General features: G+C 37.3%; 1 long non-coding RNA gene across 13 annotated transcripts; it reads left to right on the top strand.

Moving 5' to 3' along the window:
- The first annotated feature begins 48,746 nt into the window (after positions 1-48,746).
- On the top strand, positions 48,747-126,660 carry LOC135580240 (uncharacterized). 13 transcript variants are annotated; one of them, XR_010474656.1, is made up of 14 exons: positions 68,359-68,686; positions 85,713-85,802; positions 86,895-87,019; positions 94,375-94,586; positions 98,690-98,823; positions 105,963-106,048; positions 106,746-106,849; positions 108,983-109,105; positions 110,280-110,456; positions 110,915-110,984; positions 112,823-112,952; positions 113,635-113,693; positions 117,383-117,503; positions 119,939-126,660. It is a non-coding gene; the product is annotated as an uncharacterized LOC135580240 (long non-coding RNA). The 13 variants fall into 13 exon arrangements; XR_010474653.1 differs by having other exon boundaries at positions 68,360-68,686; positions 110,280-110,984; positions 113,602-113,693; positions 119,939-120,058; positions 125,547-126,660; XR_010474654.1 differs by having other exon boundaries at positions 68,363-68,686; positions 110,280-110,984; positions 119,939-120,058; positions 126,531-126,660.
- Positions 126,661-129,006: the final 2,346 nt, after the last annotated feature.

Raw genomic sequence — 129,006 nt, 5'->3', positions numbered from 1 at the left:
AACAAAAACAGCTGTGTGAAGCTAATCCTGAAGTAGGGTGCAATTGTATCAGAAGCACATGATGGTTTTAGCTGTTTTCCAAGTATCTTTGTTTACTGCATCTTCTCCAGTGGATGAGAGGAGAATTAAAGTGAAGTAAAATATGCAGCAACAGTTCAAAATAGGACTGAAGTTTCACTTTTTTTTTCAGGATTCCAGGTATGTAGTATTATTTTGAGATTTATGTGGCTCTGGAGTAGAATTTAAATGGTTTGATTTACAGAGAGATAGGATTTGGGGTTGTAGATAGACTAAATCTAGTGCTTAAATCTGAATTGAAGCAATTCTTTATTTAATCTGTTAGGGAGGGTCAGGGAGTATATACTAATGTATACTGTGGGGTTTTTTTTTTGTATTGGCTGTCATGCTCTTCAGTTACTGGGACGTGTGCTTTTGCAGAGCAGTCAGAATTTAACAATGGGGGAGTGGAAGAAGGGCAATGTTTTGTACAGCATAAGGACAGCTTAATTTCCCACAGCTAAAGCTGATAAAAACTTCCAGTGGGGTTGAGCTGCATTTTTCTTTTAAACAACAAAGGTTCTCTTGGCAGATTCTACGAGGTCTAGAGTCAAACTTCCGCTTTCACTCCTAGCAGCAGGTTGCATGAGAAATATTTAAGTAAGGAAATAAGGAGCCAGGTGCACACAAATATTGATGCTAATGGAATGACAAGGTGAGATGGGGGACAAGTTCATTGTTGGCAACTCCAGCCAGAGGGACTGGGGGTCTGAGTTTAATAAGGGCTGAAGTTTGGGCCTTCTGCAGATTAACCTGCTCAGTAATAACAATGTGAATTAGGGAACTCTATTTTAATTATGTTGATTGTTGACGAATATTTCTTTTTTTCTTTTTTTCTGACCGTGTTGTTCCATCTTTCAGTTACTCATTTAGCCCTACATACCTATTCCTTTCCTCATATCTGCAATCTATATCACTAGCTCCGGTCCCCTGTTCAGAATATTTCTCCACTTGTACACTCAGTAATTGTTCCATTAGTTCTTCAAAGAGCTATTGCTGTGTTAAACGACCTTTCTATCTCCCCCTCTTCAGCTTGTCTTCCCCTTTGACTTCTAGACTCTGTGCTGTCTGAACATACTGATATTTGTGCCTTGTACAATGCCAAGTATACCAGAGTTTAATAAATAGCAGTACAGGAAATGCACAGTTGCTATAAGAGAATTAAACAGCTGAGACAAAAATTGAGATACTGCTGCCTCTGCAACAGCCTCTGACTGCAATAACTGTAAAATGTAACTAATAACTAAATTGTCATTTCTGGTCTGTGCTACAGAAACCAAGCAATGGCACACACGCAGATGTCAGCTTTACATTATCCTGGTAACCCCCATATATATATCCTTATGGTGCAATGTAAATTCCTTTCAAGATGCTGTTTAAGAGGAACTGAATCTGTACAGAGCACTAACAAACTGAAACACAGTGGATTTATTCATTTAAGAGAATTATTCATTTAATTTTCACCATTTAGTATTTCTATTCATTTATTCCCTTCATTTTTATTCAGTTATTCATTTATCAAATATTCATTTTAATGTCTTTCATTATCACTAGAGTAACTGCAGGGACAGATTTGCAATAATTTTATTCCTTAAGCAGGTTTATTCTTGGAAAATCTACAGAGCAGGGAAAGGCCACTTGTTCCGTTGGGTTCATTCCCTTTTCCTTTCTCAGGCCTGTTTGTCTCTTTATTCCCTTTATTTCTTACAGCCCCCCTAGGTTTCTTTTTGAATGCCCTTTTTAATTTTCATTGTTTCATGATAACAGCTCAGTTCTGTGATATTAGACCGAATTCTTGACTGATGTGAATTACTGAAATCATAGCATGTTATTCAATGCTTCAGACACTGATTTAATCTGTGTGTTTCTCCATATATGTTTATTTTCTTTTTCCTATAGGACAGCTTTTTCTCTAAAATTCACCTCTTAATCCCTTTTAATGCCAGTTTCATTTCCCCTGTAAATCAGAATCAAAGATCTTTTTAGCAACAAGTGTTTTGAACTACAACAGAAGAAAGTCTAGACCTCTGAAAAGATTAGGTTCTGTGTATTAATTAACTTCTATTGGAGCACTGAGAATTTGGGTCTTTAAAAAAAAATGCAAGCCATTTTTTTCTTCCTGTGTTACCTGTTAATTCCAATAGGCATCAGATTGTGGTTTTGATGAGGAGAACAATGGGTCATCTGAGGTATATGACCAGTGCTTTTTGAGTTAGAATATTACAGTCCTTCAGTTTTAGCTATATAAGCTGAGAAGTGCTTATACAGTCCAGCTCCTGATGCATATTACCAGTCACTTTAAATAGTATCTTGTTTATCTGTAGTGAAATTTTATCCCAGAGAGCAAGACATTCACAGATGAACACAGGTTTGTTCTCGGTGAAAGATCAAGTTGTTTGTAGTTTTTCCCCTTCCATCTTCTGTTAACCCCCAATTTCCTATGAAACTTCTCTGTGACTATTTTAATGCTGCTTTGCATTACAACTTTTAAATAGTGACAGTTTCTCATCTCCCATATATTAAACTTCTTTTTTTTTCTTCAGTCAAACAGGGTATTTGAAACTTAAACTCAATAATCTTTAGGTAACTCTGAATTCAAGCCATTCCCATCCTAGAGTCTTTCACAGCATATCTGCAGTCAGAGTTGTCTCAGAAACTTTTGTGCTGGAAACCCAGCTGAAATAGTTTACCACATCATGTTTGGTTGAATAGTACTTGTATTTGACACTTACAAAGTTGTTATTTTGCATTTATAACATCAGAATAGAATAATTTCCCTGTTCTTGTAGAAAGCATAATGAACTGGGTATTCCTTACTATTGTATATTCAATAAACCAAACTGCTTCAAATATTTACATTCTGAAGGTTATCTTTGTTGCCAGAAGAGCTAGAAGTAATTTCCTTTACAATGAGATCTTAAGTTTGTAGAACATGTTGTGACCCTGAAGAAAACCCTCTTCACATCCCAACCTGAGGCTGCAACTCTAATTTTGAGAACCGCTGCTCTGGAGGCTTTTTATCAGCTCAAAAAGTGTCTTATCTCTGGTTGCTTGCAGCTGCATAATAAGAGGTCATTTGAGATAGTTAGTCTTCTTAAGGGTCTGTAATCAAAAAGCCCACAGTTGTCAATGGAACATCCATTGAATTCAGTGACTTTGGGTCTAGGTATTTATTCCATAATATGTGGTGTTTACTTAGTAAATTCAGTAGCAGCAAGATATGAGGAAATGGGACTGCCTAATGAACCCAAGCATATTCTGGTGGCGCTTACTTTGTCAGACAAAGCCCTGAAATTCCTGTGAATCTAAATATTTTGCAGTAGCATGCCTCTTTAATTAACTTCTGCCTAGAAAGCAATTCTCTTTCCAGTTCACCTGCCCAGCCCCTCAGCATCCCTGGGTAGGAAAGCCCAGGGCTCCTGAAGGGCTGCAGTACCATCTCTGGCATTAAAGTCTGCAGGAGCCTTGGCTTCCTGTTGCTGAGGCTGACTCCTCTGAGGGTGAACCTGAAAAGCTGAGGCCAGGCGCAGTGTAAAAAGACAGGTAGGTAGACAGATATTTATGCTCCAACTGATTTTCTTCGAAATGTTGGAACTTCCTGATGAAGGGTTTATTTTTTTTTATTAACTCTACTTACAAAGAAAAAAATAAAAATCAAAGCCTACATTCAAGTACAAGAAGAAATAGTTTATACTTTTTTCCATCCCATCTTCTCAGGCAGTGTTTGAATGAGTCTTATATTTGACCAAGTTGCACTCCCTGCCTTCAACACCCCCCCAGCAGAGACTTAAGTCAGTGTGAAGAGATCTGTTGTATGCTTTAACCTCTTGATTTATGTACATTTTTTCATTACATCTGAATGTAAACGTGATGGCCTTTAGGCACAGCACTTTCTGAAAATCTTAAGTGAGCTGTTTATTGCTTGTTTTCCAACTTCAGTTCCTCTTGCAAACAGTACAGAGACCTCATTAAATTCTGGGGGTATTTTTTCTTCCTTCTTTATGAAGTTCCTTCAAACATCCTGCCGTGGTCTAATGTCTCTTCTTGTCAGCTTCACTCTGCTTTATACATCTGAAAGAGATGTTATTGTTTTTATTTCCTTGCTCTGAAAACTTCATTCATAGGCAGTTTTCACTTCTCAGGATCTTTTTTAGTTCATCCCTCCATTGTGTCAGCTTTTGTAGTTTCTTGATAATATTTTGTGCGTTTTAGGCATGACATGCATTTTTTAATCATTATTTTAATTTCCTGATTTAAATAGGATGAAAAACACAGTGGAAACATAGATGGTCTTTAATATTTTCTCTTGTCCTAATAAATAAATAAATAAAAACTAGAACTTGCAAGAGCATGAAAAAATAGGCTCAAGGCCTGGAGAAACCTCAGCTTTGCTTTTAGTAAGCTATTAGACTAGGAAGTAAACTAGTGGCTATAAATGGCAGCCCAATCCACTGGTGTATCCTAAAAGCTGGAGCCACAGCCACGCGGTGCCTCTCAAATCTGGCCACGCTGACTTTGTATTGATTCCCTCAACTGTTGCTTGCACTCTAACCTCTTTCGGCCTTCATGGCAAACATTAGTATTGCAAGAAAGATGCTTTTGTGAGTGACCTCTGCCTATCATATCCAGTCTTACCCCATATTTTGTACTGTCTACAGAGACAAATTAAATTCTTAACTTTTTTTTTTCCCCAGTTTCATGAGAGTTTGTTTTACACACTTCACCTGAGCTGACCATTACTTCCTCACACTAGTTCTAATCTGTTATTATTAAAGAAAGACTTGTTGGGTTCTATATCTGTGTCACTCTCTTGATTAAATGAACATAGGAACATATCCAGTAAAATTCAGGATAATGGAAAATTTAATATTAAGTTGTTCATGAAAAATTGGAACTTAAACAGACAGGAAAAAAATCCAATAAAAATATAGTAAAGGAATATAACAATTACCTCATGAAGAGCCAGCTCAAATCAGCATTTTAAAGAAGTCTCCATATCCATGTACAAGTACTTATGGTGCTCAGCACAACCTGTTAAATAAAGTCAAGTATGCAAGACTAATACCAAATCAATTACAGCCACTAATGTGTAATCTAATGAAAGAGCAGAAATATTCTGAGTTGTACATAGCATTCATTACAGGTAACAATAAATTCATAACTTGAACTTCTGAAATTAAGTAGTCTGGTGAAGTTCAAAAGAAGACCTCATCATCTGTTAGGACTTTCCAATGTTAGTGTTCCTACCATGCTGAAATTGAAGTCAAATTGTTACTGTATTTTATAGTAGCTTGAATACCCAGTGTCTTATTGGTCTACCAGATCTTCGTTCTAATTGCTGAAGATCTGTTCCTGTTGATTTAAGAATGTTTCTTGCATAAATTGAAATTAATTATGGGATGTAGAACTCAGCTTTTCAAATGATTCACAGGGGTTTATTAGAAAAAATAGATTTAAACACTCAGAAATAATGAGAGCACCTGATAGGATGTTATAACCAGTATTTCAGATCTTGTGGAAATCTCTAAGATTATTTTCTCAGTGATGAAAATATTAACTGATACAAGTAATTTAAAACTGCATCTTTTAAATTGTAATGCATTGCTCACAGCATCCATGCATTGCAGGGGCAAAAGCACTGAACCAGATCTGGCACCAGAGGCAAGACTTCTGGGTAAAGCATAGAAGAGAGCAGGTAGAAAACTGGATTAGGAACTGGACTAGGAGCTGATGCTTGTTGTATGACCCCTCGTATTTGAACAAACAGACTGGACCTAGGGATACAGAAAGGCCTAAGGGAAAATGAATTGCTGGGTGGGTGCTCAGGGTGGACCTTAACTTGGAGGGAAGAGGAAATTCTGGAGAAGGTAGATAAGCAAAACAAGGGCTGGGTATAAGAAACCAATGAGGAAAACAAGGGACAGAGTATGGCAGCAGGGATCCTCTGCAGAAAAGGAGCAGAATGAGTACAAGTGTGGCTGGAAGACAGAAAAGAATCACCTAGGTTGCAAAATTACTGTTGATACCCCTGTGTTTTTCTCCACGTGCACACCTGCCCACTGGCAAAGCTTAATTCTATCGTAACACTGATAATTTTAAGGAATCGCCATTGTTACCAAGAGTGTCATTAGTTCAAATTGCAGAGGTCTGTCCTATGCAGCCTCCCGCTCCCAATTCTGCTCCTGTGGGTAATAGATTTAAAAATTATAATAAAAAATGAAATCATGCACAGAAAAACATCTTAAGAAAACCCTGGCAGATGCATAAAAACATTAAGGTACAACCTGTTACAGGCTTAAGTGTTATCTTTATAGATATATAACTTTCATTTTAATAAACCTTTGTACATGGGATAGGTGGCCAAGGCATGGATTTGGCAGTGCATTTGTTCTTACCTATGGAAGGTCTCTACAGAGAGTAGCAGTATGATTATGTTTTCACAGCTTGATAAAGAGATAATCAGATGAAATGCCTTGCTCTAGGATGATTTTAGATCAATTAATGGGTAATCCCAGCTGTCCTGAATTGTACTATACCACAGTATCCTGAGTAGCCCTTAATGTAAAGGTGGTACCAACACCACAGTTCTCATCTCTGTATCTAAGCTTTTAATGTTAAAATTAGATGCAAGCAAAATGTTTCCCAAATCCTATGTTTTGCATAATACCCATAAAGACATTGATATGTATTCTTCTTTTTTAAATAGTATTTGTTTCTCTTTCTGTCTAGGTTCTCTGAAATCTTTAGACTCATTTTTGCTGGTTGGTTCTTACTTACCACGTAACATATCCCTGTGTGAACCCAAGCTCACGTAAAGAGCTCCACAGGCAAGAAACCTGCAAAACACAGCAGTACTTTTCATCTGCATTACGTATTTACAGAACTGCATGTTTTTGTGTCACAGTAGGTACTATTGCTCATATATTGACATGTGAAAGTCAAGTCCAGCAACACCATGTATGTATGATTTGGTATGCATTCATAGGAATCTGACTGAAAACTTGCTTTTTCAGTTAGTTGCTTGCTTGTTTACAGGGAGCAAGACAAAGGATATGAGCAGTGGAGGTGAGCTCAGGCAAGGGCAAATCTAAAGCAGAGGCTAATCTGGGGCCACTGGGTGTGTCAGCTGACATGGAAAATCAGTGACACCTACTAAAAATTGCTGATGAAGAGGGTGATTTTGCTGAATTTGTTACTGTCTCTGGATGTATTCCTGCTGTACTTGGTCAAAGAGAATGAAAAGAGCTCCTAAACACATGTTTTTTGGAACAAAATAAAATATTTAAGTCTTTGTCATGGTTGTAGAGGACAGAAAGTGGAATTAACGTTTGTTTTTAACAATTTATCTTATAAAACTGGAGGGTCCCATGCTGCCATGCTGATGCAGCAAGAGCACAGCGATGAAGATGTGCATAAAATGAGAACTGATGTACTACAGTTAATGTAATCTGAATACTACACCCTGATGGCTGTCTGTATAATTTAAATGCTGGAGATCTTCATCTGAGCAGTTATTCTCTAAAAATGAATTCAGGAAAGCTACTTTCTTGGGTTTCCACTTGTGTTAGAACATTTTACATTTTGGAACAGGAGTAATTGTATTTCCAGCCTGTACTACTAATGACATTTATAAAAAAATGCCTATATTAGGATTTATGTATATGAAAAAAAATAAAGAAATGTAGCTAGTCTCTAAATAAGATTTAAAAAAAAAATATTGTCAACTAAAATGTGCTCTTACAAAAGATACTACTTTCAGCTATTTTAGTCTCAAAGGTTTTCCAATAGAAAAGTAAATGCAGTTGGACTAAAAAAGTATATACATTAAGAAAAAAAAAAAATAGTAAAGGGGAAAAGTTGTTTGTAAAACCCTAAACTTTGCAAGGAGTTGGAGGGTTGACAAAATAAAAGTGCCCAATATTACAGCTGTGTTAAATGAAGATGAAGGCAGTAGACATGATGCAGCCTACTGTTGTTGAAGTGGTCATGCTTACAGAAAGACTCGTTATTAAAACAGTATTTTATACCTGAAATTATATATAAATCTTACAGTAAAATGTGGGTGGCTGAACCCTGGGAACATTTTGAAAGTGAACTGATGTTAATTATCCATGTGAACACAGGGCAGATGCTGAGATGCCGCTACCACCTCCTGCCAGGATAAGGGGCGAGCAGCTGATGATGGGGCAACTGGGTGGCCATTAAAGCTTCATGCTATGGGTAATTTATTTAGAAGCTTTCCAATAACATCACTAGGAAATTCTAGAAAATTGTTGAGAGTCCTCTGCATGGAAAGCTTGATAAGGTTTAATTTTTCTTCTTTAATTGCTCCATGTTGTTTAAAGAACAAACATTTAGAACAGCCTGAATATAACTGTGGAGCCACACAGACAGATAGCTACTTCTCCCTTCCCAGTTTTGCACAAATAAGTTTTTAAGAATATCCAGTGATATGGCTTAGATCATCCTTGGGTTATCTAATGCATCCAGAGGACTCACTTCAGATAAAACATTAATACTCAGGTATCAAAATCTCTAGGCTTTGATGTTCCATTTTTTTCCAAGGCCATATCTCAGGGTGGAGCTTCCAGTCTTGTGCCTTTAAACTGAAACATTAAAGCTTTGGCCACAGCTACGGCTTTCAGTGTTTCTAGACACAGCTGATATTCAGGCCCTGGATTATCTGAAGCAAGCTCTCACCATATGCAACTGCCTCATGCAGTTTCTCCCATTGCTTTGACCAAGAAACCTGGGAAAATACCTGCTGAATATGCTAGAAGCCCCAAAAGATGCTGTCCAGAATTGACATCCCTTTTGGCTCTGGGTCCCAGGAAACTGATTTCATATCAGAAACATGATGTTGTTTGAGGAATCTTTGAAAATTTTCAGAATTGCTCAATTGTTTTAAAAAAATCTGTTTAGGAGGGGGCTGTGTGTTCTGACACCTTATTACTAAGCTTAAACTAGACTTTTGTTGTTTGCACATATGATTATTTTACTGTTTGTAAGAAGTCTCAGCTTGCTTGTCAGTTTTGCTGTGTTTTACTTTAGGATTTTCCTACGTAAATAACTTAGCATATGTGCACCATAACATAAGCTTTGTAATATGTCTTTTTTAGATAAACTCTCAGAAGGTATAAAACATACTTTGAATGATTTACATACGTATGCATATCTACATCTTTGAACTTACTCTAAGGCTAAAGGTCCCATGTTCTCTGTGTCTGTGTCCCTGACATGAAGTTTGGCACTTTGCTGTGGATAACCTGAATCTGTCAGCCCTGTTGCAGTGAATGTGTGAGTGCATGTTTAGCTGGTCCCCTGGCATTACATACTGGGCTCTCTAACAGCCTGTCAGGAATCCAATCAATGATACGTGTGAATCTAAGAAAGAAAGAGAGAAATGTCGGAGAAAACATTCTGGGTTTAGTGAATGGCATTTCCCGACAAAAAGCTGCTGTGTTGAAAATGTTTTCCAATCTAGTTCTGCTTCTCATGAAACTCAATTTTTGTGACCAACTGATGTATAATAATAAATTGATGTAAATTGTAGTTTGCATTAGGGTGGACTGTGGAACTGCAATATCTTTGTTCCGAGGGAACAGAGGAGATGTGGACAGAAGAAGGGAGTGCTCACATCGCAGGTATGGAGGCTGTCTCTGTCACTCTTTTGCTGATGCTGATGTGCAGCTTTGCTGGACTCCAAAATTCTGGCTATGAAAGAAAGCAAAATCTAATATATTCTCATGTACTGTGTTTCTTATCTTCAGCTTTGTAAGATATGATTGTCCTGCACTATTGAGTTCTTTTATACTGTAGCTGTCAATGCAGATTCTGCTGATTATTAGAACAGGAGTTCACTTTCCTTTTATGCCAATGTAAATAAGGAACAACCTATTTAAAGTCAACAGAATTACACTGCTTATTTTATCAATGCAAGTAAAAAGAGAATCAAGCCCCATATTTGTTTTATTCCTGGTTTAGCTTTCAGTGAAGTTCTAGGTGCTGTAAATACCATGAAAAGAATATCCGTGCTCCTACATTTCCAGCATACAAGACAGCAACAAAACATATATTTCTTTCCTAGTTTCTTTGTAGCTTATGGTATATTTAAAATTAGTACAGAGCTCCAGAAATATATGAAATGAGAGAGCTCTACCCAGGGAGCACATAAACAGTGCCAAGCAATTGGTGTTGTACTGTGCTATTTGCTGTGCCCTATTTTCACAGACAAACAATTTCTGCTGCCAAAAATGCATGAAAGTTCAGAAATTTCAAGAGCCCCTGTGGTGCTGTGAGTTGTTTTTTCTTCTTCTGTTGTTTAGTGGTGCTCTTAGTTTCTCCTAAGTGGTCCTGGCATAAATCCTTTTTTTCCTAAAGGGGAGTTCCATTCTGTGAGAGAAAGTTCCTTGAATTTGAACAGGATCATATTAAAAAAGCTGTTACCTGTTCCTATTTTGAGGTTCTTGAAGGTATAGCCCCTCCAGCTTCCAGTGTTTGGGGTAGGGGGAAACCTGTCTTCAGCTAGTGCTGAAGTATTCCTCATTTCCAGTAAAAATTTCTTCAAATCAAGATCAAGGATAACAAATTGGTAAGAGATGTTTTCTCTTGTATACTGTCCCACTAGCTGATGATTAAGGGAAACCTCTTCTTGAAATAAATTCTTATTGGTATAAATGGGCCTTTCTTTCTTCTGTCCACCAAGTACTTCCATTTTTTACTCTTTTGACAGATAAATAGATGTTTCCATGCCTGTAGAAGAGCAATGTTCCTCCAGGCTTATATTACAGGTCAAATACCTCGGTTTTTCCTCTGAAATCCTAAATAGTCTTTTGTGTAGAGTATTTTGCAAGATTGGAGTTGTACTGATTGATACACTTCTGCCCCACAAATAGCGAGAAAGAAAGAAAAAAGTGAAGATTCGGGGAAATTACAATGCAATTTGGAAGACTACACCCTCCTTTTGAACGTGTTTTTGTTTTAAAATTCACCCAGCTGAATCCAAGAGGTGAAGTTCCCAAAGCAGTTGATGAAATTGCAGTGAAGAAAGAATTCCCCCCCAGTGTTCAGTCCAGTTCAAAATGCACTATTTCACTGGATTCCAGCATGCTCTGAATTTAACTCAAGACCCCTACATTGAATATGATACACATGAGCAGTCTCTCTTACTCAGCTGTAGCATTAACACTGTAGATTTGCACAGATCTGAGACTTGTACTACACTAATTTAATCACAGATTACGATTTTGTTTTCTCGTTCTTAGTAAGAAGTAGTCTGCAGTAAATTCTGATTTTATTATACAAAACTGTATCTTTGGGGAAAAGAATTTTTCCCATTTATTTTCACTGGGAAGAGTTAAAAGAAAAAAGGGGCAAACAAAAAACTCCCCACCTCATTTCAAAGACTCTGTGTCTTAGATTTCTCAATGTAATTGTAACTTTGTAGCTTTAATGTAAGAATTGGTAAATTTCCCAGATAAATTATATAATGTAAGACCAGATATACAATATATAAATTTTATACCTTCTTATAATAAGATTTCTCACTTCTGAAAAATAGCACAGGGAGTAGCAGGAAAAATAAGATATGGAATTTGACCCACCTATATAGTGTTTTTTCCTCCTAGTCACTGCAGTAAATTTCATTACCAGGAAACTCATCACATCTGGCACTGAATATATTCCAAGGCTCATGTGTCAAATACCAGAGTTCAGTCCTGCACATGTATCTATCAAGATCTGTGTACATCGTATGAATAAGTTTACGGAAAAATTTGTAGCAGCTTTAAAGTAAGTGCCTCCTTATAAGCTGTTCTGGGGTCCCCTTGTGTCAGGTGTCTAAGGTCTGGGACATGTTTCTGGTTTGGGTATAGTCACCAGAACAGTGATTAGATCCAAGATTATCCTAGTTGCTGGCCAACCACGTGATAAGTCTTCAATAATTGAAAATCCTTCTCCTCTATAGCTTTACCCCTCAAAGTAGAGCCATAAGAGAATTTTGGGAATGAAAGTGAGCTGAGTAACTTCTGCTGTCACCCACAGCAACATCTTTACACCTAGGCAGTCAGTCTTACATTTCTAGGAAACTAATTTGCCACTTTAGTTTTCACTTAAAAACAAATTATGACTTTTAAAAATTTTGTTTGTTGTTATGAGCTTGGTACTGCTGGTCCTAATAGACATTAGCTTGTGAGTGGAGCAATTTAATCCCTAAATGTTTTCCTTTAGTTCCTGTCTTTACCTAAAGGCAAAGATTTTATTATGGTATATGCCCATGCTGAACTGTATGTTAACCCAGCTTCTCATGTACAGTGTATTACATAAATAATGCAAGACTTACAGCCTCCCAAATCCTTTATCAGCTGGTAGCACAATTCTTTGAAAATCCTTTCCTAGCTTATGGTAATATGTTAGTTTTTATGATGAATCCACTCAGGGCTTTGCTAACAGCTTTGAGGGGAAAGACAAGTTCTGAATATAGAAAGACTGGAGTTTTTGTGGGGGACATAGATTAGACGGGTCTTCCATAAAAATCAGTGTAGAAAATGCTCAATGAAGGGCCGGGAGGTATAGTCATGGTTTGCAGGTTGGACTACATGACAGCACTTCTTTCAGTGATAATATTTATCCCGGCTCTGCTGTGGGGATGTCAGTGCAGGACAGAACTGTCTAGCCTCTGTACTGTAAATGAGCTGAAGTCAATAGAGTAATGTCTATGTACCACTTCTGAAGATTTCTGTCTATATTAAAATAAAGTCTACTCTTAAGGTCTTTAGCATCAGTCTTCCAAAACCTCTTATTTGTTATTAGCAAGTTACTAATGGGGGAAGGGTCATATTTATCTAAAGAGGAAACTTCCCAATCGAAGTTCAAAATGTTTGTAAGGAAAACTTGTTATTGAAACCATATTTTTGTGTTCCAACCAAGACTTGGCTCAACTCCACCTAGCTGGGTGTGGTATTTTTTGCTGTTGTTGTCTGGTCACTGACAACCCCCAAAAAGCAGTTCTCTTGAACCAAAAAGGGAAGAGAGATTAGGAGATTAGCATTCCTCCTGAGGACTGTTCATCATCCTTCCTAATGTTTAGGCAGTGATGCCCTTCATACTTGCCTGAGTGGGACCATTCCCTGCCTGGGTGGCAAACTGCACCTTGTCAATCAGCTTGTAAGCTTAACTGATGACAAGCTCTTCATTAATTTACTGTGAGGTAAACTTTCTCCCATGCCAGGCTGGTGGGAATTTATTATTTCCTTAGTATACGCTCAAAGTTACATCTGAAATTAATGTAAAAAATTATCCCTCCCACAGTTCATACAATCATAGCATGAAAACAGTATCGTGCAGTTCGTTAATAGATTTTGCTTTTTCCTACGTACAGTGATAACTGACTAGTCCAGTGGCACAGAGGGAGTGACTTTTGGGAAGTTCTTTCCAGGGGTATCATAGTTGGGGGCAGGAAGTGGAGAATTTTTTTGGTACCATTTTTATAACTATTTTCAGCAGAAAAGCAATACTTTTTCATAAATATGCATTGCACTGCAAACATTCTATAAATACCCTTGCATGGCTGATTTTTTTTTTTTTTTTTTTTTTTTTTCTGATGTTTAGGAAGGAGTTTAGGGTATAGAATAAGAGGAACTTTTACATTTTTTTAGGTATAGCCCAAAGGGATTTAGATATCTTGCTTGATCTGCGAGTGTTTTTCTTTCTTTGATTGGTCACCACCACTGATTAATAAAAGCAGAGCTGCAGAAATAGTAACAATTGCTACCAATAGTGTCGTGCATCCAAGTGCATAGCGAATGTACCATTTATCTTACTGTTTACCCATTAAATAGTTCCCTTTTTCAGATTAGCACAGCTAATCAAATGGCTTGCTAGATCACACAGTGAATCAGAGGCAGAGTTGTGGAAACAAGTTTAAGGGCATGAAGCTACAAATACTTATGAGTAACTTTACTCTTGGGAGTATTTCAATTGACTCCAGGAGGGATTATCTAGGGTAATAAGCTCTGAACTTCACGGAAAGTGTTTGCAGGACTGGTCCCCAAGCATATTCAGTTGCAGTCTTCACATAAAATCACATAAATCTGTAGCCAGGGACTTTTAATAAACATATTCTATGCCATAAATTACTTTCTGAGGAGGATTTTTAAAGGCGTAATTTTACAGCATTGACCTCCAATAGACTCATAACATTCTATCATGTAAAATGTAGATTTAATAGCTTCAAACCTTTTATATTAGTGGTCCAATGGTCCTGAAGGACTTGGGACTGCAAAAACCTATTGTGTCAATGGATATTTACAGAGGTTTAAAAAATGCAGATTATTGACTTCATTATTGATGCAAAGGAGCCTTTATATTCTATCAGACAATTAAATGCCCTTTAATAAAGAGCTCATTGCATGGAGACTGAATTTATGGAAAAGATGAAACTTAATGGCTCCATAGGAATCATTACATCGGGTCTGAAACACTTTTGGGGATATTATTGTTATTTATTTTCACATTCATACTTCTAGTAATGAGAAGTTGAGGAATTTTATAGTAAATTACAAATATAAAGATGTAGAGGTTGCTATATTAATTAAAAAAAAATCATAAAGACAAATGTACTTGTATCCTTTCCTCCTTTCTTTAAAGGTACAAAGTTAAACCAGCCCAGTGAAGAGATGGCTGTATTTTGATAGCTTTTGTAAATCCAGTATGTGCCAGGTTAAAATTTACAATTTTAATATTCATTTCTACATCTGATTTATGAACACTTACCCACACTTCATCCCTTTCTATTAGAGCCATAATTTTACAGAGGTTATTCTGACATATATTTTATAGCTAATGAAGGATCTTGGATGTATCCACATACAACATGGCATTGAACCTGGAAATTGTAAATTTGTAAATTTAGATTCATTCCTAAATTCAGCCTCCCAGAAAGGTCTCTCTGGTTTGCAGGTTTTTTTCACATGTAAGGCATGTATGTGCATGTACTAGTCAGATATGTTCCTAGAGCTTTTTTTTTATTTTTTTTTTTTTTTTTTTAACACTAGGTATTTAAAGTTATTTGATGTTAGACACAGAGGGGTAGAAAGAAAAGACAAGTGTGTTTCATGAGAAGTTCAGCACAAGAATGCTAGTTTTTAGCAAGAGTTTGCTTTCTGCTCACTGTAACACTATTCGCTTCTGGAAATGAAGCTGCACCCTTGCCAAAAACAACCGAATCATTGAAACCCCTCGGCTGGCACTCACAGATGCTGAACCCATCCAAAGAGCTCTATCTTAGTCATCTCTTAGAGTATGGCCCTTCAGCTAGTGGATTTTAAGGGTCTAGGTGATTAGGATTTTACACTGTGTGTGGCAGGTATGTAGATTTGTGTTTTGGGATTGTGTGAAGCTGCAGCATACCTGTTGCTTATCTGCGCATACACACTGTCCTCTTTGTGGGCAGGCTGTAACAAAAGGTCTGCACTGAAGCTCTGGGGTAAGCCATACAATCTCTATGGACGTTCACATTTTATCCAGGTCCATATAACCAAAACCAGCAGTGACTATAGGTCCAAGGAGCCTGTGTTTCTCTGTTTCATAGAGTTCAGAGTACAAAATTCTTGTTGTATTGTAAGAAGATTATCTGCTTTTTCTTATGGTTTTACCAGAACTTTCACTGGAGCTCCATTCAGTCTTTGCTCTCTCATCTCTTCTTATTTGGCAAAAGAAGAAAATTCAAGGTAGATCATATTACTACAGCATGGGCTGCATAGCCCCTGAGTAGACAAAATGTTCAAATTGATTACCTATAATTAAAATGAAAATAAAAACATTTGCTAATTTTCTTGGATCTATGATCTCAAACACGGCCTTTGTCTGAGATTTAAAGGGAGTGCTTAAGATCACAGTTATACTTCAGGGATCTCTTTGTTTCCATTCAAGTTAATGAGACTTAACCTTAAGAATCTTTATATTTAAAGGCTGCTCTGAATAAAGTCCTTTGTAGAATAATAGTTAAAACACAATTTTTAAAAAGGCATTACCATCTTGTCCTCACTTTCTTACTGCAGGGCTATATGCAAGATAGCAATAATGCTGCAATATAGGCAATTTCTCCGGTTTTACTGAGAAGAAGCTTTATAGACTAGTGAAAAATGATTAAGGGCCCTTCAGATATTTGTTTTCAAATCTTTAATTTTAATCCTTTTTTGAATCCAAGATCTACCATAACTATAAAATAAATTCTTTTGTAGAAGGAGACTGTAGAGAGGTCCCTGAAGTGCTTCACTTGGAGGAGCTTTGTTAGTCAAGGTAGAGGGCTCTGTGAGCCACAAGCATTACAATTACCTGATTTTACTCTTGTTGAAATCAGCAACAAAACTCATAGGCTGCAGTGACAGCAAGACTGAAGGGAGCTGCTGTGCCTTAGTTTGTTGTTCCATTTTCTGATTAACATCTTAAACTACATTTTGATCATGTAGCTCCTACTGACAGGGAATGCCTGATGGTCTTTTGTTGTTCTTCTGAGAGGACAACAGCTCATCTTGATGCTCAGCCAAGGCATCTATCATTTAGCCATCCTTTTCAGTCACTGCAGTGAGAATGCAGTACAGCCCTGGCTCAGAAAGTCTCCACTCCATCTGGTGACCTGTCAGAAGAGCTCTTAGACCTCTTTCCTTTCAAGATCCAGCAAAGACGTTTTCTGTACAAAATGTATTTTTAACGTTTGTGTTGAGAAAATTTAACAGGTCAGACTCAAAATAAAGTTACTATCATTCAAAAAGTTACTGGGCACCAGCTTGGCCACAGTAACTGTCCAGAAGAGGTATTCTTAGCCCGCAGAAAGTATCATGTCATTTAACTGTCCCAAAGGTCAATGTTAGAAAATCAAAAATGTTATGTTACCTTATGTTTGCTGCAATGAGTAGTAATGGGCAAGTACTGAAGTCTAGCTAACGTACATCAATTTGACTGAGATTGAGCCACTTCGGCATTTATTTCTTTTCATTTTCCTAAACAGATGGTTTTACTCTCACCATGCAATTTTTTTCCTCCGCTGTTTTTTTTCAGGCTCTTTCATCTAGCTTTTATTAGCTTTTGTTCTCTATATAGCATTCAGGCTAGTGTACAGCACATAATCTACAATCTCAGTTGAACAGAAATGGGAGCAGGGAAAAGAAATGGAGATCTGTGCTAAAGCTTCTGCCAAAGATAACAGTAGACAGATGCAGAGATCCACTCTTTCTGCTACATTATATGACCCTTCATTATGTGTAGGTATTAAACAGAGGTACCTTCCTTTCTCTCTGAGCTGAACTTTTCCCTTTCATCTCTGCCTCCTACATGTGTCATATGAAACCCATCAGTCATACAAAGGCAGTGTCATGTGCTTAGTTATTGCTGTCAGTAGTAATATAAAATCAGGCCTGTCTGACGTGTAAAAAGCAAAGCCTTCTTTATTGCAGGCCAATAAAAGTCAGCAACAAAAAAGACTGGATTTTTAATGGGAAGCAAACACTAGTGAATAAGGCATTAATTGAAATTAGGGCATGAAAGACAGAGAAGAGCTAAGACAAATCAATTGCTATACCTATAAGCCTGAGCTGATAGTAAATCAACAGCCATAGCAGCAAGATGCATTGGACCAAATTAATCACAGATGTAAACAGTTGAAAGTTAGTGTGAATAAATTAATTTAGGAAGGGTCTACAAATGCTAAGTAATTCCACAATTGACCATGAGTGGCGTAGCTATACAAAAGGATTGGAGCTACTATACAAAAATTATTTTAGCATATACATCCTGCCTCTGGTAGGAGATGTGGTGATTGATTGTGGGAGCATAAAGAAACAAAAAATATGTGGCTCTTGGCTTGAGAATAGTAGGGTCTATCCCCATGAAAGATAATGCAGAGGAGACAGGTCTCAGTAAGCTGGCTGGCAGGTGATTTCATTTGTGGGAAGAATTTACTGAGTAATTCTGAGCCTCAACCCTCCTTTTTATAATGATGAGTGATTTTTTGTATGTTGAAAAACAAATTCAGTAGGTGTGCTGCAGTGTCCTCTTGCATTAATTTCCTGAGGAACAACCCTAAATATTTTGTTGGCTATTCCTAAGCTTAGAGACAGGCATTGGGTACCCAGGCTGAACATGAAAGAGAGTATTTAGGATATTTAGGAAGAAGTTACAAGGTCCTTTACAAGATCTTTGTTTGTTGTTGTTCTTTTGTCTGACACAATAAAACTAGTTCGTATTATCCAGATAATTGATAGCTTGTACTCTTCTTGCTTTGTACAGTGTTGTGTATTTAACCTACATTGTGTTATGCCCACATGTATATGCAATAGGACATATTGGAGTGAAAGATGTCATGCCAGCATTAATTTCAGTTCTGAATTCTTCAGAATTAAATTAAAATAATATTCCTTCTCTGCACTGGCATTTCTGACACCAACAAAAAACATTAATTACAGAACAGATTTGTTCCTAGTTAGTCATTTGTTAAGAGCTAAATATGCTGATAAAGCCAAACATACTGCAGTTGGACAGCAGAAGTGAAGCATTCTGGAGAGTGCTGTCACCATCTATCCTCCTTCCCTGGTGATGATGAATGTGCACCATGAAGAGATTAGATCATTTGCTTCAATCGAGTAACAAAGTGTTCTGTACAGTTTCTTTTAGTCAGCTTGTTGATTCTGATCAAGTGGGGGACTTGGTTGATCTTGGGATTCAGCTGATAAGAAAATACTAGAAATTTTGAATTGACTGTGAACTACATTGTTTCATGCATTCAATTATAATGGTTAAAATATTGTGTGATCTTAAATTTATTGCTGTTCTTTATGATAAAAAGCTGTATCTGAATTTAAATAGTCAAACTGATTTTTCACTCTAAGTTTCCTCAGGTACTGGAGCTCTTATTTTACAGTAACTATTACTGGTTCACACTGGAAGGCTAAGCCACAGGTTTGGGACAATACACTCAAAGCACTCGCCTGTGCACTGCTGTGAAAACTAGAGTCCGCTTCCTGTATCTAGACGGTATTAGCTAGTGGATATATCACAGCTTCAAATTTCAGATACCTATAAGCAAATATTTTTGTAGAATAGTTGTTATCTTTTCGTCTGATCTGAAGCTATTTGAGAATTCAGAGTCGAATCCTATTTAATTAGAATATAAACAGGCCTCCTGTTTTGTAGAACTGAATTTAAACTCCCATTTCCTGGAAAAATTCCCAAATAACTGTATCTGCAATATCATATTCTAGGTGCTGTATTTTTCTCCTTCAGATGAACCTCTCCTATTTATCTTTGTAGTGAGTAGACTTTCTAGGTTTTCAGTCTTCACTCCTGTTTGTGACTATCATGTTCAGTGGAATAACTTCTGGAGGAAGAACTGAGACCAACCACAATATGTCTGCAGTAACCAAGATACATAACAACGTAATCATTAGGGACATGTATAATAAATGTTTGCTGTGACTTTTCTGGAATTTATTTTGTAGTTTTGGGAAAAAAAAAAATCCTTGGATGCCTCATTTTAATCTAAAATACAGATATAATCATTAACTACTGTAATTATTACCTATTTTACTGCCTATTCACTTCAGACACAAACTAAAATGGTTTTCTTTTGTTTGTCTTTCCTTTTATTCTGTGTGGGTTTGGTCTTAAGAATGCAGGAAGCAGCTGCTTGCTGAAAGTAGAAGAGAATAAGCATTTGTTTCAATGCAATTTGCACACATGTGCTGCCTCAAACAGGGCTGTTGCTTTAGCATTTTCCTGTACTGAGAACTTGCTGTATTCTAAAATAAACTATGTAGTCCAAAAGTATATGACTATCATTTAAGCATTGCACAGAAGGACACAAGGTAATCAGTATGAAGAATAAACAACGCTGTGGATTAATCATTAAGCTTGTATGTTCTCAGACAGCTCAGCAAAGGTTTTGAATATCATTCAAGAAATAATATGGGGCACTGCAGTTTTCTTAAAGGCAGTCTATACATTTCTGCCCAATGTCTACAGCATTTTTTTAATCCATATCCTTACTGTACTTTAAATGCCTGAAAACTGCTTTTCTGAATTGTGCTTCAGTGACCTGTGTATGATCAGATGGCACCAAAGATATGTCCCAGATCTGCAATCATTGATGTCCAGTTAAGTCACTAGGCCACTTGTCTCAATGCATCTTAGTTAACATCAGGAAACAAGTATACAGCAAGTGTACTTGCATCAGCAAGATAGTAAAGTTATACAAGTGCTTTGTCCTATGGTGGTGAAGTGGTTTTCTTGATTCTGAAATCTATTCCATAAGACAGTTGGCATGGCCTTTATTAACTTAAAATGGCTTTAAGTGCCCTGTGGGCTATATTCTTCTTAAACCAGAGTGCTAGTGCCTTTCCTGCACAGTTCTGTGTCTAATACACGAGTGTGCTATAGCTCTTTGTTGTGGTATCAAGAGTAAGCAGTGCTGGCCAGGGTGTAGTGGCATGATGTGTTGACCTCTGCAAGCTACTTTTTATTTGTAGTCTCTGTTCAGCAGCATATAAAACCCCTTGCCTCAACTACTTACTCGGGTTTACAGGGCGCGTGGGGGAATCTGATAAAATATGACAGGAAAACAGCAGGAATCTGTTGTCTCTCTAAGCAAAAGATGGTGAGATTTACACTTAGGGATGAGAAACTTCTTTCAAAACTTCTTTACAATACTGTAGTTTGGGAAATATATAGCAATGAAGGCATGTTTACTTTGTGTAGAATTCATGGCATGATGGGGATAATAAGACCCTCCAAGGCAATAATTGCTTCACTGTAGGGTGCTTCTGCATGTCAAATTGCTCAGCATCTGGGTTTTAAATCATTTGTGTTCCTGGTGGGTAAAACTGCCAGCTAAACAGGCAGGCAGACAAGTAGCATTTTTAAACTTACACAGCATGATCATGGCATGTGTGCATTTAAGGCTGAGCTTATCATCAGGAATTGTTATCTAAACCATAGAGACAGGCACCAAAATAGATTCTTTATGATAGTCTCTTAATAAGTTGTTTTCATTCACAAGGAAACCATTCAGCCTATGGTTATAGATCTGGTATTGGTTTGGATATTCTGACAGACTGTCCAGCAGGATAGTATTGTCTGCCGATCTCAAAAAATGTGCAATAAATTCCACAGTTCATCTGTGCTGTGGTGAGCAGGTAACTGTCACTGAATGTCATGCTGAAGACCATGTTATAAGCAGGAAGAAGTTTTGTTGTATTCACAGAGAAATACGTTGTTAACATGTAAAGTAGACCTTAACTAGGTAAGACATGAGGCCATTCTGTAGATAGGAATCATTTATTGAAACTAAATCTGTGTTTCATTTTTATTGGGGAAGGGTTAGACTGTGCCAACGAATATTCTGCCTTTGGTATGTCTTCTTCTATTGTAGTGTATGAATGCTTACTAGAAATTTCCTGATGCAGACAATTCCTTCCATACCTTAGCCTAAAATAAAATGTGCATATAGGGATCAGTGCTCCTGTTTTTGAAAATTCTGCTTTTGGAAAGAAGTGCCTGAAGTGTTGGTTTAGAGATGGCTGGAAGACCAGCTTGAAACAGCAGGTCTGTACCTCACCTATCTGAATGGTTGAAGTGTGGCAGCAATGGAAGACTTGCACCCATGCTATATCCATCTCAATTTCTGGTTTATCACTCTGTGTTCATGCTTTGATATCCCAGAGTCACAATATTGGTATTTCAGTCTTTCTGTTCAAAACCTGCTGTTGCCAATGTCGATCATGGCCCTGTGATAGGACAGGCTTGTGTACTGCTGTCTGTCCAGGCTGTAGGTCACAAACACCATGGCAATCTATCCGTTCTGCAATGGTGGGTTCAGGAGAAACCCTGCTGAGCCTGTGACTTGGGTTACGTTCCTTTTTGGCACCAGCAGCAGCTGCTTTGCGGTTGTGGGTTGTTCTTGGTTTTTGTGGGGTTGTTTGTTTGTTTTTTCCTAGGTTGTTTTTAACTTGGATCAATTGCTGATCTGATTCACTTCACAGTTACATAAACAGTTGTACTGGCACAACTGAGGGAACAGCAAGAATTAGCAGAAGGAGCAGTGACTGCACACAGCAGCCCTCGTACAAGAAGAAAAGCACCTTAAAGTCCTCTATGCCATGTCAATTTGAAGTGCCCTCATTCTTTCCCTGTTACAGTCGCTTTTTTTTGTTGTGGTTTTTCCTTGCTTTGTTGCTACACAGTCTTTTTTTCCCCTATACAACACGCTGTTTCAACTCTGCCGGTACTCATCTGCCACCTCGTTAGTTGTCTGCTGACTACTGAAGCACTTAAGAAAAAAGACGAAGAAGTCTCCATGGACTTCTAAACTGTGTTAGCAGGCAATTGAAAATTAGCAGTAGGATGAGCATCACCTGATTTTTTTCAACATGCAAAGAGAACAATCACTTTCCTGGTAAGCATGCAATTCTGTCTAGAAAGCTCACTTGCTGACACAGTCACCCCTGCAGAGTGATGGTTCCCATCCCTCAAGGGGCAGTTCCCCTCTGCAGTCAGAGAAATAAAGCTTTGCCAAGCAAGCCTGTACCAGTGCTTGCTGCTTTCTTGTTTTCCTTGGGATTTTGTGCTGTCTACAAGGTAAATTGCATCACCATGTTATTTGATGATCTTGAAGGTGTTAATTATGATTTCACCTAGTGGTCTGTTTTTTGGCTTTTTGCTCACATACCTTTCTATTTTTTTTTTCTTTTTCTATCTAATGTCATACTTCTCTTCATGTCAGTAGTAATTCTTCATATAACCTTCTTAATTTACCTGAGATCATGCTTTGATAGTGCTCACCCTCAATTTTGGGAAAGGGCAGAAGTTATTACCAAAAAGTGAAAACAGGCATTTGACTATTACATTCACTGGATTTCAGACAATATTCCTAGTTAGGGATTGACTTATCTTGAACCAGTAGCACCTTGAGGCATCTTTTATACCACTTCAAAATGAACACAGATCTCGATCCTGCATTTCTTCTTCTGTCATTTGAGAGTGATATAAAGAAGTGGAAGATGTACAGGTACCAAACCTTAACCTTACAAAATGCTCTAGTAAAACACAGATTTGCTGAAAACTCCAGCACTCCTGTTGCTTTATGTTGCCTTCTGCTTTGGTAGTATGTGGATTCTGGGCAACATGGGTGTTGCTTGATAGCTGTGAAAAATTAGGGTTTATAACTCAAATTGTGGACTGGAACCTGGGCTCCATCTGAACTGTACTTGGAGCTCTGCAATTGAATAGGGAGCTTGAAAACAGTGCTAGGAGTGGGAAAAGTGCTCGTTTCCTCCCTGTGTCCCCACGTAGAGCAGAGCAGCTATTGTTGGTTTATCGGGCACAGAGAAGCCTTGTTGATACTTAATGTCCAATAATGTGTTCACCAGGGAAACAGGAATCAGTGCTGTGGGAGCTCTTATAGTTACCTTTTGTCACAAAATTATATCTTTCAGCAAAGGGAATTTTCATTCAGATGGATCCAGTAGATTATAGACTTGTACCTGAAGTCAGAGGAGATTCACTTCTTTAAGATATATAGTACACAAAAGAGTGATACCGTTTCCACCAGGTTAAGAAAGTGTCAGGAGCTTACCTTTTGAAGGAACTTTTTTCTGCTTTTACACATATAGGTCTAAGGCAATTAATCAATAAGCAAGGACACGGGGTGAAAACATATGGTCTTTGATATTTAATAAATGGATTAACAGAGTCCACCGCTTAATATTCAGCCTCTGCCTTAGGAGTATAAATTAATAAGCATTAGGTCCTTTTTAATGAGGAATTTTCCCTTTTAAAACCTGAATGAATTATCAAAAAGAGCTCTGGCAGAATTTCAAAGACATTTTCTGACCTTCTAGTACTCTGGCCTGCATGAATTTTTAACAAGGTGCTATATATCTGCAAGGTCTATTAGAATTCGTCTGCATGGAATCTATCTGCCCTCTAGCCCTTCACCTCTTTTCTTTTTTTTTTTTTTCTTTTTTCTTTTTTTTTTTTTTCCTTTGATAATCATACAACTGAAGCAGAAAAAGGAAAAGTATCTATAATAGCAAGGGATTGTTTAATTTATGTAAATGAAGTTTTAAAGAAGAGTCCTTATTCGAGTTAATAAAGCCCCACACATCGCTTTTAAATATTAATAGTGCCTGGCAAAAAAATCTTTATTTATAGTGACATTTTCATTTATATTCATTTTTGAATAGTATCAACAGTGTAAAGTGTTCCAAGATCTGTTTGAAAATGCATATTTTAAAGTGCATAACATGCATAATATAATTAAATGCACATGGCTACACTTTCAGTCCTTGTAAAACATTCTTTTTTTGCTGGTTTCTGTTCCAGAAAACCTTTAAGAAACATTTTTGATACCTAAATCTATTCAGAAAATAAATGGAATAGAACAAAGTAGACGTTTTAAGTATTTGTCGGCTGATTTTCAGCATGATGGAGAAAGCTTACTATCATTATTACTTGCTTTGGGTTTGTATTTTTTACAGGGTTGTTCTGTGACATTTTGAAAATGCACAACTCCCTTTTTCATAAAAGGTTGTATTTATCTATGCAAATTTTTACTCATGATACTTTGTAATCTAAATACCATTCAGAAAAATACTGTATATGTTAATAAACTGTTTCACTTTTCAAAATTAGGGTATCAATTGGTCCTACAAATGGGATAGTCTATTAGCAGGTTATTTCTCTGAACGATTGTAGCAGATTCCCTGCTTCAATAGCTCACTTTTAGCTTCTGTTCAGTACCATGAATTAGGTGTCTCCTCCTGGAACTATCTGGGGTTTTTGATTTTGCCCAACTGGAATCTATTGAATAAAAAGCCCTTAGGAACAGCACTTGCTCCTGGAGGTGATTAATGTGCTGCTCATTCGCCACAAGGATCAGTGCCTATGTGCACTAGGAGAAAAGCAACCTTTAGGTTTTAGTAAACAGATTATTAAAAAGTGGTTGTCTTTAGCCTGTTAATCAATAATGGCAGGAACCACTAATAGGATTCCCGTGTCACTATTTCTTTTATTTCACTTGTTTCAGGGGAAAGTTCTCGTCTGAGTTAATCCTTTTGAGCAAAATACATCCCCAGGGTAAATCCACAGGAACTGCTATAGTCAATAGAATTGGACCTCAGATGGAGCTGAGCCACTGAGAGTCACTGAACATAGAACTGGTGAATTCAGAATGTGCCTCACACATTCAAATGTGAACTGGTCTCTTGAGTTTGTGGTTCATGGACATTCCCCACCCTGGCTCTTGTTTAGAACCACATGAGAGTAGAAAATGATGCTAAAACACATGGCTTAATAAAAGCTGGCTAATTATTTGCTCGTGTTATTTTGTCAGGACAGCTTAATTCTGGAACAACTTCACTGTGGCTTGGTTTTCAATAGGCAGCGTTGAGCAAACATAATATCACGTTTGTAGTTTTGTTCATGGGCACGAGGGAGATGCAAAGTTTTAAGGATGTATGGATTTAACTGTTGAGACTAAGACCTGCAGTAGCTTGTGCTAGTGTTTGTCTACCCATGTCAGATACTTTCAAGGACACAAAGCAAAGCTGGATGTGTCACTGTTATCAGAGGGCAGTAGAGGACTGTATCCCTGTTGCACTTTTCAACTTGTCATCATTGGCTCTGTCTTTTCATCTAGTCCTGCACATGCAATAGGTAGCTTTTCTGAGCTTACTGTCTCCAAGCAGACAACCTGACAGTTCCGTTCCAAGTCCCTGGTGGAGGGTTGACAGGAAAGAGGGGTGGCAGTCTCCACAAAGTGCTTTCCTCTAGAGCGAGATGTGATACCTGGTATGAGAGACTCCCATGGGGGCCATTTGTGCAAAACCAAATAAGCAATTGGACTGACAGATGAGAGGGGCTGTACAATGACAGTATCCCTGAAAACTGAGGTAGGGAAACTAGAGAAGATCAGAGTAAAGACTCAGGCTGGTAGGTGGCAGGAGCCCTAAGGGTATGTAGCAGCACAAAGGGGAGACCTTTGTCTTGGACTTTCTTTAGCTAAACCCACGCTTTTTGTTTTTTAAAATGTATCACTTGATCTTTCTTTGCTAAGGCTCAAAGTAAACTAAGTTTGAGACAGCTAATAACATAAAAGTGCTTTGGCATGGGCTCCTCATTCAACACTGAAATGGTACATCAAGATGATCAATGCTTATACCCCAGACTGTTTATTGTTTGTGGCAGGATGCACAACAGAGCACACCATTGCCCACATAGACGGGCAAGCAAACCTTTGCATAATTCGTGTTAAAACTGATATATACCGTGGTCTGGAGGTGACACACATTTGATGGTAGACAGAAAAAAGAAACATTTGGTTTGGTAAACTGGAGTTCAGACTGCTCAAAACAGTGCTACTTGGTGTGCAATCGTAATGAACAACCAGTTCTATTAATAAGGTTTGCCAGAGGCTTACATTTCTGACTTTTTTTACTTCATTTCCAAATATCCTCACACTTAAGAATAAAGGATAAGTGTGCATGAGGAGATGAGCAAAGGAACAGAAGAACTGAAGGCAGGGTCCATATCTCCTGATTTCATCCTAGTGAAGACTGTTAGACTGAGCCACGTAGAGAAAATAATGGTGGGATTTTTGAAAGACACCTGGTGATGTTAATCACCACAATGCCATCATCAGTGCTTGAGAAATACTTCCACATACCTCAATTCAAACAAAAAGACTGTCAATGTCTACTCAATTAAACTGTGTCTCTGTGACAGTGCTTTTGACCACAAGGGAGCGGAATGTGTTACATAGATGATAACTGGTGGAATAGTTAATAAACTGTTGATCTTCAGACAGACTATTGTATTCACCTCAGAAAGAAATAAATGTGAGACCTTTTATGATGGAGGTATTTCCTGAGTATGATATCAGTGGATCAGAAACTGGGAAAAAGGATAATTCAGTGAACCATCATGCTTATCTTTAAGAACATTAAAATAAAAATATACTGTGCCTTACATTTGCATGCTGCATAGGACTGCATTTTCAAATTATATTTTTTCTGAATAAGTCACTACACTTGCAAGGACTAATTTTCATTGAGTAAGTTAAATGAACAGGTACCTATTTGTATGTGGAGAACCTGCTCTGAAAGAAACTGGGGAGTGGAGAGGACTGACATTTGCGTACTGAGCCAACAATTCTCAGAGGTAGCCAAGTCTATAGCTGAGCATAAACAAAATTAAAATGATGTTTTCAGGTGGCCAGCACAGCTGCTACCCTTCAGTTTGCCTCTTCCTTTGTCCTCTCTACTGATTTCATAGCATTTCTTTATGACTTCTGATTTATGCCATGTGACAGGGGGGCTAATTGTTTTTTCTGAAGTTTAATGTGGCTATTGGGTTGTATGTTTGAAAGAGTAAATAAAGCCTGGTGGCACAGAGAAAGCTGTCTGCAGTCTGTTGTCTCAGCTGCACTTTGCACAGGATAGCAGGAAGGAGCTTTTCCTGAGAGCAACTGGGTGGGCTTTGGGACGGTAAAGTCCCTGTGGTGCTGAGGTTGGTCTGGTCATGCAGGGCACATGGTGGGCCCTGGGGTGGCACCCATTGGGGACTAGACCTTCCTGGGAAAGTGCCACTGCGAGAGATGGAGTTGATGGAGAAGAGAGTAGGGGGTGATTTGCTTTAATGTAATTTGACTTGCCAGTGGTCCAAGTTTTCTTGGTTGAAAGATGTTCTCATGGGAGAGAAAGGAGTGGCTTCGGGTGCTTGTTTGGGGGTCACGCAGTCCTGCCCCAAAGCCACCCAGAGGAGGGAAGGTGTGTCAGGTAAGGCAGGTCAGTTTTGGGGCTTAACACCACTGGCTTTGCACTTCTTCAATGATACTGTTTTTTTAATCTCCCAGCACTCTCCTGCAGATTTCAGTAGTTTAATACAGGCGGGGAATTGCACATTCTCTAACCTCTTTCAAAATGCTGAGTTGATGGCTAATTGGGTAAATGCTGCTATCAGAAACTCTCTAGCCACTGCATTTCTAGTGCTCATTTGTGCTGTTGGGTGAGTAAAGCTATCAGTTGATTTAGATCACTGGAATAGAAAAATGAAATATTTCTGGAGGGCATATCAATAAGTAGACATTAGAAGAATAAACAGTGACTGAAGGAAATGTATTAGCTGTTAAATGCAGGAGTTGAATCTAAATGTTTTGGTCAGCTATCTTGTTTTCCAATTTGTTTTGAAGTGCCTCAGGGGAACAGTGCAGAGAGGTTCTGCCTCTTGTATGGAGCACAGAATTGTTCAGTAGCTTTTGTACAATGAAGTACAAAAAGTGCACAAAGGTGCATTTTCAAACAGCTGTACCATTCCTTCCAAATGTGGTGAGACAGATTGCAGTTACACTCCCTGCCAGAGCTATGGCAGTGGGTAAGGCACAGGTGCAAGTGAAAGCATGTGAAAATCAGTTGTAAATCCACCATTACCTGCGGCCTTTCTAGTGATGGCTTAAGACTTTTTGTCACAAAAAAATGAAATCACAGCTGTGTGTTACCTTTGCATTGTGTGCTGGGTCCCTTTGTAGACTCTTGCACGTACTTACCAAAAGCATTTATAGTGTGAAGACTTAGGTCTGTGTTCACGCAAAACATTCACCGGAACACAAGTGAAGATAAAATTCTGTATCTGATACTTTTGTGTATTGTAGTTCATTATAGTTTATTATACATATTCATTATATATATATATATTCATTATAGTTTATTACTGTGGCATGTTTTAGGCCATAGCATAATGTCTGTGCTCATTTGTTGCTCTCTGTTTTGTTTCTCTGATGAGTTTTGGCTGATGCATCTGTCCACACAATCCTAAGTATCTGTAATGGAATTATTGTGGTAGAAAAGAGCAAGTGCATCTTTAAATGTTTACAGAAACTTTTCTTTTTTTTTCATCAGATAGGCTAACTCTTATGTTGTCCCAGGACATTTGCAATGCATTTTATAGATTTTAAATTAATGATATGTAATAAGAATGCTATTGGAAAGTTAGGCATACCTGAAGGGAGTTTAGTGCCCTGTATAAATAAGGTTGCATTATCTACGTATGAAAAACCAAATCCAGTTAGCAATAACTGGATATCTGTGTTCTGTGTGCATGCAGTAGGAAGAAAGAGAGATTTTGAGATGTTAGGAAAGAGACTGGGAATGACAAACTTACCTCTAATTGTGACTCCATATGTGTCAACTCAGAAGCCAGTACATGTCTCTAATTCAGTGTGCCATCATCCTTCCTGCCTTTTTCATCATCTGCATGGCAGATGAATCCTGTGATTTATCTTTTTTTTTTTTTTCCCTCTTTCTGCAAATAATGATTTGAATTTCAAAAGGTTTTGCTTTGAAACTGCTATCACTTTCATTGGTTTTACTTTCTGCATATGTTCCATGATTTTGCTGGCAAGGAAATTTATACAGAGCAAGTTTTAAATAATTAGTGAATATTAATAGAGGGTGAATTTCAAATTAGTGTATATGGCATTTCACACAATCCATTCTAAGTCATGTATTCTTCCATTCATGAGCTAGAAATGCACTGTGTAATTTATGATCTATGTCAAATGGGCTACTTCACAGATTTTAAATATCAGCTCATAAATTGTGAATACTCATATTCAGAAATATTATTTCTGGAAATCAATTAAAATTCATAATAATAGATCTGTATACTAATTGTTGACCTCTGGTGGCAAAGACTATGCATATGGAAGAAGAAACATTTTTTCTCAATGATTTGCTGCACAATTGCTCTAATAGCCACTCTGACTATGAACTCGAATGTTAATGCTTAAATTGGGTATTGAGTACCAAGCACTGGGAAGATAGGAAGCTGCACTTTTTGTTTTGCACTGTGGTGACAAGCATGCTGCTTCGATAGATTTAGTTCCATCATAGAAGAAACACTAAATTTTCCGGGAAAACATAACCAGTTTCTGGATGCAGAAGCAGAATAGCTCCACGCTAACTAAATAAGTGCAGAAATTCACATATAAATGACCACACATGGTCTTTAATTTATTCCTATTGATATATGATTATGTAAGCTCTTGAGATTTTTGAAAACTCTGACCAAAAAAAAAAATCAACGATAAAATATACATTCTTTTTCCATCTGAAAACTCAGATATCCTTTAATAATTGGTCTTAACAATCAGAAAGGAAATTTTTCTTCAGGAAATTGGTTTGCTGCTTTACTAAAACTCAGTTAAGGATGCCATGCCCGGGAGGAGCCCTGCATTTTTAATTTTGTGCATGTATTGCCATTTGTGTTAAGAGAAACTATTCAATTGGCTAAGAATTACCTCTGCGATATGAATGAGTGAAGCGAGTTTTTTTGTAACTTTGTTTATATAAAGTTCACAATGTGATTGCAAAACAGAACTAGACTCTCCTATTCAGACAAAAACTTATAATTGAAGAGGTTAAATACATGGCAAACATAAAGCATGTTTGCAAGTCCTTTGTATTGACTTCAGTCTGTTCATGCGTTGTTTCTCTTACCTGTAAAATGCGGTGGTGGGAGGGAATAGATATTGCCACTGTTTCACAGGAGTACAAGCAATGGTTCTGAATCATTATTTGTGGGCTGTTTGGAGATGCTTTGGTGACAGGAGGTTGAGAAGTGCAAAGTATTGCCTCTAATTAAATTTAACTATTATTTGTAGGGAAATAGCCAGGTACAGCCTGAGAATTCTGCAGTTTGGGGAGTCTTGCAGAGTTATGTTTGTCGTTCCCTTAATGCTCAGGGAAACACCCGTGGGACCTTTCCAGGCTTATGGCTTCAGGTCTGCTGCTCTGGTAATTTCTCTATCTTCTTAGAGCTCTTTTTGATATAGCTGCTTCCCCCACCCCCCACACTGCTTGTTTTCTGACCCTGAAATATGTCTAGGAAGATGAGTTTTACACTCTGTATGGTCTATATGTTTCATCTATGCATAAACACCTTTTCTGATGAACACTACATCATTGGATGACATAGTATTACCTTTGTTTTTCTGATGGTTTTCTAGTGTTTTTATATGATGCTTTGGTTTGAGAAGTGTGTACAAGTTTCCCTAACAACTGGCAGAGACAGCAGTAGTTGACATAAGCTTCAAAAAGAGAGGAAAAAAGGCAGAGACAGGGAATGGATGTTTCCTGTCTTTGTTTTTTTTGTTACTCATAGCGACATACATATAACAGCTGTACCCACTTGGCGAAACAGCTGCACAACAAGATGAGAACAACTAAAACACTTCCATGAAACAGAAATACATCCTGAATTCAGTCTGCAGTTGCTTAAATGAGCAGCAAGGTTTTTGCATGGGGGAGGTGTGATTGTAAGGAGAAAAACAATGGAATCTGAAGGTGTACCATAGACATTTGAACATGGATTCAGAGTACCAAGGGAGAAAAAAAAAAATCGCCTGCTCTGTTGTTTTAGTCTCTCTCAGCTGTAGGGAGACTTCACTGTTCCTCTGCTTGAAAGGAGTTCTTAGCACACCTAATTGAGTTGAACTTGGTCTCAAATAATGTATATAGATCAAAGATTTCCTTGATAGTGGCCATTATCACTTTCCAGTGTAAGAAAATTTATCTTCAGCTTTTTTTTTTTTTTCTGTTTTTAATAAATCAGAGGACACACCTTGGCTAATATATTATTATGGATACATGCATTTGCTACCTAGAAATTGGATTTTTCTTTTTTGTTTTCTTTCTTTTTTCTTTTCTTTAAAGGATAGCTTAGATTCTCCACTGGTATGTGCACTTTGGTGATTGTAGCTACTCAACATGTAGCTCAATATTTTTTATTTGGTTGCAGAACAAACTTTTTTCTTCCTGTTAAAGAGAAAAGCCCTGGGGATCCAGAGAACAAATAAATCATATAATACATTTTCTGGTATTGCATAGTTTTATTATATTTATATATTTTTTTTAGCCATGCTGTTTCTTGCTAGAAGTAACTCTTGTTTCAGGATTACACATGATCCATTAGGGATAGAGAAATAAGATATTTATGGAAATAAACATCTTTCTTTAGTTACTTCACTGGATTAAAGAAGAAAAAATGAAAATCTGAAAGGAAAATGAAAACAAATGCTTATTTGTTCTAGAGATAATGTTAACACTATTTCATTATATGTATTTATCTCCAATCTGTATGACTCAAAAGATTTGAATATAATACAACTCTGGTACACTAAAAATGAGATGATAAAGAAAACATTTGTCAAATACATTAAATTAGAATAATTACCTCAAAGAAAAAATAGTACTGTGTGTGTTTTTTTAATGCAGAAAAAAAGCCCATATCTTTATCAGATCACAGTTCCCTAGCATTACAAACTTTTTTCATAATTAAAAAAGTCTGTGTATCACTTTTTTTTTTTTCTTCAGATTACAGTTCAACTTGATTTATGTTGTATCAGGGAAAAGCAAGACTTTGCTGTTCAAGACTGTACAACTGAATTCAAATGGTGCTTTACCTAAGAACTGTCAGACTGGTGTACTGCCCATTTCTACTAGTGCACTTAACTGATTTTTCTGCATTTGGTGTAGGTTCTGCAGTATTTTAATTGGAAAGCATCAGGGAAAGCATCAATCACCTCATAGCTAGGGAGAGAGTATTCACTTCCACACAAACAATTTCTCAAGATGAAGTTTAAAGTAATTAACTGTGATTGACTTGGGCAGACCAAGGAAAAACAATTTTACAAAATCCCACAATGACAAGCCAAACTCTTTTAGTGAGATTTTTATTTGAAAACTTCATTATCTGCAGAAAACCCATATCAGGTCTGTCCTTGGCCTCCATTTTGTGTTTTGATTTAAACAAGGCAAGCTTTTCAAATTGACACACAAGCTTAAACATGACTTTTAAAATTGTTCCATTAAATTGAAAAACACTTGGGACGTAAAGAGACATCCATTAGGCACTAGGGATAAGTGCAGTACATCTGCTACATAGAACTGTGACCAGTGTAGCAAAAGCAGCCACCACTGAAATGGCTGAAATTTGGTGAGTGTAGTGTGGACACCTAGGATTAAAAAATCAGCTAACAAAATTCCATTTCCCCAAATAACCTTGTGCATTTTGGCATAAGTTTTCAACAAAGATGAGCCTGTGTTAGATTTGATATATCAGGTATCTCAATGAGTTAAGAAAGCAGTTTTCTAACCCAAATGGAGATGTAAGAGTATCTAAAAATGTCCCTATTGAATGAACTGGCAAAATTAAAAAAAAAAAAAAAAAATCAGATCAAGTCAATCATCGGTTTAGCTTTTCAATTAAAACATTCACTTTGGAGCTTTGACATACTTCCTGCTAATTTGTTCAGTTTTGAGTTTTCTCTCTTTTATGTTGGCTTTTAGGCTGCACAAATTGAAAGACTTTTCAGCCTATGGTGACTTGCAGGGTGGTGGTCAAAATACATCTTTTGACTAGTCCACGATCTTTAGATGTTCAAAGTAGCTATTCATACAAAGGTAATTGGAAGAACCACATTTTTTCATATCCCTTAGATTTGAGCATAGATGAAGTAAAGGAAATAGCTTATCATTAAAAAGTAAGTGGGGGGGAAAGTGTATTCAAAATAGCCATTTTAAACCAGGTTGAATAAAGTATCTGGTGGCTAAAACAGGCATCTTCCTAGTGTGCACTAGGACAAAGCATAATAATAACAAAAAACTCAAAAAATAGCTCTTATCTGAGCCATTTAGGCACAGGTAGTGCTCATGACATGCTTTCTGCCTTTCTCTTATGGTTATATGTCAACCTGTGACTCCAGAAGAAGATAAGGGCAGTGTAGATGAGGAGTGCTGGAATGTACCATCAGTTGACTTCCTCCCCACCTGGTGTTACCAAACCTCTCTTGAAGAGTTAGATTTGAAGAAAATTCAAAGAACTATCATTTCTTTGTCCTACCCTGTTGCCTGTAACATGACTTCTTAGTTTGGCTAAGTTCCTGGAAGCTAAAAGTCACTTACACAGACAATTTCTGTCAAGGACATGCTTAATCAGCTGCACTCAGGTAGGAGGTAACAGCAGCACTCTCTTGGGCTTTGTAGTGAGTCTTTGTGTAGATAAGCAACATGGTCCACTGGCAGCTTAAAAGTGTCTATTCTGATTGAAGCAAACTCCATGGACTCTAAACTACATTCAGAGTTACTTTGATAAAAATACATAGCTTGAATATTCTCAGCTAGAGACAAGTTTTTAAAACTGGTGGACCACCTTCCCCAAGCTAGTGAAAGCTTCATGTCATTTGCCTTTTCTATTTCCATTTTTTCCACATGCAAGGCTAAAGGAATAAAGCCCATTATACTTCAAGAAATGTATTTTGATTCCTTTTATGTTGTCTTCTTTAAATATGATGTTATATGACAGTATTACTGTAAATCTGAGAGTGATTCTCTTTCCTTTGAAGCTGAGATCTATTCTTCATTTTCACATGTCTACTAGCTTCATGTTACCTGCTCTGCAAGATGCCTGTGAAGATGCAGTGCATCTGCTTTTGCTAACTCTGTCATCTTCTTCTCAAATGTAGAGCTGAATTTAACTTCAATACGAGGAGGACTTGGAGAAAAAATAACTCTCTGTCATGGGAAGTCCTTGTAGCTTTTGTTAGCATCCATCTATTTATAGACTGTGCTTCAGTATTCCTGCATTCTGTTTGACTCTTGATTTTTCCTCCAAGATATTTGTTTGACTAACTTGGAACAGTGCTTGCACTTAAAATGTTACTGTATCTTCATAAACATATCTGGGTAATGCAGGCAGCAGAATCTTATTATTTTCCCTTTCTTTTGCTTAGACTAGGAAATACCACAGGATCAGTACTTTATAACTTTGTGCATATATGTCAGATTTTGATGGCAATTTCTGTGGGCTTTCCAATTTAGTAAACTTGTATCCATTAGCGAGGATTTATTACATTATTTAGTTCCCTTCATATTTATCTAATGCTGACAATTTTTCTTTGGTACACTAATTGCTATAATATCACTACAGTAAATGTGGGAATGAATAATTCTATTGTTACTGTTACAGTCCTTCTCCTCCATACTGAAAAGTTTATCTTCCAGAAGAAAACACCTAGATGGGAGTATAAACACATTACTTATTTTTTCAATACACTACTGTTAATTGACTGCGAGGAGGGGCAATGAATTTAAAAGGTGTCTTCTAGGAAAACAATTAAAAGCAATATATTAATTTGGGCCATTTAACTGAGCTTCTGTGTGCAGGGATGGGTATTATGTGTCTGGTATTACCCAGGAAATCCCTGCAACAGAGACCAGTGTAATGTGCATTCTTCCACTGCCTTGTAGTCACTGTATCTCAGGCCAGATGAAACCAACATGTGATGTCTCTTATGAGTTTAGCACCTTCTCTCAGAAATGGCAAAGGCATGAATCTCTGTGCTTGATGGGTTTGGGGTAGCTTGGGGAATGGAAATGAAGGGGTTTGGAGAAGGAGAGAAGAAGGTATCTCAGATTCACTCTGCAATTAGAAGATGAAGTTCTGAAACCAAAAACATTGCAGTGAATGCCTGTCTCTCTTCATTTTGGGTTGATCTCTTCACAGGTGTTTAGCAGCAGTTGTTTCTCCCTGATCTTTTAAATCCTTTAATTTGTTTATCTGATCAGTCTTTGCTTTCACCGTGTTAACTTGCTTTTTCCTCCTTGCTGGTATTTTTGTTGGGGTGTCAGCGATCCAGGAAGAGTACTGCCTGCTCTGGATGACAAGGTAGTCAGCCACATAACACAAGTGTGCTTTTGATGCTTGAACCTATGTCTCACTGGACCTCTACTAGTTTGATAGAACTGTAAGAAATAAAATAACAAAGGGGAGAGTTTGAACCTATAGTAGGACATCCACCATCGACAATTTGAAAGGCTACTTATCTATGCAAGGAAATTTCTTTCTCCCAGTTAACTGCATTTGTGAATGGTCTTACTCCTTTAATTGTTTCCTAATCTGAAGTGCATTCTGCTGTAAGCAAGCCATAAGCAATAATAAATTTGAATGATTTTATTGGAAATCATTGGGTTAGATAGATTGGCTACTAATATCTCTTATAACATTATTTTAAAGACTTATTAGAATATCTGCATTTCTCTATTTATCTATTTGCTGTATGAGTTTACATTAGCCAATGTCTGTGATTTGGTGTTTTGGCTTTTTTGTTAGGTGGTCTTCTGCCTAACTGCAGTACTCCTTGAAGTTCTTCATGGGTATTTTTCACGTGTGCTGTGTTTTGCAACAATGATTTAACTTGGTTGTACCGGTAACCAGCTTCAGACCTATACTGTACCACGCTGATTTCAGTCTAGTAAAGCTTTCTACCAGGTATACATATTTGAGGGCTGCTAATTTTTATCCTTACCTCAAAAAAAGCAGCATTTACTTTGTTTAGCCTACAATTCTGTCCTCCCTTGGTGAAAGAACAGGTTGACTTTTCTCCCATCAGTCTTTTAACTCATTGTCATACTTAAGCATGAACATTGCTTTGATGAGAAGACTTGTTTATTGACATTAGTGAATGGCAGCAGCTGATCATTAGGGATCAGTGCTATTGATTGATCCTCTTAGGAAAGTTCTAGCTGTATCAATCTGGTTCTGTAAAGTTACTAAAACATACCTTAAACCATGTTCTAACAGGTGAGGTAGCATGTAAAATGGCACCAAAAATCATCATGATTGATTTGATTTTGTTACTATACTACTGGAGGTATTTTTGTCCTGGCCTTCTGACTTGTATAATAACTTTCTGTGCTTTTGAAGAGTTTTTCTCAAATATTTTCCACCACCCTTTTAGGACTGAAGCGATCAAGTGTCTAACTCACTAACTTCAAACCACCTATTTCCCTGGATACAGAAATCTATACAGGGTTTTGAAGTAATTAGAAGTCTTTTCTTTCATTTCCTCAAACTTGCATGAACTCTTAATTTGCAATTAATATCAGTTTAAGTTCTGCACATGAACCTCTGTCAAGTATTGCAGGATGTAAATACAAAGGCACTGATGTTGGCTTATCCCCTAGAGCTACTGTTTATTAATTGATGGTACCTGTCAGCATTGGCCCAAGCAGTGGCAATGACAGCTGAGAGTTTCTACAGTTTTGGTTTTGCTACAGATTATTTCAGGCTATGTGCAAAGACATCTGATCCTTTAATGTGTGATGTGCATTCCTCTGTTGCTGCTGTAGAAATAAAAAGGTTATAGTAATCTCACTGTTCGGAAGCTAAACTCAATCAGGCTATGATATATACAGTAGATATAGATTGTTAAATAGTGTAAGAGTCAAAATATGTATAAATTCCTTTGTCTATCATGTTTTAATGAGTTATTTATTGCACTTTTCATTTGGTAGGGATTTCAAGCTTGATTTCATTTATGCCAAGCTGTTATGATATACACATTGAACTTGAAATTTTATGCTATCAGGAACTGATGAAAACTAATAAGTTCATAAAAATGATCGTGCTTTTTTTTCTATCTTTGAACCATTTAAATGCAGATTGAAATCCTACAAAAAGAATTGAAGGATATTAATTCATTCATAAGGATATTATCTATTTTTATTTTCAAAGCAATTTGGGCCCTGGATGTTATAAAGTTATTTCTCTCCTTTCCATTATTCTTGGTTGACATTTGTACTTCGTACACCAATGCCTCTTGAGAGCATTTTATGCCTGGTTGCATGTGTATAACTCCCTGGATTTCAGCCTGCTATCCAGCTCAACCAATTCTGAATTCTTTTCCTATTGTGTGTCACCACACCAATATTGATCAAACTTTTATAAACCACGCTTTGTTGCATATAAGTAATATAGACAGAGGGTGACCTAGGTATGTCTGCTCCATATAACTTACGAATACAGTATTTACATATCATGTGCTTATTGGGGTGTTTACCCATCAAAAATACTGCTAGTAGTGAGGCAGTAAAGCAAAATAATGGCCTCACATGATTTGTCACAGAGAGAACAATTCAGTATGGCCACATGATGATTCTGACCTACTAGCTGGGTTGATTCTAGTCCTGAAGTCCAACCAAGTTATGAAAATTCTTTTTTCCTGTAAGGTCTATGCAGGGAGTTAACAGATCAAAGGAATTAAAGATTATATAAAAGATCATCTAAAAGGGAGGCAGGTGTACTGGGTAGATGTTTGTGGCCCTCCTTTCATTTCATTAGAGGATGCTGTCCTCAGGGTAAGGGATATATGAATATTGATGATTTAATTTTTTTTTCCTGTTGTTTAAGATTATTCACTGCTTAAGAATTTTAATAAAGTATCTCAAAACCACACTGAGTTGGTTGTGACCAACTTGTTGGTCAAATTTGACTATGAATTTCAATTAAATAAGTCAAATTATTTGCACTGGTGAATAGGGCTTTCTTGTTGTAACATTATTTATGACATAGTAAACATAGATGAATGTAGATTGGTTCCCTTCGCACTTCTGAATTTGTCATTTGGTATAATGAGGAGGAGGGTTTTGTTGAAAAATAATAAAGCTTCCATATTGTTTTTAGGAATTTTAACTAAAAATAAGGTTTCAAATAAAATAAAATCTGGATTGTGTGATGAATGTTCTGTAAACAATTATACCCTTAAAGCACAAAAATAATTTAAAAAAAAAATGCAAAATTTAACTCCACAACAAACCTTTGACAGCAGTCAGCATAAGCTATCTCTGCAAGGAAAATGTCATCTAAAAAAGTGAGGCCTTAAAGAGCATCTTTTTATCAACTTTGCATCATGAAGTGAATTTAAAAATTAATAGCTTTTTATAATTCCTGGTTTTGGACTAATTTGTGATGATTCTGGAGTTCCAGTCACAAATTTATTTCACAAATTTGTGTTCTTTTTTATTCTTTTTTTCTTTTTTTTTCCCCTTCTTTTCCTATGCTACAGCGGTCTGGGAGTCAATAGTCACAACAAGTGTTAGAGACTCAGTTTCACATGCAAATAATGGCATTTCAGTGATAAGTGGTTCAGTTGCCAGTATAAGAGTAGGCATTTCCTTATACCTTTGTGCCATGTCATTTATTATTCTGTATTAGCATCTGTGAAGTGTTATTTAATGCTCTTCAGTGTTGCATGTGTGCCTAAGCAGCACAATGAGCCAGAACAGACTGACAGACCTTGCTGACCTTTTAGCTGAAAAGCCTGAAATAAGTAATCAACAGATTTACAGAACAACACAACACACTAACTTTTTACTGACTGTCCCCAAATCATAATATTAAATTATGTGTTAAACGGTTATTAGAAACATAGTCTTTGGAAGAATCTAACTTGCATCCAGTCTGAATTAGCATATAGATGAGCTGAAGTCTCAGATGGAGCACAACCTGGATGAGTTTTCTAGCATTATGCTGCTTTGTATGTTAGCTCTGTCAAAATACAGCTTTTGAATAGAGCCTTACACACACACATTTTTGAGATTTTGCATAGAGAGTAAGGAAAAGATAGCAGCAGACACAAGAGAAGGCATCAACCTGTATTTCCAGGTTTCCTGTGCCTTAGCAAAACAGACTTGGTATACATGTACGTATCTTTGCATCCTATAAAAACCAAATAAGACAGATCTATAAGCTTAAATTGCTTTTCTTGCCACATGAAGCAGTATTTAACCATTCCTAACACAGGAACTGTTAGGCACAATGTAAATTCTTGACAAATTTGGTAGAATTGCAAGCATCCTTAGTTACATGACGTCTAGATGTTCAGCTGGAATATCTGTATACCAGTAAGCTAGGGCTTGGATATTACCTGGAAAATATTGTAAAAACCTGCTCCAGTTAAGCATAAATGAAACATAAACACTTATTTATGAAAACGGCAATATATATTGCAGAATAAACAAATAGTACAGTTTGGAATTAGGCTTAAATTGTTGAACTAGAAATGGGGTTGTTGGGCAAAATGTCGTAGATTGCTGTTTGAAGAGTATAAGCCTGAATTTCATCTGGCAAAGTATTTAAGTAATGGTATATGATCTGTTTGCTTTGTTACTTCGTTGCTGTTTACCACCAGTCTTGATTGTACAGTTTGAGAAGTCTGTGAGAAATGTGTTACATCTCTATGTATTTTTCACAAAGTACTAGAACTAAGGGGGTAAAGTTGCTCTTCAGTGCAATGGCGTCACTATAGAGTTTGTACTCTTATGAAGCATTTTTTTTCCAATTTATTCTGTAGCTGCAAAGACCAGAATATCTTTGCACTCCAGTGTATAGTGTATAGGAAAGGGGCTTTCTCAGAAAGACCTTCTCCTACCTGGCTTTTGTGTGTTCTCTTCCAGGCCATTCATAAGCAAAAATATGTGGATTTCTCCTCACATGGAATATTGAAGAAAACACCTGGGTACTATCCAGAATGCGGATGCAAGAGATGAATAAGTATTTTTGAGTAGTGTTGGCAGGGAGAGAGTTTTTATTACTAGCTTCGCATCATCAAGAGTTAGAAAAGAATTATTAGGTCACTGATGGCAGTGTAATGAATTATTTATACTGAGTAGTTTATAAAAATGAATGTTTACTTATTTTTGAAGTTGTTCTCTTTGAGAATTGGGTAAACCAGAAAATATCTTTGGTGATTCAAGGCTAATCGATACCTGAGGGATCTGTTAAGGTCTTAGTGCAGATCATTGGGGTTGTTTGTGAGAATCTTACTGAAGTCAGAATATAGTATCAGACTATTGACAGAGAATAACCTATTTACTTGCATTTGCCTTCCTTTGTTTACATCAGGGAAGTAAATGTGACTTTGAAACCACCATTGCTTTTTTTTCTTATCCTTGCAACATATATTATCAGATCAAACAAAATTATTGTTTTATGCCTTTTGGTTTTACTTAAGAGTTACAAAAAGCAAATGAACAAACAAAATCACAAAACAAACAGAAACCTAAACAACAACAACCAACCAACCAACAACCAAAAAAACCCCACAAAAAGCAAACAACCAAACAAAACCCCAAGGAACAGAAAAATAGGTTTTTGCACTTATTCTTAAAAAAATTATATTTATTTATCACATCTTTCATCAAGGATTTAAAATGTGGCTGTGAATGGATTCACACTCATGAAGCTGCATTCTGCTATCGCATATTTCTCCACAGAGTCCAGTTGATTCAAAAAAGATGAATATGCCTCATAAAAGTTACAACAGTTCCAAATCTCATTAAAATAATATAATTTTCCCTGTATCGTATTGCAAGGTTTGTAAGCAGCAAAGTACTGGGCCTTCACTGCCCCAGCCTTGATTTTGTCTGTGTAGGTGACCACTGGGAAGGATCCCAAGAAAGATTTTGTTTGAGATTGTTTATTGCTAATCATGTTTCAATTAGGCCAAGCTTTGCTGCCTTCCAGGGACTCATGTGTTTGAACACTTATCAAGAAAGGTGAGAAATCTGTGTGGGAATTACCGTTGAATGGGAATTATCATTAGTTTGAGAGACATTATGTTTTGTAAGTCATAGTGAGTATTGATAGAATGACAATAATGGTCATTCATACTTTCTTTTTAATGGTCAGTTTGCTCAGTCCTTGATCCTTAAAGATATTTAAGTGGCTAACAAGTAGGTCAGAGCAATATATTTCACTCACTCATAGAATTAACTTACTTCGGCATGCTGTGGTGCAAGTTTAAGTAGAACAGAAGGTGAGAAAACAGGTGCTACCCATACAAATGTTGACAACAATCAAACCTATTTCGTATGCCTTTCTGAAAATGATAACCCTTAAAAGAATTTGAGTTACAGAAATTTCCAGCTGTTTGGTGGTGGTGGTGTTTGTTTTTCCAGAAGCACACAGCTGAATTCTGTCAAGTATGTTGAAAATCCACTTCTGATTAAATAAATGCTCTTAAAAATATTGGGTGGCATGAGGTAAAGTAGGAAAAATTAGCAGAAATTTGCGTAAATTGTATTGAGGGTGGGCAAATGAGTCCAACCAATGCTCTAGACATTCACTGTACTGACATATTTTGTCTGAATTTTAGCAGGGAGCTTTTCATACACTTTTCCATATATAGCTTGCCCTGTAGATATGAGAAGGTGTTTGTTCCACAAGAAACAATAGCAACCAGAAGTGGAAATTACTGCCAGCTCATCAGATGCAATTGAATAATAATGAAAGCTAATGCAAGACAACATTCAAGGTTATTTTTAAATCTTTGTAAAGGTCAATGTATTCAATGGTATTCAATTTGAACTGCTGAAAGAGTTGCTCTGTTTAAATATGATGCCTTTGTTGTTCGGGAAATAAGAGGTCCTTACAAGAAAGGGTAAACAGGGCAAAGACAAATCTATGTCTTCTCATCACAAAAGGTAGGAAAACAATTTCAGAAGTATGAAATTCTGATGATTACTTTCAGCCTCAGGAAATTGTGTAATTTTTCTTCCATCCCAAGTTCCTAAGCTCATTGTCAGAGAAAAAGCAAGGTGCCTCCCTTGTGGACCTTTTCTACGCTGGGTAGCCATAGAAAACAAAAACTGTCCCATGAACCTGACTGGTCTGACATCTAATAGGAGTTACATATATACATATATACATATATACATATATATTTAGGACTGTAACTACTGCTACATTTGCACAGTTCTAAAATTACATTTGGCCCTTTGAAGGCAACCGTGAAGCTGATGTGGTCGCCCAGTGACAATGAGTTTGACACCCCTGCTCTGGAAGCTCTGGAGATGTCATTGGGTGACCATTGGGCCACATTTGATTGGTGTTTGAAAGGATTCCTTTGTTTTAAGAGGACCCTCAAGAAGCATAATTAAAGGAGCTGTTCAGGCTGGGAGAGTTACATTAGAAATGAAACTGCCAGGAGAACAATCTGATTTGGATTCTACTTAATCCAAGGATTTCTGGATCAGCCTTCTAATGAGAAGTTAAGATGAAGTTTATGAAAAAATGTCCCCCCAAACCAATTCTTTGCATCTTTTGTCAAGGTGGACATGACTAATTCTTTCTAGATTATACTGAAAATTTCAATTTGAAGATACATGAGTAATATTGAACAGGTAACAGAAACTTATCCAGAAACTTGAGAGAAAATTGAGTATGAAGATTAGAGAAGATGGCCACTGACATTTGACTTCAAAGTCTGAAAAACTTAAATGCAAAACTCCTGCATCCTTTATGCATTTGTATTCCATTGAAAACCCTGCCCCACCGCCCCTTGCACTCTTTCAATTACACAGGGGCCCTGGGGACAGATGAGGTTCTACCCCTAACTTTGCCTTTGTTGATGTGTTCCCACCTCAGGTCCTGTGAACTCTGCAGTGTTCCCTCAGATGTGAACTTTGCTGAAGATATCAGTTTTTGTCAACCCATAATAGCAAGGTGTGCAGTTATTGAGGACGAAAAGCAATATGCAAACCTCAAATATTCTTATTAATTGATTTGGTAACTCAAATTGGCCAGTTATAGCATCAACAATGCTCTGGAGAAATTTCTTATGTGAATCAGTTGTGTCCTGGTCTATGGTAATGATAATATCTGCATCAAGCATGGTTTCAACTTCTTTTGAGATGCTACACTATAAAAACTGAGGCCAGCATGAACAAGCTGTGCAAAAAAAAAAAGAAGTGTCTTGAAACCTAGCTCATAAATCAGGAGAACTGTAATGAATGAAAATACAGTTTTGCTGTTTATATTTATGTCTTGCACTGAGTCTGCAGTCTGTGTGTTTGTATCAGCTGTATCAGACATGACGTCTCTTGGTAGAAGCCTTTGTGGTTGAGGCCAAGGGTCTTTACTGCTTTCTTTTTTTTTTTTTTTCCCATTACTTACAGTTATTAAAACTTCAAATTAAAAGGTGCGTGGAGGTAAACAGTTTCAGCAATAGTGCACAGATACTGGAGCTGCATTTACTCTAAGAGATTTAGAGTCATGTTAGTGGCTGTCTGGTAACCAATGCTGGAAGGGATGCTGTGTGTGCCACCTTTAGTCATGGAAAGCTCCTTACAGAAACAGAGAGAAGAGTTGCTAGAGGTTGTTTGAAAGCTGATGTGATTCCATTGTTGCAACAAAATGATTATCACCAATTAACTAGGGTCCAAGGAGAATTTGGTACAGCATTTTTACATATTTCTCTGCAGGTTTCTTCCTGTATCAAATACAGCAGTGCGAAAGAACAGCATCATGTCCTTAGAACTTACCAGTAAAGAGAAAGTATTTACAACATGTCTCTGAACAGCACTGCATGGATGATGGAGCACTTCTAAAAGAATATCTGTGAAGGAAATAAACCCATTAATTGAACAGAATTATTGCACACCAAAGCTACATGTTTGAGAGGTCTCTACAGTATTCAAGTAACTATTGAACCATTTGGCACATTCCTAATAAAAACTTTTATCCATTAGCCCCATTGGTGCGTGCTTAGGCAAATTAACTCTTTTATACGTAGATCGAAAGAAAATGGTGTGTTATAATTAAATAGTTCTTTTGGGGGCAGTAAACCTCTCTTCAAACAGCTTGAATATTAGTGCAGTCGTTTTTCTTTCAGCCCTACTAATCACAGCAAATTTAGCTCCCACAGCCAGAGTCAGGGCGTGTGTTACAGGCCATTCTGGCAATGGTGATGAACAAATCCCACAAGTACTGGTGTTTGGTTTATAAAAAGATTTTATCTGGTGTTAAAGTGAATTTATCTGGATACTTGCTGTTCATGAAATCACGTTGCTCTTTAGAGATGTCTGGTGCTTAAGTTATGTGTGGGTCAGAGCCCACCCAATAGAAGCCCATCATATGACTGACTTTGGATTTGTATGGGAGATCTTTAGAATTAATGTCAGTTGTAGTCATTACATTTAAAAATACACTACCAGCAGCAGCTCAAGTCACTCAAGTTTTTCTTTCCAATTTCTTTCCAATTTGACTTGGTGAGATTTTGAACATTCTTTATGCTGGATGGAAAAAGCATCAGATACTGAAACAGAACAGAGCCATAGTGGCCTAGATGAATATTTAGGCATGGAATTCCTGATGTGACTACTGATTGCTGGGATCTGATACTTTGAACTGTGCCTCATTTACTGAAAGTGCTGAATACCTGTTTTCTGAAAACTGGGCTCTATGGACATGACCTCTTCTGACTTTGTTGTAAAGCTAAATGTACCACATTTAAATGCTGTAATCTCCTGAGACCACACAAAGCTGCTTAAAAAAAACCAACACCACACACACAAAAAAAATCACACAAACAACAACAACAAAAACAAGCAAACAAAACAACACACCATAAACAGACCAAACCAAACTACCCAACAAAAAAATAATGTGTTAAGATCTTGGATTTCTATTTAGTATAAAGATGGTGCTTTTTATGTTATTATCAAATTTAGCCTAGAATTTCCACAAATATTTACTGGAAATAACAGGAAGAAAGGTGGCCTAAAAGGCCACCAGCATCCTGGCACGCATCAAGAGTAGTGTAGCCAACAGAACGAGGTGCTGGTGAGGCCCCACCTTGAATCCTGTGTTCAGGTTTGGGCCCCTCCCTGCAGAAAATACACTGAGGTGCTGGAGAGAGTGGAAAGGAGGGCAACGAAGCTGGTGAGGGGTCTGGAGCACAAGTGTGATGAGGAGCAGCTGAGGGAACTGGCGCTGTTTAGCCTAGAGAAAAGAGACTGAGGGGAGACCTTCTCACTCTCTACAACTATCTGAAAGGAGGTTGAAGCATGGAGGGTGTTGGTCTCTTCTCTCAAGTAACAAGTGATAGGATGAGAGGAAATGGCCTCAAGTTGTGCCAGGGAAGGTTCAGACTGGATATTAGGAAAAATTTCTTCATGCAAAGGGTTGTGAAGCATTGGAACAGGCTGCCTAGGGAAGTGGTGGAGTCACCATCCTTGGAGGTTTTTAAAATACGTGTAGATGAGGTTTGTAGGCACATGGTTTAGTGCCAGAGTTAGGTTATGATTGGACTTGATGATCTTGAGGGCCTCTTCCAAACAAAATGGTTCTATGATTCTAAAGATGTATTCATGCCTCCTTTTCTATATGTTTTCTATTGTGGGTGTGCTCCTGCTGAGTAGGGCAGACCACTGCTCTCAAGCAGTTCCAGTGCAGTTAGTTGGATGGCTGCATCTAGCACAGTCTTCTGTTGGCAACTATTAATACTCATTTTGTTGGCAATGAGATTTCCTCCCCTGCCCTGGGAAAAAGCTTACAGGGACTGCAAATTCTCTGGTTTGCTTCAAGACCCAGCTCTGCCTGCATTTTAGGGTTCTTCTAGAGAATGGTGGGCATCACCCAAGTCTTTTCCTCTGGGCTTTCTGAACTACCTGGTATCTTGGAGCTTTCAGCTTCAGTATCTGACATCTGAGGTCAGGAAGCTTGGCTGTTATCAAAGTAGAATCATTTAAATAGGACTTCTGATGGTAGAGAACATAGGTAAGATTAGGAGCAAGATGCGATTAAAGTATCCAACTGGTCATGGACACTGCAGTTTTCAATTCCAGCAAGCAAAGCAGATTGCTTTTTCAAATTATATGCTGCAGGATATCAAAGAGCAGGCAGTTTATCTCACAGGACCATGAGTTGCCTTCAGTTTGCACATGGAGCTTACATTGGTGAGAGTCCCAGTGTATTCTAAGGGCATGATATGCAGTCCAAACCTGACAAATCTCTTAAGGGGAACAGTGATCAAAAATGAGCCATCCATTTCGTTTGTCACTACTTTAGATTGGAAATAAGCACACTTAAAATGGCTAAATACAGCATGCATGTGGATCTCTCCACTGGTATGTCTTCTGTTATTGGTGTCCCCATTGTTCTTCAATAAGAAGATAGGTTATAGTACCCAGGCTGATCACTTGTGGGGTGTCTGAGAAAAAGCAGCATGTGTGTTCTTTAAGGTATCGTATTAGTCACCTCTAGGGCTTGTACAGCTTTACTGAGAAGCGGAAAACACACCCTTGTAATTACAGTGTCAGGGCTGGCACTAAATTACAGGTAAGTAATGAAGTGTGCCTAAATGGTGGCTGAGGTAAACCCCTAATTCTACTGAAGTCACTGAGATTATGGTAGTTTATCTCATGTATGATTTGGTCCCTAATTTAATACAACTTAACTTCTTTCTAAGCCCATTATTTGTAAGTCACGCCGATGTTTCTGGTGTGCATTTGTATTTTTTGCTCCTGTTAAGGCCCTAGTTAATACTGTACAGTGATTTAGTTAGTGTGCCTAGACTTTTCAAAGGTGGTAAGAGACATACTTCCAAGAAAACTTTGGAGGATTTTCCTTGTTCATTGATTTCATGGGATGAAAATTTAACTAGTGTGGATTTGATGAAGGTTAGGAATTGCAGAAACATTGTTATTAGATGGTAATTGATTTATTTCCGTGTTCTGTGTGTTTGTGAGGGTCATCAGTTCACTTCCGGGGAAGCGCAGCTTATCTCCAGCTGTAATTCATAACCATTGCTTCAACTCCCAGCATCAGCGGGTTGTTTAACCTTGAGGCTACTTGCTGTATCAGTGGTGATGCCTAATGTGCAAATGCACTATTTTGTAATGCAGAGATTGTACCTTAAATGTCCTACCTTACAGACTGCATTAAGTTTTCTAGAAGGTGAAGCATTATTTTCCGCTTCTCTCTTGGGATGTATAGAAAGCCTACTGAATTCTTTAAAGACTTGGTATTTAGTTTGCTTACCAATCTCTTGCTACTATCAGATACCAATGAAAATACATAATGTAACACAGAAAAAAGAAATGATGTTTCAGCATTTTGTAAAAATTGCCGTTGTTCCACTTTGTTGAGCTGTTCTTTGAATGCCAAAAATGGTCCTTTGACATCTTATGCAAGTCTTATTTATTTCCACATCCAGAAACATTTCTTTGTAGTGGGTGGACCAGATACTGTCAGGAATCACAGGTGCCAAAATGTAGGGTCACAGGTCTGACTTGAGAACAAGTAATTTCAGACCCAAAGGAAGCTAAAAACATTTGGGATATTTAGAAGCAGAAAATCATTTATTTGTTTTTTTTTTTCTCTTCTGTTCGTTCCCCAAAAGAAATAGTCACCATGTTGTCATGGAAGTTCATAGCTCAGACTCGGGCAGTGACAGGTTTTACCACTTCACAGTTCACATTGCACCTGCTGCTGATGAAGAGCCGGAGCAGTTTTAACTGTTCTTAAAGTGACTTTATATTCTACCTAAAAAGCAAGAAGCAGCTACTGTTAAACTGGCTGGAAATTTTCTGAAGGCTTGTGTCTCTATTTAAAATGAAGTTTGTTTGAACCTTGCTTGAAACTGAGGCATGCGGAAACTGGTTGAATCTTTGACAATTTTTTCAGCATGATATGAAGGTAAGCTTTAGGGTCCTTGAAGCTGTTAGATTCCCTGCCATCTAGTTCCCATCTCTCTGGTTTCTGAGTCCCATTGATGCTTGCTGGGGCAATAATTGTTGCAGTGGTGAGGAAAGCGGGACTGGAATTCTTAAAAATAGCTTCTCTGCAGTTCTGCTATTTAAAAAGTACTTCATAGTCTGCCTTCACCTTGACACCCAAAGAATTATACACACAATTTATTCTAGATGTGAAGTTTTCCATGTAGGAGATAACTGTGGCACAGCTTTTAAGATTTTAACTTTCTGTATTAATTACAAAGGCACTTTGTTAGCTTCCTATAAACTTTTTTTATTTATTAAGCATTTTTCAGAATAATTAAACTGTTGAAGTAACTCAGCTGATACTGTACATAGTCTTATTTACAATGTAATTAGGACCACTACAAGAAGAGTGCAAGCAATTAGTGCTTTTAATCCTAGTAAAGAATATTTTGAGTGTTAGGTTTGGGGCTTTTAATCCTTCCACAACTACCTCTGTAAGAATGAAGGTAAAGGAATGCACAATGTGTTTAAGATTATTTCAAGGGGAGAATCAGACTTTGGGGTGCAGAATTAATTTATATTTGTATATGTTGCAAATGGTATCTTTTTTTTCCGCATTGAGCAGTGTCACCTTGCCTTTCAACAGGTACTTGGGATTCCTGGTTTTCCCTTCTAGCAGAGACAGTGATTCACGGTCTGGCCTTAGGTAATCTATTATCACACTTTCAAATTTGTATGCCTGTAGCTACATTCAGATACTTAAATCAGTGACTTGAGGACTGTCAAAAAGCAAATAATGTATGTAGTTGTGTAACTATGGAGTACAACCCCAGTTCTGCAAAAGTGAAGAATATCTGATTTTACACTGATTAGTGCTGTTCATGTAAACATTTGCATAACTATTAATAGGAAGGGGAACTGGGTGTCTAATTTGTAGTAATAAATTATGAATGCTCTATTAGACTCTAAGCCTGTCAGTTTATTTGTGTGTAAAATATTTGCGTTTCTACCATGTCTCTGATTCTGCAAAGATCGTTGTTTCTATATTAACCCTGTCACTAGCAGTTACAATGTCTGTTGAGTGTGTTTGAATAGAGTGAAGTTGATTCACTAATGAAATGAAGCTACAACAGCTATTAGTAAGAAAAAGTAAGCAATAGCTTATGAAAGATACTTCAGAGAAAAAAACAGTATAAATATTTAGGTGGCAACTACTTCCCTGTAATGAATAACCTTTCTGAAAAAAGACGCCTATGTTAAATATCCAACTTCACAGCTCCCTTGCTCTCACCCTAACAAAAAGCATTTGGTGAGAAAATAACACTGTGGGTGTTTCTTAAATTTCCATCGTGGGGGAGAGGGGTTAGAATATGTATACCTTTATATCTGTATAGATAATCTCAGAAGTGATTTTGGTTTATCCTCAAGGTAAATAAGTATTATAGACAAAAGATGCCAGTGTAGACAGGCAGGATAAGTTTCTAAAGCAAGTATTTCTGGGACAGAAATAATGACCATCCCTGTGCGAACAACTTCCAGCTATTCCATCCATTATGTACCTATTACAGTACATGCAGGTTTGACTGCAAATTATATATATGCCCTCCTGCTGTCTACAAACCCATTGCTCCCTTGGTTCATTTTCAAGAATAACTCAGATTTTTCCAGGCTTAAGTAAAGAACTAATTTATACTTTGAAATCATCAGAACATTTATCTTAAAAAATACATGACTTGATTTAATGCTGTGTTTTGTGAAGTAAGTTAAATGTAGTTTCCTGCATATTTAAAATGATGACCCTTCCTTTTAAATTGCTTATGATGTTTAATCAGCAAATCAAGACATACTTCAACTCTAATTAAAGCTCAGTGGAAATGCAAAAGGGTAATGGAGGTAGGACAGGCAATCATCTGAAAATTGAAAAAGTAGTACATTACAGAAAATGTTTATGGCACATTTGCATTTTCAGAAGGCAGATACAGTTGCTTCTGCTGCATCAGTTATCAGGAGTTTTAATAATTAGCTGTGGTATAATTAACCATTAAATCAAGGAACTTGTAGTCTTGTTTCCTTGATAAGAGGTTTCAATATTTCTGTATTCACAGTATGAAACAGCTATATCTTTGTTTAAAATTACTGTAGTGGAGCTTATTTACATTCCCAAGCATGAGTTAATTTTACAGCCCTCAATATTACATCCTTGCTGTTTCATATGATCTCCATTCCAGTTTTTGTCAATGAAATCCTCTTCAGTTGGGTTCGGAGTCATGTTAGCTCTTTGTGCATTCGGCCAGGCCAACCTGGCTAGAAGCCATTTGGCTACATCTAAGTTGTGGCATTCACAATAATTGAGTGTCAGACCCTCTCTATCTTTTAGTAAGTCTTCTTAAATGTGGTGTTCATGGTGTGTTTTGGTTTTGTTTGTTTCTTTTTGTTTGTTTTTTGTATTTTGTTGTTGTTGTTCTGGGTTGGGGTTTTTTTGGTTCTAGATGGTTCTCAGTCCTAGAGCTGCTGTTTCTTGTGCCCTTGTGTTGTGAACTGTGCATCCTTCTCCTGTCCTGCACGCACCATACCCCCCCTCCACCCCCAATTTGTCATTGCAGTAGCAAACATAAATAAGTATACTAGGCTGGATTTGTTGCTGGTGTAGTTTCAATAACTTATGTTTTTAGTCAATTTCTACTTGATGCAGGCAGATTATTTGAAGATTTAAGAAGCGGGGGGGAAAGGAGTACTTTTTCCATATATGTATGCTTACATTTAATAAAGATCCTGTGTGATGGGTACAGTTTGTTAGAAAAGACAAACAATTTTATTTTGTAAGTTGTAAAAGGAATAGTGTAACTGATCTCTGTGTATATACTGTATGTGAAACAAACATTGCAATCTCTTTCCAAAGAAATTTATTTTTTCTATAATATTTTTTTTTTGTTTGGACTAGTATTAATAATTTATTGTTCCTGATCAAAAATTACTTCTCTTTCCACCCCTCCCACACCTCCCTTAGTAAAACATTGGAAAAATCATTTTGGCTTGAGCAGAAATAATGAAAACCAAAAATTTCTCACTTATTGCCTATGTGTTACATGCACAAAACAAACAAAAGATAGCCACTGCATGTGTTTTGTGGTCTGAATGCATTTGGTTCATTCAGTTTTGAAGTGAATCATACCGAGACCTGAGGAGACAGGGCTCTGCTGTTGAGTGATTCACTGGCTCTTACTGATGGAGTGGTAGAATTCAGAACTGGTGCAAAAAGCTACCAAGAAGTCTGCTCATGCAAGGTTTGATTATTCCCAATGCCATGCTAAGTCAAGCACATGAAGCCCTAAAATAATGTGTTTTAGAAAAATCTTATTTTCTTAATTCATGAGGTAATAAGGTTTTTATGATAGTCTTTTGTGCCTAAATTGGCACTACTCTCATTAAATCTTCTCCCTATGTAAGATCATTGCAGCACTATTCCATTTGATCAGTTTTTGATTCTGGCCGTATTTAGAATCTTGGCAGACATGTTGCCTAGCGCACAAGGTGCTTGCACCAGCGCACAGAATGTTATAGTGTTATGTGTGATGCACATAAATGTAATTCTGAGTGATTTCCTTGTTGAAGTTTGTTCTCCATGAATTTTGCTGGAATTTAGAATTGGTGCTTTCAATTTATGTTGCAGAAAAGTTGAATTCAGCAGATGGAAGGGCTCTGAATGCAGTGCTTGGTTCTCTGCAGTCCAATAAAACTGGAATGACACTGTGTGAATCCAGGAGCTCTTGTAATCTGTGAGAATTCAGAAGAAATTGTATTACAGTAATTGACTTCAGTAGGATCAAGACTTTCTTTAACAATTCCGTGGGGCTTTAAGTATTTTTGCAGCCTATTTTAAGACATGCGCACACTGGTGGAAATAGTGCTTCTAATCAAAATGGGCTATATTTTATTCAGACCTTGGAGACCAAGTAGGTAGAGCTAATTGGCTTATAACTGACCTGCTTAAAGGATGTCAAAATTGGCTGTTGGCTGTTCCTTTATAACGTTAGTTTGATTGACTAAGAGTCTGGCAGCAATATATGAAATATTATGAACCCAGTCATTAAAATTGTCCTCATTTTAGATCATTACATATTTTCAGAACAAATGGAACATACTTGCCGTATAAAAGAAATATAGGGATGTAAATTATTAACCCATCAGCTACCTCCTTCTCCTTCTGTTTCCTTCCATCGGAATCGAAAACTCTAGCTGATAATATGAAAATATGGGGGGAATAGACGAGTGGGACGTATTTTTTTCCCATGGTACTACACAAAATTAGAGTGGTTTTTTTTTGTTTGTTTGTTTGTTTTTTTTTCTTTTAAGTCTTTAGAGAAGTATCATGGGCTTGATTTCCATTATTTACCTCCAAGTTACCTGGTTGCATGTCATGCAAGGACTCAGTGCAAGAGCAACATCCATATAGACCTATCAACACATTAGAATTCTGTCTCTTGTTTATTAGAGAGTGGTTTTGTTTATTTGGATAATTGTTTTATTTCGGCTTTTAAAAATAATTGACATTTACTCTGCTGGGTGCATAGCTGCCCTTTCTCAGGTGACTGATCTTATTACACTGTTAGTAGGATTCCATTTCAAATGTGGCATAACTAGGTGATGGTCTGATGTAAGATACATGTACTGTTTATAATCTGAAGAAACTGCAACTACTGGTCATCTCACCATGTAAGAGGATGGGAAACTGGGAAGCTTCAGTGTCTTTCATGCACATATGTTTTGTCTGTGTGTACTTCACACCTCAGCACTAATTGGTACAGAAGAAGATATTGTTCTGTGTTCTTAAACTGAGCTGTTGGTGTAAAGCCATGACCTAAAGGATTTTTTATTTAGGAATTTTGTGCCTTGATGTTATCCCACTTGTTTACCACAGGAGGTAATGCTGTTGAAGAGACAAAAGTATTGCTTCTTTGAATGAAGAAGGAGGTGAGGGTTTGCTAGAGGTTCATCTTTTCAGGTGGTGTTCATGGTGGAAATCATCTCACTGAAGTTTGCTTAAGGCTACATTCCAACTGCTGTATTTTCCTGGCTTTCTCCTCACTTGGGTCCTTGACTCTCCTTTGCAAACGGGACCACTCAACACTATTGAAAAATAGCCTCAGCCCTCCAGATACCCCTGGTTTGGGTGGACACTGCTACTGCTGTGTTACATGTTGTTTCATAGGGGTATTCTTATGTGTACATGTACACAGGTGATATTCATGTCTTTTACAGCTAAAACAACTCTGCGGTCTCCAGTTGCAGCAACTGGCCCTTTGGTCAAAGGCTTCTTTTTAGTGCAGAGTTATGGTACAGACATAGTTAAAATGGCATTAAAACACATCTCTTGGCCACCTAAAATGGTGCTATGCACAACATGTATGATTTACAGTGGTATTATTCTATGTCCATTTGAGCTATGTCTCTTACCCAAACCTTTGGAGTTACTCATTAATGTATATTGTTTGTTCATTTTGGCAAATCCCAGAAAATCCTGCAGGTGCCAAATGTAACTGAAATCTTCATTCACTCTAATAGCAAATGATACATTCAACATTTTAAAATTGAAAAAGTTAGTCCCTCTTTCTTTATACATTAAATAGCTTTTTTGGGTTCTGCATTTGAGCACAGAAGGCATAACACAATGAGTACCAGTCTTCTGAAAAAGGCAATGTGCTGGGGAGGATTTGCCTTTTGTGCTTTTTTGGTTTGTTTGTTCATTTGTTTGTTTGTTTTGTTTTACTTATGTTACATTGTGATTCCAAATGTAGAGAGTTTCAGTGATGTTGCTAGATGCTTATGTTAATCTGTGTGTTCCTTAGCAAATACTTTAACAGTTGGTACATTCTTTCATAGTTACATGCTACTTCCACATCAGCACAAAGTAAAAATCAGAGTTGTGCTCCATTCCCATCCTTCATGTATCAAATATCTGTTGGGATGTAGGTAGCTCAGCTAGAAGTCTGCTAACATTCGCAAAAGCCTTGTAAACATTATGGGGAGGAAAGAATAATGTGATAAAATAATGACATCTCTTGGTAATCTAAATTTAACCTATGAAAATTACCAAAAACTTGTCGCTTGTGTTCAGAATTGAAAGGTTTTTGTATTGTTCTCTGCCACAGTGATCAGGTAACAAATTTTAAAACAAAGCTGCAGCAGTCAGTGCTAAGTATTGGGGTATTTTTTTTGTTTCTGTTTGTTTGGCTGGTTGGTTGGTTTGTTTTAAAGGAGGAATGATCTCTTGGTCTTCTCAGCAAAATTTTACAGCACAGTGAGCCCTTCCTTTTCTTTGACTTTGGAGATGTACTTATGTCTGCACGGAGCCCTGCAGCCAGGCTCTGGGGGACAAGTGAGGATCTGAGGCTTTGGTAGATGCTGGTTAGCAGGCATTTCAAACAGTCCTTTCTAGTGCCTAAATAAGCTGTAATTATGACAGCATCATAGTACAGAAGAGCAATGTGTGATTCAAACCATCTGCTACGTGCAACTATGGGACTTTCCTGTATATAACTAAAAATAATGGGTAGAAGTAGCTGTGATGAAGTTTTCTTATGAGGATGTGTATGCATGTATACCATGCATAAAGGAAATTCGTAGTAAAACGCACGGCTTACCCAAGCTTTGTAAATTGTTTCAGTCATTTTGCAAGAATAAGATTATAAGAGACAGGAAGTTCTCGGTTTTATTTAGTGCATTTTTTTTTAAAAAAAAAAAAAAAACAAAAGGAGATGAGCCATTTTATCTCCCTGCATTTGATCTTAACCTTTTCACAGTGCTTTTTTTTACTGGTGAAAATTTATATTCTTTTCTTTCATCCCAGTACACTAAATGCTTCTTTTCTTACATTGTTAATAGTATAACACCATTGGATAAATGATAGAAAGCACAACAATTTGTGCTTTCTTCTGTCAGTCTGAAGTACTAGTGTACAACCTGCTTCTCTATGTCAAATTGATGTTGTTTTCTATGATTTACACAGAGTAAGGACCAAAAATCAAGTGAATTTCATCTATTTGCATTTCATGTTCCCTTGAACCATTCTTACTGTTTTGAGACCTTGTTGTTCATCATTCTCTCTCAGTATTTCCCTTATATACTCCCTGTCTATCTGCCATTTTCCTTCCAAATTCTGCTGAAAACTCATTTAGTTTTCTCTTGCCATCTTTTCCACAGCACTCTGCACATCCTGCCTTAACCGGACTGTCTTTTTTTTCTTTGCCTGTCTTAAGTATTTATGGATTGGAATATGTTCTTTGCTGCACATTAAGTCCTTTGATGCTCCCTAACCACCCTTGACTGTGTGAATTTAATGAGGGTTCTGTAGTGGTTGGTGTCGTAAGTTATCTTAGGCTGATTTTTCAACTGTCCGCTGTTGGGCTAGTTTATCACTTTCCTGATGCAGCATGCATAAGGGTGTCTTGAAGGCTGCTGCTCAGACCAGTGATCTCCTTCTCTGAAGTCCATGGCTCATCTGGATGCAGCTGCTTTCCTCCTGTGCATTTGTGTCACAGGGCGGAACATACGTAGTGGAAAAAAAATTGTTGAGGGGAAGGTTTGTATCTCCTAGACATCTCTGGAACGCCGTGAGAAAGATCCCCTAGAAAAATGACACTAGAAGCATATTTTAGAGCTCCAAGTAGTCTAGCCCATTTGCAGACTAAAGAGAGGTTATGAACAAGAGTGATTATGATCCTGACAGTTCCTGAGCTGCTGCTTTCAGTGTGCAGCGTGAATAGCGTCTCTTTTCTACTCCTGTTGCGTGACTGCCTCTCTCAGGAAGAGCTGGGGTTCTTCTACCATCATGGAAGTTGTTCCTACTAACAAAATATGGAGGAAGATCAGAACTGAAATCTGAAATTTTGTTCATCATCAGGTAATCAAACCTAAATTCGAAAGTTCCAAAAGTGTAGTCAGGCATAGCAAGAATCTAATTATACATCTTCTAGCAGTGTAGAATAAAATCCCCATGGGATAATCACACTTTTTCATAACCAGTACATGTTCTTAATTTCAACACATCAAAGCAAGTTCTTGCTGGTGTTCTACTTGAGTCCTTGATTGTCCCTTGTAAAACACACCACTCTGCTGCAGCACAAATCATTTCCAGTGTGCTCTGTGACACTTCGTGCACGTCTTGAAGGTAAGTTGAGAGACTTCTGTGGGATAATGAGCTATAGCATCTCAGCTTCAGTCAGCTCATTGTCAGAATGACATCTGTTTTTAGTAACTGATCATAGCAGATGATGTAAGGCACTGTACAGCTTTCTTCTGATTATTTCCAGGCATATTTATCAGAAATACTGTGTACAGCTCCCAGATTTATAGTAGAGCTGTAATCAGATGATTTACAATAAAAAGTGCTGTCCTTTCAGTTATATTTTCCTTCTCTGTCCTCTGAAGGTTTCTTGTGAGACTGTATTTAAAATAACTTCAGCCTTTTTAAAACTTTGTTTATGCTCAGTTGTGGGTTACTATGTTCCAATATTTTTAAGCAGTTTAGATCTGACTATGGAGCGAGCTGGTACCGTATCTAACAAAAATGTTGATGCAACTTGGGTGATTGCAACACAGTTACTGAGCTAACGTGAAAACTACCTGATTTCGATGCACTTTTTTGCATGCAGCTGATATGCTGAGACTTCAGGTTGTTGGGGATATATCTTTTTATCTGAGGTACCTTTCATAGATACTCTGTGACTGCATAAACTAGTTGTTGTTCTCTGCGGACTCCTAGTTGTCACTAGTGTCACTAGTGTCACTAGTGTTTTATGCATTTTAGCAAAAAACCTGTGTCCAGTGTCCCTAAAAAGTGCTGCAGCATGGGAACCCAGGGTCTGTATCTGAGTCTGTCATTGACCTGCATTGCAAATGCACACACATTGCTTCACCTTGCTGTGTGTCAGCTTCAGCACCTGCTAAATAAAGATAATAACAGACACCTTCCCAATGACGTGCTTTCTGACCTCTTGTGGTATAATTGTTTGTCATATGGTCACTAAAGATCCAGTAGTTCAGATGATTAATAAATGGCTTTTTCTTGAATCTCAATTTCATTTTTGTCTCTTTTGAAAACTGTTTCCTTTGTTTCTCAAACAAAGTATGCTGCAGTTCCCTTTCTGGGCATTTCCTTTTCTCTTCTTATCTCATAGGAGTGATATATGGGAGGCAGTTTTATCTGGCACATAGTACTTTGTCTAATGACCTAGCAATCAACAGAACAAATAATTAGGCACTTAAAGTGATTATTGGAATTTTCTAGAGATAAAATGTTGGTCAGAAGCTGGTTTTGGGTTTTCTGGGTTTGTACGGTAAATGCCTGGGTCCCACTGTGCCCATTCTCACTTTCCTCCCAGTCTTTTATGTGCTTTTTTGTGAAAACAAAGTCCTCTGAAAAGCTCTCATGATAGCACAAGCTGTCCTTCACTTTTATTCAATGAATGCATAGTTCTATTTATTCAGTCCCTAAATGAGGGAGCTTTTTTTTTCTCTGCTGTTTCATGTGCTCATCCAGGTGAGATATGGATACTTTGGTCTTGATAAAGCCTCTGGGCTATTTTGGTGGTGGGGTTTTTTGTTTGTTTTGTTCAAGACATTTTGTTGTCGACTGTGTTTTCCCTCTGCTTCTACTGGAAGCATTTGTTCAGGAAAATGTCTTTGCTTTCGTGAGCCTTCCTAGCACCTGGAACTCTCAGCTGCCGAGCTGACTGTTGCTGTTGAGAGTTACTAAGGCAGGAATGGCACCGCTTCTCCATTCCCTGCTGATCCCAGACCCACCAGGGAAACGACAATGCTGAATATCTTCATCTTTGGCAAGCTGAAAGGCTTGTTCACCTGAGTCCAAATTTATTCCAAAGCAGCTAGACCTAAGCTTACTTGGAGCTGTAACATGAACTTTTGCAAGTAAACGTGTATAACGTTTAATAAATCAAAGCCCTTGTAAACCAAAAAGCCCCAGGGATTTGCAGATCTTTTCAGAAATATATATATTTTTTGTAATTATTTTATATTTCTTTTTAAGACTGGGAAAGGCAAAAGGGGCACCTATACTGCTTTCACTTTCAGGATAGTTACTTTTCTTATTTCACATCAGTGAGCCAAACTGTTCTTGACAAAATGAAACCTCACAGTCAACGGAATGTGGATTTACAGTGTCAAGCATCAGATGCAGCACTGCAATAGGTACTTTCCAGAATCCATACAGCATTATGAGAATGTTTCACTGAAGCTGTGTTCAGTACATGTGTTGTGGACACAGGTTTTGATAGATTCAAATGACAGCTGCCCCTCTAAAATAATCTGGCATGACAAATCTTAGCGTAAACCAGTAGAATCTGATAAATGGTTCTTTAATCAATTCCATATTTTTTTTTGTTGAGCTAGAAAATATTATCAAGACATCAAACGATGAAGCATCCCCGTATGCCCAATTTAATAGTTAATTATTCACACAAAAGATGTATTCTTTACATCTAAATATAAGAGGCTCATGTTTTCAAAATATGAATGTTGTTCTGACTTTGCGTAGAGAACTCTTTGTGACCAGGAACCCACTCACTTCTTACTTCTATATATGACTCTACAGAAGAACTTTCCTTAATTTTTCCAATTTATCAGCAAAATTTAAATAGACCAGGTATAGTGTTACAGGGATAGTGTCTTTATCTTATAGTATAGAATGGTATCTTTGTGATTCCATTACTGTACCTGATTTACATATCCAGTTTTACCTCTCAATGACAATCCATTTTACAGGCTCCTTTAAGTGGCTTAAAATATTTTGAAAAAAAGAAGTGGTATATAATTTTGGGTGGAAAATTCTGATGCAGTTCTCACTACTTCACTACGGAAGCCAACAGTTTTGGACAGGTTTGAAATGAGCAGTAGTGTGTGTTTTCACTAGATACATACAGAACAATGCTATGTGTAAAATCCTCACTTCAATGTTGGGTATCGCTTGGCAAGAGCAAGATTTGACAGTCTTGGATACAATCACTTTCTCAGGAGAATTTGGTGTAACACAGAGCAGCTCCAAATCTCTTCTCCTGACACATCAGAGGCAAAAGCAGACAGAGGCATGGGAAGTTATATGGTTGTATTTGCACCACTCATCTTAGCGGCAGCAAGCATTACAGTAAGGATCTGTCCCACTAGCTTCAGGGTTCAATCAAGGCTAAAGTGTTAAATGGCTACGATGAAGCACGTATGATCAGAGTGTTCAGCTTTCCCAACAATATATATAAGGTGCTTTTTCTTTCCAATAACCATCTATTGAGAATTCATATTGTTTGATAATTACTATGTTTTGAATATACCAATAGAGATATTTTATTCTATTACAGGTGTTAGCTGTGCTTCCTTTTCTTCACCTTTAAATATCTGTAATTAGATTTGGAGAGAGAGTAATTCTTAAACTTATTTTAAAAATGGCATTTTGCTATACTTCATAGAATAGTTAGACCAATTAAATCCTTCAAGATAATGGTGTTCTGAACTTGCATCTATTTTTGGAACACTAATGATATTCTGCAATGCTTCCTGTGGAAAAATCAGAGACAGATATAAGCATTAGTAAGTGTTAATTAAGTCTAAGTTAATATTATATTTTTGGTCAGAGCTCTGCAGTATACACACAGATGTGTTTGCTACTTTATATTTTTATATTATTTAACTCAGTTGTATTTCCTTATTAATGAGATTGAATATATTATTTTTTTGTACATATTAGATAGAATTTGATTCAGTCAGGTCACAGTTCACTTTGGTCCATATTGTTCAAGATCAATCTCTGCTTTACACAGATCAGACAAAATGTGTAGGGGCACTACTAAAGACGGGCTGTTTGTCAGAAACATCAAATTGAAAGTCCTGTGGGTTAATTATTTTTTTACAAATTTCATTATGATTTTTCTTTTAAAAAGTCAAAACTCTAAAAATCTAAGTTTTCATCCAAAACTGAATATGCTGTGGTTGTTTTTTTGTTGTTGTTGTTATTTGGTGGTGGTGTTGTTTATTTCTTTTTTTTAATTTATTTTTTGGTTATATTTCTGAGGTTGTCTTCATTTCCTTTTGTAAACTTAATTCACAGGTCAGCAGTACTTTGACCAAGTAAGTCCACAAGGCCTTTTGTTTGAGCTGTGCATTTCCCTTTTTTATAAGGACATCATGGAAACTATAGTGTCAGCTAGGAAGCTGAGCACATAGATGAGACTGTGCGTGAAATATTCATGCTACACTTTCAGGGAAGTGTTGCATTGAAGTAGATCTGTGTTAGTTCACTCACACTGTGGTCCTGAAGCTGATCTGTTAGATCTTATGCACTGTTTCAATCATAATAAATCTTACACAGAATTAACACGAGCGGGCTTGAAAAGCATCTGTCAGAGGCAAAGTGATCAAATATTCCTCACGTCAGACCTTAGCAAAGCAGAGGAGGATAATCTGTACAAACTGCAATTACTGATTGCCATCCCCTCCCCTCCAAATAATAAATAATTTGCAGCTATCACATGTTCCTTCTACAGTTAGGTATAGAGGCAAAAAAAGAAACTATCTACATTTCATCATTAGCTTAATCAAGCCAGTGTATCAGTGACCTGCCGTGAAACTGATTGCTGAAGAGCAGGAAGAGCTGATGCCTGTGTAACAAATGATTTTGAACCTCAAAGTTTTTGAATTTTATTCAGGTTAACTAGTTTCAAAAAAATAAAAGTTCTTTTCTATAAGAGTGGGTAGTATTTTGAAAAGACCATTTGGCAACAAAATTTTGTAAATACTCAAATATCAAAATTCCCCTGTTCCTTTTTCTTGTTTGTTTGTTTTCCACATGAAATAGGTGTCCTTGACTCTTGGAGGAAAGGATATCCTTAAAATACAGCAACCCCAACTGTGGTGAGGGGCTGTACACCCTCAGGGCATGCCCTTGGCTGCACAGCATGGAGGCTGCAATTCTGGAGTGCTTGTTTTAGAAACAAAGTTCTCTTGTTTTGTAAGCTTCTTACCATGTACCTGAGAGAAAAATCCAATATCTGGGTAATACTCGAGCTTCTGGATTTCCAACCGAAATGGAAGAGTGTGTGGCAGAACCCAGACTCAGAGTTCCAAGAGTCATACTGAAAACACAGGGACGTATGACCCAGATCAGGTTGGTCTCCTAACCAGCGAGGTGGATGTGGCTGTTCTTGAATAATTATTCACCTGTCCTGCTTTGGACCATGAGAACTATTTCTAGACTAGTCCAATTTTAAATAATTGGTATTGTGCTTATTTAGTGGAAAAACGAGATGTAAGCAGGAATGCCAAAAACTACCACAGATCAGTTTTAAAATGCGAATTGCAATAGCAGATTGGGGATTTTTGTTTGAAAGTTGTGCAGCTAATTGTGGTTTGAAGACACAGAAGATGGAATGCCAGAAAGAATTTAAGAGTCTTAAAAAACGTATACACTATCCAAACAACTTTGGAGTCATGATTTGTCTGAATTTTACCCTGAAGTTCTTTGGGTTGGGATGATGAAGGTGGGGAGTGACTGCACATTTCTCTTGGAATTTATCACCTTTGTCTTTCTTCTAGAGTCTTTTTTTTTCCACCTTCCTCAAGACACCCTGTGGCCTCTTTTGTGTCTCTATCCCCAGATTCTTTTTTATTTTTATTTTTTACTTCCTGGAGTTTTAAAGCCTGCAGGTTAAAAAGGATGAAGAAGGCAGATCTGAAATGCTCAAGAGAGTTCACATCCTGTAGAAACAAGAGTGAAAGTCAAATAGGAAAAGATTACCAAAAAGCACAATGCATAGGACTTAAAGGTTTAAAGAAAGCTTGAAAAGAGACTTTCAAAAACAAATTTTCCCTTTGAGAAATATTCCATCAAAATGTTCTTTCAACTTCTTTTATCTCTTGTGTCTTCAGTGAATTATATTTTAAGACTGAAATACTCCCTTGAGCATATGTAAGCTCAGAAATGAATTGGGAACTAACTAGAGATGCAGAAATTCTACTTTGTACCCTACTTGGCTCTTTTTTTTTTCTTCCCCGTTTGGGCTAGATATGCTGGATTTCTCTAGTTCAGGGATACAGACAGTTCTCATGTAATGGGTAACAGCTACAGCTTTTATTTTCTGTGAAAGAGTTAATTCCTTCCACATGTTTTGATGTTTTTAGGCTTTCTCAGTATCAGGTCACAATGATTTGCCTCATGTTTTATAAAACCTATAGCATAAGATGCAAGAGTTTCAAAATAGCTAAGGCATTTTTGGGGGAGAACCTGCTAGAAATGACAAGAGCAAGCTCTCAAATGATAAATTAAAATTACAGGAATATAAAATATATTGACTAAACATAAGTGTATTTACTCTGGTATGAGAGAGATAAACTAGTCAGGTGCAAATTCTGGGCTGCTTTTCATATGATCCCACTAGGTCAGATTCTGATCTGGATCAGATAATATCAAATCAGAGTAACTAGGTAGAAATGAAACAGTTTATAGACATTGAAAGAAAGATAAGAATCAAATATATCGATGTCACTGTAGCTGCACCTGAAAGAACTCATTTCAGACTAAATAAACATTAAATACCTTTGTGCTTCTCTCTATTATGTGCAATGCTCTAGTTATAAGTTTGAGCATCTCCAGGTATGTTTCAATGAAGAAGTTTATTTGGAAAAGGGCCCACTGAGGACTCTGTGCTAAGTTATCTAACATAAAATAATTTAAATTGAATCAGTGTCTCATATGCCTTACTGCCTTGCTGAACCTGCTACTGTATTTGGTGAGGTTTGAACAAATACTGCATTAACATAGATAATCTTGTTTAACAGCAGCATTAAAACATTGAAAAAGGAGTGCTACTGGTGGATTGGCTGATAGAGACTATTGGTGTGAGAAGACAAGTGGGCACTCAACATCTTCTGATTATAGGAGTAGGGAAGCTTTACCTGTGTTGGAAGGATTTAGTCTGAGAACTGGATTGGTGAGTTTCTGGACCTTGCCAGATGTTCTCACCATTTTTGTGTTTGGAGAAGTGATTTCCAATTATTTTTATTGCTGGTTGGATTATAGCTAATTTAAAGGCCTTGCACATTCATAGGAGTTTAGGATGGGGAATATATTGTCTGGTATTCAAATAATGGCTGGATAGCCCTTGAATTCAGAGTCAGTCATGCAAATAAGCCCAGGTAAGATTTTATTTTAAAAATAAATGAATGTGCTATTCTAAAACCACAATAAATTTTTTCTTATTTTCTTCTTTGTGTAACGAGACAGTAAAATAAAAACGCAGTGGTAAAATGTTGTGATTGAAGAAATGCCAAGGAGATGAATGAATGATCCTGATAAATCCCCTTTTATAGCTGCTGGATAGATGATGTTTGCTAGACACAGCCTCAGTTAGTGGTGTAAGAAGCACTGGATTCCTCAGCATGTAGGAAATGGGAAATCACAAATATTTATTGGGTCAAATGCTTGATTTGCATTCAAATAGGGTTGAAAGAAACCCCATTGGTTTGGCTGCCTGAGTTATTGAAGCCTAGGGTTTTTATTTATGAAAGTTTCTAACGCTCTCAACATTGCTTTCATCAATTTGAACAGACAGTGTGTGTTGGTGACAGCAGCACGCAGTGCTCTCCTTTCTGTCTCAGGGCAGGTGGATCTGCAGCTGTCTGCACCCTCAGCTGTGTTCCTGCAGGATGCTGGCCAGGCACCTCACAACATCAGTGGTCTTAGTGTTACCATCAAGATATTTTTGTCAGCTGTATGAAAGTAGAAATTCTATCTGGAAAACAGAACTCTGAAGTAGTTCACATTCTCATGTCATATTTGAATTCCTGTCAACAGCTTTTTTTCAGCATTTCTTCACCAAAAGAATGTATATATACCTGATTTTAATGCTTCCAAAAAGAAAACTTACTGCACAAGGCACTTGGAGGAGATGGACAGGGAAATTTCCCTGGTGTGTAAATGAAACTTTCAAGTCAGTAGATGTCTTTTGTTCTAGTGAGGGAGTCATTTTCCCACCCCTTGAAGCACAGCAGCCCTGGAGCTGACATATCCTTAGTTCTGGCAGTGAAGATCAGCTCTGTAGATTAAACAAAGAGTCTCTGAAAGTCATGTACCCAGACAATTCTCCCAATATTACCTCAAAGTATTACAGTTTAAAGCACATTGTTCAGGAAGGTAGAATTGAAATGCTTTTCTGCAATATTACATTGATTCTCCATGCTACATCCTGATGAACTTCAATCATTTTTTTCCCCTCAAGTGATCACTGATTAATGTAAAAACTGTGAAATTAAGTTGTTTGAACCAGGAATTAAAAATTTCCAGCAATTAAAAACAAAGAAACAAACCAAAACAGCCAGCAGCATTAGAAAGTGATTAAACACGACAACAACTGAGATGCTGAAATTAGTTGTCCTCGTTCCAAAGGGTTCGTAACTACTATGATGTTTTTGAAGCTATTAAACGATAGTTAAGCTGTGTTATTATTTGCAAAGCAGCTACTTTCTTATCCTGGGCCCACTGAGTGAATGTCTTGCACAGCAGGAGACTGGAGGATAGCAAGCCTAATCATTGTCATTTTACTGTACAAGAGGCAATTTTAGAAAATGATTCCTTAAATTATAAGATCCAAACAAAGACAAGGCTCTGCAGCTGGGAATTTTTTTTTTTCCTGTCATTGAAAAATGTCTTTATTTTAGATTTTATGAACTTAGTGTGGTTTCACTGCTAGTAGTCTAAATACAGTAAAGGAAATTTAAAATTTTGCATATTTAATAATCTTTTTACTAGTTACTGTAAGCATAAGGATGTATTAGGCTAGCTTTGAGTTGCCTGTAGAAAGGGTACTGTGCAAAGGAGGAGACTGATCCTCTACTGAATTGCTGTGGCTTGGCTCCAGCATAATTGTGCTGCAATCAATAACACTACACTGCTGTAAATTTAAAATAATGTAGAAGAGATTCAAAATGTGATGAATCTAACACTTTTGGTGAGAGTTTGCTGATAGCTAATATACCTGTAATAGCCTCGACTTTAATCATTACCCCTGGTTATGCAGATAAAATCTGTTTTACTTCTGCTACATACTATTTGGAAAGTTTTAGTGTACTGCATACAGTTTGGAAGCTTTTAGGGTGTTACTGTAACCTCCTCATCTTTCTATTCAGTGATCTGCTGCATGTGCTATTATCTAGTATATAATAAATTTTTGTGTGTTTTGCTCCAGTCTCATTACCTTTCATTTTTTCCTATACAAATTACATAAACTATTCATTAAGCTCCTAATTATTTCAGATACTTTTAAATATTTTGTCACCCTCCTTTGTACTGACTTAACTTTCACCCTCAGCAAAATGCCGCCTCTGGTTGGATTAATTGCTTTTTCTAGGTGACAAGAGATGTGTTCAAAATATGTGTTAGTTCCAAGGTCCTAATGTACCATATTCTGTTGGTATTATTCCCTCTCTGCAGTGGATGTAAATACATTACTCATTTGTATGTGATAGCATTTTACACCCATGATGCACAGATGCAGATTGCTACTACAAGGTGCAGGGCAGCAAGAATTAGGCCTAAAATGCACTGGGAGTCTCATGATTGGAGTTGCTAAAATCTGGATTCTACCCTGTCTCATTAATCCACTTTGCACAGGGCATTATTTCCAAATGCTGTTGGTGTGAGAAAGATCTGTTTTATTCACAGCGGCAGCATCTCTCACTGTCAGCTATAATGAAACTGAAATGAAATTCAGGGAATCACATGAGGAGCACAGACAACTTAGCCTGCTCTTAAACTTCAGGATTTTCCCTTTTCTTCCATCCTGGCTTCCACTTGGTCATCAGTGTTCTCGTAAAGTGATCGCTGCTGCTATTACCAGTGAGTGTCTGTGAAACTGCTTGTTGTCATTAGCTCACTCGTTATGTTTGCTGTGTCACCGAGGATTTATACACCCAGCAGGTGACAGCTCTGAGAAAAGACTGCAAGCAGAACCCTGCAGCTGTGCACAGGTAAGAGTCTGACAGAGATGCAGGATCAAACAACTCCTAGAGCTGCTAGAGGGGAAAGTTTAATGACAAGTTATGGTGACATTTATGACCAGATTGATTATAAAGACTGAATAAATCTATGGTACATTCCAGGAGTGTTACTGTACAGCCATCTGATATAGGGGTTGCCATGGTAAGTACAGATTTTCCATTAACCAGGAAGGCGAATAGTCTCATAAAACCCATGAAACTTGTTAGTTAATAAATTGCATATCAGAAGCACCTGTATTGACCCCTATGGAAATTTAATGTTTTCAAACAATGCTGTAAAGCCTTTTCCTTGGTTATTTTTAAAAAACAATCTGTGACAGTGTTAAATCAAAATGTACCATTTCTGGTGTTCCCCATGTCTTGGATGACAGCTTAGACAGATTGGAAAATCATCACTGAGCTAAAAATACTAGTGTGGAGGCAGCAGAATAAGGAACTTAGTTACTGGATGTTGTTAAATAGGACTTGCTCGACAGCTTCAATCTCGATAAGGTTAAGATCTGCAGCAGTAAAACCTGGGAATTAAAAAAGTATATAGGGACTGATTATTACTTGATTATATAACTTGGGGTAAATATTTAAGGAGGCTAGTATGAACAGCAAAAAGCATTATTGCTAATGCAACTTGAAGAAACTGAGAAAAATCTCATTAAGCATTAAATGATAGCTCATGCCCACTTCGTTCCCTCCCACCCTATGCTGTGTTACATAGAAAAGAGTTATCCCCGCTTACGTTTTGTAACCCCACAGAAACAATGCAAAGGCAGAAGGGAAGGTAAAGCTATGTGGTGTCTTGCTTAGGCACAGACATGCAGCCACATATATCTTGATGTGATGTGTTGGTTGAAGCAGCACAGTGGGAACATTACTGTATCGTTGCTATCTTTGGTGTAATGTAGTACTGCTTTCTACTACAGAAATTTTGGTTTGCAGTAGAACCATTAATTCATTACTAAAAACTATGATTTTATTGTTTCTCACAAATATAAATATACATTGGCCAGTAAGTGATGACCTTGGGAAACTCCAGTGGAACACAGAAAATACACTGGTATTTCACTGGGCGATAGTCTTGGCTGCTGGCATGAATTTCTGCAAAGAGTCAGGTCAGATGCTGTCTAGAAAGGAGTGTGATGCTGCTGGGGATGCCTTAGCTGATTTGATAGTGTATGTTCTTACAGAAAAGGAAGGCAAAATCATCATGTCCCTGTGTTCCCCTTTCTCATACATAGCAGAGTATGTCTGCTTTGACTTGTCTTTCCCTGTCTTTGATACTGGCAGCTCTGTCTCACTGGCTCACTGTCTCAGTGTGTTGCAAGGGCAATTTCTCAGGCAAAATAACAACTACTTGGAGGCAACACTGTGTAGTAGTGACCATGTAGCATCCAGTGAGGTCTGACTGTCCAGCAGCATGAATCCAAAGAACTGGAGTCACAGCTGTCTCTTATCTACAGTGGGTAATTTCGGATGCACTGTGTCAGGTGTATTCCTCTTAGCAATCATCTTCAGCCGTGTACATATCTATTAGCTATTTATTTTACCCATATGCTAAGTGCCTGCTCTAATAATTATCATTGCTATATATTCAGTTCATACTACATCTTTTTAAATGCTGTATATTCGTATTTCCTAGTCCACATATCTTCCTCCAAGCAATACCACAGGTGTTACATTTAGACCCCTGTTAGTCCTTTGAACTACAAAGGTTCAGCTTGTTAGCCTGTAGTCTCTTCTCTTATCAGTCACACTCGCTTCTCATTACTCCAGTTGCACAGCTACCATAATTAGATTTTATATTTTTAGGCATTCATAACACTGCTTTAGTGTATGCTGTGCTATCAGAAGCATTTTAGACAAGCTATAAGACCAAACTAATTAAAATGTTCCACAGAGACTTGTTAAAGGAGAGTTATTGTTACTGCTAAATTAGTAAATTCATGCACACACAGATGTTCAGGGCAGAGAAGGCTGATAGGACAGGTTAGTCAGATCTCCTGTGTACTAGAGGTTGCAGGATCTCACCCCATAGTATTTGCTTTCAGTCCATTATGTCTGATGTATTTTAGGAGAAGATAAAGTCAGGTTTGGCTTTAAAGAGTTGGGTTTTTTCCCTTTTCACTCCTGGAAGTTCTTCCCTCTAACCAAAGACTGTACTGAGATCCTGAGCTTCTAACTTGGTTCATCAGTACCTGGTAAGCACAAGACTTCTCAGAAATTGCAAATGGAGTTACTGAACATATTTACAGATTGCGTTTTCTAATCACTGTGGGTTTGGTTAAATATTTTAAAGTATTATTTTAATCTGAATTTACACAGTTTAGGTTGTACTAACCATCTTTTATTGCATTCTCTATTACTAGTAGTCTCCTGCTAGGGAGTTTGTTACCAGAGGTATAAATATCTACCTTTATTTTCTTTCCTTAGCAGTTGCACTTTGTTCCTACTATGAGTGGCTGTTATCTTGTTCCTCTTCTCCAGTGAGAGGAAAGTCTTAGTAAATGATGGACTGAAGCCATCTTTTCACTCTGCATGGAAGGTATCTATGCACAGATTGCATACAATATGGTATTTTGTGACAGTAAGGAAAATGGGTGTGGAAGGCACCCTGTGAGGTTGTGCATACCTGTAAGATATTTATAGAATTATTACTGTTTCTGTTTTAAAACGTGACTCTGTGCAGGAGCATTTGCCATATACTCTGTGGTATCTTTTGAGATCTAACTCATCTTATTGTATGGTCTCTGTATGGGATGGGTGATTCTTGGATGAATTTTGTACGCAGGAAGTTTTAAGTTTATTTATCAAAATACTTTCTGTCTCTGTGTTGCATATAATCTGAGCTATTGAATTCCATTGGCTCCTAAGAGAACATGCACAGACTGTATTTATATTTATTTTGTAACTTAGATAATTTGTATTTATAACTATATATTTTGTAAATACTCCACTCAAAACAAGGAAAATGACCTGGTATTGTGGTAGGATGCTCATTTCTCTGGGAAACCAGCTTCTAAAATGAAGCTTACTTGGAAACTAGTTACAACAGGTATAAGCATTCTTCATCCTTCCATCCTATTTATTTTAGTCTCTGCTAGCTCTACAAATGGTTGCTTTGGAGAAATGAACAACAGTGTATTCTAGCAACATAAGCATATTCCTGTGTCAGTCATTCACTTATTTTAGCAAAAAATTAAAGATACAATTTAGAGGCAGAACTCAATTATTGAAATCTCTAAAGGGACCAAGTATCAGTCAATATGGGACAAGTATATGATAGTATTTAAAATAGTAACTGCAGTGCAAACTTACATAAATGTTGTTCTTTCAGAATCCAAACCAGTATATTTCCCTTCTTTTTCCTGTCTAATTGAGTGCTTGTCATTAGATTTCTATAACTATCAACTGCACTTTGAGTAGCACAAGTGTTGACTTCTGATTTGGAGGTAACTCTTTGAAACCTTTATTATTTGTTTTATATCATGTTCTGGCAATTGAACTTTCAACTCCATCTGTGTGAGTTAGAAGCCACAGATTCACTGAGGGTCACTGCTTTTGTTCTTTTTAGTGGAACAGGAACTCCAGACTCAAGAGCTTTGGGAATTACACCTTGATATATGCAAATATATACACAAACAGCAGTATTCTTTTCACACGGTGAGGTACTCTGTATCCTTGAGCACACACAAAGGAAGTTTCTACAAAGTGACAAAGTTTCTACAAAGTGTATTTTTTGTATTTGGTTTATTATAAGCAGGATTTTGTCTGCAGGGATCTTTCTGGAAACACGTTTCTTTGTAAAGCTGATACTCCTTGTGCTGAATCCATCATTTGTGGCTTATGCATCTCTGGAAAAAGAGAAGTGGACTATAGCCAAGTCTGTAGATGCATCAGAGGAGTCTCTTCTTTTCACCCCATGAAGAGATTGATGTTGTGCTTACTGTGGAAACACGCAGGTTGTTACTGGATAAACAGGTGCGTCATATGGCAGCGTGTGAAGAGCGCTCCTGAGGGTTCCCATTGATTGTGCTCTTCCTGTATTTTCATGGGGTATCATTTAGAGAAACCCTGAGTCTACCTCTGTGGATTTTATATGCCCAAAGCAGTAAATAAATTGATGCAGCTTTTTGTTGGCTCCTTAATGGGCTGAAGTACTCCATCCACGCACTGTCCTCCCGGGAGCTGTCAACAAAGCAGATGGATGAGACAGCACCGTCTGTCAGCTTGGAGACTATCCCACACAAGATCAAGACAGGTAAATGCCTTGCTCCTGATGCAGATTGAATATTTTCAAGAGGATTTACAAATGGCAAACCAGCACTAATTTTACTTAATACCTCCAACGTAAAGCACAGGTGGTGACAGAGAAGTAGGCTGGAGTAACTGAGGCAGTGTGCCTTGATAAAGCAGACCTCTAGCCCCATCAGCAGTAGAGAAGAATAAGATGATGTCAGTTGAAAACTCTCACAGCTGGTCTCCAATGTTCAGTTACGTGAAGCAACACAAGGGACCAAACACGTTCATCTTTCTTATAGACATTGGTGACATGAAAGTCTTTGGTGTTAGCATTTTCCTTGAAAACAAAACAAAACCACATGTTGGGGACGATTTGCAGAACTGCGGCTCATGAAGCTTGGCTATGGTTAGGAGAGCATTGTTCAACCCTAACCATGAACTATTTACAAAAGCAGGCTTGTTTAGAAACCAAGAGAAATTAAAGCAACTGTGGCTGGAAAGATGCCTGGCAAAAAGGATCTGGGGGTGTTGACTGACAGCTGGCTAAACATGAGCCAGCAGCATGCCCAGGTGGCCTAAAAGGCCATCAGCATACTGGTGTGCATAAAGAATAGTGTGGCCAGCAGGACTAGGGAAGTGATTGTGCCACTCTACTTGGTGCTGGTGAGGCCCCACCTTGAATCCTGTGTTCAGGTTTGGGCACCTCACTATGAGAAAGACACTGAGGTACTGGAGAGAGTGCAGAGGAAGTGACAAGGCTAATGAAGGGTCTGGAGCACAAGTCTGATGAGGAGCAGCTGAGGCAACTGGGGGCTGATGGGAGACCTTATTGCTGTCTACAACTGCCTGAAAGGAGGTTGTAGCATGGAGGGTGTTGGTCAAGTAATAGGATAAGAGGAAATGGCCTCAAGTTGCACCACAGAAGATTCAGATTGGATATCAGGAAAAATTTCTTCATGGAAAGGGTTGTCAGGCATTGGAACAGTCTGCTCAGGGAAGTGGTGGGGTCGCCATCCCTGGAGGTTTTTAAATAGCACATGGAGGAGGTTCTTAGGGACATGGTTTAGTGCTAGAGTTAGGGTAATAGTTGGACTCAATGACCTTAAGGATCTCTTCCAACCAAAATGATTCTATGACTCTGACACCCTGGTTTCAGAGTTTGGGAACAAGACTTTTTTTTTTTTTCCTCCCTAAAGATAGGAAGTTTGAGGGAAAGGATTCTCTAGTTAACAACTTAGGCAACTTAGTCAAAAATCACTCAAAGAAGAGTGATTAATGAAAATTTATCTTTTCAAACTGCCTTTTGCTTCTCCTAGTTAGCAACTGGAATACTTATTTCATGCTCCTCTGTTTGTTCTGCATTATTATGACTGTGGACTCCTACAATTCAGCCTGTTTCTCCTGTAGTTTTAAACTGAGAAAAGACCCTGTGTACTGCAAAGCGAAGTAGCATTTTGTGATAAGATGGGGCTAACCACATACTGTGCACATATTCTGGGCTCTCAGACAAGTTGCATTTGCTCCTTTCTGTCGTCATCCTCCCTTCATGTAATATGAAGGTGCTTTTACCAACAAACAGATGGTTTGCTTTATCTAGCAAAAGAAATTCCATTGTTATTTCTGCCTTAGCAGCTCAGCAGAGGTTTTAGTCTATTTAAAGATTCTTGTAATTATTTCAGTGATTTTTATATGTATACAAGGGGGATTTATTAACATATGAAAGGCAATATTAAGTGTCAAAGACAAGAAATAAGAAATGTGCCCATGTATGTGGGCTTTCTGTATAAACTATACAATCTCTAATCAATTGTTAATCATGTCAATTTTTTTTTTTTCTTTCCTGCTGTAAGAAGTATTTCTGAGGTCTTACAGCCTTACCGAATCCAGCTGTGTCTTCTGCATTCTTTGTCCATGGCCTGGTGAATACAGGAGCTATCGCTGTCAATGCCACGGAGTTTGGGCCAGGGTCTATGTGCTGGCTCTGGTTCTTCAATTGAATTCCTCTCAAGTGTCTTCTGTTTTTCACAGGCTTTTCTCCCTGTATCAGCTGTCAGTTCTTCATTTATACTGAAACCACTGACCTTTCTAAAGTGTTTGTCTCTAAAAATATGCTGCTTCCTGAAGCTTCATAGTCCCAAGTCCACACTGGGAACCAGCTTATGTCCTGCTGAGACAGGAGTGAGCAGGTGGCTTTCATCCTAGAGGAGGTGTGATCTGGTACAAGAAGGAAGAATACAGGAAAAATACAAATTAAGGTAGTATAAAGAAGCAATCCAGTAGTTATGGCCATCTTGATAAGTGGGCATTATCAGCATAGCCTAATTGGATGGAGTGTGTTTTGGTAGCCTTTTTGTTTATCTCTAAAGCACTGGTCCAGCAGTTTGCTGCTATATGATGTATGTTGTTTAGCCCATAGGAAAGGAGGAGGTGTTATCACAACATAGCTTCTAGAAAGCTGTAATTTGGGTAGGGTAGAAAATGAAGTTGTAGCTGGCATGTTCAGGACAATTAAGAGCTGTGACTATTCATTTACGTTCTTACTGCACTGTTAGACAGCCCTCAGGAAAAGTGATTCTGCATTTCTGTCTCTGAATTTTGAAGGAGAAGATGGGAATTAAATCTGTTTAACTTGTGAGAAGAACATTTCTCATTCTGTAGAAGTGCAGTCACCCTTTCTGATGCAAGGAAAAATTATTGGTCAACTGCAAATAAACCTTAACAAGAAATATCCTTTGAAAGGTAAGGAAAAATCTTAAAGAATCTGGGATGAACACATGCTTTTCTCTTGAAGCAGATTAAAATCACTGAAAGAACTATTCCCTCTAATACCAGCATATAAGCCTTTAAACCAATGAGGCATTGTATTCATTTTTTATTTTCTTATGCAGGAAAAAAGCAGTAGAAAAATCTTATGGCTAGCTCTGTCCTCTGAATTAATCAATCCTGGTTGAGATCCAATGGACTCTACAGGCTATTCTCTGCCCAACGAACAGCATAAATCCAGACTCTCTGTCATGTTGCATATAGATTGCAGGTGACAACATACCTTGCAGTCCTGGTACTTGAGTTGTTCAGAATTGGGACCTGCTCATTTCAGCACCTTTCTGGTTCAAATACCAGTTTTTTTCCCAAAAAAACAATGTATAGCAGAGACGGATGCAGTATCAGATCTAAGTCAGTGGTAGCTGTGGTGCATGTTCAGACCCCTCAGCCTGGAGGTGCTTGCTCCTAGGGCCGCCAGTTCATACCTTAGAAGATACTATTTTTAATGCAGCACAACAGTCCTATTGAAATGTTGTGAGAAATAAACAAGAAATAAGAATAATTCAATGTTACCCTTCTCCATTTCCAGCACATTAAATGCAGACTGAGTCCTTGTCATTGAGTCAATACACTAGTCAGGGATTCCTGAGGCTGCATCAACCCAGGCTTAAAAAACAGCAGTATCGAAGTAACAATTCTCTTTCATTTTCTCAAGGAAGTTAATTGTATTCACTGTCAGAGCAGTTAAGGACATATCTGTTTATCTCACTAATGGGCCTGTCACAGCTATCATTCAGAAGGTCTAGAAAATCTTTGGAAAATAGTACCTATGTAACAGGCATACAAATTTAACAGTTTACTAAGAATCCCTTTTGAAAGTTTTGGTCTAGTTTTTGTCTAATTTCTTGCACACATTTTTTGGAGTGTGAGCGCATGCAAAAAATCTCTTCATGGGTTCATTGTGTTCTAGATCAACAGTGCTACAGAAACTTTTCCTAGGTCCAAATCATCTGTAGTATACCAAAAAATGTGTAAATTGTATGGTGGAAAATATGTTATTTCCATAGTATTTTCTGAAAACATGCTTAAAATTCACTTAGACTGTTAATTAAGCTAGAACTCTTATATACAAAGAGATATGCTTCCTTCTCAGCATTACAAGAAAGCAATTAGTTAACACTGGAGGCAATGGCTTTTGCTAATCAAAAGAACTAAGCTTAACTTTTGTTTGCTTAACCAATTGTGTTATGGAAGAAAGGTGAAAACAAGCCATACTTATGGACTATCAATGAGATTGGAAACATGCAATGCAATACAACTAATTCTGTTAAAAAGCAATAATTTTCCATTCATGGTGAAAATGTGTTTAGAAAATGACATTGCTACTACTCAGGCTTTGAATAATATATTATATGAGTGACTTCAATATTCAACCTTGCAAGTTTGGCTGTTAATATGAAAATACTTTTTTTATCTAAATGCTTATACATCATCGATCTTATACTTTCGTCACCCTTTTTCATTTTGATCTTACTATTGACAGTGTCTTCTACCTTGGCTTCATCATCACTTTTTGTACCTGTTGAGCTACTGCAAAAGGTTGTGCTGCTATGAATATTATGTGTGAAATACAGGGGTTGAATGGAATAAAAAGATAAGGCAAAGACAGACTCACTTTTAAAAAAAATCTTGTCTATCTGTGCAGAGTAGCTGCATTTCAGCTCTAGCACACCTAGATGCTGCTCCCACAACCATCTCATCAGTGCAAAGACCATCTGTTACTGATTATCTCCCTCCTACTATGCCCTTGTGAGTTGTCAAATCCTGATTGTTTATTTCTTCCCACACCACACCTAGATCATATATAATTCTTCCATACAAATACGTACTCTTTGTACAGTACAATGTGACATTCTGAGGCCAGACCACAGCTAGTTGTTCCTTCTGGTTTTTGTCTCTGATAGTGGCTTGGTCCCACTGATCACATGAGGCAGATCTACCCTTACTCCCCACCTTCCCTCTTTGCTTTTGTCACTACAGTCACAGCTGGCTTGTCACCACCAAAAAAGTGCCTTTATCAGGATTTTTGTGAGTCTTTACATATCAAGTCCATGAATCTACTTTTTTTTTTATGGTGACCTTAAAATGTTAGGGTATTGCCGGCACACAGTTGCATAATTTTCAACTGCACCTGAGACTGAGACAAGTGTCTACCATAGGGTGACTTTCTATTTTAGAATTATGAAAAATAACTTATTTTAAAAGGTAAGGATCTGTCTTACCTCCCATTCCACCTTCCTTTACTAGCCCCTTGAAAAGCACACTGGGAGGCTGACAGAAAAATTCTCCATGGGAGCAAATAACAGGTTGAAGTCTGACAGCTAGAAAATGTTCTTAACTGTAAGTCATAGCAGTGGAGATGTCTGGAAAAAAGTCTACTTTTTTATTTATTAAAAAGCTGGCCCCAACTTATGTGATTCCTGTAGTTACTGCATCTCCTTTTATTGTAAAGTATTTTGGCAACTATTTTTATAACTGTTTTTTTGAACAAATGAAAAGAAGTAACAGCACAATGTAAACAGTTTAAATTTGTGAGTTTAGGATAAAAATGTATAAATGAATGTATATATACATATGCCAGTGTATGCACACTCATCAGTGCGCATGTACAGATACACAGATTTATCTACAGACATATTATATAGTGATCAAAATGACCAAGACTTGCTTATAAATTATTAGAAAATTGGAGGTCTCTAAAATTAAAAGCAAGAACTATAATAATTGGAACTAACTAAAGGGTTCGCAGAATTTGCTGGTTTAAGATGTTATCCTTTGTTACTTGAAAAATTACAGAAACTTCCAGTTGTTGTTACTGCATTATAAAACGAGTGTGAGTGCAACAGGAGGAAAAGAGGCTATTTTTTTTTAATCTTCCCTTGCTATCAGTGCAACATTAACAACCGAGAAAGTATTATTATTAAAAAAAAAAATAAAAAAATTACACCTTACTTGAAGAGTAGTGGAAGTTTGGGTATAGTGGTGGTGTGTGGTTTCTTTGGTTTGTTTTGATTTTTTATTTATTATTATTATTATTAAATTCTGTAGAGTTGAGTAAAATACCAAAGTAAAGCTAATACCCAGCATTGAAAGGCATTATCCAGTTCTCAGTTAAGTCACTGGAAATCCTCCCATTGACAATCACTGTGTATGGCACAGCACTGAAGGCAGAATAAAAAATGAGAGGTAAAATGTAATCTAAGTGTTATATGTAGATACACTCAAGTGTTGTACAAAATTATTTGTGGAGTGTTATACGATGTAGTAAAAATGAATAACAGTAAAATATAACTAGGATTATTATATAGCAACAATCTAGAAATACAACAGTTTAAAGCAGGATATAAGAAAGGGCAATGTTTTAGAGCCTTCTTCAGAGAACTGCACTTTTGAGACTAACACAGCGGAACTTTGAAACAGAAGAGCAAGAGCTCTGCTTTGCTTTGGAGAAGCTGAAGGAACCACAGTTCCTGCAAAGATCCCTTCCCTTAATTTTTACAGAGATTTTTCACAGTCTACTTAGAAGGTGACACTCCCCAGGGCATAATTTTCCAACCCCCATTGCCAGCATGACCAGGTCAGATGTTGTCGCTGCTTAGTGAAGGGTAATTTGTCACAGCCGAGAGCGTGGTTGCTCAGGTGTGCAGTTGTGTGTACTGATCCCACATCCTGCCTGCCACATCAGACACCTATTTGTTCTGATTGTGCTTTTATAAGCCCTTTACAACCTGTTCAATAATTGTTCTTGTATCCTGACTGCTGCTGCTTGGGTTGATGAATTAAAGGCGGGAGGTCAGACCTAGGAGGCAAACTTAGATTTAGCCATATTTGTAAATACAGGTTCTGCTTCTGTTATTAGATTTTTTTAGAGAAACAAAGAAAACTGATGTTCCACTGATGTTCAGTGTCTCTAATTGTAATTAAATTTCTGGCAGTTGAGTATATAGAATAACTTTTCACCTACCGTTTACCCCACACTGTTTCTACTTTTTTGCATATTGGCAAGCACAAATTACTACTTTTGTGAATTTTGTCAATATATTACCTACCGGTAGGCCAGATCCTACTACTTTGTGGTAGAACCCTGTTTCTGAGATTGTGAACCCACAGCTGGAGCTGGGAATTACACCTTTTTAGGTAGGACTGGCAATAATTCTGGAGAATTTAGGTGAATCTTCACTATCTGCTGCCTGTCAGTGGCATGGTTCCCCTGCTGAGTGAATGCAGACACATTTAACCTCATTTCTGTATTGTTTTCCCTTATTATCCTTGATTGTAACATCAAAACTGGACAATGAATTTAGTGAACTTTTTACTGTGTAGATATTACTGAAATCTATGTGGGTAAAAGCAAGGGAAACAAGGAATATTGAAAGGCTCAAAGGAAGCATTCCAAGTGTTCCCACAATCTATTAAAATTAAAACCAAATATTAGCAAAGGGATGATTGTAGAGAACGAGCTCTACAATAGACGCCTGAATATTGAGGGATTCTTTGGAATGTGTGTATTAGCTCAGAATCCTTCATATTGGATGACAATATTATGCATTGGAGAGAAAAATTAACTAAGACTCACTCTGGATTAGCATATTGATGTTCAAGTATCTGATTTCAAAGACAAAAATTTGCAGTTGATAGAGCAATAGAAAATAAACCATATTTGCAAACCAAGTCAGAAATCAGTGGTCTTCCTCCTGGAAAATACCTGGTAATAAACTGCAGGAGATTTATAGTGCTCGTCAGGTCCAAAAGCATAGGATGGAACCCTTCAGGTACCAGTGGACATCTGTAGAAAAAGGAACCTCCTTACCAAATACTGAAAGGAACATGAAGAGACCAGGACTCTGAGATCATAGCCTGTGCAATCAGCACTTTCAAAATCAGAATATTTATGGAGACTTGAATAATGCTACAGAATGAACATCTATCATGCTGAATATGGTCAGGGAAGGGAAACTGCAAAGGTAGAAAGTACAAGTATCAATCTAAAGATCCCAATTTTGCATTTTAAAAGTGTCAGTTGATTTTCAAGGTTTCTGTGAATTTGACATAGAGTTTTATTAGATTAGAGCAATTATCCTGAAACCACTTATGGACATAGCTGACAAATACAGCTCTTGGGAGTGTGATTGTGAGAAGACACTCAATGTTTCTGAAGTGTCTTTTTTAGTAGTACTTGAGCAATTGACAGTGCAGGGTAATCTCCAGACTACGAAGAATTAGCCAAGTAATTATTTCTTGATCTCTAGCTCTGTATAAATATCTAGGGTTTTTTTCTGGTGCAGTCATATTTTAGAATGTAAGGAACATGCCATGGTTGTAACTGATCAGCAATGGGTATTTATGTAGGATTTTTCAGGCAGATGTTGGAGCACTCTGCCAGACAGATGTGATGTTTATTCAGTTGAAGTGCCAAGCTGGCAAGGAGCCTTATGGCTGCAGCAGTACAGTTCTGAGCTGAACGTAATATACTCTGCCTTTCCACAGGCCTGATTAGCTTGGGCTCTGTGCCATGCTGACTGTGGCTCTGCTCTGGAGCTAACTTATGCCCAGCTGGCTGGGACTGCCATGAGGGTTCACATCAAACACAATGTAGACTTAGCCAGTAGACATCCAGTATCTCTTTCTCTTCCCAACAGCCTCATCCAAATCCTTTTGAAGTTAAAAGAATGATTCCCATTTACTTCATTAGTCTTTCAATTGGACCATGATAGAGGAATGCATTTGTCCCAGTAATAAAGAATGCTGCTACAAGGCATTCACAAGACTGAGTTTAGGATGAGTTTATCCTCACTATGCCATGCTTCCCTGATGTTTTCTTCCTTGCTATACTACTTACTTTTGCTTCTGATTACAACACCCGCAATTATCACCCCACTTTAAGTATTTGCAGCCATGACTATTTTTAATCTGTTTTAACCTGCTTGCCTACCTATGGCAAATAAATTCTGAATGCACAGCCAGTTTTTACCAAATCTAATATGTCAGACGTGATCTCAAAATTATTAAGTTGCTAAAACTTTTAAGAAAATAGGCACAAAAGGTTGAGATGAGGAAGAGAAATTGTAAACTTGGTGCTTGTCAGTGAAGGAATAGTGGCAATAGGAGCTCAGTTTCCTGTGAAACTCTATCAAAAAAGAACTGATGAGGTTTTATGCAACTTGGAGTAAGCCAAAAACACTAATTAAAGAAAAAAAAAAAAAATAAAAGGCAAACTTCATAATTTTTTTTTTTAACCAGGCCACTTAACTTTGCAAATTCTCAGGAGCTAAGGCTGACTTTTACAGGACATTAACATGGAATACTGTGCAAGTTGGGCTTCTTCCCCTGTTTAATATATTTTCTGAAATAGCTACATACTTCATTATGGAGATTCTTCTGACAACTTTAGTAGTTATGGGGATAATGAAAAGTTTGTTAGGACAGTGAGCAGTCAAAACCAATTATATCATGTCCAAACTTCTAGAAGATCTACCTAATATTGTTCTGTTTACCTTATTGTATGGCTGAAACTGATGAGGGTTCATAATATTATTATTTTGCTTTAGGTGTTTAATTTTGCAAATTTTATTGCTAAGTAAAGTGTGTCTTGTGCAGTCTTGCTACTCACAAGACATAATTATGATAATAATTATGAGGTACATAATGACGCAGACTGAAGTGCTCTAAGCCTAACACTGAGGCAAAACTGCAATTTGTAAAATCCTTAGCAAAATCTACAATATCTCAGTGCGTGCTTGGTCCATCAGCACATAGCTCCAGGAGGGCAACGCTGCAGTTCATCACAACAACACAACAAGATGACCCATTGTCATCTTCAGTTATCTCAGCCTACCTCAACTGTGAACTGCAAACCTGGAAGGGCTGTACCGTAGGAGTCAACTAGTGCTCTGAATCAAGAGCCGTGAGTACAATATGACAAACTCTTGCCTCAAGTTAATGTTAATGGCTAGTTTTATAAGCTGCTGCAAAGCAGGATGTATTGCTACACCCTGAAATATAACGGTGTTGGTGACTACTGGTATAATAAACTGCAGAACCTCCTCCCAACCTTTTGGATTAAGTAATAAAAGAAAATTATTAAGAGGGCAATTCCATCATTTTTCTTTTGTTGAATGAAACACCTTTTTTTCCTTTCTGACTCACTAACAGAGACAGCCATGAAAATGAATGATTTGGTTTCACCCAAAATGATGGATAATCCTGTTAGAAGAGCATGACAATGATAGACAGGCATCTTCTGAAGGAAAAGGTAATAGAAAAGACTGACACTTTGATAGGCACCATGATGAACAAGCCCTCAGGGGCTGTGAGTTAATAGGTTAATAGAAGTGTTCTAGCTCTTTCAGCCCCTTCTATCTTTGTGCTCCTTTTAGAGCTCCTTCAGTATCAAAAGAAATAACGTTATGAACAGAGGACAGATACATTTCGTAATACAGCAGTGTGCTTTTTTGTGTATTTCTTAACATCGTAGTGAAACACAGAATGAAACTGCTTTCTTAAGTGAGATGTAGTGAATGCCCACTCTGCTCAGGTCTTATTAGTGCCTTTACTTTTCCCTCTTCCATCTCTTAGACATTGCTTGCCGGTAATATAATGTCATAAAGATATTGCACATGTCGAGTTTAATGACCTGTGAAATATATTACTTCCTGCTGAAGTTCATGGTGGGCCACATTCTGAGGTGAACTAAACCAGAAGAGAGCCCAAACAGTTTCGTTGACATCAACAAAATAAGTGGCTGATTTCTTGGTCAGCTGCTAATAGAAATATTTCAATATTCTGAAAATAAGAAACTAAGATTTATTGTTATTATTTTTAATGGATTATATATTTATATATTTTCAATTTTTTCCACTTGTTTTTTCTTTATAAACCCTGCATAATTTCTTCTGATAGCACAAAGTCACTGGTGTATAGATGTGTATTTTATTATTTGTTGTATGTATTGGTGGTTTTCCTTATTAATGTCTGTTAAGAGGTTACGATTTTACAAGGCTTAACATCTTAGCCTAGCAATTAAGACAACAAATACTCTACTAGTTTTTAATATCTTTTGCATTATGGGGTGTTTTAATTTGAACTAACATTTTTCTTACTCAGTTTTGAAAACCAAAGGCAAGAATAGGTTTTGATAGGAAGGGGTTGGTACAATGGGGTTGAACAATTTTGTAGTAAAATTATTAATGTAAGTCAAACTAACATGAAAAACAGTAACATAAGTAAATTAATAATGAGGTAAATAAATAAACAAACAGGAGACCTATAATGTTGGTGAAGTATGCTTTACAACTAAAAGAAAGTAAGCTAATATATTTCAGATCAAATAAATGTGGTATTACACTTGGCAAAGTCTGAGACTCTAATGAGAAGCCTTAACCATACACTTGTTTGTGTTATTACTAAAAGATACTCTATATTTTATTATATGGGATAGTGGAAGACAGATCAGCTTTCTGATGTGCTGCATGAACTTGGACATACAGAATCCTTTCCCGCAATTATCTTTTCCCTTATTTATTCTTAATGCTCTCAGACACGGATTGTCAATAAGTCTGCCTACACATGCCACATTTCTGTATAAACTCAGAAGTAATTCTTGTAATCCAAAGAAGCCTGGAGTGCGTATTTTGGCGACACATGACAAATATGTTTATTGATAGATTTCTAGTCTGGCTTGAGGATATAACCAAGTTAATATAAAATATCAAGTTTGTAGAGAAAAGAAGTATACTCAAATCAAATTACTATAACTAAACTCTGTTGCTTTTCTTTTATGTACAAGAGTATTTCAGATCTTCAGTAGAATATAACAGGGGTGTTATGCTATTACTTAAAAAGAATACAGAGCTATAACATCAGTAAGTGTAACCCTGGAATAAGTGCAGATCAAGCTGGTCTGCATTACTTTTGGGTATTAGTAGACTTTCTAGTACATGACTGCAGGTTGCTAAGCGGGAGCATTGTGAAGCTCAGTTTCATACCATGGAATAAGATCCTTTAAGAATTACAAAACCCCTTACCATGCTGGCCTTCAACGTGAGCCCTCTACACTATGCAACAGGTTATAAGTACATTAAAATGAGGTCAAAACACTGTCAGAACAAAATACTTCACAGCACAAAGTCTGTCCTTTTGTACAGGACGTGAGGACACACTACAGATCAGAAAGGGTAGCTAAATTGCTTCCTTTGTTTTTGGAAGTTATTCAGGTCCCAGACAATGATGATTAAGAACGCAGCAGATTATGAGGTTGAATCTGCTTTATTTCTTCTCACAGGATATAGCATTTTAAAAAAAAATCTGTGATTCTTATATATTAATCACTAGTTACACTTTACTTTACTTACACTACATCAAATAGCACACCATAAACAAAACATGCAACAAAATGCCACAGATAAATTAACCGGAAGAAAACAATCCGGAACTAATGCTCACGGGTATTGCACCTGCCTCGCTTCCTGTCCAGCAATGAAATGGTTAATTATGTGACTTGTAGAACCTAAAACTGCTCAAGTCAAGGGGCTATGCAAACTTGTATTATATTAGCTAAGGGTCTGTTAAAAAGAATAGATGTTTATCCTTCTGGAGCAAGTCACTATATGTTTTTGTACCTTGGTTTTCCCACCTGTAAAATAAAAATAATTATTCCAAGTTTCCTTTTGAATATGCCTAAAAGATGCAGAGCAAGAGGGAGGTGCTGCACTTCTGGAGCATTACGTGTATGCACTGTTGTGTGGTTCACCGCTGTGGTATAAGGGAAATGAAGAAAAATTTGCTCACAGCTCATTGTGTTTTCCCCACCTGCTGGCTGGACAGCCATGACAGCCCTGGCGGGCCCGTTGCAGCCCAGCTCACTGGCACAAGAACGGGAGGGACTGAACCAGCTCTGTGATTTACTGCTGCCAGAAATGGGGAGCTTAGAGTTACTTCTGGCTTTACAAAGATATTCAGGGCTGTGATGAATTACCCACATACGCTTCAAATGCAGACTTATTTAGAGCTTATGCTTTTTGTGCTATGTTTAGGCTAATAGGTTCATGACTGGCACTTGTAGCTATAGAGACAATTCAAGTAATAATAGTAATGGGTTGCAGATAACTGTGTTTTTACAGCACACTGGCATATACACAACCCATTGATACTTGAAAACAAAAATGCTTTTGAAATAAAACCCACTACACCTTTAGTCCAGCACACTTCCCAGATCACAGATTGACCATTTCTTTCAATTGTAATATGCCCTCAATGCCAATTATCTTTGTAGCTTACTTTTCTTTTCCATAGAAAAAGGCAGTTGACATCAAGCTATGTTCTAAAAGAACAGGATGATATGAATACTAAATTAATACATATGCATATACATATATCTCTGTTTTAACTGTGAGGCAGATATTTCAAATGTATCAGAGGATTTTGTCATTTACTTATGAAAATTAATTCATAAATCTTTTTTGTATTTACAGCAGTACTGACAGAGTTTATCAAAAATGAGTTGCCTTACAGAACTATCAATGGATTAATAAAAAGAATCTGATCTAATATTCATGACACAGGAGACAAATGTAAATGGCCAGGCAACTTCATCTTTTTATTGTTAGAGAAATGTTGTTTTTTTCATAACTTTTCCTTGTAGATTTTGTTTTCTCATTTCATAACTGCTTTAACAAAAGAACTGTGCCATCAATTTTGTTATATTGCATTATTCATGTGGAAATATTACGCACCAAGTTCAATGCACAAAGGAAAGAAATACAAAAGAATATTATTATTCGTATAAAAACAAGAAACATTTCAGAATCATGCTGTCCTGTTATATTTATGACCCAATAAATATTCTTGAACTGTGCCATTCTTAATGTGCAAACACATCTCGCTGCCCTGTTGCTCACAGAAGGCTTAGTATCTAATTGTTTATCCTGATTACCTCTATCACTTCATTTAGCTCTGAGACCTAAGCAGCCAATAACTAATTTGGGGATTCTTACACTCAGGTCTGTGACCCAATCTGCTAGTTGTAATGGAAATTATTAGCTTATTATACAGGACTATGCAAATAAAATAAGACTTTGGTTAAGGAAGTGATTGTACTCGTGCTGGACTCTCAAAATCCTCAAGCCCGGAGCTCCTGTCTTAGCTTCCTGCCATTACTCACCTGTCAGCCTCTTCCTTTCCTGCTGATGAAGGAGCAAGCAGTAGTGAACCCAAAGCATTTCCGAGAAACCTCACTATCTCACCTATCTGGGTGCTTGGAAGTTTATTGAAGTCCGTGTTTCACCACTGCACAATTTACATGGTGGTGTTTAATAACATTTCTGGGTTAGATTCTCATTTGGTGAAAAATGTCATGGATGCAAGGTAGGAAGCTTTACTACACATAGAGTACTTGCCCCAGCATGGTCTTCTTAGAGTCAGTATTACTGTTAGACTATGGGAGATGGAACATTAAGCTTTTCCAGCCACGGCTAGCATAAAGTGGTCTGCTCAGCTAGTGTTATCTTCCATTCAGAAGTAATTAGTGTACTCAGTATTGCAGGCATACCATTTACTTACTTTCTAATTTAGTACTATACTAAGGACAAATTACTTTCCAACAGAAAATGTCAATGGTTTCATAGCAACCAGAATTACCTGAGAGCTTTCCTTTCATGTTAAATCCCATCATAACTGCATCAAGCTTGGTGCTTTCTACCTCATGTTAGTACTAGGGACTGACTGCTGCATCCAAGCAACGGAGCAGGTCTCTGAAATTGACTTCTTGTTGTGTGTGCTAGAACCCGAACTTGAGAGGTTGCTGACTTGTTCTGTCAAAAGTTGGGTGGTTTATTTAAATTAATTTTAACAGTTACTTGTATAAGGCAGAAGGCTGCTTTAAGTGGGGTTTACCACCAGATCTTTTCTTTTGTGTAATGGCTTGATTTCATGCTTAGAAGCTGTGACGTGAGAAGTTACTGAAAAAAATCAATTGATATCAACTACTTTCCAACTGTGTTCTTACAGAAACCAAATGGTACCAATACCACAGTCTGATCTAATACATATAAGTGCAAATAAAAACATCTAATTATTTCTTCTTATAGTCATTGGAGATATTGCACCCTATAGATGTATCTTTTGGCATAAACTGAACAAATACTAGCTGCATTGTTTTTAAACTAGGTGTCTCCTAGAAGAAAAAGAAGCCCCTATGTCATCAGCCTTAACTCAGGGCTGCTTGGTGGCGCAGAAGGCAGAAGAAAGCAGGAAGAGGTGGGAAGCCTTTGCATATGAGCCAGTGGTAGCCAATTCCTTTTGCTGTTATGGTGCCTGGGAAATACAATGATACAAGATTATACTTGCCACAGCTATTGTCTAAAGACAAGCATTAATGCCAGTGGTTTCTCCATCTTTAGAGTTCAGAGCCGTGGCCTTCCAATTGCTGAGTACAAGTTACTCAGCCTTGATTTGCCCATCACCCTGTGAATGTGTATTTTATTCCCCAGAAATATGAATACATGCAGGAGAGCTGCTCCCTGGACAAAGTGCAGAAGCTCGTCTCAGCACTTTAATACCCTCTGCAGATGTGCAAACAAACAACGAAAGCATAGGAGCTTGCAGATGCTTTGTATTGTTATTCTTGAAATACATACTTTTTTCTTAGTACTAAATACAAATTAACTGTTTATTTCAGGTTTTATTGACTGAATCCCTACAAGTTGTTATAGTGCTTAGGCAGTTCTGTGGTCAATTTAGTGAAGAAAAAAGGATAAAAATAAGGGGCTTGCTGCCGTACTCTGTTTCTGTTTTCAGTTCTTTAGTCAAAGGACAGACATTGTGTCAATACACAAATCAGAAAACAAAATATGAAATTTGTCTTTGTTAGGGTTTGTATGTGGACAGAAATAAGCTTCAACTGATGTGGGATTTGGTAAAATTAAATATGCCCACTGGGGAAAGTTATTATTGGATTTCATAAGGAAAGATTGATTTCAAAAAGCTCAGACCATCATATGAACACTCACTAAAATCAGTATTTTTATACAGCAAAAGCATAAAAATTCCAATGACAAAGTGAGTCACAGTTTTTTCATGGAAATGGGTTTTGAAAGCACCTTGAGAAGAATGAGACAGTTGCCCTAGGGTTGGCATGGTGATAATCCTTTCTTTTACTGTGCACCTGAACAAACGGATAAATTAAATTTGCACATTACTTGACATTGTCGGAGCTTCTGTTGCCTTTTCAGCCATCTTTTTTTTCAGTTTTTGTTTTTTTTCTGAACATGATTTTATTATCTTAAATGAAAGGATATATTTCATACTATACCTATGCTATTGCTAAAACTTCCATCTTCTCACCTTCAGCTTCTCCCAGTTGTTACTAGCTTATTAAAGATACCTGTGCTACACCCATGTAGACCCTGTGTGTTTGGATGTGCAGAAAATGATTTCCAACAAGGAAAGCATCTCAGCAGCAGACTGGCTGTGAGGTAATGTTGTTTGAACTTCAATTGTGTTCTGAATACAGCCTGAAGTGATGCGTAATCCTTATATTTTTGTTCTTTTGAGTTTGTTTGTTTGTTTGTTGGATCTGAGTCAGATTTGGCGAGATGCCAGATTGGCCCAGTTTGCTTTCACCTAAACAATTATATTATTGACCATGCTAGGAATAAAAACAAGCAGTGAAGTGTTTGACTGGCAGGTGTGCTTAGCTGCAAGCATGTTATATGTTATAAAAACAGACTAAGGACCTTTTAAGAATATTTTATTAGTGACACATTTCCATGTCACACATTACTTTATTTTTTTGTAACCTCAGAATTAAAATAGTGTACTATGACTGATAATCTATAAGAAATATATATAGATATTTAGGATTTCTAACAGATTTGAAGTATGAAAGTTGCAGAACTAAAGCCAATTCTTGTAAGAATAGTAAGTGCACAGAAATCAGATCACTGCACAGATCTGAGACCAAGAGAAGAAACCAATAAGCATAAGGATGTTCATGGAGAAAGGTGATCACAAAAAATAAAGGAAATCTTATGCTGGTCTAAACACATAAGAAGCAGAACAAGAGAATGGAAGCATGGAAATTAACTGAAATATCGGTACTTTTGCAGAAAAAAACAATTCCCTCAGGCTATTGTCCATCTGGTGCCCAGTTTGTTTCATACAAACAAGGTCATTTTAACAAATGCGTAAGCACATTCACAGCTAACAAGATTTGTAACCTGCATTGTATTTTGTGTTTATACGATATTTATTTAAATTGCTGTATCCATTAAAATTAAGCTGTGATCTCATAAACTTCTGTATTTACTCCAGTTCTATGAATTTCCTACCTTTCCTCCCAGTATTTTACAATTTAACTATTTATGGTGACTGGCAGGAGGAAAAGCTGAACCGTTCATGTTTTTAATAGGTATTAGTAAATGACTGTCAGTACTGTGGTCACCTCCAAGGTCTGTATTAGGCTGTTGCGGAACGGTATATTTATTTAGTCATATATTCAATGCCTGGGATATTAGAAAGATACCATCATTAGTATAATGGCAAATGTAAAACCAATGTTCTGTTGTTGCTGTAGTAAGTTAAACTGACTTGTCTTTTTCCTCCTCCCTTTCTGTATCTATCCAAAATATGATTTCTTGGGAATCTATGCATGTTTTTTCTGTAAGAAGTCAATGCTATTTTTCCAGTACTATGGAAAAAAACCCAACAAACCTGTAATGCGTGAGTTGCTTATACAGCTCACTCTGCTGGTTAGCCTACTGGGCTCTATATCTGACCTATTATTTTTGCTTCCTTCAGTACATTTGCTTGCATTTAATGCCTCATCTCTTTTCCCTCATGATTTCAATGGCTCAGTTTTCATTATGGTAAAGATTCCACTAAGGTTCTGGGTAGAAACAGAATTTAAAGTAGTATGGTTATTTTAAAGTCTCTAACTGTTACAGATGAGTAGTAGAATATTGGGAATGTTCCTGCTATCTGTGCTTCAGGAAGAAAAAGCAAAAAAGGTATATACACAAAGTAGAGGTACAAGAAGGTTTTGGAGGGCAGAGAAAATGCATTCCAGTGCGAGATTTCTGTTGAGCTTATAAAAAAGAAAGTTAAGCCTATATAAACACCTTTCTGTAAAGAAAATATGAAATACTACAGTGTTCTTTAATCTACCAAAGAAAAATGTAGGAAGAACCAGCAGCTGGAAGCTAAAGCAAGGCAATTTCAAATTAGAAATAAAGCACATGCTGTTGCTTTTTTCTCTCTGTTTCACAGAGATGGTAATTAAACTTCAGGACAGGCTACATGGCAATAGAAAATGGTAGACGTCATCTCTGGAGGCTTTCAGATACAGTCTAGCTACTTTCTGAAAGTTATTTTTTGGCTGAATACAAGTTATGAGGGCTCAATATGAGAGGTAATTGGATGGAATGTAAGTATCTGTGAAACAAAAACGCAGTGTAGATGAACTAATCTCTTCTCCTGGCCTTAAATGTATGAAAATAGAGATTACATTACTGGAATGTGTTTGTTTCCTATACCTAATTGGTTTTCTTTCAGGGCTCAAAAAATTTTAGTCACTGCAGCTTGCATCAGTAACCTTTAAGAATTCAAAACAATGTTCTTTACTGTTTGCTGAATTGTCACATACTATATGTCTCTAAATCCATCTGAATGTGAAATTTCCAATTCCTGATTAGCACCACGAGCCCAGTCAAGGATGACAGAACAGCATCCAATTTTGTTTATCTCTACTACAATTACAACAGTCAAAAGCTGCGTAAGTGCCACCCTACAGCTTAAATCTCCTGAGGAAAGATTACTTGAAAACATGCTATATAGGAGGGATTATTGATGGAAATATGTCTGCTAGAAAATTTTAAAAATAAAACCTTCCTAGAATGTATTACAGCACAAAGATGTAATCCACAAAGAACGAACTGTCTTCAGTGTGACTCTCCATGGATGGATTCCCTGCAAAGTACTGGGCAGAAGGTGCCACCAGATAGTTACAAAAGCTCCACTCCCAGAGCAAAGTCCTTCCTGATTCCAAGGACACTGAGCGTGTTTTGATTTAAAGTTTCCATATTCTGTCTGAGAAAGTCAGAAATTGCACAGAGGTTGTATCATATGTATGACAGCGAGAATGTTCACGAGAATTGGTGGGGTGAGGTTAAGCCATCCACTAACCATGCCCTAAATGCCCTATCAAGGAATTTACAGGATTGTTTTCTGAGAGGAGTGTCAGCTACTGTTGCATCACTGATTTAGTACAAAAATGTGTGCACCTTCTCTGCCCGAATCCCCATTCTTCCTTCTTATGCCTTGCTGTATTAATCTTCCTCAGCTCTTACTACCAGAGTGGAAGTGATTCCACTTTGTTTTGATTCACTTTATCTCACTGGATATTTATCTTCTTCTCATTTCTGATATCTACTGAAGTCCTTCCTCCCAGAAGGTGGATTAATTCAGTTTGGTTTTGGTTTGTGTTTGGTTTTTTGGTTGTTTTTCTTGTGTTTTCAGATTTTATTAATATCAGGCCAGGAGAAAAATATTTATTAAATAACCGTGACTGTAGACTGCTTACTGCAATAAACTGTTAAAGATTTTTAGGAAAATTATGCTGTCTTCTTAGCTATGGTCTTTGTAAACTAATGAAGTATACCAGCATAAAACTCACCTGAGTTTTACGACAGATGTTCAGAATACAATGCTTTGGTTACTCCAAACATGAACATGGGCAGTTGGTTAACAATTGGCTTTTCCCAGCTCCTGTCTATCTGCAAAGACCTTTTGATGGTCAATATTGCCATTGCCCTATCTCCATGCTCTCGTTGCTTCTGATCAAAATCTTTTTCATAGCCATGGCAATGGTTAAGAGGAAGGATTTCACACAGAAAGGCCAGCAGTGCTTTTACTTCCCTCAAAAAACTTCCATTTGGAAGGCAGAGTTATGAAAAAAATCAACCTATCAATCCTGCCTGATCTAAGCCTTCAAGCCCAACTCAATCCATTTTGTGGGTTTGACCTTCCAGCTGACGGGATGCCTGAAGCTCAGTGGCAGAGCCATAGTATCCTCAGGTTCCAGCTGGCTTGCATGTCTGAATCTGGGGGCAGACAGTCCACCTGAGTGCAGTTAATTTTTTTAAACTCTTCATGAATTTGTATCCTAGTTTCCACCACATCCTAGTATACAGGTACTTCCTGGGTAAGAAATTGCCTCTATTAGCATTTCTGTCATGCAGAACAAGTGTTCTGTGTTGGCAGCTCTTTTTTACTACCGGTTTCAAATGTGAATTGAATTTTATCTAAATTTCATGCCATGATTTAAATTGTCTCCCTTGAAGAATGACTACCTGTAACACTTTTTAGTTGAGAGTCCTCAAAGAATCCCAACTATAGGACTCAGTAGTGGAGTGAAAAATCAAGAAGCAGGTCTTAGGTGAAAGAACATTTTATCCAAAGCATTTTGTCACAGTAATTTTAGCTGTTTCCTTCTTAAGGATGAAGGCTAGCTATGACTTTTGAGAGTAATGGGTATTTCTGATGTTCTACATTCCTAAATATCAGCTCCCAGGTGGGAAACTTGGCACTAAGTTGTTAGATCATTTTGCTTTTGATATCTTCTTCAAAATATCCTTCACATGTAAGGAAGAATAATTTTGGAAATCCAATCAGCAACGCATATGGTGTGCTGGCTGTATTTCCTATACATCATATCCCTGGAGAGGATATGGGAGAAGCTATGGGGAATTTTTCACAGATTTTTAATGCTGTCCAGGATTTCACCCACGGAAAACCAGTGGTATCTCACAACAGATACACTTTGATAATTTTGTTCCAAGGAACTCTGCTTCAGAAAACAAACAAACAATGAAAAAAACCCTGTACACAAAAAAGTTCTCATCAATGGCAAATAACTTCTCTCTCCTCCTTTCCGTAGAGGAAGGAATCTCAAAAAGCTGTTGAAGGTGTATGCATTAGAAAACATTGTGATAGAAGCATTTTGCAAAACACTTTTAAGAAGAGCTTTTATCATGTTTACCAGTACAACATCCAGTGCAGAGTTGCAATCAACTCCCTGTTAAACAGAATTAAGTTAATTCATTTTCATGTTGTGACCTGTACCAGTTTAATTTACCTTATGCTATTCTGCTTGTTAATACGGGCTGGACAAAACCACAATAACTTCAGGTTATGTTATAATAAGTGTCTGATTTGTGATGCAGTCTACCTCTTCAATGACTGCACTGTGCAAATTAATTAATACCAGATCATTATCTTTAGATGGCAGGCAGATGTTGAGGTTACGGTGTTTGTGAACCCTAAGCGCATTTTTTTTCCTGTGCAGATCATGAGCAGTTGCTATATAAATTGAGGATCCAAGGTCTAGGCCTTCTGGCAGTCAATTGGTTTTGTAATTATCTTAGTAATAGTTCTCAATTATTATTCAGTAAAGGTCATCTTTCCTCTGCTAATGGGTCATGGCACCCTCTAGAGATCCATCCATGGGCCAGTTCTCATTTTTCCCATGCAAATGACTTGCCATCTGTGTGCCATGCAGGTTCATCTCAGGCAGTTTCAAAAATGCTGATTATTAATATCAAAGTTGCAGGTTCTGACAAGACTGTAGAATTATTTAAAATGTTTTAAAAGATGAGCTTTGTTTCCTAAATTTATCAAGACTCCTTGTTAAATGATGTGGACACATTAGTGGCAATTCTCTCGCAGCTAATGATTAAAAATCCAAACTTTTTTTTTTAACTAGATCATATGTATTCTACCTGCTGATCTCTATCTTCAATTTAATTCACAAATTATTATGTTTTAAACACATATTGGAAATGCTTTTTCTTTGAAATTATCTGCTGTCTGTAACGTTAACATTCAGACAGATTACTGATGTACATGGGAAATTTCCAGACCTTTAGAAAGTTTAATTATTTCTGAGTTCTTTATTTTAAATAATATTTCAGGCTTTAGTGTGTTGTTTTTTGTTTTTTTTTTATGCTAGTTAAAATAGCTCCTGTATATGTTCATTCAATAATATATTGGTTTTTTTCATAGATACAGTTGAAATGCAAGATCTCCACTGTTATGAGGAAAAGGAGGAAAAAGACTGCTCCCAAAGGAGTAGTGATCATATACTGCAGACTGTTTCTCAAAAAAAATACAGACTTAGACATTAATAGAAGCTATATTCCAATAGAAGGGTGGTTGTGCTGAATTTTCCTGCTGTGAAAGTCGTCATGTGTCCCCTTCTGGTTAGCATTTCCCACAGTTTGATTATTTTGCGTTTCCGTTGACACTACAAGCTCAAGCAGGCTCTGAATCAACAAGCTCAAAAGATGCAGCCTCTCACTGCCCTCCACCTGCTGACAGAGCTGTCTGGATCACAAGCTGTAGGAGCTATGAGGCTGCGACATGCACAACTCCAGCTACAGAGCTGTTAAACCCAACCCTTGTGGTACCTACATGATTGCATGGCATGGAGGGACCCTGCCCTGCTCTGTCCCTCTGTTGTCAGGGATGCTGTTATCCTCTGCTGTGATTTTCCTGTTCCTCTGGCTCTCCTTCCTTTCAGCAGCACTTTCTGCAGGCACTTATGGTTAAAAAACCCTGATGCCCTTTTTTCTGCTCCATCCTAATGCTGACTTGCCTGCCTTTATTTCTGCTCCATCGTATTTATTTCTGCCGTGTGATTGCCTGGGGGAAGTTAGATTCCTAGCCAAAGTTATTAGACTTCCACAGAACTTCGTTATTCCTTTCACTACATCATGTTTACACTGCAGGTTGTGCTAACAATGAATAAAATGAAAAAGTTAACAAAACTGATAAACTCATCATTTGCTTCTACTCTATTGTAATAGCCAAGCTGTAACTGGCACTGTTTCATATAAAATTACCATATAAATTGCGCCATCCAAAGCTGCAACAGAAAAAGCAACAGTATTTACAATAAATGGCAAATCCTTGTTAATTATTGATAGCCTAATAAACACACCATTATAATTCATTCTTATTATTCATTATTAATAATAACTCTTTCTTAGTATTTGTTGTGTAAGGACCAATTATTATTAACTGTTCTAAAAATGAATGGTCCACATGTATGTTTCTATTTTCAAAGCCCTTGCCATTGAAGGAATGGCTTTCCAGATTAAAATGCTCTGTGCAGTCAACAGGACAAAATATGACTGTGTCTAAACAGCTGGTCCAGTGTCCTTATGCTTGGTCTGTAAAAAGCTGTTACAGGCCTTGTCAGAGGCAGTTAAGGATACTGTTTCTTTGGCAGCCATTACTTGCCCCTAAGGTGGTTATCTTATGACCTAAATCATGAAGTTATGCAAAATAATATTTTTTCTATAATCTGTGGATAGCCATAAAGTATTCTAATCTTGTACTTGAAATGTATTGGCCCTTTAGGATGAGATTCAGGTGACTATATAAGGAACATAAAATAGGCACATGCGAGTGATCCAGATGCTCTGTGGTCTTTTTCATACCAAATTTAAAAACCTAGCCATTTCTAGATTTACTTCATGTCATCCTAAAGTAGATGCTTAAATTTAGACAGATGAATTGTACCCTAAAGCCCCCTGAATTAATCAGCTAGGTTTCTGTTGACAAGGAGCCCAGAAAACTAGTTCAGATGGAGGGAGGTATTTTCATTTTCCATCACATTTTGTATTTTCAGACCTCTGTTCCAAGTGTGGCTCAACAGACGATTGTCAGTAAGAAGTAGCAACAAAGAATACTGATTTCTTACAATGCAGACCTAATGCCTGCCTTATTTGTTTCAGCTTTGGCTTATTTTTTGCTTTGTCATTTGTTTCAGGTTTTTGTTGCACTGCTAACTCCACTGTATCTCCTGTTAGATGTTACCTGCTGCAATTTCCATCTGTTATGAAACGCCCTGGGACTATCAACTAGTGCCCACCAGTGCACGTGGGATGTGCCCCTGTGTGCCTCACGTCTTGGCAGTGCCCTGAAGCTTTCACAGTGACTTCAGTTGAACAGAGCACAGAAGTGTGATCACTGCATGCCAAGGTGAGACCTTTCTTCAGATGTGACTGTATTTCAGACTGCTTTATTAGGGGGAGTTTAAAGTACACTGCAGGCATTTTTGAGGTATCCAGAGTTTGTTGGCACAGAGTACTTTCAGCATATGCACTTTTTGTTTAACAAGGGTTCTCCACTGTCTTTCCCCAAATACCCACTTCAGAACTTAAAATATCTCATATGCTTTGTATTTTTTCATGATCTGCCAGTTCTCACCAGCTGTGGTTTTCCAAATACAGTGCTGCACTATAAAGCAGACAAGTGACTTGTAAAAATATATGAGTTTGCATGCCAGGAGAATTTAGCATAATTATTCAACTGAAAATATAAAACATAATTTTAAAGAAGGAAGAGAAGAAATTAAAAATGTATATAAATATGATATATATTGATATGTATATATGATAGATTTTGATACTTCAAAAGCCTACGCTTCATTTTTCAAATAATGTTTTACTCTGCTATATACATAGCATCTAAGACATACTAAACATTTTTTAGCAGGTAAGTAACTATTCATATAGTTTGTGGACACAAAGTAGTACATAAACCATGTAGTTCAATAAATGCTTTGTTTCTAATTCTTACACACATTACACTGTGATACATCTGGACTAATTCCAAAAAGCCATTTAAAAGTAAGTCCTGGCAGCAGAATGGAGATAAAACAGCAGTCAGGGTAACTCGTGGCACCTCTGTCAGCAGCAGCCCAGGCTGGATGCGCATTAATGCCACGTACGTGCTTCACGCTTCTCACTTTCTGTGAAGTTGTACAAGGCCATACCCAAGCGTCACTTCTTAACCACTGTTTTCATTGCCCAGGGGAGGTGTCTAGCATGCTTGGTGGCACAAGTCACACCTTCATCTTGAGGTGTTGACACATCTGAAATAAGAACAGAATTTGAGCTCTCTTTAACCGCTCTGTAGCCCTTTACACGGAGTCGTTAGGCAGTTCTCCCAACTGCTCCATGAGGTAATTACCTATTGATCTTGTCCATTTTACAGATGATTAAAACACTCATGCTGTGTTTCAAGAAATGATCACTTTTACACAGTCTGTTATTTTTCCTGATCAAGAGAGCAAAAAGCATAACCTTTGAAAATATTTTTTAATCTAGTTTTGTCATGCAAAATTCTAAGTGAATGACCTGAGCCTTATTCTTGGACAGGGCTCATGATCAGAAGCAAATCTCAGGTCAAAATTGCTTTGTCATCTAAAACCCTGTGGTAGACTGAGGACATGCTCTATAAGCCATCTGATCACCATGGGCTTTGGCTTGTACATCTATGTGTAAATAAACCACCTTACAAGTGCCATTTAGCCAGATTCCACAACTTTCATTTCTCCTTCATCAAGAGACTTACCAGACAATATTAATAATCACTTTTTAATGAATGGTAGTTTACTTTCAAGACATTTAAGCACGTATTCTAATTGATATAATTTTCTAATTAATGTATCTCTAACCCTTATCTAGGGAAAAAAAAGCGCTCCAAAAATACCACCTAGGAGTGAAACTGTGACCATCTATGATTATTGAAAACAGTCTGTGAAATCATTATGTTATTTTATTTTTCTAAATGTGATATAAAGAACACAACCAAGAAGTCAGTATTATTATATACACTTTCATTATGCAGCCTAACTGAACAGCACTATTGTGCTTAAAAACAAACAAGTAAGTAAAAAATGAAGGATCTTGATCACAGAGAAATGAGTTTTTTCATGTGCTGCAAACAGTACTGAGGCAGCAGTATGCCTAATTGTCAGAAGACAGATAATGAACAAAACGAAGTGAGGAATACAATGAAACATAATTTATTGTGAATGCAAAATATTTGATATATTTAGTTCTTTTCTTAAAATTGTTTTGTTTTCAAGTGAAAAAATATACATATTTTGATCACTTTGCTGGAACCTCAAAACGTGGAAATACAGCAACAACAAGACGTGAAAATTACATTAAATGCCTGCTGGAAGGTGTCTTTGTTGCTGGGGCAACTGCAAGAGCTTTCACTATTTTTTCAACTGACTAACATTTGCAGTATTTCCCACCTAGTGCAGGAAATGGTGGCTGTTTGCATAAACATATATTTCAGGCTTAAAAAAGCCAACTTTGAAGTTAGTCCAACTGCCAGTGTTTACAGAGGAACTAGTGTGTCAGGAAAGTAGCTGCCTGTTCTCCTGTTCTTCGGCTTGCTGTGGCAAATCTGCCATTGAATTTAGCAAGACAAGAATTAACCTTTTACTCCTGTTGTGGCTAATATATGAAACTCTGGTGCAGTGTACTCCTCTTCTATCCTCCACGCTTTCTTTTGTGTATGACATAATTAGAAGTTGCATTTAAATAACTCCTCCATTTACATATTATATTGTCATTATCTGAAGGCAACCTGAGAGATTTTATATTTGCAAAACCCATTTCATCCTTCCGTAATAAAACTGTATACTGAACACAGGGTAGCACCAGTCTGATATTTAGAAGATAAAAGATGAAGAGTACGGTATACTCTTGTAGATAAATGAAAACTAGTAAATAAATTAAGGCAACTAAACTTATTAAGCCCAATACACAATCATTTGACAATTTAATGACTAGCTATTCAATAAATATTTGCTTATTTGTCAGACTAAACAATAACTTAAATTAGTCTTCATAGCATGGGAATGCTAGAAAGGTTTTTCTTTAACTTCACTTTTCCATTTAAGGCTTTCATAAAGGCAGATTTTGATAACCTAGGAAAGCAGAACTGGGCAATTTGTGAACGCAGTGGGAAAATTTTAGTAGCAGCACCAAGCAAGTTATATTTTAGGTTTTTACCATAGAGACAGGTTCAATAACCAGGTCAGCTTCCTTAGGAGAAAAGAAAGCAAATACACCCAGCTTTCCACTGGAACTTTATTTGATGCAGATAAATGAAACATCAGTAGGCTTTTAGACCTAAGTGAACAAGGAAACAAATAAAAGGCAGTTCTTTTTGTTGTGAGGTTTTTTTATTATTATTTTACTGTTCTAAGATTTGAAGCCTTCCTGAAAAAGTGGGACTTAAATATAGGTCTTTAAAAATGATATTTTTCTTTTATATGAACATAGGAAACCTGGGCATATCACTTTTTTTCTGTATTTGAGATGAGAAAAAAATCTGTAGCTTAATGTGCTGTATTACTGTGCCATATACCAATTTAATAGTAATCTGAGAAGGTCATTATCCAGGACACAAGTATAGTTGTTATGCATACTATGTTGTGTTTTGATTTTGTTTTTTAAGTTCACTGAATGCATTTCAGTAAGGTTTTACTAGGGTTTTAGTCTCCTTTAATTCATGACACGGTATCCATGATTATATTCACTGCCTTAAATTCTCTGGTTCTAGGAGGTTTCATAGGAGAGGCTTTTAGCAGGTGTAAGTTACAGATATGATTTCAAATTTCCCAATATTGATTTTGAATATATTAATTTTAGGAAGAACTGAAGAAACTGATTGACACTTTTAGACTAATGCTTTCAAGGCATATCCATACAATTCTAGGTATATTTGTCTGACTTTCTCTATTCCTGCTGGTGGAGCAAGTAGGAGCTTCCCAATTTGGTGAAAGAAAGATGTTTGGTTTCCAAACTGTTGGAAAAGTTGCATAATAGTACTACTTCAAAGGATTAACTAATCATAATAACTGATTTGGTACAAGTCAATTCATTGGGGATTAAACCTGAAACTTACTTTCCTTGGAGTGTTTGCCAAATTTGTTTATAGGATCTTATAATCGCTTACTAAGATCTTTCATTTGTATCACATTTCTGGATGGCAAAGAAAGATTCATGCCATGCTCTATATCATACCATCCTTTTCATACCACACTGAAGACCATCATCCGCAGACTGGCTTCATGTTTTCAGGCCTTCAGTGGTACAACAGCTTTGTCATAAACTCAAAGTGGTAACTAGGCCTAACAATAAATTAATACTTCAGCCTTTTTTCTTTTCCTGCTGTGGGCTGGAGGTTTTTTGTATGTGTGTAACGTGAAGGAAGATTCTATAATGGGAAACCGCTCAGATTTCTACACTTTTCTCTGCTTCTGCCTCTCCTTGCAGCTAAAGTGGCTTTTCCTGGTCGCCTGTCCATGACAGTGTGGTCTACAGTGCCACTCTCCTCTGGATGGCTCCTCTGCTCTCATCTTGGGGTAAGAACTGCCCCATGTGCAACTTCTGCATTTTGGAAGAGCGAGGTGGGTACCAGAGAACACGGTGTCAAGGGCAGTGAAAGAGCAAAGTCCTGAGACTGGAGTGAGTGAGGGGATTGGTGTGAGAGAAGGGAACAGATTACAGGAGTGAGACCTGCAAGCTCCCAAGCACCTTTTGCTCTGTTTTTTGCTGTGAGGTGAAGAACTTCAATGGTAATAGCTCTGCCAGTGGGGGAAACAGGAGCTGTAGTGAGTGGAAGAGAATCAAGGGATCATTTTATTCTTCTAAAAGCCCGTTGTTCCATGTACAGAAGGTGCAGTCAGTATGACAATACTTGGAGATACTTTGGTATATTTTCTAATATTCATAGTGGGAAAAAGTCAAACCAATCCCCATTCATTCCTGGCAGGATGGAAGTGCCTGTGGCAGCCAGTGCCAAGGACTGAGTATGCAAAGAACAAAATGCCACAAAATGTTTATCTAACCCTATAGTCATAATGAGCTTATCCAGTGCTCCAAGCCCTTCTAGGAAGGCAGGTACACAGAGCACACGGAACAGTGTAGTTGGCTGCACACACTGGGGGTGCTTTGTAACTCCAACAAATGACCTTAGAGACTTAGTTAACCAAGAGCATGAACAATAACAGAGCGAATGCTTACTTTTAAAAAACAGTGCAGCCAAAGTGTAAAAATGGATGCAGGATTTTTAAAACTTCCTAGTAAGAGAAAACACTGTTTGAAGCCATGGAAGCTGCATATCTACTGGCATGGCAACTAATGCAGTTTGTTTCTCCAGTATTGCCCTGCAGTTTCTTTAGAGCTTCATATACAAAATGCCAGTTTCCCTGGCCTGCAGAGGATAATTACATGTGGAATGCCAAGCACAGCTCCAAACTGGACATGATTAGATGTCCAGCTTTTTCTCATAGAAATGCAGTAAAATCCATCCGTTCTAGTAAGAGTATCTGCGATACCTTGACGTAGAATTTAACTTCACAAGCCTAATCAGGATTCACTTTAGCCAAAAAAAAAAAAAAAAGAAATCTAAAGGGAGAAGATACTCTTCCCATCAGTTACAAGGAGGATTTAAATATGTAGAGGATGGTGTCAGGCCCAGCTTCCAGGCTGGTGTTATCCTCCAAGCTGGTGCAGCTGGAGATGTGAGTGAGCCAGAAAGGCCAGCAAGTCCTGGATGGAAATGGGTCTACAGCAAAGGCCAGGCTGCAAATACAGTTTTGCATTTTAGCCAAATACCAGACAGAAATTGTCACAGCTTAAATGTTATGTTTAGCAAAATGTACTTAGGCCTTGGTTATTCATCGTAGCTCACCACAACTAGCTGCTTAGGAAGGCATGACTCTTAAAATGTGTTCCTAATAGGTAAAATTGTGAATGTTCCTGTGTGTTAGTCATGCATACCGTGGATCCTGTAAGTACCATATTTAACAAGAAAAAAGATACATCTACATTTTCAAGAAGCTTCCACAATTTCTAAAGATAATTGTTTTTATTTGGCATTTTTAGGCATTTTCAAATGTTTTTAATGGAATTATGGGATTTATGCTATTAGATCACCCTATTGGTCTAGACCAAATGGTCTTTAGTCATAGCTAATATTTGAGCTAGTCAGAAATACTAAACAGAAATGCCTTGTGCAAAAAGAATCCTCAAATTATTCAAGGAAATATATGAGTTCTGATAAAAACTTTAAAACAACTGTATTTCTCGTGTCCTAGATAGTTTGTGTTTTGTTTTGTTTTTCCTGAGGATTTTGAAATATAAGATTATGGAGGAGAAAGAAAAGAGATCCTACAATTAGTGAACTCAGATGTGGAGGAATGAGATTCAAGCATAATTTATGCAGACAGAGTTTTGACACATAGGCAGGAAAAGAAAATATAATTATACATTACAAAAATTACTGGATAAGAAAATGAGTAATTTGATACAGATTTACTGTGTAAAATGTGAGGTGTAATATTTGTAGTGAAACATTTATATAAATTAAAGCTGTGTGTATATTTCTGTACCCATGATGAAGGTGACCTTGATTTAAGTCATCTAAAAAAGAACATTTAAATATGTAAATAAGAGATGAACTAAGTTTAGAGAGGGTTATCAAAAATGTCTGTTATCTTTGAACATGAACATATGCTCACCATGCTAATTCTGTAGTCTCCTTAGATCAAATGCTGGTATATTTCATTGGTTGGCATTGCTTTAAATTTTGACTTCAGATTTCATCCCCAGTTTTCCTTTTTTGTGTATTTTTTTTTCTTTCATCAAAGGCCAAAGAAGGGCCATCTGAAGGGAGAAATCTTACTGTATTCCTCTATTAGACTTCAAATGTTGCATCTTGCTGTTAAATACATAGGTGTCTCACAGTTGTTGATGGCTATAAGCATTTGAAGACTAATCAGTCATTGTTTTAGGAGTTTTTATTTCTCACAAAAGAAAACAATGTGATTCCACAGATGGAAACAAATTCGTCAGTTCCCAGTTGTACAAGAAACTTTACTGCAGGTTTCCTCCTCATAGCTTACAGAGACAGGCTGCATGATACAACGATAGGATGAAGTTTGACTGCTGTTTTATAAATCTCATTACCATTTTTTTTCTTGAAGATGAAGAGGATACTGTGGTGAGTGGTTTATGTTTTCATTTCTTACACAATCCACACAACATTTTTCTACTAGTTTACCCACTTGCATCTCTGTCTTCTGTGCCCCTCGAGAGCCCTTTCATTAAGGTGCAAATGACTTCCTAAAATGATGAAAGCACCATTATCACCCTTCTATTCATTTAGGTGCACAGGAAGGGAACTGGAATGGCATTTAGCTAAACTCCTCCTTTAATATAAAAAGATAACATTAACGAAAGAATCTCTGCAGATCATTAGTCTGATTATTCTCTAATGTATACTCCCTTGAGTTTTGTTTGCCAGAACAGTGTGAGATAAATGGCAGGCACATCTGTGAACAGACATTAGAAGTTTTCATTCATTGCTCACCTCTCTCAGCTGATCCAGCAGATTATTCACATACATTCTTATCTTCAAACTGACAAATAGCCCCTGTCTGTATCCTGTATGGCTGAATCCCTACAGAACAGGACACTTAGGAGTAAATTGTTTTGGAAGACTGCTGACTTGTATTTGATGAATAAAAACCACAGGAGACCCTAAACATTGTAGCGTGAATCCCCAAATTCTTTATTTTCCACAGAGCAGGCAGCTGCTTTGTTTTGCATTGTCCACACTGTGTTCCCACATGGCTCCTGCTGGAATGATGTGAGCACAGTACACCGGAGTACCTGGTAAAAAGCCTGAAGTAATGTTGTAAAAAGATGTCACAATATTTCACTCGAGAAAAACTGTTCTGATTTTTTATTCTTCTGAGTTGACAGTATTTTGAATTTTGGAAAAAAAAAAATAAAATATTTGCTCTTTGAATGGAATTAGTTATCCCTACAGGGATTTTTGGTGTGTAAGTATATGCTACTTCACTAAGTAAATTGTCCTGCTGGCATATCTGTAATGTACTCCTTTGAATTTAAATTTGCCTAGCATTAGCTACTAGCCGTTGCATGAAATTACATTTTTTCCTGTTCTCTATACCAACCGTAAAAATGTACATCAGTCTCTGAAAATTTTACAAGAGCAGTTTGCAAGATCAGCCAGGCTACTGGTCATTACACCAATGTTACAAATCTTAAAGCTTTTACAAATAGCTTTTGATACCAGAGACAAAAGTAATGGTTATTGGGAGTTACTGGGAAGCTTGCCTTCATAACATGGACTCAAAGTACAATCTTGTTACCAGCCCATGTGCAAATAAAATAAAACAAAACAAGTAAGCTCCAACATCTCCAAATAAACTTAACTCTGATATTCTGTTGTCTTTGTGCTTTAGCACTAGAACTGGCAACGCCTCTCTAACACAGGGCTGGATTTTTTGGTTGACTAACAGGCAGTTGTTCTTGATTAAGGTTGCACTCTCATCTTGGATGCTATATGAATTTACAGACAGATAACAAATATTTGTGGAAAATGGCTTGGCATTTTTCCATTACAGCTAATAGGATTAAAGAGGTGATAAACTGCCCACTGGAGATTTTGATGCCTCTGAATAAAGAAGACAACCTGCAAGCAATACTTGCAATTCAGCCATTGCTTTTTTCAGTGGAACCTTGAGTGGATGACAGTGCTGTTTCTTTTTCACCACCTGCAATTTCCACTACTGTTTTTACAGACTGATCCAAACAGGTTAGTCATTGTTAGGGAAGAGACTGCCTTGGCTTATTGTATCCTTCCTACATCTAACAGTTGTCTTGCAGTATGTCAGAAGCTGGAGGAGACAAGGAGTCGGAATCGATGTCCACTTTTCATAGAAAGGGAAGTTTGGCAAGTTAGCCCCTGACACTTGTTCAAATGCTTGTTCTCAACCCGAGGAACATGTAAGCTAAAGTAAGTTATTGCAGTCTGTGGTGAGACACATAAGTTGTGTTATTTTATGTGTTTAACACCATGTACTAGCTTGCCCCTGGCTTATCCATCATGTAACACTTAACTAATTTGCTAAATAATGTGGCTGTGGCTGCATGTCCAAACTTTTAAAAGCTTCTCAGGAAAACATGGTTTTATGAGATGCAAATCATTTTCCTTAACATGTTTTGTTCACTGACGATAGATGTGATGAGAAGGAGGAGATTTATACCTTTTGCCTGTCTATGAGAAAGGGGTAAATTAATATAGCTATAGATGGTCAAGACCTTTTGCATTACACCTTTCTTGGTTAAAATAACAAACTCTAGAATATTAAAACCCTGTCATTTATTAAAAATAACGTCTTGAAGATTTTTTTACTCAAAACCACTTTGGAAAATATTTCAAAACTACCAAGATATTTGACTAGAAAACTTTTTACAGACATTCCAAAGCTTGAATTTGATTTTCATTTTAAGCTAACAAGGTAATGCTGTCTACAGGGACAAATAGTAAAATCAAATGAAAGATTTTTGAAGTTATTACAATAAATATAGGTTATTTCATATTTGACTTCACATCAGTGTGAGACTGGAAAATTTCCTTCCATTTATTCCCTATTTTTAAAAAGTGATGTGAATATAGTGATACTAAAATAAGTACTACAATACTTCTAGCACCAGAGAGTGTAATTTTCAATGGAAGTGCTGAGAAAATGGGCATTCCCACTAAAACAAACAAAAACCCAAACCAAACAAAAAACCCAAGCAAACAAAAAATACCACCAAACACACACACAAAAACCACAAAAAACCAAACCTCGATATTTGCTAATCTTATCTTTTCTGAAAATGTTGACAACAAAAATAATTTAGAAATGTTGCAATGGTGTCATCTGTATGTCTATGTTAGTGTGATTAATACCTTTGTTCTTGTCTATGGCTTCCCTGCCTGGGTTGCAGGTCCCTGGGTATTTCACAATCTCTCCTTTCCTTAGCCACTGCTATGCATCACAAGAGCCTCTATACTAGAAAAGATGGGGAAATCTAATTTTTGCAGAGGAAGGGTAGCATGAGGTCACAGATGTCTCTTTGCTTTGGCCAAAAAATTAGACTTTAAGTTTTTAAGTACTAATTCTTTAACTTAAAAGTTGCTTCTCCCTCTTTATTTCCTTATTTTCTCTGATGCACTAGAATTAAGAAATGACATATAAAAACATTTCTATGTAGATTATTAATTGGCTTTGGTATTTAGATCACTGGCTCTCATGTATCACTGACAGTCCTTGTCCAACTAACGTGGTATACACTTCGACATAACCTGAACTATAGAAATAAATCAGTCCAGGTTCGTCAAAATCCTTTCAACCTTAACCATGGGGACATACTCTATGATGAAACATAGAGGAAACTCCAGAATTGTTACCTCTTTACCTTACTAAAACTACCTTAACTTCAGGTAGTGTTCTATTTGTAGATTGATCTTTTTGGTAAGTAAAGGACCCAAAAATGGGAGCAGCAACTCAGTCAGCTTAACAGAATAATTTAAAGAGATATATAGCCCATTTTCTCTATCTCATAGTACCACAACAGCAAAGCAGCAGAAGTGACATATACCTCATTGATTTTTATCCCTTTCAGAGCAGTCTTTCACGGTATTTTTAATGAAATATTAAATGATTGTATCATAAACTGTAACAAAATGGCATAGTTTTACATTTTCTTAATTGGATGCTAATATCCATGTCAGTATTTGCATGAAAAATGGCATACTAAGCCAAAATATCAAGGTTTTAAAAACTCCTAATCATTCTTCTGCTGATACCATCTGTCTGCTTAATCCTCACCTCCCAGAATTCAAGGAAGAGGATGTCTTCAGGGAAAGGAAAAAACATACTGTTATGAAAGTACAGTAAATTGAGTTTAGAGCACGGACTTGAAATCTCATTTGATTAGATAGGACTTATTTGTCATAAATTGTCAAAGTTGGCAAATAATTAAGAATTACTGCAGAATTACTCCCTGAAGAAGCTATAGGTGTCCCTGGCAATGGAAAGTGGCCCACGTGCACAGCCCGCACAGCAGGCACAGAAGTGACGGAGGCTGATCTGAGAGCACCTGGCTCAGCCAAAATTCCCTCATGAGCAGCGAGAGCCTGTGTATCCTCTGTGCTGCATGGAGGGCAAGTGAAGGAGTCAGAATTGTGTATCTCATGTCCTTGAATCTTCTTGAGCTTGTCAGTTTTACAGCCACCCTGCATATGCATAACCTGAATATTGCTATTGCTTGGGACAAGCCACCTGGTACTTGTCATTCCTAGGATACACATCCTTCTTCAGTGTACCATCAGATACCCACTAAGAAAGCCAAATCCTCAGAAAAAATTGGAGGAATGGAGCTGGAGAGCACATCACCTGCTGCAGTTTATTCTGAATTTAGAACATATGTGCAAAGCAAGCACATATCTTCTCCAAGATTATCTCAAATCTCTGCAACGCTGCAGAGGCTACAGACCAATGCTTTCTTAACCAAAGTAAGAGGGTGCATTTTCAAATATCTCCAACTGTTAGCAGATCCTTGACATAAAGCTCCTTTAGTAGATTGCCCTAAAGAAATTCAAAAGCCATTTTTTTATCTCAAAATGTTGCTATTGTTCAAAGACAAACAAATGCACTGGCTCTTTAATATTCCTGTTTTACAGCACCTGTACGACCATGGCTTCCACTGAGGTGTTCAGCCCCTGCAAACAGGTAGCTGGAGGTCACCCCTGCGCAGGGAACAGCACAGGTGAGCACTGGCTGGTCTCCATCGCCAGGGAGTGTATTGCAATAGGAGTGAATCTACAGAGCAGAACAGTTGGTGCTGGTGGGGTCTGTATCACGCACATTTGGGGTTTGCTCTGCACTAGATCTGGTCTGATCGGATTGACAAAAGATGCCTTAGTGAGTGGAGTGTGTTGTGTGATCTTTGTGTGCATCCTCCAGCTCATACAAAAGGCATCTGCTTTTTTTTTTTCAACTTTTAACACACAAAGAAGAAAGTGGTTTAATGTTTAAATGCTTCATTTTTATTTTCTCTCTCTCCCCAGGGAATACCTACAGTTTTCACTATGGAAAGCTTCTTTTATTCCTTTAAAGATCTGGTCAAAGGAAAAGTAAAAACTACCAATAGTTTTTGCCCTGATAACTATCTGCTGATGATGATTTGCTTGCTTGCAAATATGGGCCACAAATAATTATGAAAAAAATACCAAAGCAACATAGAAGAAGTGTGTAGCCCTCGGCATGTGCATAGAGGGTGGTATTTGCAGGAGCCTCCAAGCCAGCAGCTACGGAGACTTTGCTTCAGGTTTTAGAGCTGGGGCAGGAGATACAATGGGAGAAGTGTAATTTAAAGAAGATAAGGGGAAAGACAAATGTAATATACATATGCAAAATTCTTGTTTGGGCAAAGAAAAAATTGTTCCAACAAAATTTTCTTCCAGTACCTGGAATCAATGAGCAGCTGCCAATGCCCGTGACCCTCTCCAGCTCCTAGCAAGGCAGAGACCATCAGACTGTATCAGAGCTCCAGCACCAGACAACAAAGGTATTTTCATTAATTTCATTTTCATAATTGCCCAAACTTAAAATTAAGCTTGTAGTTAACTGAACAAGATGGACCAGCTGGCAAAAGGAGAAATACTGTTAGGTTCTAACTTGCAAAGCTGTTCCACTGAAAGTAGTTTTTATTTGTCCCAAGAATTAGATTATATAGATGTAAAATCTCTGTACAGAACAGCTTGCAAGTTTGATGTTTCATAAGTTTTTTGTATATATATGCATACATGCATAGACATACATATATATTTATTAAGTTATATAAATAGCATTGTACTTTTCTTTTGTTCAACTGTCTCCCCACTTTTCATATTAATCTTCTGAATTTTTTGTCGTATGTTTGCTTATCTGTAATCCCACAATGACTTCAAGTGATCCTACCGAGCAGGTTTCCCCAAATAAGAGTCCTCAGGTTGGTGTTCTGATAATTTAATGGCAGAAGACTGAATTTCAGAATATTAAAAAAAAAAACAGGATCCCTATTTTGCTTTTTTTCCTCTTTCCTCCTCCCCACCCTTTCATTCAATAAGTAATCACTAGATTAAACAAGGGAGGGATGTGTTTCACGTGTTCCCTTTTGAGTAGTTTTAAAGCTCAAGTAGTTTATCCTACTTCCATTTATTAATATAAGACAGAGTTTACAGTACGCACAGACACAACACCTATATTCATTTAGCAGTGGCAGGTTAACTAGACTTTCTAAACAAAGAATCTTAAACGTGTTCAATCACTGTCATCCTCCAGTTCTTTGTTTTGTCCATTATCTGGAATCTGAACTGAATGAGGAACCGAACTCCCGCATCAGATAATAGTCATTCTGATGCAAAATAATTTCCATAAATTATCCTCCAAGGTGAAATTCCACCCTGTGCAGAGGACCAGCCAGAGGCAGACTAACAGCTTCAGTCTGACGTAAGTCTATTCAAGTCTTAAACAACATGCAAGGCCCTGTGCTGCTCCTTGCTGAGAGATGTTTTTTACTGCAAGACATCATATCACCTCCCTTCTGGAGAAGTTAATTGTGGTTATACCAAAGGCCAAATTAATTTCATCATCAGCTTACAAATCAAAGTTGGGTCAATAACGACTATCGTATTACTTCAAATAATAAATTCCTTTATAAGGTCAGGAATTATTCGCCCTCCCTCTGAAGTATTTCTCTTGGGGAATGGAGAAGAGCGGAGAACAGCAACTCCATTTATTTCATACATTCCTAGTGTCCTTTCACATATATAAGCCTTAAAGCCAGAGCTTCTTGGTTTTCCATGTTGTTTTAAAGTTGATTTGAAACTTTTTTTGTGAACACACTGCTCTTAGTTTTGTGTGTCACTGACATATTTCTCTAGAAGGCATCCTAGCCTGAACTTCAACTCAGGATCTGGCAAGTAATTTAGCACTTATTTATTGAAACAAGTGCATAAGCCTTAAAACTATCAGACAGCTCTAGTACAAACATCTGTCTTTTCAAAAGATAGCACCCTGTCAAAATGCCCCAGAGCAGAATCTCTTCTTTTGATTTGAAGTAGCAGCTCTAGTAGTATAGACAGAAAGTATTTTTGGAAAGATGACAGCTGGGTTGTCAGACATTAACGCTGAATTACACAATGCTTGTATGTTACAGCACAAATGTAATAAGCAATTATTCTTACATTATCATATATAGGGCTGCCAAACTACTGTCTGAGAGGTAAGATAAAGGACTCTGTACTGGTTCTAGTGATGTTAGGGGTTTTCCATCAAACATAACTGATGTTAGGTCTATTTTCTTTCTTGTCATGTAAGGAAGTATCAGTTTAAACATCTGTCATGGAAAAAAGATACCAACAAGTAACATCTCCAAGGCAGAATTATCCCCAGCATGAGAAAGCAGGCAAGCTAGCTACTGTACCTGACACTGATGAGAACTTAGCTCTTAGCTTCTTCATCAGCAGATTTAGTATACAGAGCAAAATCATATTTACTTAATCTTCAGTGTTGAAATTCTTCAGCAAATTTCTTTGTATTTCACATATGTCATTTTTATACAGCACTATTAAAAAAAAAAAAAAAAATCACTACAGTCTTCAAAGAAAGTAAGGGGTCTGCGTAGTATTTATTTAGATCTGTTCTCATCTTGAAACAGGAAATAAAAGAACACAAGTCAGGAAGAATGATGAGCAAATATATTGAATAGCTTGTCAAGAGAAAAGAAAAAACAAGCAAGCCTTGAGCTGGAAAAGAGATAACTGAAGTTGGTACGAGACAGGTTTGTACAATCATAAATGAAGAAGTAAATAGAAAAGATTTTTTGTTGTTTCTCAAAATAGAACTAGGGGACAACAAATGGACTGTTTAGGTATCAGGTTCGAAGCAATCAGGAGATAATTTTCTATGATCTAGATAAACTGTTAGTTTAGTTAAACTAGCTAGTTAAATATCTAGTTGAATTCATGGCTATGAACCAGAAATATACTGAGGTAAAAGGCCAGCAGCCAAACTGATGGAATTAAAAAAGAATTGATCAAGGATTTAGAAGGTACAATCTCTGCTTCAGTCACCAAGACTTATCCTTGCGTTTTTCCCTAGCTATGCAGTACTGGTCACTACTGCAGAGTGGCTAATGGCCTAGACCAGACATGACATGGCTGTTCTCATGCTCTAAATTACAAACCTAGAAATTCAACTCAATTCAATTGTCAGGAACCGACTGAAGGCAGCTAAACTACGTAGATTTATTCTGAAGACCTCTCTGTATTTTTAACAAATTATCACAGAAAAGGACTGATCATAAATAAAATAAATAAAAAAAAAAAAGAAATAAGAAAGTTCTTCAAAGCCCTTTTGACTGCCTTAAAGTACCAACTATTAGAATTTCTATTATACTTGTGTGGTTTTCCAAGGAGCAACATTTAGCAACTGCTCCCTCTTGCCTCCCAGTGACACACAGATAAGAAGGGCAGTTTGGCAGATGTGACTCTGCTAAACCAAGTCAGGGGGCTAGTTTCAGCTGGACTTTTTCTCCAAAATAATGTTTTTAAAATCCTCATCTCACACCTCTGGTTTCTTAGATTTCAGCTCAGATTAAGCAGTAACTCAACTAGATCGGATGTAAAAATATTTACTTAGATTGAATCCAGCACAAGGAAATAAATTCACAGTCAAGTCATGTTAAGAAATACCAGTGTGTGTCCCCTTCTGTTCAGGAATGGGTTCAACATGAAACTGCTTAGTTATTTCTTGCAAGAATGAAGGTCTTTGAGCACAATACCAAGTAAGCAGAAACATTACTCAGACTATCAACTGAACCACAGATTGCTTAGGCCATCTGAAGCCAGTCTTATGTGGCATTAACATGTAAATGTTAGGTAAATATGTCACTAAAAGCAACTAAGTATTGTTTCGGATGTTAAGCAGGATGTGCTTCCTCTGTTTCATTTCAGAAGACCAAAACCTGCAAGATTCTGCTCCAGGTCCACTTTTCTAAGCTCAGAGAGGAACTTGTGGCATAGGTGGCTGTCCAGCTGTGGGGTTCAGATGTCAGATTCCTGTGCCAACACAACTCTTCTCCAGCTGGGCTCTGGCTTTGTCCTTCCTCTGGCTCACCCACTGTTGGACAGGTGATGGTAGATGTCTAAGGACAGTCAGGAATAACAAATGCTGCATTGAACACATGAAAGTTCCTCTAATGAGTCCCTATTGTAATTCCATCATCTGGAAAAATGCATGGATTAAATACTACTTGCCACATAGATTAATATTTTTTGGAGTATTTATTGGCAAGAAAAATAGACTAGCAGGCTAGCTGAATTTTATTCATAGCATATAAACTTGTTCTACAATTGTAGTCACTATTAAAAAGTCAACAAAAGGCTATAGTAGTACTTGAGCTTCTCTAGCAATATCCTCTCTCGCATTAGACATGCCTTACTTTCCCTTTGTTGTCCAAGTATTATTTGTATAGTGTTCCACTGTGCTTTGAATAGTTCTACAGCTGCTTTCTCAGATTAATTAAGAATAGAATTACCTTTTATTAAACAAAAGCTATTACTTTGTTGCCTGAGATTCTCTATTTCAGATGCGCTGGAGGAAAAAAAGTTCCCTGCTCCCTAATTCCTGCAAAGCTCTCTAAGGAGGCCCTGTCACACGTAAGTCTTTCTGTAGCTCCCTGGTTCTTGGGGTATCTTCTGTATAACTGCAGTTCTTCCTATTTGTTCCCTCTCTTATATACACGTAATTTAAGAAAAGTAATTTACACTACGGCCTCTCACCTTGCAGTATCTGTGTGGTTTGAACAGGCAAGTATCTTAGAGATCAAATTTCTGCTTATCAGCTGCATAAATGTGATCCAAAGCCTGTCTCCAGCCTGTCCCCTCAGTGAACTCTGCAGGAGTTTGCTTGCTGAACAAGTGTTCATGGCCCATCACAGGAGAGAGATCTGGTCTAGAAATAGCTTTTTATCTCTTCACACTGTGGAGCTTTTCCTGCAATTCACACCTCTGTAACATCCAGGTTACTCTGAATTAGGCTGGCAATCCAGGCCAAACACAATGAGGCATCACACAATTGTGTGTCTCCTGCCCAGGTTTTCCCACCCACATAAACGGGTGAAGCCACAGGAGCTCTGTTTTACCACACCGGCTGCAGCGAGAGCCTCCTTCCCTGCCATGCTACAAACACAGACTTTCAGGGCACTTACTGTCAGAAACTCTCCAATTTTTACACAACTGATCATGTTGCTCTTAGCTACGCAACTTCTGCTTTTTTTATGTAGAAGATTTTTTTTTTTTTTTTGAGATAACTGCTAAAAAAATAATGCAACTCACAAGCGTTAAGCTCACTTTTACAGAACGGAGACAGCAAAGAGATTGGACAGACCTTGTGAGACAGAATAGTCTTCTGTTGAAAAAAACCACCCAGCTATATCCCAGAAATTGAAATAACTCATGAAAAACATCCCTGTATCTGGAAATACAGCTCTGAGCTATGATTCATTAAGCATCTTGCCTTCTACAAAGGGGAGAATCCGTTGGCCCTGGGAAAGGCTTTGAAGCACTTTTGGCTCCAAGGCAGCTTCTTCCTTGAGGCATCTCAGCGAGGAGTTTCCTGAAGCCCGCGGGCAGCCCTGCCTGCAGGTCACCTCTGCAAAGGGCGGCTGGCAGAGCCCCAGCCCTCTGAAACCTGATCCTCTTTGGCTGTGTGTGGGCAGTGGGGAATGGGCACCAATTATTTTTTTAAGTTTCAGGATTTTTACATCAATTTTTTTTTGCATAGTGGTGTTTCCCTTGTGTTGAGAGCCTGAAAGCAGGAACATCAGAGGCTTTTTGGTCCTTCATCTTGGGCCAGCTGGGAGGTCTCAGGTCTGCAGAGCTGTGGAATCTCTGGAAAGTTCTTTCAAAGTCTGTCTGAGCCTTTGTGTGAAACTGCAATGCTAGATGAAATTATTTTGTACCTTGAACATTATTAGAGGGTTTCATTTTCTAGACATCTCCAGTGCTGAGCTGCTCTTGTTTTTAACAGTGTGTACTTACATTCTCTCCTTGCATTTCTGTTGACAGAGAAACAGTTAGAGCCTTAAAGCTGTGGTTTTTTTTAAATTAATAATTGCATGTTAGGCTCATGACATCCCTTCTTGGGTTTTATGCTTTCATTTCATTCTCAAAGTCTCAGTCTTATTAAGCTACATGGATCTTAGAATATTAATACGTCAATTATGTGATGATTTTTACTAGTCTCATCTTTTTCAGAACCTCACAAATTATAATTTTATAATGTTTTGTGGTGGAAACATATTCTTGGTGTGAGTGATAAGACAGGTGTTTGTCATTTTGAAGACTCCAGTCAAGGTATTTTAAGGCTCTACTTAGCACCATAAATTCTTTTTCTAATAATCTATGTGAAATGTTAAAAAAGATTTTTCCATTCAGTTATAAAAACAGACCAGGGGAATTACCAGGCATTTTCAAGTATCTTCGTATCTTTTCAGAGAGCAGTTCAAGAAGGACTCTGGACACAACTGGCGGTGCTGAACAGCACAGACTGGCGGGTTACATCAGTCTCTCAAGCAGGTTTTTCAGAAATGCGCGCCATCTCTTGGGATCACTGTATGGTGAGAGGTTAGTGTTTCCAGAGGGGAAAAAAGGGATCACAGTGAAACACCAGTCAGAACACCGGGAATTCAGGGATGGAAATGCTCTCATGTGCATTTCTGACTACTGCACTTCCTCTGCAGTACATTGTGTTGTGCTTTTGTTCAGTTTGTTTTGTATTTTACTGTTTCCCTTGGGAAACCATAATGAAGCAAAACCACAGCACTTGCTGTCAAATACCTTTTTTATTTTTTTAAATTTTCACTTGATTTCATCTCTCCTATTTATGCAATGCTTCACAGCTCTTTTCTGTGTATTTCAGTTCTAAGTATTTCCCTTAAAACATCTGCTGGCTACTTTCCTTGCCTCATCTTTTAGCTAAGTTATGCCTAAGAATCTTGATTTTTTTTTTCTTATGATAATGCTTCAAATTCTATGGTTAGCGTTTTTGCAGGTTTTGTTAATGCTGTAATTTCTCCTCTGCACTGCCCATTTCTATTTTAAGTATTCCTTAGAATGGGGCAGCTTCATTTTAAGAGATAATTTCTTATTACAGTTGGTCTTTGATCTCCAAGTTGAGGTCCAGGCACAAGTGCAATTTGCAATTATTTCTTAACAGTAAAAATTACAATAGTAATTGTGTTGCCTTTTTTAAAGCAAGATTTGTCTCTGATAGAGCGTATCTACAATTTGAGCTATCGTTCCGCAGATGTAGAGATTTTTTTCCAATGAAGAAGTCTACCATCAAGAAACTGAAGAGTTCTTTGGGTAAATAATCCTCCTTTAATCTCTTTATCCTTTCACTTTAATTATTTATTCACCATAGATATAATAATAGAGAAGAAAACCCTGCAATATTTCAGTCTTAACTGACAATTAGGTCAACATAATGCAGATGACCTTTTTCCTTCTTTCTCATTCAGTTTTGCGCAGGGTTAGTGAGTGGATATGGTAGCCAAATGACACTGCTACAGGCCCTTATATTAATTTCCCTAAAAGCAATGAGGCTATTAGCTTGCTTTGTCTAATTGTACATTTGTAGAAGCCTTGGGAAGATGGGAAGATTTACCTTCTCAGGGGGTGCTATGAATTTCCATTTCTGTTAAATTTTATTTGAACAAAGTGAACACAAGTCACTTTTAAATAAAAATTGTTGGGTGATTTTTTTTGGGTGTTTGTTTTGTTTTGTTTTTTTAAAAGTTCTTTGCTCTCTGGGAAAAAAAAAAAAAAAGAAAAGAAAAAGAAATTAGCTTTGTCAACAAACAGGACACTCAAATGGGAGGTTAAGATAATATGTAACCATTAAAAAGAAAGAAGCTTCTAGAGTCAGAACTTAAAATACTACACATTTTTTATATTTTTCTGGCTTTACAACCAACTCTACTAAATAATGGAGTATTGTGATACCATTCCCTATAAATATCTTTACATAAATGGAGCTCACTAGATGTATTTTTTGCTTGAGGATCCAGTTTAGTATATAGGTTGAAATATTGCTATGTAGCTTTAAGAAAGTAGAAAGCCTAAGTGTTATTGCTGTGTATCAGAAATGATGGGGTACTGGAGAATATGACTGGTAAGCAGTTACTTAGATTAATGAGGAGGATGATGTCTGCAGTCCACTAAAGAGCATCGGCGATCACTCAGACATCTGAGATACTGCACAGTGAGGATATTCAGACCAGAAAAAGTTCAAATATAACACTAAAAATACGTAACGTTTTTGCTAATAAATGAAGCTTGTAGTCGTGATCAGTATATTCATAACCTAATTAACAAAGTAGATTAAAAGTTAGTGGGAGATGCATAACGAGAGATATCATCAGTAAAAATACTCACGAATGAGAAACTGATTAAATCGATATAAAGGGGTATCATGAACTGGATTTTGACCTCACAGTGCGTTGCTCATCTATCTCTGTACTGCGTTACACTTGCTGTGTATTATTCTGCCTGAGTAAAGGGATCTGCATGGTGAACCCAGTCCTGAAACACGTCTCTTCTTAGAGGTAATAGAGTGAGACTGTGTTGGGTTTTATTTGTAATGAAGATTTATTCCAGAGACTGCAGAGGGGAGGAGAATAAAGCAACCAAACCCACATTCCTAAATCAGATGGGGCTCAATTAAGTGAACTTTCTGCCTTTGCATTTCTCTATATCTTGATAGATAGTAGTTAATTATTTTAATTATCTGCAGCCAAAATAACATAGCATCTTGATATGAACAGCTTGTCAGGGCAGGTAAATGCACAGGGCTTTGTAAAACTGACAGTGTCTCTGTGGGTAGCAACTGCTCTTCATGGAAGGTCGTGAAGTGCATAAGGTATGTTTGAAATTTTAAATAAGAAATGGTTCTTCTGTTTTCTTGCTAGCTTCAGCTTGAGTATTAGGCCACGTCAAGGTTGAATTGTGTTTGTTACTGATCAGTGCTAGCTGTGATTATGAGCCTGGAGGGATGAAACGGGGATTAGGACTAAACTGGCAGATCTTGTAGATGTTGGGAAGAGAAAGGCAAGCAGAAACACCCAGCCTTTGGCAATGATATTGTCCCAAACTCACTTCTCAGTCTATCATCTCACTCAAAAACAGACATAAGATTACTTCATTGACACCAAACAGATAATCCAGCATCCGTGCTTATCGAGCAAGTAATATTGATTGCAATGTCTAGTTGGCCTTCAGGCCATTACTGAAACTGTGAAGATGTGTGTCCAAATTTCAGGTTATTTTACTTAACTGGCCACTGTTTTGTTTCATCCAATAGCTTGTCAAATGACACAAGCAGTTTTGGATAAATAAATAAATATATACAAATTAATTCCCAATATTTCTCCACTCTGCTGTTCCAAAAGACAGAGGAAAAATACCTTTAACAAACACATTTTGAAGGAAATTATAATTTTCTTCATGTATGAGTAATGCAATATTAAGCACATACCTCAACTCTTGAATTATGTCTGCATCTGTGATGTTAGTGATCAAATATTCATTGCCTTGATTATTCAAATAATTAGACATTTTATCAGTTTTTTTGAAAAGCTCAGAAGTAAAAAGGCAAATCCCTTGAAGGGGTGTTCAATATTTAGTTTACTGTCAGCACAAGAGTCACCAGGCAGGAGGATACTGTCACAGGGAAAAAAAAAGTGTTTGTTTCAGAAGGTCTCAAACATTCAAAGTGAATGTTTCAAAACTTTTGCTGTGTTGTAGCTACTTCTCTCTCAAAAACTGGAGGCCAGATCCTCACCTGGGGATACTTATCACAGTTCAGCAGCATTAATGGAAGGAGAGCAAAGCCAGTCTGGGGAGTGCTGGTCTTGGAGTCAATCTGTTACAAAGCTGAAGGGGCAGTCAAGAGCCCATTCTGCTTTATCTTAAATGGTATTTGAAGACAAAACTGTGAGGAAAAACTACGTTTTACCCTTGCAGAAGAGGTGACACATATGCACAAAAATAGATTTAAAGGTCACGTATAATTAAAACGATACATAAATTCCTTGGTTTCTTTACGGAAAACAAACAGGAGCGCTGAGGAAATTCCACCATTTTAAAGGCTGTAATTTAGCAGTGACTTAAAAATAAAAATTACATATTTAGATCTCTATTATGCTTAATTGTTTCAAATTTTCTGACTATTGTGTGGATGTCGTGGAACATGAGAATGAAATCAGCTCAATGCTCATGCATAATGTGAGAGAAATTTTTTGTTTGTTATAATTTCTACCCTTTCATATTAATTGTAATCAGCAGAGAATGAAGGATCTCGTTGTCTTGCTAATGATAAATTCAAATATAGCAACAGTATTTTTCATTCTTCTTATTTATTTATTTCACCCTGGATGTACTCAGTGTCAAAGAAAGAACAAGGGCAGCTTGTCAGCGTTCATGCACTGTAGAAAAGGGTGTGTGTAGAGTGTACATAGCTTATTTTTTGAGAGAGATGAAAATATAAAAATGCTTCCCATCACTTTTTGTTACAGATTTAATGCTCTAGAGGCTTATGGAATAAGCAGAAATATATTCTCAAAAATGACAGAAGTGGCTTGACTTAAATATTATTTTACAGGTTTAATCATTCTAAGCATTATATATGAAAAAGAGGTCAGCATGAATGCCTCATAATAAAATACTGTTACAAGTATGCATAAGTATAGGTAACATTTTATTATATAAGCACATGATGAATTTAGACAAGAATCTGGGGAACAGATCACAGAATCACAGAACATTTGGGGTTCGAAGAGACCTCTGGAAATCATGCATAAGACAGAATAAATCTATCAAATTGTTTCTAGAACACCTTTTCCTTTGGGATAGTGCATATCCATTATATTACAAAAAGCAGAATAGTGATGAACAGCACAAAAACGTAACTCTAAACATATGTGCATGGTAATTCTGGCCCTATCGAAGTCTGTAAAGGTCTGGAAACTCATTTTACCTTCTGTTATTCCTGACAGACCCACAGGCTGCAGTATTGCAGATGAACCGTGGTCAAGGACAGGCACATGAAGCCCTCAGGGCTATGTGAGCAGAAGGCGACCAGACTCGCAGTGGAGGAACTTCTTCCAAAATCTCAGGGTAAGTGGGCAGGTCTGATGCTCCCTACTGAGTGCTCACACACTCAGCGACTACAGATGTGAGAAACATTAAATCAGGCATATGCCAACAGATCTGGAGCACTTGGACCGTTTGATTTCAACATCCTAACCTACTCTATTGCATTAATGAATAACACAGAGTTAAAAACACAATGACATGTTTTTCTAACTTAAGTGTTTGAGGTACTTTTACAAACATGCAAATAGTCAAATAATTCCTGCTTATCCATATTCAAGCACTACATTTTCAAGTGGCTTTTCTTCTTCCTCAGTACTAGATCAGAAATAAAAAGATTGCAGTTGTTACAAAGGAGTCAAGGAGAAAGAAGACAGCTGAGAGCATTAAAAGCAGGCACATGTTTTTTTTCATTTTGTTTTTGTTATCCTTCAAACTAAGACATGACCTCACTGTGCTCTTCCCTTCAACAATGATTTTCTATTCATACTGGAAAATCTAGGGTTTCTATGAAACTCAATCAAAATGCTAAAATAATTCTCTAAGCACTATATAAAAACTAAGTTGTATTGCGAGCGCCAAATAAGTTTGAGCATCAGTAAAGTAATGCACTGTCTCTCTCTCTGAGGGACGTTATCATTGCTGAATAGCATGGGTTTTATAGAGATACTATTTATTGCCAGCAAAATGCAAGAAATAACTGGCTGGTGTCAAACTGGGCTACAGACTGGAAGCATTGCATGAGAAATAGAGGAGATACAAAGTCGAAGGAGCACATTATGGAAGTGCTCACTTTCCACAAGGCCCTGCCATTGACTATTATAACAAATTCAGAGCCACACGGTAGCAGTTGTTGCCAGTTCATATCACTTGACATAAGGAACAATAGTCATGACACCAGTTGAGTGTCTCCTCATTTATTTTCAGATGTTTGTAGCTCCGTTATAAACGATTTACTGGCAGAAAAGGTGACAGACTACTGAACAGAGATTTAGTCTTATGTTCTTTGAAAAAGACCTGCTTAGGATGTAGAATCAGAGGTTTTGCTGATTGCCTCCATAGCAGACTACTGAAAGGGTTTTCGCACGAGAGTGTGGATATCCTATAACCAGAGAAGAGCAAATAAGGAGGAGGGGAACCCGATTCTGACAGCTCAAAGAAATGGAACAAAGAACATTTGTCTTCTACACCAACCCACAGAGGAGATTCTGCATAGGGAGTGCTACATCTGCCAGGCAATCAGGTCAAAATATCTAATAACAAGAGAAGCTTTCTGAATCCTTTTTTTTTTTGGGAGGGGTGGGGGGATGTGTGATCTCTGCATTGAATGACTTTCAAATTCAGCTAACACCTACACTCTTCTATTCCTTGTGTAGTCCATCACTGCAAGATTTTGCAAGATTTAACACAATAGTGATTATAAGCAAGAAATAGAGCTACAGAAATATTCTTTTTGAAAGCAGTCAAACATGTAACTCTTCTCAATGAGGAGTAAACAAAACCCTAAGTGAAAATCCTACAGTGTATTTTGTATTACGTCTCGTAACGAGATGTGACCTTCATAGTTCTCCAAGCGAGTGTGTACACAAAGCTGCGTGTATAGTTCTAGAACCAACCTTGTCCTAGAGAAACTGCTGAGCACAGTTTTTATATTGTTATATTAATGCAATTTATTTACTGTGAAATGTTCACATTATTGAATCCTATTTTATACCAGTTGGTCACACTGTGAAAAGCAAACCATCCAGCTTAAATAAATAGACCACCACCACTGTGCTGGTAAGTCAGAAGGCAGGCTATTCTGTATAATGGAAATGCAAATACAAAATGCAATTGTTATTTCATGGATAAATTGAACTTACAGAAAGGTGGTGCAATGTTTTTCCCTTACAGAAAGGTGGTGCAATGTTTTTCCCCTCTTTTGTTCTGTGTAATCATTAGGTCACATACTAATCCATCCTTTGTTTGCCATACACCATACATTTTAGTGCACTGCTGTTATGGAAGAACGGTATTTCAAAAGGGCTTATGAACATTTATTTCCTGATCTACTACCTCGGTGACCAGAGGCTGAGGTATTGAATTATTGAAGGTCTCTAAAAGTTATTTCAAAGACACACCCTCCTTCCTGAAGATTTCTTGAGATAATAGCTGTTTTCCTGTTGGTCTCTCATGTTGGAGAGTATTCTCAGTAGAGCATCCTTTTAGGCAGCTCTCAGACCTCCAAACAATAAGCTGATGACCATACAACTTACTCACTGTGTTCTCTATTTTTGCACTCATTTCAAGGTTCAGGAATGATATTAATTACGAACAAATGTATGACAAGGAAAAATGAACATACGCTGAACTTTGTAATAAACATTTTTTTTTGGTAATTTTTTTTTAGTGTTCTAAAAGGCTGGTGAATATATTGTTAACATTGTGGTTCTGGTTTTTGGTTATTTTTGTGTACACAGCGAAGTATCACCATTGGAGGACTGCAAAGTGTAAACAGCTGCAGGGGTCACTATTGAGGGACAGGAACTGAAGGCTCTGGGCTGGGCAGACTTTTGGACCACAAAGAAATACACAATGAGGTATTGGGTACTGAATGTGTGGGTTTGATGGTTATCCTAGTAATCCTGCTTTAATACTTCTAATATGTAAATTTGCCTTGAAAAAGGAACCTGTGTACAGAACATTCCATGACTTTGAAGCTCTCAGATGCATGGTAGACCCGCTTGAATAAGCAGCTACATTTCTTGGTGCTTATCCAAGGCAATGAAACTGTGAAACTTTTGAGGATCACCTTTCACATTGAATCTGTTTTCTCCAGGAAATAAATTCTCACTTCAGCTTGGCCTGTGCTATATAAGTATACAAATCAAGATGTTTTTTCTGATTGAAAAGGCACACAGAGATTGCTTGAGGCTATTAATACCATTCTTGTGTGGAATAAAGAGAGAGAACCAAGAGAGAGCTCTAAAGTGACAATACACACACAAAGAGTGCCGTTTTTCCAACATGGCACACCTTCAACACCATTTGCTCAGAGAAACAGTGCTTTCTTTATATTTTAGTTACACTTACAAGGATTCCTGCTACGGTGTATAAAAGCAGGATTCAGTACCTGTATTAAGGCTACAATATTGAAAATTAGCTGATGAACTACACTATCTGAAACATCTGGATGAAAACCACAAAATATTTTAATTTCAATTCACAATTAATGCTGAAATGGAAGAGAAATTCCAAACTAGCTTCTAACCTAGGACTTTTATGCTCCTACCCTTAACAGCTTTGAATCAGAATTTACCTTCCAGTCGAGTCAGATTCAGTTCCCCTATAAAAGACAGAAGGCTTCTCATTGATTTAAATGAGGGCTCAATGAGGTGTCAATGGATCATACATTTGAAATTATTATTTTAAAATTTTGTTTCTTCTCTACATTCTGTAAAGGTTATTTCTCCAATATGATAGAAAGAATCAAGGGTCTTACAAGGCACTTCTCTTTTAGTGCATTTTAAATAATCCTTTCCCAGTTGTTGGTAAAAAGATCGTTATCTCCTGGAGATAAGAATAGGAGATAGTCCTGTCATATAGATCATTTTTGCTTGCTTGTCTGAAATTCTTATTACAATGTCAGATCCTCCACAGAGCAAAGAAAATGACAGGAACAGCCTGGACAGCATTCTCTAGTGCTTGCTAAGGTCCTTAGCCTTTAAATATTTCAGGCAGCATCTCTGATTCAGAATGAAAATGGACAAGTGAAAATATGGTCTGAGTTTTTCAGGATGGGAGTTGCGGGAAGAGCCAGAGATGAGATTTATAAGGGTATGGAATAGGTTTCTAGTGGAAAGTTATGGCAAATTAGCCTGAATATAGTACTCAAATATATGGCACGAAGCAATTCCAGAGAGTTATGGCAATAAGCAAAGTAGCCTACAGGTCTTTTTCATCTGGACAGTTTGGGAATGAGCCTGTGATTGCTTTCTCTCACATCCCAGTCTCTAGCTGGTAAGCAAGAAGGGAAAAAAGTCAATATTTGTTTTTAAAAGTGCTCCCATTATTTTGTTCTCTGGCCACTAGGTCATCGAATTCTCTGTGTACTCATTACTGTAAAGCTGAGTTGCCCACTTACCCTATAACGCTCTGGAAACAATTTTGACTGTAGAAAAGAAAAACAACAGCATCTTGGAGGTGGTGGCAGGAAAGCAGGGGGACAAAAACAGAAGGGGAAGACTGAAACTGTTCATCTCATCACTCCCATTGCTGCCATAAGAGCATTCAGCTCAAGAGAATATTTTTCAGGCTGTGTACAATCTGCTGCGTTTTTAAATGTCTCAAGTGATAGGGAGTATTTTCTCACTACTTACTGGAAAGTTAGAGTGTGTCAGTTCAAACTAATAAATAGCTGGTTTGCCGGTGACATTTACAAGTTGCCTGCTCCACTGAGCTCAGTGCGCAAGTTAACAGCTCACATTCTAAAGTCAGTTCCTTAATTATCTTGTCTTCCCCCCAAAGATTTGTCAGGAAGCCTTCTGACGATATCCCAGATAGATGTGCTGTACTAGTGAAGCACGGTTTTGACTTTGACAAGATTTCTGGGTTATTGAAGACGCTTTGCATGGTAGGAGGAAGTTACTCGGCAGTCATTTCAGTGCTTGTTCCTCCCACCCCCGCCAGATTTTTCCTTAAAATGCATTTCCTTGAGGGTTATTCTAGTTTTTCATCATTCATTCAACAGAAAGGAAGAAGAAAAATCTTCCCTCAAACAATGTTCTGTATTATTGAACGCAGTTTGAGGAAAAGATCTTGTATGTAGGACAGGGTAGAATATAAATCAACATGGAAAGGACAAAAGGAAGTTTAACAGAGAGTATGGAATCCAGAATATTTTCATAATGAAATTCTTGCTTCTTAAATAGACCTAAGCTCTTTTCCCTTCTTCAACAATTTTTCCACTGAAAATTTTTTATCAGCAGTCACAAGACAGGGAGAGACCAAAAGATCCTATTGTTGTACCGTTTCATGTATTTTTCTCTCTCCTTTGCGAAACATTACAGAGGATAAATAGATATAAAATTTAGGCTTGTGGAATTATACGTTCTGTATATGCAGAAATTAATTATACTTCCTTCCAAGTAAATTCTTACGATCTCATCAAATTACTATTTTAAAAATCACGATTAAAAAAAAACCTTTTCTCTTTGAGTCTCTCAAATATACAAAATGTAAATTAATTATCAGAAAACCGGCCTTAATGAATGCATTAAATCTGTTCCATGGACGGTTATACAGACACTGAAGATTTCTATTATTCATATCTACCATCACCTACTGTGGCATAACAATGAAATCATCAAGCCATCTTATTTCCTGCAACCTCAGCACAGGAATTAGACAGAAAATTTTTGAACAAAAATATACTGATTGTGTTAAAATATTTTACTCCTGAGCAACTAAAGTAAAAAAAAAAAATCCCACAAAAGCCTCAATATGTTATTTGACAGAATACTTGCTTACTGGAAAAAAAAAAAAGAAATGCAGAAGGGGGCATCTATTTTTGCCCTGGTAAATGTATAGAGCATCCATATAACCAAGCGGAAAAATATGTACTAGCACTAATGAACAATACAACCAAAGTGGCTGAAAATACACTTTCCTAGAAGATTTAATACTTTGCTTTAAAGCTAGGATGGTATTTCAGAGACCTGTCAGTGCTTTCATTAACTTAAATGATGGAAGACTGTACTCATGTAAAATTTGCAGTGTACATTAAACGATCAAGGGTAAGAGGATTCTTAAAGCTAGAATTAAGATTCAAAATGATCCTGTTAAATTGTAAAGATGGTCAAGATTCAATGAGATGACATTCAAAGTGGACAAGTAGCGATGTACTATATAGTATCACAGAGAAGACCTGAACATCAGTTGAGGTTAATTGAAGTATTCTGAGTCCTTTCTAAACACAAGATGATTGGACTAACTCTGCTCTTGAGACCTTTCCAATTATTCTGTGCTTACATACACAGATTAAACCGTACCTCGCAACCTATAACCTAAGGAAAAAGAGTGAATGCAATCATTCTAAGATGAAACCATCAGACATTTCTAAGGGACAATGACACTTGTGATATTGAGAGTATATAACCACACATGTTTTTAATCTATATTCCAGTAAGTATCTAAAGATGCAACTGATGACAGATCTACCCCAAAGACAAAAGATTGCAACATGTTTGTTTTTCTTGGAAGGTACTTAAAATGAGTTTTAAAAACAAATGGCAACAAATGCCAAACAAAATCCTGTAACCCAGTCTTTGCTTAAGACACTGTTCTGTGACAGTTTTTTTACCTCTGAAAGCTGTCACGGCACGTGTACAAAGAAACAAGGAAGGTAAACAGTGTAACTGACATTAATCATACACTATTCTCCACTTCAAATGACCAAAAAATTATCTACATTATTCAGCAGGTTTGACACTTGCCATGATAGTCAAACAAGGCCTATTCTTCTTTCTTTTTCACTATTCAGCCTACAAAATCTCTCTCATTCCTGCGAAGGACAAGACACAAGAATTATTATTGCATCCACCCTTCTACAACGATAAGCTCCACACAATTCTCCCCAGCCATTCTTTCCCACACTTCTGACACACAATACGGGCTGAGAGATTTAGATGCTGAATCCTCTATAATGCTGTTAACCACAGCAAGAAAATAACTCTGCTGACATATTTTAAGGTATTTGTAGTCACAGTTAATAACGTCGGGCAGTCAGAACTAGATTTAAAAAAAATGCTTGAGCTAAGACTACAGGGTTGATTTTTTAAAAAATTATTATTATTTTTCAAAAATGTCTAATTTGTGTATTTAATAGTGGCATTGACTAAAGACGAGAAAGCCTGTACCCTCAGTGGTGGAAATGAAAATGGTATCCATCTTTAGAGGGAAGCAAATTAAAGAACATAATTCCTATGGGCTCTTATAAATGGATAAGCAAAGTGAATTTGGGACCAAAACTTTAAGCACAGATCAGTTTTAGTAGTTGTCATATAAGCAATGAGTGCTAAGGCAGAAGGCATTCAAAGGTTCCAGATAGCATTTAGGTATTTTGATCCTAATGAAAAACTATGGGGCTGATGACCTCACTGGCATTCATTTGGAAATATCCCAAGCTTTTGGTAGATTGTTTTTTAAAAAAAAAACCTCTCCTGGGTGTCTCAGTGGTTTATACAGTGGCTGTTTGGGCTGAGAAACTTCATGGGCCTTTCACTAAATGTGAAATGAGTATTCTTTGCTACTTTGGTTTTGCCCAGCTCTAACTTCAAATGAGTGTCACGCTCTTGGTTTTAAAACTAAAAAATTGGAAAGCACTTCTCAAGAAAAATTCTGAAAAGAGAATGCCAGGGAGTGACTCTGGCTAGAATCACAGATTTTTTGCCTGGAGAAATAAAATAATAGGATGCTACGGGGAAAGGTCAAAGAATGAATGAGTACATTGCAAAGGAGAACTAAAGCATAGGATACATTTGCAGCTGCCATCTGAAATACACTTGCTTTTGTTTTTGTTTTTTTTTTTTTTTTCTCCCCAGGAAAAGGCTATAGTTTAACCATAAATTAAACTGCTATCATTTATATGCTTCTCGAATCAAGAGAGGTCCAATAAATACTTATGCTGTACATACTGATACTTTATGTTGTGTGTGCTATATACAGTTCATTAGCAGGGCACTCCCAGATGCACTAGTATACAAGGTGTTCAGTATATTACCGGAGAGCCTTCTGTGGGTCCTTCCTCGAATTCTGTGTGTTATTTAAATGCCTGATTCCAGTCTCTGGTGCAGCCTGGAGAGTGCTGCTGCTTCCAGCTGCTTCCAGGTTAATGCTGACAGTTCATGGAAGGAGTTTCTGCCCAGTTTGGATGTGGATGAAAATTTTCTACAGACTGTGTGCTGAAAATCCCTTAAAGAAGTAGAATCCCTTAAAGAACTAGAAATGCCTCTCCTGAGAATTTCTTGCCTACATTTATTCTCTTTCCTCCTATTTTATTATTTTTGCTTTTCTGTTGTCTCTCTACAGTCACAGAGCTGGGTGATCTCCCACTCTGAGCAAAGGATGCTACATATTGCACTGTCTCTATTTCTGTGGCTCTCCAGTAACCAAAAAATACACCTGAAGAATGTCATTGAAGCATCTGTCTTTCCTATATGGATCTCTGTAGAGCAGACCTCACCATTATACAAGGATTTCTTCACAGCAATATTTGTGGGCAAAGCACAGTTTAGAAAGCAAAGCAGACATTTTTAAACAAAAATTCCGTAGTATGTCTTGCAGAAAGAAAACCTCCCTCTCTCCAAAAACAGTCTGGGGAGTAAACTACTTCTTGGAAGCTTACCTGTGTTGGTCAAGTTTCTCCTGACAGGAGGTTGTTTCATCTCAAAGTTGTTCTGATAGAAAATACGTCACTTGGCCTTGTTAATGTGTCTGATTAAGTCAGAATCTGCAGAAAAAAAGTGAGTCCAAGAAGAATTGTAAACAATTATTTTCACACCACCTACTGAAAAAAGATCTGCTGTTGAACAAGAGAAAGCCACAGCGCAGGTGGGGTGTCAGAGTTGCTTACAGTTAGAAAAACCCCATAGCCATAAACTTCACAGCACATATACAGCGACAGCCTCTGCACAGGACACGAGGCGTAGAAAATGAGGCTATTTTCTGAATACCAATGACCCACAGCACTGGCAATGAGGCTGCCCATGCTTCACCTGAAGCAATCAGAATTGTTTTTGCTTTAATGCATGTTCATTCACTATGAATTGTTTTCAAAGTCATGTTCTTGAACCCGGTAAATTCTGCCCACCATTTCCACCTCTGTCCTATGAAAGGATGTGGAAAGACATAGTGGCTAAAACTAACTCTGTTCTCAGCTCTGTCCAGCTGCACATGTAGACTTGATTTAACAGATGCTATGTTGGTATTTGGCCCATTGTTTGCATGCTGTTTATCTTCTTCCCCTTGGTCAACTGGAGCTTCAGTGTCTTACATCCAGGTTTCTCCTTGTAGTATATGTTCAGCTGCTTCTACATGGACCATTTGGGACATCAGGCCTTCAGAGAAAAGTGCTGCCTTTTCTTAAGCTACATTCAAATGATGTAAAGTGAAATATTGGCTAATAAATTAAGAGTACAATCGACAGCTTCTTTTTCCTTTATTTTGTATCTTCTCAAATTTTGTGGTTAACACCAACCAGAAATTTAATGCCACCCCACTGAGGAGGAAATATTAGTTAATAATGTGAATTTAAGTATTCAAGCAGAACACCTAAAATAACACTGTAATACCTGAAGAGATATTCTTCATTTCTTAGAATAACTACAGATAATTAAAGTGTTATTTTAAACACACTGAAATACTAATTATTGCTTTAACTGAGATTCCATTTATAGAAAACTACATTTAAAATTTCATCAAGAAAACAAGTGTTAGCGGGATCATTCATATCTGTCTTGTTTGTGGAACAACAGTAAATTCAGTTTATCATTAAGATATTCAAATTAATACAACATGAACCAGCACATTTGCTAGGAGAAAATTTCTTGTCGTTTCTGGAGCTCAAAGCAACCAGAAAGCAAGGGGAAAGAAAACCCTAACCAAACCCAAACCAAAACCAAACCAGCCAACCCAAAAAAGACCTAAAAAAAAACCAAACTATATTACAGGTCAAATTTGAGGCAGTAAATTTTAAGTTTTTTCTCTCTACTCAAGGGAGAAACTCAACACAAATACATAGTAACAACAAAAAACTGACACGGGCTGCCACTTCCTTCCGCATTTACTCAACTAAATTGTCCCCTGTGCTGTGATAAACTTTAAGAGAAAATAGTTTTCTTTTTAACTTTAAGATCTAAAGAAGACCACCTGTAGAATAGGGAACATATGAGACATTTTGCACTTCTCTACATGAGTTTGTACTCAAACATTTTTGCCTTGAACAACAAAGGACTGGATAGAGAGAGTTCATGGAAATAATTACAGAACATTGCAGCTACCCACTCTTGCAGTGCTCGTTTAACCTGTACCCTGCAGGATTCCCATTTACTCAGGACCTCTGAGGAGCTGGATTACTCTAGTCAGAGGGAATTAAAGACACTTAAGAAAAAGAAGAACAGAAAAGCATAAGCTTTACAAGCCAACCTCATCTGTCTGTCAACTAACTCTTGCCCAGATGCTACAGCCCAAATAATTAGTGCAGAACCTCCTTTCATGGAACATAATGGCACGGAAACAGAAAATCTTCCCAACAGTATCACAGGGTCATGATCCCCAGCAATTTAACCCTTACTGAACCAGATTTTATCAGGGGAGTTTTGCTTCCCAAGTCACTTACTTCATCTCAGATGAGCACTCAGGAGATTTGGGGCTGAAGCACACTGCCCTTTGGAAGGTTGTAACCCAAGTTAATTTTTCTCTGTATCATGATTGCAGAGGGCACATCACTGTTCAAGACAATTTCTGCGCAGGTGCTCATGCTAAATTCCTCCCAAAACATCTACTGTTTTCTTCCTCTTGCTCCTAAACTATGATTTATGATTGTATTATATTTATTATTTATAATTCTATGATTCTTTCACTTAAGTTTACTGAAGTGTAAAGAAATAACTCAAGGGAGCCTACATTTCAGAGAAGCAGATAAAGGCTGCAATCAGTAGTACAACTGCCAATTCTCATTACTGCAAATACATTTATTTTCTTAGCTAGTTCTTTAAGACATAGTCAAAATTATCTTCTACTGTAGTGTATAAAAGAAACCTAGCAAACCACCCCAGCCTTTTAGAAATCAGATATGAAAGAAGGAAGTGATGTATATTGACACAAGGAACCAAATTTGTTTGCTTATTCTTTTAAGACTGCAATGATAGGCTTCCAGATTTAGAAATTATTTACTTTCTGAAATAATTTTTAGAGAGTGTATTATGGTCATATTCACAACTGGCCTCAGAGAAGGACATGGACCTGGAGCTTGTTCAGAGTAATTTAATCAATTTTATACAAAAAAGAAACAGCTAACCATTATGGCCCAAGTCAATACTAAAACGATTTCCCAAAACTAATTTCAAAGTCACTTCCAGGAAACAACTGGTAGCTTCAAAACGCTGAGGATCAACTATAAATTTAATTTTCTTTAAAGTCTATAATTGAGCTTTTTTAATAAAAATCATGGTGTACTGACATTTCCTTTAAGTAAAATGTTATGCATTGTATGGCATGTCATTTTGTTCCTGCTAACTCCTCATTTTAAAATGTGAATCAATGTATTTTGTAAGGTTTTTACCACCTCATAGTGGCTAGAAATATCAACGTAACTCATTTGCTTACAAGAAAAATAAACACATGGCATAAATTTAATTTGCCAGCCTACCTACCAGATGGAGAAAAGAACGGGCCAAGCCACTGTTTAATTGTTTAATCACACCAGTCTGTGGTGACTTACTCGTAAATACAAACAAGTCCACTTGCACCTTTGGGAACTCATGTTTTC

This window comes from Columba livia, chromosome 9 (genome assembly GCF_036013475.1).
Source record: "Columba livia isolate bColLiv1 breed racing homer chromosome 9, bColLiv1.pat.W.v2, whole genome shotgun sequence".
Lineage (NCBI taxonomy): Eukaryota > Metazoa > Chordata > Aves > Columbiformes > Columbidae > Columba > Columba livia.
This window is presented reverse-complemented; position numbering and strand designations above follow the sequence as displayed.